The sequence below is a fragment of the Anguilla rostrata genome, chromosome 10 (assembly GCF_018555375.3).
Source record: "Anguilla rostrata isolate EN2019 chromosome 10, ASM1855537v3, whole genome shotgun sequence".
NCBI lineage: Eukaryota > Metazoa > Chordata > Actinopteri > Anguilliformes > Anguillidae > Anguilla > Anguilla rostrata.
The window spans coordinates 6,356,764-6,500,942 of record NC_057942.1 but is presented as its reverse complement, the minus strand read 5'-3'; the positions used below and the strand labels follow the sequence as shown (position 1 = coordinate 6,500,942).

General features: G+C 44.3%; 1 protein-coding gene and 1 long non-coding RNA gene across 4 annotated transcripts; both read left to right on the top strand.

Annotated features, from left to right (window-relative positions):
- The first annotated feature begins 2,455 nt into the window (after nt 1-2,455).
- On the top strand, nt 2,456-5,183 carry LOC135233815 (uncharacterized). Of its 2 annotated transcripts, XR_010323949.1 has the most exons (3): nt 2,456-3,485; nt 4,291-4,417; nt 4,548-5,183. It is a non-coding gene; the product is annotated as an uncharacterized LOC135233815 (long non-coding RNA). The 2 variants fall into 2 exon arrangements; XR_010323948.1 differs by lacking the exon at nt 2,456-3,485 and having other exon boundaries at nt 3,542-4,417.
- An 18,250-nt stretch (nt 5,184-23,433) lies between these two features.
- Nucleotides 23,434-140,105, top strand: galnt9 (polypeptide N-acetylgalactosaminyltransferase 9). Of its 2 annotated transcripts, none has more exons than XM_064353700.1 (11): nt 23,434-23,566; nt 64,892-65,072; nt 85,775-85,941; nt 91,567-91,741; nt 103,166-103,363; nt 109,137-109,254; nt 127,872-128,057; nt 130,908-131,045; nt 133,855-133,950; nt 137,464-137,631; nt 139,016-140,105. In XM_064353700.1, the coding sequence occupies exons 2-11, from the start codon at nt 64,906-64,908 to the stop codon at nt 139,160-139,162; spliced, it is 1,560 nt and encodes a 519-aa protein (XP_064209770.1). In that variant the 5' UTR covers nt 23,434-23,566; nt 64,892-64,905; the 3' UTR covers nt 139,163-140,105. The 2 variants fall into 2 exon arrangements, with proteins under 2 accessions (XP_064209770.1, XP_064209769.1); XM_064353699.1 differs by lacking the exon at nt 23,434-23,566 and adding an exon at nt 46,254-47,306.
- The last annotated feature ends 4,074 nt before the right edge of the window (nt 140,106-144,179 follow it).

Sequence of the window (144,179 nt, the reverse complement as noted above, 5' to 3'; positions counted from 1 at the left end):
GTAGGGTCAGCGACATTTTAAAAATCTCACAAGGACAAGAGCGCGGTCCTAAAATCAATTCTGAATTGGGCTGGCAGGCAGAGCAAGCATACCAAGGCAGAAGTGACAGGGGCAAAGGTTTTGTTTGCGATTCAGATCTCTACAAAAAATCTTTAAAAAAAAAATAACCTGCTGATGGCTGTACTCCTGCAAAGAAAAAACACGCCCCTACTAAACTGATATTTTACTCCAGAAAGACGCCCAGACTTTCAGCCCTGCTGCTGGGTTCCACAGCGGTTTAGAGTGAGTGATTGCTGCCGTAGGCACTCCACGCTGTGGCATATTATCAGAGTGTGTTATGCTGTGGGCTACGATAAGGAGCAGACAGAGCTTACGTACATACTCCAATAACAGGGGGATCTCAGTCTAAGGCAGTGTTTCTCAACCCTGGTCCTGGGGAACCACTGCCCTGCATGTTTCAGATGCCTCCCTGCTCCAACACACCTGATTCAAATGAACGGGTCGTTATCAGGCTTTTGCAGAGCTTGATATGACGACCCATTCATTTGAATCAGGCGTGTTGGAGCAGGGAAACATCTAAAACATGCAGGGAAGCGGGTCCCCAGGACCAGGGTTGAGAAACGCTGGTCTAAGGAGTGTAACCTGCATCCTGTAAAAGAAGATCCTGCAAAAAGCAGTGAAAAGACTGGCAGCAATTTTGCCAGTAAAAAGCTAGTTAATGAAGGGAATGGGATGGCTATTAACTAATGAGCTATTGCTGTTATTATACATGACTTTGGCGGTGATTTGAAAGAACAGTGAAATTCTGAAATTAAAAACATTTTACCATAAAAAATAGTCTTTTGCAGTGTACAGGCAGCATTTTTACACATTCACAGATTTGCCTTTTGTTTGTATCAGACTGCTCAGTCTATCTGTAGGCCTACCGCTTCACTAACATTGTAAAGGCTGTGAATGCGACACTCGGTAGCATTAATGGCTGCAGTTGCTTTCCTGTGTTTCTAAGATGGGGGCTTTAGATACATGCGGTGTAGATACAGTTCACCGCTTCTTTATGTTTTTCTACCCTTTCCAATGTTTTTTTTTTTTTTTTAGTGATTGCGCTTCAGCTAGCGGAAAGTTCTGGAAGCGCACGCAGAGCACAGCGTGTCCTCCCCCGTGTCGCCTGGCTGGCCGTGTATCAGATTGGCAAGATGTTGCACTCCGCCAACGCATAAAAGCTGCCTCCCCCACCCCCCAGCCGCCTGAATATGGTTGAATCCTGAGGAGAAGATCGCTCCATCTCACACCCTCCTTCAGACCTCCATCTTGTGTGTCGCCCTACAGACGGAAGCAGTAAGAGCTGCCCTGCCTCCTCACCCCACCCAGCCCTGAATGGTAATCCTGAGAGCCTCAGACCTCCATCTTGTGTGTCGCCCTACAGACAGAAGTGGGCCACATTACGCTCTGGCGGTAGGCTAATTTTTTGCGATGTGCGCTAACTGGCCCTACCCCTTTGCCTGGCTCTGGCTCTCGAATTTGAGAAGTCAAGTAAACGTTTTTTCCACCCCCCCTCCGCTGCGGGTTCGTACCCCAGATGTTTAGAAGAAAGACGTCCCCAGTCAGAGGAAGAGGATTTTTATAAAAATTCATCCGCTGGAATTTCAATCCGGAACATATGGCCTTCATGAAAGGAAGGCGTGCCAACCAACGGCAGCGAACGAGCTAGGGGAAAATTTGCGCCCGTTACTTAAGGTCAGCGAAGAGCCTGGAGGGGACGCAGCTTTTCAATATACCTTCTCAAACAATAACAAAACGCATTCCAGTGACATTGGAGCGCGGATAGAAGAGCTACAAAGTGAAGCTCTGCGGGAACGAAGCCAGCAGCCGAGATAAATACAGGTTCCGCTTTTCACAGTTCCTCGGTCGGGGTCGGCTCAGTGACAGAACCGTACGATAGCGGCCCGGCGGCAGGGCGAACGAGCACTTAGCCCCTCGACAGCAAATCAAAACCGCGAGTCGCTAGGAGAAAGGCGACTGGAAGCGACGATAGGACTCCGGCAGAACCGTTGCCCTGTCTTCTTGGAACTGCTCTTATTGCACTCTACGGTTGCGTTAAAAAGCCTGGTTGCCCACATCAAGGGGTGGAGGATCCTGTTTGTTTGTGGGCAGCATCCGCTTCTGGTTTTCATTTCCACCAATTATCCTAATTCGGTTAGCTGACGAGCTGTGTACACCAACACAGGTTTGCAGGTCGATTGTACCACAGCAAAATGCTTTATACAGCCTAAGGAAAGTAGAACAGACCTCAACTGCCCTTTGTAGACTTATCAATTAATGTAGCTAAGATGTAAGATAGATGAGAATAACTACAGGCTGAATTGTGAAATAATTCACTATTTTGGTTCTATGACACATTCAAACATAGCCTTAGAAAACCAGATACATCTTTGATGCTGCTGGTGTCATTTTTGTACCACTGGCTTAAGACTAAAAGCATGGGAAAAAAAGCATCTTTCTGATATGATCACATGTATAGCGTATAGCCAGATGTCTATAAATCACATAGATAGAAGGAACAAGACTGCAATCTTATTAGAATCCCCCATTCACTTTTATGGGCACTTCTTGCACAGCCCATATAGGCTAAAAGCTACAGCCCCAATGGATCACGCCTTTGGAATACGATTAGGCCTACAGCATATTTGCTTTGTGCCTGAGTTTTCAATGGTACTCTCCTCACCAAGTGGGCCAAGAGGAATGATATGTGAATTTGAACGGAATATTTGATGTTTGGCCCATTTTAAACAGACAATGAGAAACACTACCTTTTTGACTGATGAGGGCTTCTATGAAAATGAAACAACTGACTTTCGTTAGAATACTGGCGTTTGGTTTGTTTAGCTGGAGCAGGCCAGACGGCTCAAGTTAAGTAGTCTAATGTTACAAAAGATGTCTTGCCGCACCCGCGATACCTACATTTTAAAACTAGGCCAAAAGGAGTACCTCTTCCAAGTAGCCCAATTCAGTGGGAAACCCTCGGACCTGGAAACACAGCTTGTGCGGTACCATACAGCAACTTGCGCCATTGAAATAGGCTACATTGTGTACAGGCTTGTATGACAGATGAATACTTGCATCGTGACTTCAATTCAAGGAGAGTACAATCCACAGAAGTAAGGCTGAATTTCTTTTGCCATTGCGATTTCATGTCTCATGACCACAGAACTGAATGTTGATCACGACTTTGGTGAAGAAGATTCGTGGGAATTCTGGGTAAGATCCAAGCGAATTCTGGGTAGAATAAAACCAATAAAAAATGGAGGTTCTTGTGGATAGTTTGACACATAACACCAGTAGCCTACCCTACCAGCTTTGTCGCAATAATATCAGGAACTTTATAAGAAAGCATTAGCATACAAAACTGCCGTAATTTACACCTGTGAACTAAAGCGTCTTTGCACCTTCCTCCTTGACAAATCGCATATGAAATAACACATTTTCCGGTGAGTTAAACAAATGGCAATTCATCACCGAAGAACTGTAATGCTTTGAGGAATAATTTCATTTCAACACAGATCGCTCCGATTGCCGCCCGGGATGTATTCAAATGCTACGTCGGGCAGGTTATTCAGGGCGCTTAAATGTATTCAAATGCCAGATCGGATATTCAGGATCTATCGCTGTTCCCTTTGCCCGCCGCTGAATAAAACATTTTCATTGTAAACAGAGGGAAGTGTGAAGGTCACTCGGTGCAATTTCCAAAGCTATTTCATAGAGGGCGGGAGCCTAGATCAAACCAGACACAGTCTTTGCTCTCTCGCGCGCCGCAAAACTCCACCCGAAAGTAATGGCGATAGATTTGTTTTCATTTGGTTTGTCTACGCTGCCAAGCGAGTTTACAACCGCGTCGACACTTGGAACATCACATCACAGGCTACAGCGTTAACGGTTTCGCTAACGGTTTCGCTTGCTCGAAGAGGATTGGGCGAAATGCCAAAGTGGGCGGGTCGACGACTCCGGGTTCCTTGCCTGTCTGTATCTGTCGTTGATGATGATCCAATTGCTTTTTTTTTTTTTTTGGTAAACCAATGACAAGTAGACTAACCTCTTAAACAAAGTCAGGTCCCCGTGGGAGTAGGATAAAAAAATAGGCCTACATTTGCTAAGGCTTCAGTGACAGAGCAGACATAGCGTTGATCGACAAACGCATTATCTGTGAATGCCGGTAACGGCATTCGTTGACTATTAATAAAAAAGGGAGAAAAAAACAAAACAAATATTACAAAACATTCTGTATTCATGACGCAGGCCTTAAGTTCTTAACAATCAAGGGCGATGGACCATTTTTACCAGGCGCCTCCATCGTGCGGCAAGACCAAGCGGTGCATTCCACGGGATTCAATCAATTTCTAAATGCCGGTAATGAATTATTCAGGTAATGTGTACACAGGGAATGAAGGCTTGTGGATTTGGAGTTGTTTGTGTAATTGCTTACTTGCCAGAGGCATGACCCCTCTCTCTTCTCTCCCCCCTCCCTCCCCCCCCGCCCCCTTTTACATCTGCAGCCGCGCGTGCGCGCGAAGGAGCGATTCCCTATCTGATCACCCGTGCCCTTGGCAGATTCCATGTTGTCATGGGAACTGTCTAGACTCGTGGTCTGATACCGCGCTACGTTTCAATGCAAATGAATGAGAGAGAAATCAGAGCATTTTGTGTGCTATTGCTGTGGTAACATAAATTGCGTGGTCAGGATCTGACACATTTCAGAATTGCATTTCAATAGGAACAATACCAAGGATCAAACGTTATTCTTCCAGATGGTTTAGAGCAGACGTGAAGCGAACAATGACCTGGAAGACGGTGCCACAACTCCACCTGGTGGCGAAGTAGTGAAACAATACAAACGTGAGCACGGCAACAAGGCAAGCTGGAAAGGTGTACTCTCAAACAATTATTAAACTAATTAACGACATTAATTGATAAAAGAATTGTCAGGTAATTCTACAGGCCAACAATAGGTTAAATACTTAATAAAGCTTGCAGATGTTTGCTAATTAAAAAGCATTTCATGAGGGTTTGAGTGTGCATGCCTGAATTCATGTGTGTACACACGTATTTAATTGCATTTTTTGTGCTAGTCTTTCCTACCAACCACCCCTGCCTGATACAGCTTGTCTCCCGTTCAGGCGGATCAAGGTCATTCCATCGTGCGTGTCTTGCTGAATCCCCGGTTCTGTGTGTGGGCGTGTTTATGTCTTGTGTGTTGTCACGACAGAACCAGACACCAGGGGGCAGCAGATCTCCACCTTCATTACCCCAGAACATTCCTCGCCTTCTGTGTTCAGTGCAAAATTATGGCTCCTTTTGTCAGGTTATCACACGTTCAGATGCATCGGCAGTCGGGCCGGGCCCACAGACACCCTTTCCGCCCCATTCTTCCTGTCCGTCTTTTTATTTTTATTTTTAAAAATGACCTAATGCAATTATGTGCCCGATTGATCATCGTTCCCGTTTTTTTTCCGCTAAGACCTCATCAGCCGCTAATTAAAAGATACCCACGAACCTGCGGGATTGGATCGCCGTCCCAGAAGGACCGGGCGGCATTTGGCGGGACCGGCGAGGGCGGCTCGGCGTCGAGGAGCCCATTAATTCCGGGACAGCCGACGCGAAAGACGAACAGACAGGAGGTTATCTGCACTTTCCCTCCCGTGGTCAGCGCCATCCTTATTTCTTTAGGGGTGTTCAGGCACTTCAGGAGGGGGTTGGGGGGGCGCGGTTAACTCGCACCCGGGATTAGACAAGTGCATTCATCAGCGCAGCAGTGGGCTGGTGCTGGGGGCACGCCGACCCAATTTATCATCCCAGGACCCCCCCCCCCCCACACTCTCTCTCTCTCTCCTGACTTCCTGGGGGTTTCATTACGTTTTTCTACAGCCCTCCACAGACCGCCTCTCCCAATATGGTGTCCCTGTAAATGTTGAATGAGTGTACTGATATGGCTGGCTGGCTAGGTCGGGTTAGTGTGGGTGTGTTTGTGTGTGTGTGTGTACGTGTGTACGTGTGTGCATGTATTTATGCATTCCTGTTTGGGGTTGTGGTTGCATATTTGCATGAGTGTTTTTAAGTGTATTTACTATGTGTTTGTGTGTATGTGTGATTATGTGTATTTTTATGTGTCTGTATATGTATATACTGTGTGGATAATAGGTATATGCGCATGTCTGTATGTGTACTGTGCAGGGAATGTTCATGTGTGTGTTGTTCAGCCCACCACCTCAGCGCTCTGATGGTGATGCTGGACCGGTCCGGAACTGATGAGAGCAGAACTCTGGACCGGTCTGGAGCTGATTAGAGCAGAACTCTGGACCGGTCTGGAGCTGATTAGAGCAGAACTCTGGACCGGTCTGGAGCTGATTAGAGCAGAACTCTGGACCGGTCCGGAACTGATGAGAGCAGAACTCTGGACCGGTCTGGAGCTGATTAGAGCAGAACTCTGGCGGTCCGACTGATTAGGCAGAACTCTGGACGCTGAGCTGATGAAGCAGAACTCTGGACCGGTCTGGAGCTGATTGAGAGCAGAACTCTGGACCGGTGGAGCTGATACAGAACTCTGGACGTCGGACTGATTAGAGCAGAACTCTGGACCGGTCTGAGAGAGCTGATTAGAGCAGAACTCTGGACCGGTCTGGAGCTGATTAGAGCAGAACTCTGGACCGTCGGAGCTGATTGAGCAGAACTCTGGACCGGTCGGCGATGAGCAGAACTGACTGAGAAGCAGAACTCTGGACCGGTCTGGAGCTGATTAGAGCAGAACTCTGGACCGGTCCGGAGCTGATTAGAGCAGAACTCTCAGATCTCTCTAGAGCTGTAAAGAGCAGAACCCTATACCGTTCTGGAGCTGCGTAGAGCAGGACTCATGTAAGACTCTGGTCCTGAGGATTCTGTGGCTGGAGGACCACATCAGCCAGCCCGCAGGGCATTGCAGAAGAGCCTGACCCTGAACAGAGAGAAACCGCACCACTCACTGGGGGGTGGGCGGGAGGGGGTTGTGGAGCGGCCTCTGAGGCAGGGTGGGTGCTTGGTGGTGGGGGGCGGGGGGCTGGTGTTGACTCCATCACAGGCCCGCCCCAGCATCCTACCTGTGGCGCTGGAGGCTCCAGGTAATGCGCAGGGCTCATTTCAAGCGGTCAGGAGGAAGGTCACGGCGGCGGCAGTGGCAATCGCAGCGGGCTTAGAGAGACTGCAGACTGGCGGAGGGCTTGTTTAAATGAAAGGGGGGGGGCAGGAAAGAGGGCAGATGACCCAGCGGTGGCGGGAGAGGCTGGCAGGTCTCCCTTTGGAGTTTCTCTGTTCTGTCACGGCGAACCGGAACAGAGCCTGCCTGTCTGTCTGTTTGTCCATGTGTCTACCTGCCCGCTTGTCTGCCTGCCTGTCTGTCTGTCTGTCTGTCTGTCTGCCTGCCTGCCTGCCTAACTGCCTGTCTGTCTCTGCTGAGGTTACCCTCACACTGCAAAAGCCAAAAAATAAGTCAATCTTAATGAGTAATTTAGTCTTAAATTCTTATTTCTATTACTTTATTACTAAATACAACAAGAGCGCTAGTGAGGTGAGACAGTTGGGCTCATTTCTAGATTTGCCAAGGGGGTAAGACAATTTCACTCGTCAAGCAAAAAAGGAACCTAAAACAAGCCTATATTCTCTACTCGAGAGAAAGAAATAAGATACTAAGTTTCATCACGAGGCTGAAATAAGACGTGTAGCGTTAATAAGGAACGGCCGAGTTATGAGAAGCGCCGCGCGCACACAGGAAGCTGGGTCGCGACATCCCCCAGTAAAGGAAGCGACGGCGGGCCCGTGAAGCAAAGCCGCGGCGGCGGCGGCGGCGGCTGTTTATCGATCTTCAGGGACGCTGAGGGAGCGCGGCTTTAATCGCGTTCTGCACGGGGCTAATTAAACGAGCGCCGTCTTCATAATTATCGGCCGCGCTCTCTCGCCGCCGCCGCCGCGAAACGATAACTCTTCCCCGGCGATGCTTAGCGCAGCCATTTTTGCAGAGGACGGCTAACAGGCACGCCGCGTCCTTCCCTGCTCCCCTTTTGCAAGGCTGGCATCCGAGAAGGCTGAGTAAGGTTCCCCCCCCCCCCCCCCCCCCCGCTCTAGAAAGAGAGACGGCGTCCGGCTTTTACCGTGCGAGTAAAAGATGTTTACCACAAGGGGGAAAAAAACAAAGAAAGAAAAAAGATTCGGGGAAAAATACGTCATTCGTGTAATAAACGTAATGGGAGATCCATTTAACATCTCTACACAGGAATGCAGTCCCCTCCAAGCCTGGCTCCGTATATCCGTGTGCTTTGTCTTTCTGGTCAAAGCATATGGATGTGGGGTCATGTTAAAAGAGTGCGGAATTGAAGAATCCTTCTGGAGAGGTGTCGCTGCAAATTCCGCGCATCATTAGTTTCTCCCAGAATCACCCTGGCAGACCGTCGCCCCCCCGAGGCTTCCGTTAAACTTCCTTCCTCTGCGCCAGAATGACTTTGAGCAAGTGCGAGTGCTTACACATGCAAGGACTTAATAGCCTACAATATGTTTTTTTTCTTCTTTCTGTTATTCCTTGGGCCATATGGATGCAACGCAACACATCCCTTTCAAACTGTTCTGTTCAGAGCAATGCGGGGAGAGATTTTTTTTTTTACAATGATGTTCTTAAACGGTTGCAAACTGAACCTTGAGCACAAGCGGGAGAGAAGCTGGAGTTTTCCCTCCGAAATATCGGCTCGCTCGCTTGCTTTCGGCTGAAGCTGTAGAACGCCCCCGCCGCTTTCGATCAGACCCATAATCCCCGGCGAGAGCAGAGAAACGGTTTGCCTCCCTGATTCACGGCCTATCCCCCCTTGTGACCAGTGACCCCTCCCCCCCCCCGAACCCCGGCCTTGGCAGCGGCATCAGGACCTGGAGGTCACGGAACCTGGGTCAGCGACGAGCCCGTACGTGAGGGTCACCTTACACAGGCTCCCACCCCCCACCCCGTTTCCATGACAATCCCTCTTAGATGAAATGATGAGAAACAGCAGGTGATCTATCAGCCCAACGATGGATGGCGTGTGAGGCGCCTTTGCTGAGCGTAAGTGCACGTCTGACGGGTCGGCGGTGGGTCTGCCTGTTTTTTAATTTATTTATTTTCCTTGCGTGCGGAGCTTTACGGTGATTGGATTCAGACGAGCGCGGATTTATAGCCGCAAATCCAGCTTCGCTCGATCCCCCCCGATCCCCCCGCCCCCCCCTTTCTATTCGCCGGGGCTAATGACATGCTGATGCACTCTGGGTAATGGCCGAGGAGACGGGACAAAGCCCGGCGTTGGGTGCCCTTGAGGCTTTGAAATCGAGCGTCTTCCCAACCTTCGCTCGGCGACAGCCTCTGACGCTCTTCCGAACGCAGGCTCCGGCATTATGTTATTCCCGACAGCCGATTTCACCATCGATAAAAAGCAATGCCGTCTCAATGCCACCGCACCGTTATAGACCGCGCGCCCCTGCGACCGGACTGCTCGTCAAACCCCGTGCGAAGGATACCAAGAGGCCTCATGGGAAACGTAGTTTTATGCTCCATTGACCAGCAGAACGATTCCAATATTCAGGCAAGTAGGCGATTTCCGGCCTTAAAAAAAAAAACACCAGAACGAAAGCTATGCTCCCTTAGAAACAAACTCGCAGAGAAAAACGCTAAGGAAGATTCATCTAGCAAACTCTGGGGGGTGAACGAGGATTTCCGCAGTTTTCGTGACTTTTCTGTGTGTAGTTTCCCTACCCGCAGACATTGTGCGAGGTGGATGTTTGCTCCAATCCTGTCTCAGGTGACCTCCCGCGTGTGGTGTTCTGCCTTATCATGCTTTTCCCAGGTTGTTTGGCCTACTTTTGGATTATAATTACAGGCAATTTAGCAAACTGACACATCCAGCAGAGGCTCATCGGTTTCACAGATTATTTTTGACCAAGTCCCACTCCCTCGACAGCAGATTCAGCCAAAATGGCTCCTGTATTTAAAATGTTTACTGCACCAGTTGCACGTTAACCTTTTTTTTCCTTTTTTTTTTTTTTTTTAAATCAAAGCTTCACCTGAAAAGTGCTGAAATTCCATTTGGCCCAGAGTTTCTTTTCACCAATAGCGCGCAGACACCCGGTCGCATTCATCTGAATTCTGAATAAGATTTCCGAGACGGCGTTAGACTTTGCGATTGCTTTCTCCTTTTTTGTATTTGCGTGCCGAATGCTTTGGATACACTTGATTTGTCTTCAAGGGCGTAATTGAAAACCATATTTAAAGACAAAAAGGTTCGCAGCTGTGGGCCACCGAAGGCATTTCCTTAGAAGAAATCGAGGTGATCGGCAAGACCAGGTGTGCCTCGCTACGGAACTATAATACAAGCAATTATAGCAAAAAATAAGATTAGAGGTAATGAAAACCCAGAGGAAAAACGTTACAGTAAGTGTTAGGTGCCATTTTCAGCTTCAGAAAGTATAACGAAATGTCAAGGGACTAACATGAGTCTTGAAAAGGATTTCCAGCAAGTCCTCCTTATTTTCCTGCGTTAGAAATATGATATGAAGCTTTTATTAGCACTAATTACAATGTTTTGCCCGGAACTGCTTGCGAGTATAATTGAAGTACCAAAGGATGCGCCAAACAAATCTCACAATTGACATTAATGCCTTAATTTGCGGCATACGGCAAAATATTTAATCTGCTTTTATAGCCTGGCGTGCGCATTTTAGAAGGTGAAATTATTCGTCCTCATTTTAGCAAGCGCATTGTTCCTCTTGAAATGAGGTGATCTGACGCGCCGCGTTTTTGATTTGCTCAGCTAATAACCCGTGTTTCTGCGGCGGGGTGGGGGGGGCGGCGGGGGGGGTGCCTTGTTCGACATAAAAATACGCTGACTCAGCATCCGCTAAGCATTCCGTTCATCGGTTAATCCGTTAATCTGTACGCACTTTAAGGTTAATGGTTTCTGAATTTATTACGTAGAGGAGTCTTTAATTAAACCGGGGGTCTGGTCGTTAAGTACGAGTATGAGTACACCTCCTTGAGGTGATTTAGCAGACAAATAGATCATATATGGAGACTCAGTAACACTGATGATGCTCATTAAGTCCCTGTAAATGCTTGTGTCTTCCGTTCCTACGTTTCTGTCTGCACTTACTGCGCCTTTTATAACGAAAGCAGGATTTCATTTAAATGTGTAATTTCTCAACCGGTCTCTTCCTGTCAGTGACTGTCTGGTGTACACAGAATATCTATGTCACTCATGAACCAGACCCAGCCCTCAATTATGGACCGGTAAAACCTTTGTCTGTGTGTGTGTGTGTATGTGTGTGTGGGCGCGCGTGCATGCGTGTGTGTGCATGTGTGTGCACAAAGGTAGGCCATGGTAAATCAGTGTCTGAAATATACTTTTGTGTATATCTAGTCACCGCCACGGAAGAGAGACATATATTTGACGGTGCCAGTGAAATAGTTTTTTCATGGGAGGGGTTGAATTCTATCTACAGGATGTTTCCCCCTATTTATTGCGCAATAAAAAGTCCCCCTATTTGACTGGATGCCTGCGCTGAGTTGATATAGATGTTCAGTAGAGTGAACAGGAGTGCTGGCTGGCTGCATTCACGCGGGAGGACAAACATGCTAGCCCCGAAACCACAGAAGAAGACGCATGGACGGGACAGGCCATCAATTGATAATGGATTGCATTTTATATAGTGCCTTTTTGTGACAGGAAAGCACTTCACAGTGAATGGGTGGTGGGGGAGGGGGGGAGTAATTCATCGCAGGGCAGGCTGTGCTACTATATCTCATAATGTGGGTAACGCTTCTCTTTGTTTTTCCAGACCGCATAAAGAATCGCGGCTTGGAGATTGTCTCATCAACGTTTTTAAAGAACGCGTAATCCATCAAAGCCTGCCAGGCTGCTTTATCTTAGTTTTCTCATTACTTTTGACTGCCTCATTTCAATGTTATCAACTACTTCCTGTTGTCATTTTGTATGTTCTCTTCCTTAGGCTTTTTGCTGCTGAGGCATTAAATTATGTAGCTGTTGAGTGTATCAACGCTGTCTTTGATTTCATAAAGCAGCGGCAACGTCCCAGTTTTAATACGTCTGCCCTCATCTCTGTTCTTCCTTTATCTGCTTTCATACTGACAGTGTGTGTGTGTGTGTGTGTGTGTGTGTGTGTGTGTACACAGTTGTTATTATAGAGGCTGTTATTTCTTGTTTGCATTATGCATTATTATTATGAAAATAATTGCCTTGCCTTTGGTATAACTATGGGTGGTCATACCAGTAAAGCACGTCTGAATTTGAATTAGACACTCTGAAGATCAGACAATGTCATAATGGTTTGAATTTGACGATCGGATGATGTCACAATGCTTTGACTTTGACGATCAGATGACGTCACAGTGCTCAGAGGTGAGAAGGTAAACCTGACAGTTAGCACTGTTCTGCAGGAGCCTGCACTGCTAAATAAATGTGTCCAGTGTTTATGAGCCCCAGGACACAATAACAAATAACTGTAAGAACCAGAAGGAAAAAAAAATCGATGGTTTTGATTGGGTTCTGTTGCTCTAGATGGGCGGCTCCGGGGTCCGACTTAAAACAACAGCGCACTGTAGCTATAGAAACGTAGATGCCTGTGGTGTATTGCGTCGGCAATAGCTGCAGCATACAGAATTCCGATGACCTCCCCCAGCTGTTGGGGATGCTGGAAATTCTTCATTGGAGAAGCCCTGACTGATGTTCAGAGCCGCCAGGCGCCGGGGCATGTCGACTTGTGACGGATAGGCCCTGTTCGTTCAGCCGGGAGCAATCTTCCGTTTGTCCGTCCCGCTGCCCCGAACTCAGGGCGGAATACCCCCCCCCCCCCCCCCCCCCGAGGGAGGGAGCCCTCATCGATCCTCCAGCCCGGTCCTCCCTCCTGTCGTAAGGAGAGCGCCCCGTCCACACGCCTCCTCAACCCCGCCCGAATCCCCCCCCCCCCCGCCGCCAGAGGTGGCTTCTGGGTACGATTGTCAGCCGCGCGCGACGGCGCACTCCGCTCGCGCGGAGAAAAAAAACGCTTACACCGTTCCAGCCGTGCGGTAATGAGTCTCTTTGCAGGAACGTTTTCTCGACACGAATGTAAAATGAAGCACGAACCTATTGTTTCTGGGGGCTACGGGGAGATATCGCACTGCTTGCGCGCTTTTAAAAAAAAAAAAATATGCGGCTTATAGACTTCTGAGCAATTGACGTTAAACACCTTTGCCCCTGGGGTATAACAGCTGCCGCCTGCACGGAACATTCCGGTTACCTCAACAGGCCCCGCCTCCCGGTGATTATGCGCCGTAGCCAATGGCTGCGGAGCTGCTGGCACAGCGTGCGCATCGGTACCCGTCTCTGTTGCGCCGGAGGTCTCTGCTGTCATAGCCCGGAGCGTCGCCTGGTTTCCCAGGCAGGAAGTGCTCTTTTTTGTCTCTTCTTCGGCGGGCTCGGCGGAGAAGACGAGTTCATTTCCCGCCAAAGAAACGAGGGCGAGAGACGCGACGAGAATGGAAAAAACGGGCGAAAATTACCGCTAAGCAGTACAGCGCAACCGAAACGACTCGTTGTGAAACGTGCACGTGCGAAAATACTGACGAGGCTTTCACGTTGGGAGTGCTGGGAGCTGCTTCATGTAAAATGCATGCTTGGAGGTGGGGGGGCTATGTTAAAGTGAGACAATGGCGGGACAATTTGTTAAGAGTCCTGCTGTTTTCTTCCCAGGGGCTACCCAGCCTGGTTTATTCACTCCCAGCAAACTCAGGGCTGTATGCTCTGGCTCGAGCTAAAGCCTTGGCTATGCCATCGGCCCACTGTAACCAGTAGTTATCACTGTTAACACTGACGCCCTGGCCAAATTCCCTGTAGCCCTTTGAACAGTAGGTTTTTTGGAATGGTTTTTTCAACATTCTAAGTCAGTGTTCTAGAACTCCATTGCTTTCAGCATTAGAATGTTCAGCTAAGAGCATTCCAATCACATATTTGTGACCTCTAAAAGTTAAAATCGGACTCTCTGGATCTGGCCACCTAAGCACGCCCTTGAACTTCCGATTGGCTGCATAATCCCTTGTTTTTCCTCTACCCATGCCGAATCCTTGGGTGATCACTGCGAAAAGAGATCTGATAGAATTGAGTAGGAAAGACCAGATGTCTGAAGTGGTGGGGTACTCATGGATTTGTCCCACCTGGGACAGGAGGGGCTTATTTTTTTTGCCAGGGCTCCTCAGATGACCTCTACATTAGTCCCTACCCCCTTCCAAATAATCCCCAGCACAAGCGTGTTCTCCAAGGCTTCAGGGTAGCAGAGAGCTAGCCTCTCTTTAGATGCTGAGCGTTGCGTCGGGGCTAGGGCCGCTCCACTGACCGCCGGGGCCTGTTTGATGTTGCCATGCGGTGGGCCTCTTTCATCTCTCCCCCAGTCTCACACCTGGAAGTCGGCGCAACCCTGAATTCGTTCCATCGGAAAACAAACCAAAAGGAAAATTCAGTTCCATGACAGTCACGAGTTCTAGCTTAGCGGTAGAGGTGCTGTAATAATAATATAAAATAAAAATAAAAATAGCTTGATGCAGCACCTTTCATACATTAAAATGCAGCTCAAAGTGTTTTCCAAACATAATAAAATAAAATGAAACTTGATAAAAACATAGTAAGCATAAAATGACCAAACATACACACAAATTTAAAATATTCAAATGAAAGCATAAACCATTAAAAGTGAAACCAAGGAGCAAAGGAAATGTAAAGAAATAAAATAAGAAAGCCAGTTGAAGGCAAGATTATGCAAATGACTCTTGAGCCTTTTTCTGAAAACCGAGTGCAGTAGTTTCCTGGCGGACAGCAGTCGGTGGCGCATTCCAAGTTCTCTGTGGCGGGGAGGATTGGACGACTCTCTCCCTTAGCTCCTGTGCTGGGACTCCTCATTAGTTTGCCAGAGGCGTCCAAAACCCAAAGCGGGTCGTATTTCCGTGTCGTTGCTCAGTCAGGTGACCCTGGGGGTGGGGAGGGGAGGGGGGGGGGGGGGGCGGGCGGGCCTCCGCGACGTCGTCACGGATACGCATCACCTTCGGCCCCACCGATAAGCCCAGAGGGGGAAGCTCATTTGCATATGCGTCGCGGAGCCACCGGAGGGGCACGCTCGCCGCTACCCGCCGTCTTTATCTGCGTTCGAGAGGCATCTGACGGAATTCGTAATGCGTCCCCGCGCGGAGCATCGCTATAGCAACGCCCGCCCGCCGCAGGAGCGGGGCCTTCGCGGCGGCGCGCGCGTGAGGCCCGTTCTTTAAGAGACGTGATGAATCTTTTACGGCCGCCGTAAATTAATGTAGTAAAGCTGTAGTTATTGTCTGCTGGAATAGAGCCGTAAATATAAGTGGGGTGGGGTGGGGTGGGGGAGGGGGCATTACCTTGGGACGGGGGGGGGGGGACCCCTTCACCGGGAAGGAATGGAGAAGGAGGAGGAGGAGGAGGAGGAGGATGACGAAAGAGGGGCACACGTGGGAGGTAAGTCTCCAGATGCAGGTGCGAGAAGAACAGCTTTTCGGGAAGATTCCCCCCGCCCCGCGTGTTGTGAGCCGTCCACTGCCGCGGTTCCTGAGGGCTGCGGAGGGAATACTGCTGTCCTGCGTTGCATTAACTTACTTTATTTATTTATTTCTTTATGCTGATATAAATGGATTTGAATTGCTTTGACATTTCCCTTTGATTTATTCCCTCGAATGGGGTGCAGTAATGTTCACCCCATTAGGTAGCAGTCCCACGTTCCCCCACTTCTACCCCTCCCCCCCACCCCACACCGCCCAACCCCCACCCCCACCCCCACCCTCCCCCCTCATGAAGCTTGTGGGTGTTATTCATGGATTGGTATCAGACTTCCCGCCAAGATTAATGCAGGCCCTTTGGCTTTCCTGTGATATGTAAAAGCAATGTTTTTTTTTTTTCTGTTACCTGCCCATCTTATGAAACGCACCAATCAAACGCAGCTCCACTTCTGGAAGCTCCATTGCCTTTTGTTATGTCATCAATCCCGCCCCCCCCCCCCCCCGGGGGGGAGAATGCAGTTTGCCAAACATCTGTTCTTCGTCCCAGAGCCCTCGATGAGGCGAGCCAACGTCTAAAGATCTCAATAAAAGCCCGTATTGATTTTAACTGGATCGCTTGTCTGGGAGGTTTAAATTACAAACCAATTAGGGAGGGTCACGCAACGCAAGCAAGGCCGGGCCTTTTTCAGAAACGCGCGGCTCGGTTAAGACCGCGTTCCTCGGCTTCGCCAAACCCCCCGAGCGCGCGATTTTTAAAGGCGGCCCCGCCCTGCTGGGAAACCTGACCTCTCATACAGGTGCGCACACCTTTGCATGATCATCGCCGGCTGTTCGGAGCACGGCGTACGGCGGGCGACGGTAACCGCGGCGACCGCGGCTGAACGCGGCCTGAACGTTTTCGCGTGATAACGGCAAATCTGTACTGCGGGGAACACCTTGTTCTTTTTCTTCTTTTATTTTTTTTTTAACACTGGACGACTTCGCCTCCACACCAAATCCCCATTTGCATGAAATTAATATGTGGAAGGTAAGAGAGAGAGAGAGAGAGAGAGAGAGGGAAGAAAAAATAAAATAAACAAAACTGCAGAGCGTTGAAGTTAAATTCATTAGCAGGCCCCAGCAGGAGTTTTTGTTCTCTAGCTTTTTAAGAGTTTCTGCTCTGCCTCTATTTTTTTCCCTCCCTTTCCAATCCTTTCTGTCTCCTATTTTTGGTCAGAAGAAAAAAGGCATCAAAAGCAGGCAGAGAAACAAAACTGGAAGCAGCGCATTAAAATGGATAAAAAAAATTTCCCTCGCAGACAGTAGTTTTCCGGCCTCCCCTAGACTCGGATTTGCTGCATTTTCACGCTAACGTGCTAATTGGCTAATTTGCGAAACATCGTGATAAGCCTTGTCTCAAGCAGTTTTTGGCACGGTAATGTCAAACCGCTGACGGACGTTTTGAGTTCCTGTGCTGGAAAACGTCGGTGTAGTTGTTATTCGCTGCTAAATACGCATAAGAAGGGACTTTCTGGGGAGTCCCGAGCGTCGGGTCTGTGCGTCGGTTGGTGAAAGAGCTCATTTGAAGACGGTGATACATCAACACGAAACGAAACGCGTTTACGATAATATTAGCGCTCTGAAAGCTGAGACCGGCACCAGCTGTTGTGCAATTTTTTTGACTGGGATGTCAGATATTTCATCTTCCAAATTACGGCTTGGCGGCCCATGCCCCACACCTATACAGCACTCTTCAGACAAGTTTCGATTTTGGCATTTTGACTGAGTTTAACGTCAGCCAGATATTTAAAAAAACCCGGCAGATTTTATTAATATGAATAAACAGAATTGCATCTTTGAGCACATTTATAGTGGAATATTACCTATGCAGATTTTATTAATATGAATAAACAGAAGTGCTTCTCTGAGCACATTTATAGTGGAATATTAATAAAGTGAGGTGCAAAATGGCGGTATATAATTCATACGTTTAATACATGTCAAGGTGAGCACCATTGTCGTCTCCACACTAATATTTATAAAACCTCAGCTCAGTAGAGATGATATGGAATGGCTTTGCATTCTTAGGGAGATTAGGGGCTGAATAAAAGCAAGTAAATGAACACCCAGCGAGCAATATATGAGTCATTGAAGACGTAATTTGATATTTCATAGCAGAAGACACAAGCAAGAAAAGATTTGGCAGTAATCCTTCTTCAGCTCTGATGAAATGGAAAGCATACAAAGATACTTTGATTGATCGAGCAGTAGCATGACGTCACCAGGAGACCACTACTGGATGTGCTTAATATATATCAAAGAGGGTAATTCCACCACTAAGTATCACAAATGTTTATACTGCCTCCAAAATAACCTTGTCAATGTCAATTTTCTTAATGCTAAATTCTGACATGCTGTGACTACTGACTATAACAGATAGCTTGGCTTGACTTCCAGAGATTTGCGTTTTGCGAACGGTGTGTCACCAGAGGCTACTTCCTGACACATTGCTTGGCTTCCAGAGGTTTATTGGAGGTTTGCCACTGCTTGCAAGTGGCTGCAAGTGTGCAATCATTTTTAGTGATGAACAGAAAGTAAAGTAGCAAGTAGGTTTTGTTTGTGCAGACCGGAGGGGGTGGAAAATGCGAACGCCTACTTACTGTGCTTACATTGTAGCATGACCCCCCCCCCAAAAAAAAAAAAAAAAAACGGTGGCAAGAAAAAACTCCCCAATGGGAGGAAATGTAAGGAGGAACTTGGCTATAGAGGGGGAGCCCATCCTCCAGGCCTGATGTAAAATAATGGCGGAATGTAATTTAACAGAAATGTAATAAGGAATGTATCACAGCAATTAAAGTGGCTTGAGCAGGTTACAGTTGAGGCAATAAACTAAATGGAATAGTCAAAGTCCAAATTATATTGTTTAATGTCACTGAAGTATGATTTCTTCCCTTTTGGTCAACACAAGTAATGTTTCATATACTGAGAAGAAATACTTAAGGAAGTATTCCTGACAGGAACAAATCGCTCACTAAAGTAACTAATAAACCATCGTGCTCAACCTCTAGCATGCTATTTCACCCTGGCTAATGGCTTCGTTAACACAAGTACATGTTAATAAATGAGTTCATTCTTTGTTCAGGTTAGTTAATGCACGTTAGTTAATGGAGCCTTTGGTTACCATGGCGTCGGATTTCTGGCTGTGTGCTCAAAGGCTGTGCGGTAGAAGCCGGTGGGGCCTGTCAGCTCTGACAAGCGGAGCGCTGATCTCCTCTCTGCTCGTCTCCAGGTTGGGTCTCCGTAGAGACGGAGCGGCGCGTTCGCGGCTCGGGGGTACGGAATGCAGGGGAGCGACGCCATGGCGGTCGCCGCCCCCCCCCCCCGCCTCGCTCAAAAGCGCAAATGATTCTGGAAGGGGGAAATCTCTCGACAGACAGTTAGCCTCTGCACCCCTCCTGCCTCCGTTCCCCCAAAGCTCCCCCCCCCCCCCCAAACCCCCGGAGAACCTGCCGACAGCGGCAGGCGGAGCGAATTTGGTTATGTGGGAGGAGGGAGGAGGAGATGGAGAATGTCTCATACCTTACAAAAAGGAATGCATGCACTTTTTTAAAAATGGCCGATTATTGGGTGTGTGGCTGAATCCCTCATCTGTGACAAAGCAAGGAACAGAATCATTTCAAGGGATGGTGATAAAAACCAGGTAAGACCAAAATATTTAGATATAGAGCCCCTCCAAAATGAAATGAAATGGATTTTCTGTTTACCAGAGCAAAATTATTCATCACTTTCCAAGCTGTTACTTCATTTTTCAGTTGTCAGGATTTTAAAAAGTCAGTTTCCGTTCCTGATCCATTTCTGTTCTCACTCTTCAGAATGTGGGGTGCTATTTATGGGCCTGTCTTGCAGGCAGTTGAAGCTTCCGTTTGATTGGTCTGTGCTGATCTGCGCAGTCACTGCATCATGGAAGGGCGATTGGTTTGTAGCTGGAGCCGGCAAACTGCAATGGCCTGATAAACCAGAGGAGAAGCTGTCACACTGTCACATCCATTGTTTTCTGACATCTATTACACATTTCTGGGCCAGATTTACTAAAACCCTTAGCACATGCAAAACCTTTTAATACATGTAAAACCAATAACATGACCAGTGATTGGTTGTGTCATTAGTGTTGCGTGTGCTGAAAGGTTTTGCATGTGCTTAAGGTTTTAGTTTGTCAGGCCCATATATGTTGATGTTAGAAAGTGATAGATGTTTTTGATAGATGTTGTACTGAAATGATAAATCGGGCCCTACAGTATGTGTTTAAGGTAGCTAGCTACACCCTATGTAATTTCGAAAACAGCCACTTCCACTTTCTGGCAGTGTGTATAGATGGAAAATGTGAGTTGTTAAGAAAGTCCTGCTGTGGGGTACAGTGATTAAGCAGGATCCTAGAAAGGGAAAGACAAATCGACCGACCGCGAAGGAGAAGCACAGGGGCTAGAGAAAAAGACGACCAGAGGTGGAAAAGTCCAGGAGACAGAAAGCAAGAGTCCTGTCATGTGTTTCTTCCACCCCTGAGCTCAGCTAGCCAATTTCACTGATTAGTTTAACCTTCTGGCTGAAGAATGGTGCTAATTACTGTATCAAATCCAGGTGACTGGAACAAAATACTAAGGAGGACTTTTACTTTCTGAACCTGGATTTTTCCATCTCTGGAGACAATAGTGAAGTAAGGGTTAGCATGCATGAAAAACAGCTTGAAAAGGCCTGGTTAAAACGATACTGTGCTGTGCGTGTGGAAGCAGTGAATAAGTTGAGTAGGTCGAACAGGAAAAGGTAAGGAGACCAGAGCAACAGACCTTGAAGGGCAGATGACCAGTGCTATCGATCCCAGGTGAGAAGGACATCCACACAAAGCAACTCGCCAAAGCGGTCACAGGAGAAAAAGACGCTGCGCAGCAGTTTAACGGATGACAGGAAACAGATCTACAGTTAGGCTGTCCCTTGAAGACTGACACACAGCCATCAGTGAAGAAAGAAAGAGAGAGAGAATTTTGATGTTCCTTTATTGAAACACAAAAAACTTTCCACAATTCCCTTAAAACCTACCGTAACGGCCGTATTTAAAAAAAAACTCCACATAGATTTTCCAAAGGCTTCATCATCAGATGCGTGTCAACAGGGAACACTTAAAGCGGAAATCAGCTGGGTTTTTAAAAAATTTCCATTTAACATAAAACAGCAGAAGCCAGAACTGCCACATTACAAGACAAAAAAAGCATTCTACGCACACACACGCACACATACACACACACAAAATGTTTCTCTTTTACAGAATTAGTTCAGTGATATTGTTTCAGTCGCAGCGACATGACAGGTTTCGTGAAGACCGTTGAGTTAATGTGGCTCAAAGAGCAGCGGCCTTTTACGACTGACAGCGATAAGGAGCGGGAGAAATTCAATTGGAGGAAATGAGTTTAGACACTTAATAGGGGGGAGAGGGGCGTGCTGATGAAACGCATTCACGGTGACAGGTTCAGATAATAAGCTTCATTCCGTCATCTTGAAGGTGCGTCCAACTGCCATTTCAGACCGCTACCACGGTACCTTCCCAGGACACGTCGATCGCTTCCCGTTCTCTTCACTCCGTCTAGCGGTGGCGTAGAACGCGGTTTTTTTTCTTTTCTTTGCGCTTTTCCCTGTAAAAAATTGCGCCGTTCTGGGCGAACCTTTAGCTGCTCTGATGTCTGTCAGCTGAATTTGTTTCGGGGGGGGGGATATCGGCACAAATGCGCGACGTCTACGACGACGCGCTTTATGAAGGATTGGATTCAGTTACGAGACTAATCTGCACCTAATCATAGAAAATCTCCATTCTGAGCGGATAGTGTGTGTCCCCCCCCCCCGACCATATCTCATTACTTAAAATTTAACACGAAAGGGACTGCTTGTGCTTCGTTTGGCATGAGCCTCGTGGTGTTTTAATTAAGCGTCTAATCGCGACTCGGACTAATTCTCACTTTTCAAAATGAGGGGACATCACAGCGGCGAGGCAAATAATTGGCTGCGATAACCTCCGCTGCCAACCGAGGCCATCTCAGATTCTGCGGCGTTCATTCTGGCGTTCCTCCTGCTGTCGGACAGGAAAATCGAATTCGAAGAAACAAAATGAAGGCTTACCGGGGTTTTAGAGGCTTAATCTCAAGATATCCTATTCTTACTGAATGCTGTGGTGGCTTACAGTGTGAGTTTATAAATGTAATGCCCGTGACTTTTTATCGCTGTCATCTACATTACATTTTGGGCATTTAGTTAGACCCAGTCTTATCCAGAGTAACTTAAACAGCTTACAATCTTGAACACACGATCCATTTATACCGCTGGATGCCTCACTGACGTTCTACAGGTTTAGTGCATCGCTTAAGGGTGCAACAGTGGCGTCCCTCCTGGGAATTGTACCCTACTACCTTGGAGGCCCGAATCCCAAACCATTATGCTGCACCGTTATCCACAGAAAACATATCATGTACTGCATCTCTATGTGGCTGTTTAAATGATTTAAAAAGCAAACTTAAGATTCCATACAATCCTCAGCAGACGGCATGTGATGGAAAAGATGGCGGCCCCTGAAGGAACTGACCTTGAGGCACAATGTAATGATTTTCAGACTCCGGTGGAAATATGTTCTGAGAAATTGTTTTAAAAATAAATCAGTGGCGATGTTCGTTTTATTTTTTTATTTTTTATTTTTTATTTTTTCTTCCAGCAACAATCAGTGTTGCAAGAACAGGCACTAAGCTTGCACTGTGTTGCAAATCTCATAGAGAAGCATCTGGAAACACAAGGCGGTATTTCAAATTATGCATAATTTAGCAGCGTGCTTTTAAAGTGTTTCGCTTGCTGTGGGCGACAGGCATTTTGAGCGCAAACATCTCAGAGGTTCCTGGAATCATGAAAACTGTTAAAAGCTGGAGCCAAGTGTGTCTTTTCTCTCAGTATCCACTGCAAGTATTTCAGAGTTTGTGTTAGAATATGCACATCGACTTGATTCATTTATTTATTTTTCTCACTATGAACATGCAAGCTCATATACTGTATGCACTGCATTTTTAAAAGTACCCAAGGGGCCGAGCGTGGCCCAAGGTATATGGACACCTGGCATCCAACATCTCACCCAGAATTATGGGCATTAATATGGAGTTGGTCCAGCCTTTGCTGCTATGACAACCTCCACACTTCTGGGAAGGCATTGTACTAGATTTTGGAGCTTTGCTGCAGGGATTTGCTTCCGTTCAGCCAGAAGAGCACTAGTGAGGACAAGCACTGATTAGGTGGCAAGGCCTGGCTCGCAATTGGCTTTCCTTTTGATCCCAAAGGTATTGGATGGGGATCTGTGCAGGCCAGTCAAGTTCTTCCACACCGTTCTTTGCAAAACCATGTCTATATCCACCTGGTTGTGTGCCTATGGGCATTGTCATGCTGAAACAGGAAAGGGCCTTCCCCAAACTGTTAGAGAAGCACAGAATCGTCAAGAATGTGATTGTATGCTGTAGCATTAAGATTTGTCTTCACTAGAACTTAGGGGCCTTGCCCAAACTATGAAAAACAACCCCAGACTAAGGGGTATTCAGATACTTTTGGTCGTATAGTGTGTATATATATATATATATATATATATATATATATATATACACACACACATATAGTGATGCCAGGGTGCTGGCCAACAGGGGGCAGCACTGGCCCTACAGACAGGTATGGCCACAGCTGCAGTTCATTTCAATCACATCAGCTGTGGCCTGTTACCTAATCATGGGCTCTCTTGCTTTCAGGCCTAGAGGGAGATTGTTTGGAGAGTGTTTGGAAGCTGGGCACAGTGTGTTTGGTTTTTTCTTTGTCTTTTTTTGTTTGTTTTTGTTATTCCCTTGCCTTCAAGGTGTTTGGTTTGGATTGGCCCCTTTGTGTTTTGGAGATTTATATCGATTTGGCATTTTGGACTAATAAAACACGGTAAGTCAACACTTCTTTTTGTGTTTTTTCTGTCTGTTCATCATGTGAGCAGTGGCCACCCCCAGCCCTGCCTCAGTATATATATCCCATTGACAATTCTGTTTTGGGGTTTATTTCTAGACCATTGTGCTGGAGATATGTTTCTGTTTCAGCAACACTGGTTACATGGATTTATACAATGCAAGTAGCTTGCTAGCTAATATACAATGTACAACATTACACAATGTAATATGCAATGCTAGCTTTACAACATTACAGTGAACAACAATGGCTTTAACCAAAACAAAATGTGCAAAATGAGCTTACGCGTTAACCGAAGACCTACTGAACACATTGTGCAATTCATGTGTGAGTTAAATGACGATCGACTTAATTATCCCGGGCCAGACGTGTAGTTGAAGCGCCTTTGGCTGCCATTTTGTTTTCTGAGTACTTCTCAGACTGTCTGCTAATGTTAGCAAATGTTAGTAGTGCATATATGCTAATGGAAAAAGGTTTTGATGCGTTGCTGAATATGATTTTTCAAGAATGTAGGCACTTTGCTCAGGGGCTCTCTTTGTGACCTTCCGATTTTAAGCCAAATTCCTACCAGAACCATTTCTAGGCATTACTTTCAATGTGGCCAACACCAGGTTAAATCTCATTTTCCCTTATGAATATTTCATTGCTATTTCATTTAGCCCCGAAATGGAGTCATGTGTTACCCAAAGGTCTGGATTTTTGCATATGCATGTTTTGCAGCATTCCCTGATGCTACAGCAGTTAAAAATGAAAATATTAGGATATATTGTACAGGAGCACATCACTGTTTCCCCTGACGCCTGCCAACAGATATCTCTCTCTCTTTACTATTCATTATATAACAGGTGATTTCCTTATGTACCTCATCTTATTCTGTACTACTGAGAATAATCAGCAACTTGCTGCTCATAAAAGTGCTTTCATAGTGTTACAGGTTTTTAAATTAAAAAAATCGGTACTAACAGCTGGAGTTCAAAGCATGTGATTACAGGTAGAACACATAGAATAAAAATAACAATTTGGAATGGTATTTTGGTATTGGCAGTGTTGTATTGCAATCTGGAGTTTTCTAGTTTTCTAGGTTTTGGACAATCCTATGGACAATTGTTTTTATTGTATTTTGTCTTCCATCATTATTTAAAAAACCTGTTTGCAACAAGTAGTGTTGACCAGTGAGTATTTACACTGAAAGAGGACAGTGACCATATTTTGGTTCTATTTCGCATAAAATGTGTTGGTATCATAACGTACGGTATGGAACGACGAGAAACTGGTGGTAAACTGACATTCACTGCGATGCATTAAATGAAAATGCTTTTTCCACAAATTAAACAGGCCGTTTATGCATTTTTACGATTCCTCACTTCACGTTACCTTGTTAAGAAACCCTGATTGTCTGCACAACGGGGAATTCAGCGTAATTGATTAAATCACACAAAATTATGCTATACTAGCTGAGAGATAAAGGGCTTTGTTGCACATAGATATTAATGCATTTTTAAAGCAAACAAATCTTGTGTTTAGCAGACTCATTAGTCTTCCACATAAGCATCTCACCATGAAATGAGTGACTCTAATTTAAAAAACTTTCTCCATGCGTCATGTATATTCAGCTCATTCTATAAAAATCATTGAACTATTATATGACTATACCAACTGATCTAATCTGTAGGTGGTGGCAGCGAATGCTGATTGATGGATTTGATAGTCGCTCTAACACCATGGAAGAATCTAGTTTTAGACAATCACGTGGTCTTCATGAAAATGACGGGTGGTTTGAATTTCAAAGAGAGCATGAAGGCGACATTTTAGCAGTGAATTGGTGAATACTGCTTCAATATTCTCAATGGTTTTCTTTTTTAAAAGGGAAATTATGCAAATCCAAATGCAACAGTTAGCAATTGCTTAATATATTCACATGAAAGATACGTGTGCCAAATGGGAGGTGAAGTAAATGAGTGTTTAAAAAGTCACTGACACTGAGAAAATCTGTATTTGGTTGCTGTATTGGATGTGCACTTGATCCTAATGCAGTGGACAAAAGTAAAACAAAGAAAACGAGGAAACGAGACAAACAATAATGAAGAGAGAGAGAGAATACGACCCAAACAGCAGTCTTTTAGTAACTCTGGGACTGGAAGCTTAAATTTATCCACTTTGCCGTGGGGTGAGTGATGATGTTAAGCAGGCCTAAAGACTTTTCCTTATATCGGCTGCATTATTAAAGGCTTTTAATAGCCCCCCCGTCCCCCCCCCCCGTCCCACACCGGGGTCCTGCCTTCAGAAGTAAAGCTGACAGGCAGCGCAGCAAATTCTGCGCAAGAGATGTTAAGCCTCAAAGATTCAGAGCACAGGTATTTCAAATATACACCGGATATATCAGCACCTGCGTCTGGAGGGAGTGCTTGACTGAGATAGATTACGCAAGTGCCGCTAGTACTACTACTACTACCAGCAATGCTAGCACTACTACTGCTGTTACTGCTTCTGCTACTGCTATTACTACTACTACTACTATTGCTACTGCTACTGCTATTACTACTACTACTACCACTGCTAGTACTGCTGCTACCACTACTACCGCTACTACTACTGCTACTACCACTGCTAATACTACTACTACTGCTGCTGCTACTACTACTACTACTACTAATTTTATTATAAGAACAAAATAGTTGCTTATGATGATGATAATGTTGGTGATGATGATGATGATGATGATAATTGTAGTGATTATAGAGTAATAGTTCTAAATGAAGTTTCATATTATTGATTTGGAATATGAAATTTGGAATTGGATACCATATTTAAACTGCAATTTTGAACAATAATACGCTACAGACAGAAGTCGTAATAATACTGTGGCCCCCTCATTTTGGTTGAGGTGAACTCAAGAACGTCATCCCACAATCTCATTGGCAGAACTGACTGACGACAGCGTTACAAGTCCTGAAATGACATCATCTGTGTCTGTCAGTAGCATTGTGGTCTAACGGTTAGGGGATTTGATCTCCAAGGTTGTAGGTTCAATGCCTAGTTACGGCATTACATGACTTAACATTACAGTTACGCTTAGCGCAACACTTACTGTTATCCAGAGTGAGTTGCAGAAGGGGACCACATTGGTGCTAGTCTCAGGAATACGTCCTTGAAATCACAAAGGCAGACTCTCGTACCCTTGAACAATGTCCTTCGACTGAATTGCTTCAGTGAAATAACCAGCAGTACAAATGGAGAGTGTGTAAAGAACCTGCATGTCTCTCAGAACAAGACCATCTGCTCAATGGCGGAACACAAAGGAACGGTCATGTGTAATATCATCCCGTTCTGGAATTACGTTCCAGTACCCCTGTGTGCTTTTGAAAAAAATGCCTCCAATCAAGACTAGTAGCTGCAGATGACAAGGCTCTTAATTGTGGGGGGAAACACATTTGGAATAATGAGCCGCAGTTTGCTTCAAATTGAACAAATCCTGACAAAAAAAACTCCATATCCCAGTGAGCATTAATCATGGTGCCGCAGAATTAAGTTTGAGTTGACTTTCCCGTCCATGAGTGGGAAGCGGATGCCATTTTGAAAAATGGAGTAACTACGCACTCCGGAATTCAAATGGGTTTGCTTCTGCAAGCTAAAGAACCACAGTTTCACCAAAAAAAAAAAAATAAAATAACAAAAAAAAACCCACCCTCGACAAGCAAAAGTTTAAATTGCCTTTTTTAAAAAACAGTTTGCAGTTGACAGTTTTAACCGGATGACATACTGCTTGCCCTATACGCCGTATGTGTGCCTTACAGATTTAATGTGCTTTATTGATTGGATTGCACCTTAACATTTACATCCACTGCAACAACAAAATAAAGCAAAACCGTGGCATAGCTCAATTGTGACTTTTATATATATTTTTACATAACAAACAAAAGCGGAGGAGAGAAATGGGAGGCTTGAAGTTTTTCTTGTAAAAGCTGCGAACACTCAAGAAGATGAATCATGCCGCATTCTCTTTTAAACAGAAGATAATTTAAAAATGATAAAACAGGGCCTTCATTTTGCTATCTGATATGCTTGCTGGCATACCGTGGCCTACGCAGCTCGGCGCGGGTACAACGCAGTATTTACGCGAGGACTTGAGAAACCCAAGTTACAATGACCTCTATTCTCTTTCTTTAAAGTCAGTTTGTTGCTGTTCATATATTCTGTACCACTTCTTTTCCCCCCCGTTGCTATCCATGGGTGCCCTTGGGAAGGCGATACCAGAGGGAAAAAGTGCACATGCAGTAATCAGGTGTGCGGTGGAAGGGCTTTGGGGAGGTGCAGAGGGTAGAGAGAGGGTCGCGAACCTAATGTTCCCCCTGCCCACAGCCCAGCGGGTGTCGGTCTCTGCCGGCCACTCGACCAGCCAGACACCCATCGCGGTCTTACAGCAAACCCGACCCCCCCCCACCCCCCCGGTTCGGTGTCGCCGTGTAATTATTTCTTTGGGAGAGACTTGTGGGTCTCTATCTTTAATTACAATCACACAGAGAGAGAGGGAGGCTTTAGAGGAAGGGGAGCGAGAAAGAGAAAGAGAGGGAAAGAAAAAGTGCAGCTGACCTCTTCTACGTGGGAGGCTCTTTCGTGACCCCTCTCTTCGGAAGAAAGGGAAAGAAAGAAAGAAAGAGAGGCTGGAATTGCTGTTTGGTTCCTGCGGCGGGAATTACGCTGAACTGGGATTGGTCCCCCAGCACGCTGTAAAGGCGCTGTGGAAATGGCCTTCCGGAAGGTGGCTGTGATTGGACCGAATGATGAGGCAGAGAGGGCCTGTTGTATGTTCCAGGAGTGGATTTTGGGCCTGGCCTAAATCTGCACGCTCCCATCCCTCACACCGCCACCGCCACGCAAGGTGTGTCCTTTTGGATTTGTGTGCACGCATGTTTGTGTATGTGTGCACATGCGTGTGTGTGTGCGCTTGTTTGTGTGTGTGCTTGTGTGTTTTCATGCGTGCGTGTGCATGCGTGTGTGTTTGTGTGCACATGCGTTTGTGTGTGCGTGCTTGAGCGTGTGCATGTGTGTGCATGCGTGTGCATATGGATGTATGTGCGTGTGTATGTGTTTGTGTTTATGTGTGTGTCTGTGTGTGCGCGTATGTGTGTGTGTGTGTGATATCATCCTCCCCAGTTGTCCTGTTATAATTTGGCGGGTGCCTGAGACCTTTCGGCAGCAGCTGGTCTGGTTGCAGATGGGGACGGGCAAACACACCCCCACCCTCAACCCCAACCCCCTCCCCCCCACAGGGCTCAGACAGGTGTGGCCTGTGATGACCGTCCTGAGGGGGGGGGTCCCACTGACCTCTGTCGTGTTTTTCACTGTCCTCCCTTCATCAGGATTTCCCATCAGAGCAAACTGCCACTACAAAGCAACACCTGGGCCCGTATTCATCAAGAGTATGTGCAATATCTCTTTATTTTCGATGATTTTTATTTAACCTTTATTTCAACAAGAATACCCCACAGAGATCAAAATCTCTCTTGCAAGGGGGACCTGCCATAAAGCACCAAGTTACCCAACAAGGTAGTTGACAATCTGTTTACAAACATAAAATAGGGAATGAGAAAGTAGTATAACAGTAATTAAAGTGTGTGTGTGTGTGTGTGTGTGTGTGTACAGGTTAAAAGCGGAGTCATGAATTACGTGTTTAACATCAATCATTGAAATTAATTTGTCAAGTTAAAGATTTTGTCACAAAATATCAGCACATATTCATATACTACCTCACTTAAAGCTTTAAGGGGGGTGGGGGGTTTGATCAGAGGCTGTGGCAGTACCCGGTAGCTTTGGGGAAAGCATCTGTGGCTTAATCAACACTCTGTGACGATACACCGCGACCGCCAAAATTTTTCGTCGGGATTTAAAACGGTAACTTAGCGAGAGCGAAGGGTGATGGGTGATGCGGCACGTCCGTTTGTCTTTCATTGCTTTCCTTTGACGCGCTGATTCATATCTGAGGCCGGCTCTTTTATTACTCTTTATAATTACCTGCACCAGTTCTCCCATCAAAATCAGGTACACTGGTGAAACATAATTGCTTTTGCTATAAATCAGGAGACGCTCAGACTCTCTCTCTCAGTGGTTTTTCGGTCCATTAATATCAGTGCCTTGTAAAAGTCGGGTTTATGTTGGTATTGATAAACTTTCTCATTAATTTTTATTTTTATGGCAAATGTGTCTCCTTGTCCAGAACTCTACACCGCCCCATCTTCCCCATATTCTCTTTACTGGAACAACGATTAATCTGTGTGGATGTTTTGGACTAAAAAGTTTTTTAAGCATAACAAATCCAGTTAATGAAAATGCTCTACAATTGCATTGATCAAGCAAAAGTACACCCTTCCGTGACTTCTGATCTGGTAAGTTTTAATTAAAATGTCACAGCGTGACATCACAAGCCATGCAATTATTTGTAAAATTAATGTAATATGTAGACAAAAACTCTTCATATTCAGTTCATGGCTGTCAACTTACATCTCTAACCCATAAAACAAACCTCGGTGTTCTTTTGTGTTTAGAACGTCCATTATATTAGCAAATGATGACTTAGTATAAAAATCCTTACAATATAAAATTAACCTGACACATGACAAAATGCGACATTTATCAGTGCAAATACCATTTTATCAAATAATTTGACAACCCAGTTTTGTGAAAAGGAAAATGTATATTTAATACATGATTTAAGAATATGTGATAAGCATTCATAAAGAATTTATAATGTATTAGGTAAAATGCACTTTGGGACTGTATCACCAGAATTTGTACAGTTCAAATGTAAAGTTCTTAAAAACAACAGTAAGTAGCATCAGTTTCTTTACTTAGTTTCCCCCATAATGCTTTTTGTAAATGTTGAAAGTTCATAATGTTATCCGCATTTACAAACATCTGTCACTCACAAATTGCTTTGCCATTTAAATATATATTTATAATAGTTTTAGAAAGAATTTCTGAGAAATAAGAAAGGTATAAATCTGTGAGTTGTTCATGTCCCCAAATGGACTTTAATAAAATATGTCCTTTAAAGTTTGACATTCATTGTTGTGACCATTCACAATTGGCTGAGCCAAGCAGGCTGACTATAAAGGATCCTTGAACCATCTCTTCCAAAGCATAAGGCTATATTTATGTGGCTAAATTCCAAGTTGCTATTGTTTTCAGTGTCACTTGCTCCAAATAAATGTTCTGGGAAAAGTTGCAATCTTGTCAGCAAATTCAAGGAGCGTGCGGTCTTCGACTGTCACTTCCTCTGTCCTCGTCTGCTGAGATGCTGGTACATCTAGACTGATGCTGAGCATTTCAAACTTCTTTACCTAAAGCGAGGTTGGATTACAAGGTTATCAAGCTTCAGGATTCCACAATGGTGATCTGTCCTGTTCCGTTATCATTATGATTATTTTGCAATGGTAATCATTTGCATCATCGGAATAACAGAGGGAGTAATATAACCCTTTGAGTGAGTAGGTTTTCTGGAATGTTTCTATTTCAAATTTCCAAGTCAGTGTTCTAGAACTCCATTGCTTTCACTTATCAGAAGTGACTGCTACATCAGCATTAGCGCATACATTTAAAAATTTTTTTACACAATTGGGGGGTTTGCCGAGTATCGGTAGAAAGTAGCAAAACATGGCTTGGTCCACTTCAAGTTTCAGTGGGCAAGACCTTCGATTGATTGCTAAAACCTACATTTCTGCCAGTTTGAAATGTACTGAAAATGCAGTTTATTGTCCTTTTAGAAATGGTCCGGGAAGGAGATGGCATCCGCTGTAGTTTGAACCAACCGCCAAGAGTTCAGAGAAGCAGTATAGCAGCAAAAAATTGAGAAATAGACTTTTCTTTTGAGGATTTTGAATAAATAGGAACAGAAGCTGGCACGTGATCAGTCCAACAAAAGCCGAAGTCTGAGCTTTCGGAGCTTGAAGCGAAAAATTCAAAGAGCGCAGCGTTTTTGAAAATGAAAGAAAAACACTTAAGCCATGCCAAGTTCAGAATCTCTCAGCAAGGCGCCAGCTGCCACTTTCAGAATGGCAAAATTCATAAGAGGAGAAAGGAAACGTATAGAGCTGCAAAGGCCTATTATCTGAGCACAGTCATTTTACTGAGGGGGAGGGGGGAGCGGGGGGGAAGGGGGGGGGGGGTCATATGACCTTACACCAGCACTACTGCCTGAGGGAAACAGCGAAAGCACAAAATCCAGAGCCTCACTGAAAATGCCCGAAGCCGGTCTCATACCTCCACACACCACGCATTCCTCGCCATATCGCGAAGAAGAGAACACAACTGTATCCTACTCATTTGAGCTGCGAAGCACAAACTGCGAACGGAGAGCGTTTCCATTTGAGGTACTCTCTACGTAATGAATTAACGAATGCGCTGAATTACTCTCTGAGGTAGGTGCGGCTCGTGTATTAAACCGCCGCGGCGCTGCTTTGATACATTCCTCCGCCCTCCTCTTAGATTAACCTGAACGCGGGCAAAGGTGTCGGGCCCCTGTTTCGGCAACATCGCTGCCCAACGCCTGCCATTCCCCGCACATTAACAACCGACCCCAATTAACCTGGCTTCAGAAACGCCACCGACAAAAAAAGCCGCCTTCATCTTCACACAGGCCTCCGCGAAAGACCGCGGCATTGAGATGAATACGGGTGTGCCCGGCCTTACTCCATAACAGGTTCAGTCACTGTTAATCAAGGTTGGAAACTGGGGGAACTTTAATATTTATGACAAGGTCAGGTATAGTCCACCTTACCACAGAGAGAGAGAGAGAGTTTCTGTGTGCAGTGTGCCTTAAAGTAGAACCTTCCTCAGTCATACTGAACTAAAAAATGATCATGTTGGAAAAAAAAAACCCACATAATGTTTATGGGTCAGATAATATCCTATGGTGATGGTTTTGGCCTTTATTATCAGCGAAATAATCCTCAATACCCCTCAATGTTTACACGTTCATGCACCGTTTTTATTTTACCTGCTAGTTTAATACCTCAGGCTGTAATCTGCCTGACCACTCTGTCCGTTTGCCCTGATGAATTTCCCTTTACCAGTTCACCATTTAGCTCATTTTTATCTATTGACACCAGACCTGGCCAGTGGAGGATAGGCTCTCCCTCTAGATCCAAAGTGCTCAGATTTATTCTCACCTGGGAGTAAAAAAATAAAATAAAAAATAAAACTTTTTTTTTAAACCAATGTATGAGTGTTTCTTTTCTCACAGGGGAGTCTTTTTTCCTCACTTGCTGGATTTTTGCGGGTTCAGGCCTGGCTTACCAAGTTTTTCCTATTTCCTGTTTTTTCTGTAAGGCGTCTTTGTGACAGTGTCTCTGTAAAAAAAAAAAAAAAAAAAAGCTCTTTATAAATAAAAATGAACTGAATGGAAACTGCACAGTCATATACTGCACACATAGACGGTACGATGTTCAGTGCTAGTCGAACTTGAACAAAGCTGTCGATCCAAGAGGGACAAAATGTACTCTGTCCAGAGTAAGATATTGTTAAACTGACAATTTTACCAAGTACGTCCAATATTTTTGGCAAAATAAAAACGTGTGATGGAGCGGCCAGGCTATCCCCGTGACAACAGCACGTTCTGGAGAGGGTTATGAACTGCTGTGCACAGCGTCAGGCTCTACAGCCCCCACACACTTACCGAGCTGAACGTAGCACTTCATTTCCTGGGATGTGGTCTGAGAGAGAGAGAATGAAATGCAGGCTCTAGTTAAGCTAATGCCAGGCCCGATCCGATCATTAGCGGCGAATTAAGAACACTCCAGATTCAGAAATTGTTTTGTAGAAAAAAAAAAATCGGCCCCAATCATTTGTTTTATATCCCCTTGATTTAATAATGGCGTTCCTTATTAAAGTGTCAAGTTTCCTAATATGAAGTGCAGATTAGCTTCAGCCCAGCAAAGAAGTGTATAATTCATAATCAACTGCTGATTGGAGTCACGTCATTTTTTTTTTTTTTTTGCATAAATAATACATACACACATGTTGCATGAGTTCACCCACACTGATTGACTCATTTATGTGGTATTAAAGTGTACAAAAATGATATCACTGATATCACTGTGCATTGGCTTACTGGGGTAAACTGTAGAGCACTGCCCACCAAACCCCCCCCACCCCCAAATCCCCCCTTTTCAAAAATTTGAACTCCCAATGCATACTTTCTTCAGTGTTTGGCCCCCCCACTGCCTCCCACCCCCCACCCCAAATATTCTGACATTCTTGCCCTGAGGTCATGTCATTGGTCTATAGTAGTGATCCAGAAATATCCAAACTGGGGAACAAAAATAGGGTGGGAAATGCATTCGGTAGTTGACGGCAGTACACACACGGGCATACCAATGTGGTTTGTAGATAGAGAATACATACAGGTAAATAGACTAGCCGATATTGCATAGCCGGATAATTCATGGACAATAGTCTTTTAAGGCTGTCCCTCGGATGGCCATGAGAGCTAAAGGCTATCGGCGTCCCATAACAGGCCTTTTCCCCCCTGGTACAAGACTGCTGTCGGGTCAGCGACGTGAATCACTTCGGGGGCCGATGGGAGCGACCGTCCTTGTCAAAAAGGCGACGACAAATTATTCATAACGCCGTCCTTAAATATAAAAAACGCGCGGCGTGCTAATCGTAAGCGTGCTTTTCGCGCCGTGTACTCTTTTTACGGTAGAGCCGCAGAAACGGGCGCAAGGGGAACCGGAGGGTGGAGAAGACATACCTCTTCGTTTTTTATTTTTTTTTTTTTTTTTTTTTTTTTAGTTTTCCCAAATGTGTGAGTTTGCTGCTGGAAAAAAAAGAGAGAAAGGTCTAAAAAAAAAAACAGATTGTGCTGCTCGAGTGAGAGGAGAGGAGAGGAGAGGACAAAAGACGCCCAAGCAAAACTGACTGTCAGTGGTGGAAAACATCAGCACGAGTACACATTCTATTTTTAATAGCAAGCCATATTTCAACTTCCACATTTACTTACGTAACCATTGAGCACACTGTAACACATTCTTTCTGACAGGCACTTCACGCACACAGCAAGCTGGGCCGTTTCTATGGTATTTTATCAATTATAGCTGCCAGAAAGCCTGCAATATTGGTAAAGAAATTCTGCAGCCGCAATGTAAAGCCACACAGATGGAAACGACTCAATGATCATTGTCACTAAGTGATGATGAAATAAAGAGATGGTTATTAACATATTTTAAACATTTTTTCGGCTGTTTTAAAAGCTTATTGAGGCTATTAGAGTTTTTTAAATCGCATGCACTTTTTGGCTGTTTGAGAAATCAGAAAGGAAAGGGTTTTGGTGGAAATGTTGAGCTAATTTACAGCTAATGGGTTTGTAAGAGTCATTGCATTGCATACTCACTTGTTCTGGAAAATATAAAATTAATTTCAATCTATACATATGTACTGTGTGTGTGTGTGTGAAAATATATATACAGAAAAAAGATTTTTTTTTTTCACAGAATAGTCCTAAGTGGCGATTACACTGCCTGTACCATCATACAATACACTGCATAAATTACACATAATTGTATCTTCTCTCTTCTGGCCCTGTCAAAATTAGATAATCTTTGCAATTACAGGGATCTGAAAAACCCACTGTCAGTCAAACCTTTGAAAAATCAATGCAAAAGTAAATGAAAATGGTGGGGAAAAAGCACTCTGTTCTTTTCTGAGATGCCTAATTAGCCAGGTTTTCCTGTACTATTAGCAATAGATTGTGAGTGGGCAGGGAGGTGAAGAGGTACGGTGCTACTGGCTCTCCTCTGCTCCTGAAATTCACATTGACCTTTAATTGTCCTCTGCAGCGACCGGTCCATCTGTCCGTCCCCGAGACCGTGCTGTCCCACGGTCTGGACCCCACTGTCACACCACGTTAGTAGCCCTCACGGTTTGCCTGCGTCTACGAAAAAAAAAAAAAGAAAAAAAAAAAGGTTTTTGCTCCTTACCCAACAACTACCTTACAGTTAAGATGGCACAGCGTGGTGCATTATGGGTACAGGTGGGTTTGCGTCTCCGGGTCATCAGAGATTGTGTTCGTAAGGCTTTTAAAAAATAAAAAAAACGAGTCTGCATTGAAATTAAACAAGTCGTAAAACGTAGCCTGGTTCTGAGTGCTGGAGAAAACTCAGGGGCTGATTACCCATCTGAGCACAGCGCCCGGCTTTTTTAATTTTCCCCGCCGCTAATGCTCCGCTTTATTCTCCATGTGGAGTAAATCAATGTCTCTTGCATAAAGGTTGGTGGAGGGAAGGACCTGAGTGCATTAAATGGAGCCAAGTTAAAACAGACACAAGCTCAGCTGTTAGCCCGGGGGCCTGGAATATGAACCGGGAGGGAATCTGGCAGGAGTTCAGACTCGGCTGAAATGATGTCATTACAATTCCTCGGCCCGGGGAGCTATGGAAACGTACAGGCTGATCAGGTTGAGAGTCAAAATGGGAGAAAATTCATAGGAATTCCTGAGAGGGGGGGAAGGAGGGACTTTGATCAATGCTTGGAATCGTAAAGTCTGCAGCCTATTGGTTCCACGTCATACGAAATTGACCATGTGGTTTGTTTCACAGGCTGCTAGTGTTCCCTGCAGGCATTATGGGACATCGTAAGTCGTGAGCTATACCATAGGCTTACTAATGTAGAGCTGTACTATTAACCTACCAATATATCGCTATACTATTGACTTACCAATGTAGGGCAATACTATTGGCTTACCAATGTAGAACTGTAATATTGACCTTCCATGCAGCACTGTATTGCACTTATCGTTAACGTGATGTTGTAGCTTGTTGCCATGACTCCTAGTTTGACTCATCATAACTTTCTGACCTAGGCAGTGCTTACTGTGCCAACTGGACTTAATGTGTTCATAGCTATACATAAATGTTGCATAATACGTATTGTGCCTTATCAAACCTGTGTTTTGTAGTTGTTCCAATGGCCTTCGGTATTATTGTACTTTGCTTTGGATAAAAGCATCTGCCAAATAAATGGAATGTACCAATGTAGTGCTATATTGTTAGCTTACCAATGTAGAGTTGTACTGTTGGCTTACCAATTTCAAGATATACTGTTGACTTACCAATATAGAGCTGTACTGTTGATCTACCAATGTAGTGCTATATTGTTGGCTTACCAACGTAGAGTTGTACTATTGGCTAATCATTTTAGAACTAAACTATTGGCTTATCAATGCAATTGGCCTACCAGTGAAAATCTATACTTTAGGCCCAACCTCATGTAACAGCATGTATTCTGAGTGTGAATGTGTTGTGATCTAATACCAGAATGCCTGAAAGAAAGAAATAGTAAAATAACGTGAAATATTAATAATTCAAACAGGGGTGAACATCATGTTGTGATACTTTCTGTTTACACTGCTCTTATGACTCAGTTTTTTGCCAAATTCTTGAAAATAGACATTGAATTTAAGGAATTTTCAGATTAATATTTAATCATTTCTACTAACTTGAGATCTCTCACTCTCTTCTCTTCTGTGTGAGTTTCATTTCAATGCTAGTAGTAGGCCTGTATATGACAGTGGTGTTCACATAGCATTCTTAACTTTAAAAGTTAATTTTGGCAGGCTTTATGAGACCATATTTTTTCAATACCCCAGCACTGTTCAAGAAGTTGAATTTCAGGGGAAACACCCCCATAACTGCCTTATACAAAGTTAAGCACAAAGCTCATTGTGGTTAGATTGAATTTGGATCATATTTACGATCCAGCTGCAGAAGAGACTGAGAAAATATTGATTAAGTATTTTTTTTTTCGCCATTAAAGTTTGAGTAGGAGATACAGAGCTGCCCTTTGATGTCTGGAAACAAAGAGAACCTGTACCTCTTTGACATAATTTCAACCCTTATTACTTTGACTCAGCTGTTTGGGAAACAGAACCAAATACCAACCCTTTTCAGCTGTGAGGTCATAAATACTGTATGTGATTAGAATGTCCTTAACCGAACATTCTAATGCTGATGTAACAATCGCTACTGGTAAATTGAAAGCAATCGAGTTCTAGAACGCTAAGAATGTTGAGAATTTTTTTTTTTTTAATTCCAAAAAGCCCTAACCCTTCAAAGGGTTAAAGAGTCTGTATCCACAGCCGTCTCAAACAAGGTCAGGGAACGCAAAGCTTTTAACAAGGTGGCTCTTTTTGTTCCCGCGCCGCTGCGGAAAGCGCTCGGAACAGTGTGCGTAAGGTCTTTGAGCGCTGGCACAGATGAGGCGGCTTACATCTTCATTTGTTTCAGACTCGCTGCTGTAATGTGCGCTGGGCCGAGAGAGTAGCGGCGCTGCTGACACAATAGATACCCATTAGCTGCTGAACTTCATTACGGGTTTGACTCGACGCCATCTTGCCCCCCTAACGGCATCTTTCCCGAATGCGGTGGGTCTTTTACGGCCGTTTTTTCAGTCGTGTATTTTCCTCCAAATAAGGGGTGTTCAAACGTATTCCAGTAAGGACGACGACACAGGAATTCACAGGGTGCAAATTGGCTCCCACTTCAAGGCTGAAGCAAAAATGAGAAACCTTGCGTGTTTGAACTTGACTACTTGAAAACTTTAGACGTAAAACATTGTGATCTTGAACCATTACATTGCAGAGGGCCCTTTCCAGAAAGGTATCTTTTAGAATGATAATAATAGATGCTGGGATTTATTGAAAACAAGGTTGTTAACATACCTGACCGGGCATATGTTCTTTTTGAGGACAAATGACAAGCTTAAAAAAAAGGCACCTCCGTGCTCTTGGACCTTCAAATTGCCTTAAAATCTTAAAAATTTGAAGGAGACAGGATCTAGAAAAATTTCTTCCACGAGTATGGTCGGTTAAAAAAAAAAAAAAACATCAAGATGGAGATTAGGATGAGAGTGCATGAATGTGAGAGGTTTGGGTGATGCCGTTTTGGAACGAGGGGGGAGATGGAAGTAAAGGCTTATTGGTTTATAAATGAAGGTTTTGGGACGTTGCCAGACTGGATGTCGGTGCTTGAGCTGATGCCATTTTGGCAGAAGGCTGGAGGACGGAGGGGCGGATAACTGAGCAGGCACTAAAATGGACGCCCTGCTGTTCAGTCAGTGCTACTCACAATGCGGCGAGGGCCACAGTGGAGGCTCCACAAGCAGCAGTTCCAATCTGGCGAGAAACGGGTACAAAATTAAAAATGTAAAAAAATATGAAGAAAAACAAATTTGAGGCATTTTAACATATTCTTCTAAAAATGTAATATTGAGTGGGGTTTGTAGGATGAAAAAACAAAAATTATATGTACCCCGACATGGTTGTTTTTAAATAAATAATTTCGTATCTGCTTTTGGAAAGAGCTACTTTTGTAAGCTTCTTCTGGAAGCCAAAAAAAAGAACAACAACAAAAAAAAAAACTTCCACGTCACATTAAAAAAATGATAAAATTAGAGCAGTGCAATCCTTAAAGAAGAAAATAGTCCATTTTACTTGAGGTTATTGTAAGGTTTTCAGTATGAAAAATACTGGCAGAAGCAGTTTTGAAATGATTTTCATTTTTGTACACGGCGCTTGATGGACATAATGACTGAAGATTCCCCGGACCTGAATGAATATTAATAGCTTATGATGCACCTTGCTGCTGACTGAGACCGACTCACTGATTTGATTTCACGTTTGATTTCACCGATGACGTTTCATTGTCTTTAAGGGGTTGTCAGTAGACTAACTCTCGATAAAGGATTCTCTTGATTGAAATTCACAATTTTATTACAAAGTCTTTCTTTTTTTAAATAAAGTATAAAACCACTGGCATCAGGAACAGACAAGAATACACAATGTTCTTTGCTATAAAATAAGTCCCCACAAATATATTTAGGTATAAAATATAATAAAAACACACACAAATTTGATTTGTGGTATAGCAGTACATCAATCATACTAAAAAGAAGCACGCAACCCATTTTACATATGAAACAAATGTACCTAAGTGCATATTTTTAATAAATACATTTCAAATACTGCAAGTTTCAAAAATCACAAAGCAGATTATTTAACTGTGCATAACAACATTCCCGTCTGGCTGTGTAGCAGAACTGTTGCCCGGGTCTGTGCTTCTGTGAGCTAATGAATGGGGCTGGCGTTGTGAAGGATGACTCCTGCTTGACGAGGCCAGCTTGACCTCCCAGCCTTCAGTCGATGGAAGGACGTGGCGGGGGCTGGGGGAGGGGGGGGGCGGGGAGGACCAGGGAGGAGGGGGGTGGGGTGGTGGTGGTGCAGCTGGCACCCTCCCAGACTAATACTGCTAAAAGGTATTAAAGTGGGGGAGCTGCAGTCTGGTATTCACAGCACTGTCCCCATCACGGAGGAGCGCCCCCCCCCCCACATCCCAATTACTCAACACCCTCACTGAGCTCACACAGCCTGCTCAGGAGGAATCCTGCGAGAGGACCTAATGCAACAATATTAATACATTTTTTTTAAAAGTATACATATGTGGCTCAGAGATGGGTTAGGTTGCTTTGTTTGTAGGAATCCTGTAAGAGGACTTCATGACAAATAAGAAATATACATGTATGGCTTGATTCGTTGCTTGGTTGCTTGTTTGGAGGAAGCCTGCAAGGACTGTTTAATGTATGTAATGTCTGTGTATATAATATATGCATACATAGATACACACACATTTATAATGGGTATGGCTTCAAATGCCTAACATACCTTGCAGTTATCTCTAAGCTAATCATTGCATGCACTTCTCTTAATGCATTATATGATAATCCTTTAGTCATGATCATATATTTTCTGGATACGGCGAACTATGTGAAAGCTTGCATAGCTCAGTGAGTGTGTGTCTGTGTCTGTGTGTGTGTGTGTGTGTGCTTGCGTGTCTGTGTGTGTGCATGAGTGGGTGTGTGTGAGTGAGTGTCTGTGTCTATGGTGATGGAGGAGTACCGGTGGCTATTGAGTGATATGCTGTTAAAATTTCTCTCCAGCTCATCTGTTTGAGCAGACTGTTTGACAAACCATATCAGCTTCTTTTGAAACGTGATTCATATTCAGCACAAAAAAACGTAATTAACTTCTGCAGATAAAGCTGATGATTTGGAATTTTCTTTTAGTCATGCACAAGGGGAGGGGAAAAAAAGCATTTTCTTGTCTGCTAGACCTACCTGTGAAAAAAACAAAACCAGAAATAACAACAGCAAACAATAGTTAAGACTTTCACTGCTGGGAGGAAGGCTATTCATCCGGAATATGAGCCGTGTTTCAAAAGGAATCCTGTTGAGCGCAGTGCCATTTTAAATCTCTCTGCGCATTTGCATATTAGTATCCCTATCCTTGGAAATAATAAGCAATCTAATTTGCTTTGCTGGATCTGAGGACAGGTTAAAGCTCTGGCTTAATAAAAATAAAAAAAACACCCAAAAAAAAAACAGGAAGTGGGACAATCTCACCTCGAGAAGGAGGAGAAGATGAGACCGAAATGAGATTCTCACAAATATCAGCAATATATTGTGTGCTTTAGGCAATGGAGAATTTATCATTACTCTCACCCACAGCTTTATTGAATCTCTACTATGAATTTACTTCTGATAACCTGAGGACTTCTACCCCAGACAAGCTTATTTGTGGAGACGATGCTTTCATTGGTATATCTCACATTTTAAGCATAGCGGTATTTTAAATTATATTGTTTTTGCATTTACTTGTCACTTAGCTAACAGGGACTTGCATACTGTGGTTCGGGCTTGGCGTTTTATCCGTTTAAAAGCAGCTGTACTATTATTTTTTTTATATTATTTTTTTTTTTACATGCTGAAGAAATGCGGTTTAAGTGCTTCGCTCAAGGCTAAAGCAGCGTCATTCGACCTTATATTTAAATCTTAACCTCACCCCCAGGTCCTGTTTCTGAATCATTACTCTGCGTTTCCACGCTAGCTTCACTGCTTCATCGGGGAGCAGACTTGAGCACACACAACGCTTTCACTTCACTTCCTCTCTTGTCTCTCTACAGTTTGTGGTCAGGCGTCTCTTTAGTGAACGTTTCCAAAGGCCAATGAAACTCGTTATGAGAGAAACCCATAATCCCTCATTGGATTTATTTGGTGCTATATGAGTAACGGTAAATTAAAGGTCAGGTAAATCAAAGATTGCAGATCTCCGCGCCACCTCACTGCAGAAAGCGAGATGAAAATTATTTGGACGCAACCTATTTTCGGTTATTCTAATCAAGAAAAAAGCTCGAGCCATAACTCTGCGTTCTTCGGTAATTTACCGGAATGGTAATTTATTTGAAATCACCGATCATCAGGCAGGTCTCTTGGCAGACAATCAGCACGGGGGGGGGGGGGGCACAGATGCATGCTTCGTGCTCGACTCAGTCTGACTCTGACGTCTACCTTCGTGTCCGTTAATAAACATCCGTGGAGAAAAGCTAGTTCACTTTATAAACTATGAACATCGTATGTCTACAACTAGAGCCGAATGGTGATCTGTAAATTATATATTCTGTCACAGTGTTCAGGTAGTGCTGAGTAATTATCCCAGAAGGAAACATTACACTACAGAAAATCTCTGTCAAATTTTGGAGTGATAATACAATGGATGCTAGAGGAAGGGCATGCCATGCAGAACTGGGCCTACATTCCCGATTTTGTTCAGACAATTGAATAACAGTTCAGAAAACAAATTGCATTTCAGTTATTTAACATAGAATATTAAGGATATTTTCCAATTCAATAGTTGAATTTCAGTTAACTTCCACAATTGACAGAATTCACACAGACCCAACAGATCCTTGAGCTTCGGACCACGGGGGGGACCAAGGCAAGTTCTATCGCTACAGTAGCTACCACCGGGGGGCGCCGAGGGGGACAGAGCAGAGTCTGGCGAGGTGGGTCGCGTGAAGGGGAACGCTGACCTGTGGTTAGCGGTCGAAAGAGCCGACAAGAAGATGATGCGATGATGAATTGCGGGTGGGGGGGGAGAGCTCAGTGCCCTTGACTGCCTGATAGCCTAGCGCGGGCTTTCTGGAAAATTGATGAATTTGATGTGAAATGGATGGTTTAGGTGGGTGGGTGGGGGGGATGGGTGTGTAGGGGGGTAGGGTGGGGGGGTTACAAGGCAGATGCCAGGCAAGGGGTGTACTGGCTGGAGAGCAGCCGAGCGGTCATGTGGTTGAGCTGGAGAGCAGGCAGGCCGGTATCGGGTCCCTTCTGTAGGCCAGGGAACTGCAGGGAAAGAGCCTGGGAGGAGGAGTGGGTGGTGAGGAGTGAACAGATTTCCCATCATGCCGCTGAGCTGAAAGCCTACAGGACTACAGGACGGAGGTGATGTTCTGTTGTTTGGAAGGGCTGGAGGTCGAGAGGAACACCACAGGTTTTTTTTTGGAATGCTGGAGGGGTACAGTGTACAATCAGACAATCTGCTCGGACTGTCTGAAGGAGATTTCGCTTCAAAGCAAATAGTGTGGTCTGACATTTCATGGCTTTTGGCTTTTCTTACTCTCTTAGCCATGTATCACACACACACATGCACGCACGCATGCGTGCAAACACACGCACACACACCAAGGAAACTTTATGGATTGATATGGACATGAAGGTTTTCTTGTAGATAACATTATTCATATGTCATGATATCAAATACCATCTTGGTGATCAAAAGGGTTGGATTATGTCCAGAAGCAGAATTTTTTAGGTTCTCAGAAAACATTGAATTGTGTTTGAAAATCTAAAGGAATTTAAAATAATTGAAATGTCTTCCTTAATTTTATTTTGCCGCAGTGTAAATATCCATGTGCTTGTGTGGTTGAGATGCATGTACATTCATTATAATAATACAACAGCAGTGTCATTCTAAATAAGGTTAAAAAAAAAATTAAGTAAATAAGACTAAACAGACAAGCACCTTACTGCCACATGAAAAATACATTTTATACATTATTTACAAGGACTACATTCAATCTTGTTTGTAAAGCAAACTCATTTGTGTCATAGACTGATTGATACAATATTAGCTTACAACCGTGCATTAAGCCATTCTTAATGTCTGGTTACAAAAGCACATTAGCCATCGGCATCAAAAAGCCGAAAATTTCTCTCTTCTGTATGCAACAGGTCCATTCACAGTGTTTTCAATAATCCAAACATCCGAGACATTCATTCTCTGAGTGTTTTTTGGGAACACTGTGTTCCTCCGCTCCCGCGATTCCCCAGAGCCAATCACCTGTGCCGACCTGTACGGGGGGGGGGGGGGGGGTGGGGGGGGAACTGGCTCGCCACAAACTGACGGGCTCTTCACACCGGGTGTCAGGAAACCAGGACGACTTAAGCCCGCGGGGGTGGGGGGTGGGGGGTGGGGAACCTCTGAACTCATCATGAGCCAGTGGCTCGTGGGTTCAAGCCCCGGACGCCTCGGGAGGTGGGGGTGGGGGTGGGGGTGGGGGTGGGGGGGGGGAGAGAGTCCTGATAATGTTTGACTCAGCTGTGCTGAGGAGAGGGACGTGGTGGGAAAAGCTTCCCAGGATTAGAGGTACGCTTTCTGGGGGTGAATCGCGGAGGACCTGTGTGCCTCAGAGAGCTCAGTTCTGTGGAAGACTCGAAATGCACAGGAAATCCATGTTGCTTCCTTTAGCGAATCACCGTTGGGTATTAATGTGTTTCCCCCCCTTTCTCTCTGCAAATCGGGATGCCCGATTTTGCTTACGCTGCGAACGTTCGTCGCGACCTGATGGCGATTTGGGAGAACGCAGGCAAGCGTGTTCCGTCCTTAAAACTGTGTGACGTCAGCCGCCACTTCTTGTCACGCTGCATTTCGCCAGTCGGGCTCCCACAGACGTGAGTCGGAGGAAGACACTTCGGGTGCTGCTTAACGGACAAACTTGTGGGCACCCGTTTGATAATGTTAGCTAGCCAAGCAGATGCTCACATACATACTCATGCCACTGAGTTCTATAGCATTAGTTAGCCAATCGGACGTTCAACATGCTTACTCATGCCACTGTGTTTTATAGTGTTAGCCAATCAGATGCTGGCATGCTTACTGTACTCATGCTTCTGGGTCTTATTGTGTGTCTACACCAGATGTGAAAAGAAGGTTAGCCTCGCAGTTGGACACACTCACTCCTTACAGTGTGTGTACGTCTCCAGTCCTGCACTGGAGAACCACTTCTCCCAGTCAGGAAAGTGAACAACAGTAATACGAGCTTCTCAAGGGCCAAATAATATTGAATAGCGTTTTCAGTCCATTTTTTTTCTTCTTTGCATTTGCTAGGTTAAGAGACCGGGTCAAGATGAGGAACCCCACTGCAGTACACCAACATGCGTACCACATGACCACTTATCTGAAGGGTGCTTCATAGAGGAAGAAAGACTGACCGGGAGCTAGGAAACCTACAGTGCTATACGCACCAGCAGGATTTTGTCCAATCGTTACTTATTGATTATGGCCAATATTCAGGATAAACAATCCTGTGTATAAAATGTTGCTCTGTACATTCTGTAACTGATTAATAACTCTTAGATTTGCGCCGCTGCGGTCAATTCACAATTCATAGACAAAACCCAGAGAAAAAGACTGGTGAATGTATTGCTCAAATTGAAGTGGAGACTGAAGATTGGGTTCACTGGAACTGAAAGCCTGTGGTTTATGTTCTGGCAAAGTGTTGTTCCCACGGGGGTGAGGACAGCAGAATCCTTGTCCATCTTCAGCTGCAGACTGAAGACGCATCTCTCTAAACTGCATCTCGGTTCCCCTCCTATCCCCACCCACTAACACCACCTTTGAACTAGATCAGGTTCTGGTCTTTAAAAAAAAAAAAAAAAAATTGTACTGTTTACATTTCTTTTTCATAGGGCTTGTTATAGATTGGATTGGTATTAATTACATACTTGTATTTTGATTCTTGGTTATCATAGTTCATTTTCATGACTTTTTTTTTTTTAAAGTTATGTTACATGTACTTGGTGGTCTGGGAATGTTCCTGGCCCCGTCTGGCACAATTATTTACATAAATTCATAAAAATGCACTTATGTTCTTCTACATTCTAAGAGGAGTCTGTTATCGAATGTAATGCTATGCAATGTATTGGCTTTATGATACATTATGATGCATTATGATGCATAGCATTGTGTTTATATTTCCCCAAAGCCAGTCAAAAACACATGGTCGTAGATCCGGAGCTAATACGTTTAAGCATTTAGAAGTGCAAATTGAGTCCCACACGGATTACAGTAATGTATGACATTCCTAACCGTTGCATTAACAGTTTGTACCTTACCCCGGGGTTTTCCTCCACTCCAGTCAGTTTTAATACGGAGAACTACAATAGCCACCTAATTCTCAACGCCATGAAAATATTGTTGGCCTACAGTAAACTCGTAGAACTGGCATGAAGTGACATTTTAAAAGACATTGCTGTTACTTTAAATTTATCATCAATGACTAGTATAACGCAAATAAAATAGCTGCATTATTATTTTTCCATTAATATAACATTGTGCTGGTATTATTACCTACAGTTGTTTTTAAATATGTGTAGGTAACAGCATACATATCGCCAATTATGTGATATTTCCCTAACAGGTCTTGAATATTTATGAATGTGCCTCCCAACGTCACAACGTAGCAGAGCTTAGCCTGCGTTCTGCCAAGGAGAGACAGAAAGAGAGGGAGAGGGTGGGACGAAGAGAGAGCTTGCAAAAGAGAGAGGTTTGCTAGCTCACCGCACAGAAAGCAGCGAGCATCAGCGACGTTTGACAGCATCCAAGAAGAACGCAAATTCAACTTTCACCTGGCAAATATCGATATCTGCTCTGAATTTTTATTTTAATAGTCCCTGATGCAAAATGTAGGAGATAGCGGGGGAAAAACGTTACATATCTGAATCGATATCAGGACGAGTCGTGTGACCACAACGTCTTTGAGAGAGGAAATGTCAAAGCCCTGCGCGAGGATATTTTTGGTACAAATTCGGAGATTCTAAATCGTTTTTCTGTGGACTGACGTCGCGCGAGTGAAATGAAACTCGTTTTATGAACGCACAAAGAAACGAGCACTGTTTTGATTCGCATAGATCCGTGGCGATTGCAGGCTGAGCAGAATTCTCACTGCTTTATTTCACCGGGACTACAGAGAAAGCTTTATGATTTCTGCAAAACCGCAGGCAAAGCCGTACAGTATATATACTAATTTGGCTCTGCACTGTGGCAAGAAGAAATGCAAGCTTTCGTTTAGCATCCTCCACAACCTTGAACTTCTCCGCTAGATTCAGTTTTGCCATAGTCTGGGAAACTCGATACGTGGAAACGTTAGTCAGCCTCCAAGGCGCGTGCGACGCACATATCCGTGGTGCTGAAAGGATAGCTCACGTTGTTTCTGAACAACAGAAAGGTGTCTGTTTTTCCGGAGCGGAACTAACATCATTACTAATGGTTTGGTGACCTTTTCTTTATATGGCTTGATGGCTCCAATCTGAGTGCCTTTCATGGCTGTGGCACGCAAAATTAAAACTTTGCTGACTGTTAACATTTTGGTTTTTGTCGGGATTATATTGTTCTCGGTCTACTGCAGAATTCAGGATCGCTCCGAAGAGCTGGTTCAGATCGGAAGGACCTCCGATCAAAGAATCCGAAGTAGGAATGGTAAAGTTACCAACTTGGTGGACAGGCAGTCCATTCTTCAACGGCTGGAACACCTTGAAGACGTAGTCTACAATCAATTAAACGGTATTTTATATTTCCATTCTCTAATGTTTTTATTCCCCCCCCCCCCCCACAATAATTACTTATAGTATTGTTAAGGGTGAAAATATCTGTGTGAATACTGCAATGCTACTAGGATAATAACCGTAATAGGATTGTCTCATGTTCCAAGGAGCATCCTTAGTTCAGTACACAATGCGCACAATGCGTGGGCCATGGATTACTAAAATACATCTGGCATTTCCCATTGCCCATCATACGATATTGTAGTGACAGGTTACATAAGACATCATAAGCCGTACTGTGTAACTCACATCAGTGCCTTCTGTACGTTCTCCTCCCTCCCCAGTCCCCACGTGCTTTGAAAATCTACGTGAAAGAGAATATTCAGCATGGTCAAACGTGTGAACTTTTTAAGACTTGCATTTTTCACATGCGCGCAGCCTACCGTATTTGCAGGGCCATGAATCGGTCAACATGAGCTGTTGGCCACAAAACATAATGGATGTTTCAACAGTCATGTTTTTATTATTTCTGAGGCCCCTCAAGTGTTCTCACTTATTCATCTGTTTAGTGCAAAGACCCCCCCACCCCACCCCCACCCCCACGCACACAAACACACTTTCATCAAATGTCAAAATATGTAACCTTGTAGTTTCTTTAATTATCCTGCCGTGAAACATTTGAATTTAATATGAATTCCATAAATAATAGTTGTGTTATCTGGGTTCTAGCAAGTAATGTACTGGCTTATGGTCAAGCAGAAAACTACTTTTGAGTTTTTGTTTTATATGTATTATTCATGTTCATGGAAACACATGAAATTGATTTTCCCTCAGAACAAAAGCATTGAGTTAGATAATTGGACTATTTAGGACTATTTGTAAAATGTTTTTAGTTTTTCAAATTTTCATACCAATTTTGAAATCATGAAAACATATAGGGTATAATTATTGGGAAGTTTCTTTATTTTTGGAATTTCTAAGTGGTGCATGCATGTGTGTTAGCCTAAGTGCACTTCTTGCACTTCTCTATTGGTGATAGATTTAGTTGGTACCTAAATCACTTGAAAAATGTGACACATTTAGCTACATTTTGGTAGTTTCCATTGAAAAAACGGAATGAATTAATACACTAAGCAACCAAACACTGCCAAACAGAAAACCTGAAACCTGTAGAAATCTGTGTGTGTGTGTGTGTGCACCTGCATGTATGCGTGTGTGGATGCACACCATTGTGTGTATGTATGTTTTTAAAGTGACCATTATCTGTTATTATTTCTACATTTCCACAGCTTGCCGTGTACCCATTTAAGCTGCAGGATTCTGTTGATTTTTAATGTCAGCTCTGCTAATGGCTTCTCGGAGCAGTGCACACATGATTCCTACAATGTGCATTTAATGTGAGCAGTGGGCTAAAAAATGGCACGTGGCATTGTGCTCTTCTGAATTGCCAAAATATAAAAGGAACACTGGGCAAGCAGAGTTCCGGAATCTCTCAGGGCCTCTCAGCATTCAACGCAATGTTTTGCAGGAGAGCATTATCCAAAAAACCGTCAGCATCTCAGAAGATGCAATGCGTTTATTTTTTCCCCAGATATAGTTGTGAGATATAGCTATGCATGTTGTACATGTATGCATCCATGTTTGTGTTTTCGCTCAGACGTGAACTAGCATGAAAACCCACCGATCAGCCTTCACAAAATAGACAGTTTATTATATGTAATAGTGGTCATTCTTAATCGCTATTGCTGCCATTTGCAATCATGTCTAAATTTTTCTAAATTATCCATTGAATGGCACTTCTTTGTAGACCATTTATAACCAGCCAGCTTTCATTTTAATGAATAAACCCAATTTATACAATCTGTTTCTGCCAAGGAAGAGCAACCAATTATTATCAGCTACCAATTTACTTAAATCCTGAACCAGTAAAAAAAAGCCAATCAAGCAGTTAATTAGCAACATATCCCCTTTAAGTGCACAACATCCACACAGAAAAGGCATGCATCGTTCTAATCTTATTTTTCAAGCCTCACTGCAGTTTTTGAGAGGGGGGGGTGGAAATTGTTTTCCACATTGTTGCAAATGACATGGCCCATTACTGTACATAACAGAGTGCATTTTGTGGAGAAAATGAGCCGTACTTTCAGTTATATTTATAACTCAATGCGATCGCAGCATACAGTACAAGTATCTAATCTGAAGGGGGTTTTCACCACTCTGAGGGACAGCTAGATGCATAATGTCCCATTCCCGACCGTGGCTGAATTTCAGCCATTTCTTTCTCTTTCATCTGAAAGTGTGGTAGAAGGGCAGTTTGCTGGAGGAAGCCCAAAAGCAGGGGCTTTGAGTGTTTCTGTTTGATCCCATTATATTTCTGTGGGACCAGAATCATTTGTGTATGAAGGAGGTCACTCTGCCAGTCTGAATCATCCCCAGCTTTTGGAGCCCGTCCAGCTCTGACTGTTTAACAAAAAAAAAAAAAAAGTATAATTCATCTTTTGTAAGAGAAGGCTTTCATACACTAGCGAAGCCTCCTATCAGAGTTTGGAAAAAGCAGTTGGCCATTACCCTCTCCATATCCGTCCCCTTTCGCACATGCATCAGTACTTTCATCTTTTTTTTTGGAACCATTTTGCAAAGTCTGTGCCTCCTATTAATTGCACCATACCGCCAGTGAGGTGGGTTTAATTAGGGAATATCTGCGTGCCAGGCTCGGGTCCAGTCTGTAATAACCTGCCCATTTTTCACCCGTTTTGGCCCCCCACCCCCACCCCCCCAACGCTGGCACGCCCTGGTCCCGAGGAAAAGGTGCCATCGCATTTAAAGGAAATCCATCAAGGGGGACTGGCAAGTGACATTTCCCACAATGCCTTGGGAGGCGATCCATCGCAAACGCGCGTGGCGTTTGCGCCCGCGGCTCGCGCAGGTGACCGTAGGTGAAAAATGTAACGGCAGAAAAACCGCCGCGGAAAAGACCGATCGCTTCTCAGGCGCTTTCTTTTCGTTGTTAATCCCATTGGGGGGGGAAAAAAATGCGTCTGTACACAACAGAGGAAAGCAGGAATGCACACTTAAGAACGAATTTAAGACGTGCGTACTGATATTAGGTCAACACCGTTGGTCATTTTTCGTGGCATTTTATGTTTTGTTTTTGGTGTTTTGCTTTTATCTCATATTTTCTTTATTTTCACAGCTTCGAACGCACAGTTATATTTTTTTAAAGCCACTTTAACACTTTTATGCTATAAAATAAATGGGCTGTGCGGGGCTTTGGACTGGAGGAGTCCGGGGCCTTGTGTAACTGCGGCGGAGCGGTCAGAACTCGAAGTCGAGTTGAGTTGAAGAGCGGATGATATTTAATGCAAACCGAAACCCCGGAGGGAGTTACAGAATCATAGTGGCTACCTCTCAAGGAGAGCAAACAGGCCTTCATCCCCCTCGCTGCACTGCGTGGTTATTTTTAAAGCCTTGTGTTGGGGGGGGGTGGGGGGGGGCTACTTCCTTTCAATCACACAAAGAAGTGGAGTTCCGTCCTCAGCAAAAACATCCTCTCTAAACCCGGCAGAATGATCTATCGCGGATTGTTCTGGAAACCGTGTTTGTCAACGACAGGATGCGTCTACGTGCTCAACGGAAATAGAAACGAATCTCGTGGAGAAGCAGGACTGACGCGCTGGCACACCTGACCGACTGTCTCCGGACAACGCCGGCGGAGAGATACGCCGGATCGTAACCTTTTTACTCCCGTGGCTCATAGTAAAATGAAAAGGAAAAAAACATAAAAATGAGGGAAAACAATAAAAATGCAATCTGGCAGTCTCTCAGCGGATAATAGCTGCTGAATATGCCACGAGGCACTTGGAGAAGGTCCTGCAGACAGGAAGTCTCCCTCTGTGGGATGGCCCTGGGGGCCTGTTACGCAACGCTGTGCCATTCTTTTGGTCACAGTCACTGCCGTCACAGTCACTTATTAAAATTCCATTTCTGACCAAGGGGTTCATTGTTAAACACTGAGAACCCATCCATTTACACTGGATGCACCCCCCCCCCCCCCCCCCCCCACCACTGCCACTCTTTAATGTTAAATGTTACATTGTAAATCTTTTTTTTTTTGCAAATCATTGTTTCACACAGTGCAGCATCATCGGTGCACAAAAAGAGCAACGTGAGGCTGCAAATAACTAGCAAGTGGATCGGCGTTGCCAAAAACGCCCTTTTTAATGTGCAGGTGTTAGAATCCAGTCCTGGGGGCGGGGGGGGGGGGGGGGGGCTGAGATGTCGGCTTGGTGTTTCTGATGTGTGTCAGCCCCGGCGATTCATTCAAGTTGTCGATTGGTTAAAAGATCCACACGCCTTGTTTTTCCAGGCCTTAATTGGCTGCCGACTGAAACGAGACCTGCGGACCCCTGTAGGAATGGCGCTCGACAGTCCTCCTCTGAAGGTGCAGTGAGCTTGAGGAGGCAGTCGGAGGCGAATCTGTTCTCGCAAACGGCCGTGGAGTTTGAGCCGGAGGGCAGCGAGCAGCGTACGCGAGCCGAGGCGCGAACGACGGACGCCACGCGCGTAAGAATTACAAATCCTGCGCTTTAAAGATAAATTAGCCAAGTATGCGCGACGCATCTCTCGTGTGACACACGCCAATATGTTCCTTCTCTCCCACTCTCTCGATGCACCGGCGACCGTAATTGAAAACTGGCGGCAGGCTGGAGAGCCGAACGGGGAACGGCGAAACGTTTGAGGAACACGCTAAGAAATAATTACATGTAAATTCGGCGTGATCCGCGCGGCGTATCGCTCGTGACGCGAATTAATTTTCTGTCCGCCCCTCAGGAAATCCACGAAACCGCCACGTGACCCTGCCTTCGTCGAGAAATCGTATGTTCTTTTTTTTTTACACGACGTCGAAGGCTGATATTGACAATTGCAGTTTCCACTGCAGTGGAATTTAGGCCACACTGGATAATACTGCATTCCTTTTGAGTGTTTAAAAAAAATGCCCATGGTTCTGAAGGCACTGTGGAGATTTAAGCTATATCAGTGGAAGAGAGGACGTTATTGCTTTTTTTCGCCTGTTTGTATAATGCGAGTGACTAATCTGATGTCGGTTGGTGCATGGAGGAACAGATAAGAGTGAAGAACTGCCTAGCTGAGCATGCCCCAAGGCTAAAACTTACTGTGAGCTCCATAAAGTTTGGGTCAAAGACATATTTTTTCCCTTGATTTGGCTCATGTACTCCACAATTTAAATTTGTAATCAAACCGTTCACATGTGGTAGAAGTGCACAGGGTTTATTTAAGGGTATGTTTATACACTTTGATTTCACCATGTAGAAATTACTTTCCATACATAGCCACCCCCCCCCCCTCCATTTAAGGGCACCATAACATTTGGGCCATATTCATATTATGTAAATGTAAGTAGTTACATCAGTTACATAAAGACAATTGAGCCAGTATCTGTGGCAGCCATACAGTGCATGCCCAAATCGTAACACCCCCTCCACCATGTTTCACAGATGAGAAGGGGTGCTTTGGATCTTGGGCTGTTCCTTTGGGCCATCATTCTGATACAAGTAAATCTTGGTCTCATCTGCCCACAAGATTTTTTTTTCAGAACTCTAAAGGCTCTCTTATGTTACTTAGCAAACAGTAACCTGGCCATCCTGTTTTTGCAGACAACTAGTGGTTTGTATCTTGCATTGAAGCCTTTGTAGTTCTATTGGTGAAGTCTTCTGCAGACAGTAGTCACTGACACATCCACACCTGCCTCCTGAAGAGTGTTTCTGATCTGTCAGACTTGCATTAGGGGGTTCACCTTCATTATGGTGAGAATCCATCCGTCATCAACTGTAGAGGTCTTCCTTGGCCTACCAGGCATTTTGTGATTACTGAGCTCACCAGTGCTCTCTCTCTTCTTAATGATGTTCCAAACGGTTTGGTAAGCCTAAGGTTTGGCCTATGACTCAGAATTGTTTTTACAATTTCTCAGCCTCATAATGACTTCCTTGACTTTCATTAGCACAGCCCTGGTCCTGTTGACAGATTCCAATAACAGAGTCCAAAGGCAATCAAAAGCGTGGAATCAAGACTATATGCTGAAAGCTCTCTTGTACCCGCTCTAAGGAAGAAATTGAACACACCTGACTGATCAGAAGCACTTGTGAAGCCATTTGTCCATGACATTACAGTGCCCAGAAATGGGGGAATATGCATAAAAAGTGCTATAATTTCTATACGGTGAAACCAAAATGTATTAAAATACCCATAAATAAAAGCTGAGAATCTGCATTTCAACCACATGTGAATTATTTGATTACAAAAAATAAGTCTTCCAAACATTATGAAGCTCTCTGTATATAATTACATTCAAGAAAGTGGCTCTAGCAGATTTATAGTTCTTATTGACACAGATTTTGATGTATGCTTATGCAAAACTAATTCTTATAGTTAATGTCAAGCAATATAAAAAGCAAAATAGGGAACCAATCAATCAATCAATCAATCAACCAACCAATCCACAAGAGAATCAATATGTAATGTAAGACCATGAGTTGCAAAAGCCTGTCAGACACAAAAGCTAAACACAATTTCACCAAAATAATTTACGCTATTTTCACGCATTCGCATTGCTTTGTATTTGGGGAGGGTGAAATGTAAGTAAATCTATGCAAAAAATATATCTCATCCCAAATGGTTACCAATAGTTCATTTATAGTGACAACATTATCAGCATCCTTTCACCCTGAAAACAAATTCTATTACATTTTATTTAGTAATTGTACATATTTTCTATTGCTATTTATATGGATCAGTGAGCTGGGTATTTCTGATATATTGAATACCGTTGCTTTGAACAAGCTTCAATTCATGAAACATTAGATGAAAATTATTTTGTCCCTCGTCTTTGTATGTTGAAAAGGTTACAGGAAGTAATGTGAATTCTGCTGGAGGCTATGTTAGTTGAGTGAGGCACAAAAACATCTTCGTTCTACTTCAGAGCCATTAACCTCAATCCATCTCCATGGTACCAATTGCTGAGCTACTGAATGACAGTGTCTTCCATTTTTTAAAGCCTGTGACCTAGCTAGTGCTTGAATATTACAATATAACAAGAACAGGCACTTTAGCCTCATGTCCACTAGACTGGCAAAGAATGCTAAACCTAGTATTGTATTTAAAATCAGTTTTTATTTTTTATTTTTGCATAGCACGCTGTTAGTAAACACACATTGTCTTACTGTTTGATCCCTTGTGTTTTAATTTGAGAAGACTCCACGGTCCCGTGTGATTCGATTTGATTTTGTTTGTTTCGCACCTGCAAACGTATCGCGCATACCCTTTGAAACCACAACACAGCACGAGCGAACTGAAATGATGTTTTTTTTCTTCTCTCGCACTGCCGGGGCAGTCTTTGCTGTAACGCGGAAGACTGAGACCGTCCGGCTTTTTTTCTTTGCTGCGCGTCTGAAAGTCCTGAAAGACAAAACATTATTTCCCCCCTGTGAGTAGAAAAGGTGGATCAAAGGAAAATATTTTCGTAGGGATGAATTATTTTTGGAATTGATAAGAGCCAGCTGTGAAATTCTAAAAACAATACCCACAACGCACCAGTAGGTAGCCCTTTACCATATATTCATATATATTCAGAAAAATGAAGAAGAGGAGTTCTGAGAAGTTTCTAGGTTCAGAGAGAGGCCTTCTATAGTGTGCGGAGAGTATAGAGAGGGAAAGAATCTAGGTCACCAGTTCAGGGTTGGGGTAACCTCTGCGAAGCATAGACTGGTCCAGGATCCTGCATGATTCATTTTCGGGAAGGCTTAAGCTATGAGCCGAAGGACATTCACTGATACCCCCCACCCCCCCCCCACATAGCAGTAACAGTCGAAAATGAAAATCTCTCAGATTCTCTCAGCCTTTAGTCTGCGCGTACCAATATGCATTTCAGGACCCCTGCGGAGTCAGCTTCATCCGGCTCCCATCTACTGAACACACAGAGCTGTGAAACTGCGCTATTCATCCTGACACACTGACACAAAATGTCACCAATTGCACTCTGTACCCATGCCTGACATTCTAACATGAGAATACGGGGGCTTTTTTTTTTGTTAAGATGCAAAACCAGCGAGACACTGAGAAGAGTCAGGAAAGATATATGTCAGAGATTGTTTCTCTTTGTCGTATTGTCGAAAGGCCTTGATTTTTCGCTGTAATTTTAGCTATCCATTGTTGAAATATGAATGCAAGGCACCATAGCCACGCTACAAGGAATTATTCTTGATTACCTTAATGAATAATATTAATTTGCCAGAGAACGTCATGAGCAATATACAGAGACTGCTACTTTCTTTTCAAAGGAAATTGAAATCGTGGTCATCGGTGATCTGGGAAAGGCGGGAGTCCCAACATTCTGGCAGTAGCGTGTAGCGTGCTTCTCGTGATTGGGTGGACACTAAGTAGGACACGCCTCTAAAAAAAGCATGTGCCATCCTTCCATTAGCTGCCATCGTCTCCATTAGCACGTGTGGTAATATTTATATGTGCAATGAAGCTAAGTGAGACTGGAATCCCCCCCCCACATTACTGAGGCTACAAAAGATAATGACAAAATGGCGCCCGGTTTTATCGTTTTACTTTTTTGCGGGGCTGTCAGGTGACAGGTGACAGCCACGTTTGACCGTTTCATTCGACGTTTGCTTCAAATAATGTTTCATCTTTTCGGTGAGAAAATTAGGTAATTCAGAGACTGGTAAATACATTTCCAGAACATTCAGAATTATTGTCAGGATTTGAAGGTGTGAATAAGAAGGTATGAATTCATATAGAGCGAGATACAGCATATCGTAGCCAATGCTAACATTTTTGCTTGTGTGCAACTTTTGTAGTTACACAAAAAAAAAAGCCCAGCGTGCCATTATAATTAGGTTTCAAATGCAAATGCAAACTGTTTGTGTAAGCAAACGCTGTAAGGTGCGCTGACTATACTAACAGTCCAGACAAAATAAGATGAAGTAGGTAGAAAGGCGAGTGCCTGCATTTCTCCAAGAACAAACACAGTTTGATTGATTAATGTGTCATCTTCATTCTGTGAACCAAAAGGCGTAAGAAACTACATTTCCCACAAGGCCATGATGCTCTTCCTCACCTCTGCAGAACCTTATCCTTCAGTATATTGTAGCGATTATGCCTGCCAGGATGGGTTGATGTTGCAAGGGACTCAGGAGGGCATTACCGCCTGCTATTCTACCTTGCCACCGGGGTGTGGCCTTTTAGAGATGAGGCTGTGACTCAGTGGGAGATCAGGGTTCTGTTTAATTTGCATTTCACGAATTTATAGGACATTCTTATGCAGACAAATGTACATAGCTTACGGTGTTTTTGCATTCCATCCATTTATAGAGTTGGATATTTTTACTGAAGCAATTCTGGTTAAATAAGTTGCACTAGTGTATAATGGCAGTGCCCTACTTGGGTATCGCTAACCTTTGAGCTACATGCCCAGTTTCCTACCCATTATTCTACGCTGCACTTTATACTATACTTGGAATTGCAACAAGCTATTCTCACTTACCAAGGGGTGTGGCTTCTTGGTAATGAGGCAATGTCGCTGAGTTCTTGGAAAGACCAGTGTTTGGTTTCCACAAGCGGCAAGAAGTCTGCCTCCTCAATAATACCCTACTTACCACAGTATATGTCCACTGTGGTCAACAGTACTTGTATTACTAGCGTTGACTTCTGCCTGTTTTGTTTTTTGGTCAGTATTGTCACTGAAAATGTTAAGCTTGGATCTGACAAGATGGTTATTAATTCATGATGAAAAAAGAAAGGCCTCCATTATAACAGTTTGCCAGACTAAATAAATCCACAGGGAAAATAACACCGTCATGTAAAGTGGGGTTTTGAGAAAATGTATGAAGCTTTCCTTTTGTAACATAAAATTAAAATTTTATCAGTAAAAATAAAATGGAATGGAAACAAACAGGCCACCAATCGCATCTTTTGTAGACTCCTGTTCAACTGACATTTTCAAAATTGGGAATATTGGCCTTCTGACCCCTCCCCCCCCGCCTCCCCACCCCCCCCGCTCGTTGCGTTCCTCAGCTGTAAATCTATGCTTTATGAAGCAATTTTACTACCTTCAAGTTTTATGGATTGGCAACAATTTTAGCTTTTAAAAACATTCAGAGCGAGTTCCTCTTTCACTTTTCTTTCCAACAACAGATCGACTGGCTAAATCCGTTTGATAAATATTTATGAACTTCCAGCGTCACTAAGCATGCATATATGTATTCTGCCTTTAAATCATTCACCGTATACATCTTTCAGTCTGGAGGGAAACTCATAAAATAATCAAAAAATCAGATTTTTTTTTTGGGGGGGGGGGGGGATTGATTCATAATTTATCACAGTTATGATTTTAATGCATCTTGCTGGCTGTAGTGAATTGATTTGAGGGGTGCACTGAGTGAGGTGCATTTTTGTCATTCAGATTTCTGTCTCTCAGATTATGCATTTGCTCTGAATATGGAGACCAGTGCAAGAAAGCACTCTTTCTGTGTGGACCGCACTCCACTGCAGCCCCCCCGCCCACTCACCCATCCCACCTGATTCCACCTGCCCCCACCCACAACCCCCCTGCTCCGAACCGGCTCGCACCCAGGGCCACCCACCCCCACCTGCTCCCATCAGGGTTAATTTAGCTGTGGCAGTTTGAGTCCAAGAGGTATCTGGTGTACTCTATCAGTGTAAAATGTACTCTTTCAGAGTAGATTTAACAGAGAACATTATCCCATGAATATTTAATAAATTAAACGAGCTTCAGTTGACGTCTTTGCCTACTAGTGTTACACAACTACATTACATTTTCAATCTTTTAATGTCATCCATTTTCTTTTTTACCAGGCCCAGAGATTAATTGAGTAGGTTGCACTGCGTAAGTGTTCGGGTCATAATCCGCCATGTAAATATTTCATGCACCGCTTCAACCGCTAATATATTTTGTGTTCCCGCGCAGCCAGTTTAAATGTGTCTTTAAGAGACTGTTTACAGGACACGCCTTCGATTTTAGAACAGGTTTTAATCAAAACGGCAATACAAAGCATTTAAAATAGAGTATTCGATGTTTATTTTCCCCGTTCGCTGCGTTTCTTAGGGGTGACATTGCGGCACCCTTGCTGGCGACACTTTGCCCAGGCAAACGAGCGGGGGGGCGGTCTGATTGGCTGTTATGACACCGTTTGCAAATTGCGCGTTACCCCCTCGGCCGTTGCCACGGGGATACACGCGCGATCTCGGGAGTCGGAACGTCAGCGGGAAAAAAAAAAAAATAAACGCCGCAATCAGGGATCCGTAACGCGCTGACAGACAATAAAAGCCGGAGAGCCAATCAGGGGGAGGGGAGAACGAGCCGGAGAGCCAATCTGCAATCAGGCCCAATCTCGTCTCCTTTCATCCTGACGACAGGAAGGCAGCACAAGTCGTTAAAGCGATCCCAGCGATACGTTTCGCAAAGTTAGCTTTTGCCATATTTGATAATCATGGAGGGGGAGGGGGAGGGGGAGGAGGGGGGGGGGTGTATTATTTATTTTTGGGTTATGCTGGCGGGTACTTGCAGTCTGTTAACATAGCAGTGATTAATTATTTATTTATTCATTTTGAGATAAAGGCAGAGTCAGCAATACATTAATAATATGATGATGCACCCAGTAATTGAGTGGAAAATTTTAACACAACAAATAATTATTAATGCTTATCAGGAGAAACAAGACTGGGGCAGTATGCAAATGTGTTAGTCGTTTGTGCTCAGGGTAAATATGCATAAGAGCTTCCCCCCCCCCCTCCGTCTTTCGGGTTGGATAACCCCTTGCTCTTTCCTGAAGATAACATAATGCTATTCTTTAACTTTCAGTTGAAGTGCACCAGCATCAAGCCACAAGGAAATTCTTGCCTGTTCCCAAGGCTTCTGAGTGGCTCCATTGTATTGCATTGTCTGGCAGTGACACTGGCTGGATCAGATCATTTAACAGAGGCAAATCAATGTTTTTCATTTTTCACAAATAGTATCTGCAGAGGCAATATATCCCACCCCCCCCCCCCCCCCCCCCGCCCCCACCTCCACACACACGCGTCCAAGTACGTTTCATTAGAAAGCCCAGTGAGCCTTCTGAGGTCGGGGAGTAATTTTGTCTACAAGCCCACAGCTCGCCTTAAGGTGGGGGCGTGTGAGGGTTCAAATAAATATTATAAGGTTAATAAACTAGTTTTGGCCACTAGCCTGAGCTTATGTTTGAGCAAAATGCGAAAGCAAATTGCCTTTTTTTACAAAATGTTAAGAAGGCAAAATGTTCCAATGGGCATTGGAAATTACAGGGCAAAGATATGTTTAAAAAAGGATTTTTGTATGGAGCGATCCACACGTTGTATACCTGTTCATAGCAGCTATTTGCGGCCTCCCTTTGCATATCATGAGTGCAAAAGAAATGCAAAGCAGTAAACCAGGATAACAAACCGAGCTTGGCGGTGCCCTGTTTATGGCTCTGGCTCAATTAAGTGGCTTGATCTGAAGTGGCAAAACAAAAAAAAAATAAATAAAATTTAAATACCCTGTTTAAGTTGCAGGATTGTTAAAATAATGAATGACTCTGAAGCACTGGGCATCAGAAAGGAAACGCTTCCCCTGGTGACTCATAGACGTTCCAATTAATGGAGCCCCCCCTCCACACACACGCACACACACACACGTAATTGACAGTGCGCCGCCCCCCCCCCCACCAGACACTCACATAATGGACAATACTCCCCCCACCCTTCACACACACACCAAACTCACATAATGGACAGTGCCCATCCACCCCTCACTTCCCCACATACAGAAGCGGAGTTCACAGTACCCCCCCCCATACACACACACATGTAATTGACAGGGCCCCCCCGACAACCCCCCCCCCCCCAAACTCACATGTAATTGACTGCCCCCCCCCCCCACACACACACACACACACGTAATTGACCGTGTGTGTCCCTCCTCACACACACATGCACGTAATTGACAGTGCCCTCACCCCCCACCCCCCCACCCCCCATCCTGGGTTGACGTTGACGTGCAGTGCCTCTGGAGAAAGGGTAGAAAGGCCTCTCTCCCTCTCTCCCTCCCTTCCTCTCTTCCTTTCTTCCCTCTCTCCCTCCCTCTCTCCCTCCATGGCCACCGCGCCGCGCTCGCTGACGTAGGCACCGACGCAGCCGCCCGGTCCAGGTTAACTCGATCTACCCCCCCCCCCCCCCCCCCCGGATCCCCGTCCCGCCGCCGCCACCCACGTGCGTTCGGCAGATTGTTTCTCGGCGTCAGAAATGTAAGATGGACGGAGACAAAAAAAACGGAGACGCCCCTTTGTCCCCCCGTTGCCAGGGCTCTCCGGTTCCCTAACGATCGCGTACGGGTCTTCGCGGGGGGGGGCTCGTTTGCACCCAGATATCGGCCGGAACTCGAGCGGCGTTAAGCGACTTGGAGGACGGATTACCGCCGTGTTCGAATCGGCTCCGCATTAACATACATATCTCCCCGGCCTGATAATTGCCTGCGCAAAGAACATTTCAATTATTTACGCTTCGGCTGCATTTCAATTAAGCCAGTTTATCCGAGCGGTGGCGTTAATACACTTTTTCGTAAATAAATATGTATACATATACGTTAGCGCGAAACACGAAGGGGGTTTTGTCGATTCTGGCGCTTCATTACTAGATTTTAATATTGGTCCTGGACTGTTGTATTTTCCTGACCCCCCCCCACCAAAAAACTAATTAGCTCAAAAAACATGAAGCACTAGAACATTTGAGCCGGCACAGCGAGGGGCATTGTGACTATCACATATTCTTCAGGGCACAGCTCCAGCAGAATCCCTCATAGTGGAGGTCTATTAAACAACCGCAAAAAAAAAGAAAAGAAAAGAAGAAAAAAGGAAAGAATTTCCAAAACGGCATTAAACGGGCCGGTCGCTTTTGTCCCAGTTCCGCCAGCGGGTTTTAATTGCGGCCGCTGTGAAGGCTAAAAGCTGGGCGTCCGGATCTGATCATAAACGATAGCCAAATGGGAGAGGGGACAGATTCATATTCCTCTCCTCTTGGCTGTGGAAGAACTCCTAGACTCCCAGAGCTGAATAGGAATCTTCTCCTACTGCAATGGGGGTGGGGAGTGGGGGGGGGGGGGGGGTAAGGTAGAATAACTACAATAGAAGAATGGGAAGTAGAATAAGTTTATTGGATAAACAGAATCCTGGGTAACGGTGAACTGGCAACCCCCTGAGGGAGGACACTGCGGCTGATGGCTGTGCCCTTCCCGAGTCTCCCGCCGAACGGAGAGGCCCCCCGTCATTTAGCCCCCCCCCCCCCCCCCTTTGCCCCCGACCCCCCCTCTACGCGCCGCAGAGCTGCCCGTTGTAATCTCTCTTCCGGGACGTGACAGGCTGTGGCCACGCCGCTCGTATGCGAGCGTCAATAAAGAGGCCCGGCGGTTTTTCCCGGCCGTGCCAAACGGCGGCTTTTCAGCGCCAGGGCTCGCCGGCCGGCTCCCGCTCGCTGTTTACGCTTGGCCTCGGTCCGTCTGGCCCCCGGAATCGCGACCGCGCCGGGACGCGGGAGCCGCGAGAGCCGGGCAAGGGGGCGCGACTGACGCTGGGACGGGTCCCTCCGCCCTCCGTTTCCGGTTCGGGTCGTCCGCGCTCAAGCTGCTCCTTACGCCCGGCGCATCGTTTCCGCTCTGCTCCTGAATACGGCCTCGTTCATCATTTGTTTCCTGATTATGACATCATCCATTGTGTCCTCATTATGACATCACACCTGGTTTTTTTTTTTGTTTTTTTTTTTGGAACTAGCGAACCCAGGCAGTGAGTTACCAGTCCTACAGGTCAATCATTACATTACATTCTTTTGGAAGATACTTATCCAGAGTGACTTAGTGTTGGACAGACAGTCAGTGTTTCCCAACACAGTTCTAAAGTACTCTTGGCAGGCAGGGCTCCAGATGCGAGTAAAAATCTGCCTTGTGCCACTAGACATTTTCATTGGTCTCACCAGTGCGACTGGAATCTTGCAGACCTGATCAACATTTGATTCGTCTCTACGGTGTGTGAGTGCGCAAGTCTGCTCTCCCTCTCGTAAAGTCTTTATAGTGACCCACAGAGACGCCATTCTCCACGTGAAAATCTGGACTAGGCCGAGCACATTGCGTACTTTCAGTTAATTGTGACAGATTATACCATCACAGCCAGTAGCTGAAGCTACATAAAATGAAGTACACGATAGACTCTTATCAGGATGAAGTCTACTGATGTTAGGCCTATGATGCCCACTCCACCAGCATCTCCCCCGCCTGAGACAACACCTGAGTCAGGTGTTGAGCTTTAAGTTATCCCGGTTTTACCGCGTATGTGCGTGTGCTGTGGCTAAACGGGAAGAAAAATTAAAGTCAAATTCCCTGTGACAAATATTTTGGTGCGACCAAATTTTGTGCTGGTGCCAATAACGGAAAACGTTACTGGCACTGGTGGCATCAGCATGAAAAAGTTAGGTGAGCCCTACCCTGCTCTGCGTCGCATGCTTTTGTTTCATCGCTGATCAAACACTCCTAAATCTTAATAGCTGCTTTCGATTGTCATGTGTCCAGGTGGTCCTGATTACCGATCAACCAATCAGCATTAAGCTCCTCAGGTGTTCAAGAGAGGCGCTGGGGGGTAATTTAGGGCTGGGTTGGGAAACGCTAAACCAGCAACGGTTGGTGAGCTGAAAGTTGGTGGGGGTTAAACCGTTAAACACTTTCCGTTAAACCGATCGATTAACAGGCGTGCCAACAAATCTGACAAATCAATTGGCAAGTAAACACACAGCTTCTTCGCATTGTGTCAGGGAGATTAAGTGATAAATTTAATTTGTGAAAGAGCTATGGTTCAAGTTATAACAAGACTAGCTACTCTCTACGGTTAATATTATCATCGCTAAGAAACAATATTATGAACATTGCTGTGGCTGGCTAACGACAGTCCCAGACCAGGGAGTACTGATGTAACATCGCTAAAGCAGTAGCCCAAGTTAACAGTGCTGACCAAAAACCAAAACAAGTGCAAATTCTAAATAGACTACAGATTACATTCATAACAAGTCATAACAGAATCGCACACACGTGACCGTTCACAGATTTAAATCGACACTCGTTAAATCCTGATGGGGTCATCAGTAGATCGGGCATGATAATGTCGTCTTTATTTCTCATTTCTTAAATGGCAGCCCCCCCCCCCCCCCGTCCCACTCCCTTGCTTAAAGGTCAAAGACAAAGGGGAGGGCGTAATTGACAGCTCTTTTTATTTTTTTTGACTCCGGTCATGTCTGACTCGGCGCGGTGTCACGATTGAAGGATGGAGGCGTTTTGGCAGCCTCAAAGACGCGTCGAGGAATTCAGACGTCGGTTGCGATGGACAAAGTGCTCTGCGGCACCCGCATCGATATTGACGTTTGATGAATTGAGATTTTCCTCGTCGTGTACGGCGGTGATATTACCACTCAGCTCCTCGGTAAAAGCATTGTGGCGGCAGTGTAGCACAAGTGGGTAAAGGAACTGGGCTCGTAACCGAACAGGTTCGATTCCTGGGTAGGACACAGCTGTACCCTTGAGCAAGGTACTTAACCTGAATTGCTTCAGTATGTATCCAGCAGTATAAATGGATGCAATGTAAATGCTATGTAAAAAAAGTTGTGTAAGTAGCTCTGGATAAGAGCGTCTGCTAAATGCCTGTAATGTAATGTAATTGTGTGTTCCCATGGATGCCTTTTCTGTCCCCCTGCTGGTGGAATTCAGTCACTGCGATGAATAATAATTCCCTGGAAATTTAGTGTCGCTCCTGTAATAACATCCTTCATGCTGTCGGAGTGGGAGTCTCGATATGCTTTAATCAAATTCTAATGAGTGCCTGGGAAGAAGTGAAAGGTGACAACCCGGCTTATTTTTACAGGAGGAGGGAATGCAGACAGTGTGATGGAACGGATGTGGCTGCTGCTTAGTCGCTCTGAAAACTAAACGTGTATGTTTTCCATGCATCAGTTTATTTGTTCGTTGGAACATCGGCAGGTTCAAACCGACCGGCTGAGTGTGACAGACAGACGAGTGCATCCGCACTGTCGCTTTAACCCCCGGGGGGGGGGGGGGGAGGGAGTCTGCCGTACCTGTGCCCACCTATGACACACAGACAGAAAACAAATATCGTCTGCAGTGTGTAAAAATAAACGAGAATATGTGGATGGGAGGAGCCACGTGTCTACGGCCCCCTCCTCCTGAAGTCGGCAGGAAGGGTTGTTGGACGGAGAACAACAATTTTGGTTGAGTCCGGGTGGAGAAAAAATTCGGGGATAAAGTATACATTTTAAAAAAGAACATTATAATCACATATTTGTGATCTCATACCTTAAAGGGCTAATGGGAAAAAAACCCAACATTCTCCACAGCTGTGTTCCCCTGTTTGGATACGGCATCCAGAAAGATGTGCTTCCTGGTTGATTACCGCCCAGGGTTCTCCTGTGCGGTTGGCTAACCGTCCCCTCCCCTGCTCTGATGTTTACCCCCAGGTCTGGCCAAGCCCATGGGCCTGGTGGAAGGTCCCGGGGGGCTGGGCCAGGGGGGCATAGCCGCCACCCTGCGGGACGACAGCCACGAGATGGAGGGCAAGTACGAGGAGTACGGCTACAACGCCCAGCTCAGCGACCGCATCTCCCTGGACAGGAGCATCCCGGACTACAGGCCCAAAAAGTAGGTGGACACCACGGGGGACGCCCCGTTACTGTAATTACATCGGCCCTTATACACTACGGACCTCACATAATGAGGAGAGATGGGCTGCATTAGCTGCAGTTAAGTGACAAGCAGAGACACACACACACACACACACACACACACACGCACACACAAATGAACGCACACAAACACACACACACACACACATGCATGCACACGCACACACACATACACACGTGCACACACACGTATTCAAACACACGCGCGCACACACACACACACACACACACACACACACAAATACACACACGCACACACACACAGAACAGTTGTTACCAGCTGTTGCGAGTTCCTTCGTTACTTAGCTACTACACCACACCACTGCTGCAGTGAAGTGAATGGAGAACTCTGCACTCAGAACACAGCGGAATCCAACGCAAACAAGCACGCTCAGTTGCATCATGAAAGAGCAACTGGATGAGAGTGCCTTGTTAGGCCTCACAGATATCATGGAATTAAAGTCATTTTTTTAATCAAAGAGACAAAGGAACATAAAGAGCAGTTATTAATCATATTTGTATATTTAGAAATGTGGTGGGCTGGGCAGCAACTCAGATATGCAACCGCTGAAAACAAATAATGAGGTCGCACCGCTGCCGTTTGCGTCGTCTCGGGGAACAAAGAGAGGGAGAGAGAGAAGGAGGAAAAGAAAAATCTGACAGCAAGAGATGTGATGTTCTTCTGCCTTTTGTGAGGGAACAATGGATTCACTTCATCCCAAAACGCTTTGTTCTTATTCCAAATCTGTGCCCGTCCGCACATTTAACGAAAAAGGAGGGGGGGGGGGGGGGGGGGGGGAGAGAGTTAAATGAGAGAGACTAATTAATAATAAAGCGGGAGGACAAAGCGCTCATGGAAAAGGGATTTGCTGGAATTACTGTCACCGTGACAAAAGCGCAGAAATCCGAAAGTGGAATGTGCCTCGGAATGTGCCGGGCGGGATTTGGGTCCAGACTCTCTCTCCCGCCGGCTGATTTTCGAGTTCGGTGTTCCTTCCCGCACTCCTGGATCCGACGCTCTCGTATTATTCAAATCGTTTACATCCCGCATGATCAGGACAGTTTCGCATCCTTGGCACTGACCCGCTCCGCTGCCATTCCAGATAAACAACGTGTTTTATGTCACCATAAACAAGTGCGGGCTCCCAGGGATATTTAAAATATATATATATATATATATATATTACACTTCAATATGAAACGGCAAGAGGATGTATCAGCGTGAGGACACATTTAAAAAAAACTACAGTTCTTGAATATAAAAACTCTAATGCTGTCAATGTTTTTTTCCCCCATTTGCATGAACGAAAATCTCTGAGAACCATACCAAATATTGTCCCATTTGCCGGAAGCTGCTTGCGTTCAGTTTTGCATGCAAAGCACCACAGATATATTACTGTTGAGCTCATTTTTCAATGTGACATTCGAGAGAGTGTCGGGGAAGGGGGGGCGGGGGGGGGGGGTACCTCTCTCCTCTCTCTCCAAATAGTAGTAAAAGTAAAAGCAATACTTTTATTACCCGGGGTAAGATTTCATTTCAATTGGCCGACTCAACACTCCAGGATATAAAAACAGTGCACATAAAAAAAAAAAAAAAGTAATGCCTATCTGTCCGCACTTCATTCTGACAGTGCAAGGCTTTCCTTCCTGTGGACTCACTCACGATCCTCATGCAGGGGGGACAGAACAGGAAGTGCATGATTGACAGTGTATCGCAACCTGCCAGCCGCGCAGTGGAATAATGCAACAGACTCTGGTCGCGTCAGCGTATGAGGGAGGGAATAAAAAAGGGACTGCACGTGGGCTACTATACTCCAATGTCGCCCACTATTTCATAGCTCCATCATAATAATAATAGTGTAGAATGAATAAGTAAAAGTCCATAGATTACATTGCCTGGTTCACTATGTGGTGGGCATATGGATACATATTTTATGTTGGTATCTCATTTATGTATGAACAACCTATATATAACTTAATCATACCTCCCCCTGGGCCCAATCTGTAATTTGTAGGCAACAGGTCACTTACCACATTGGGTTTTGTGGTTGTAGGTAGAGAAAGAAGGAGGGGTCCTGATGTTGTTGCTGTGTTTTAATGTGACATGCTGCGTTTTCTCCAAAGCTGTTGGGCCACTGCCACTGAATACTGGCTGTGGTTTTTTTTTTTTTTTTAGAAAAGCCATTTTTATTTTAGCAATCCATAGGGAACATTTAAAAATGCACTCGGTCAGAGGGTAGGCTTAAGTAGGATGTCTTGATGGAGGTGCGCAGCACTCTTGAGTCAGTAGCATTGCCTCAATTCCTCCCCCTCATAGGCATCCCATTAGCATTTCCAGCTAATCTCTGTCACTCACTTAGAAATCGCCACAGTCCTGGGCCTGCGTTCAATCAACTTAACGTTCAAAATTAGAGCGTTACCGTCGTCGTACGATTTGCTTCATTGATTGTGGCGGTCGTTGCAATTTGCCAAAATGTGCTTGTGAAGAGAAAAAAAAAAAAAAAAAAAAAACCTTAAGCATTTACAGCAAATTGGGTGTCAAAGTTATGGATAAATATTGACTGAATCTAGGCCCTCTAGCGCGCTGTAGCGATAATAATGCCTTCTATTACCGCTCGAGGCCTATACGTTATTGCGGGTTTGTGTGTGAAAAGAATGCAAAAGAACTGTCTATATGGCTTTGGATAAGAGGGGCAGTAAAACGCCTTGTAATGCAAATGTGAATGTACTGTAGTAACTGTACTGGCTGTGAATGCTAGCGCTAAATAATGTGCATTTAAATGAATTTAACAAGATGAAACGTTTAAGCGGTCTGTCCCTGTTTTTTTTTCTCCGCCAAAGTGCTGTAGGAATCTGCATTTCATTGAGAAGCTGAGACTGTCTGAAAAAAAGTGCTGCAATCTCCAATTATTTGGAAGCTGGAAATGAATAATATTTGTTTTCATGCCTCCAACATGAATATTAATCCTAAAGAATACTCTTTTTATTTATCATCTGTCAGTTAAGCCTTTCTCAGCGATGTGATCTGATCCACGTTATTGACCAGTGATTAGTGCTGAATATTCAAACAATGGAATATTAAAACGAAAACAGACACCAAATAGTGTAGTTTCTCAAACAAAATTAAAAGCAATGTTTTCTGTACCATTATTGAGATCACCAAAGCTGAATTGGCTGTTATGAAAAGAACCCGATATGAAAGTGTTTTATGAATAATGCAGCTGCAGTTGGTCGTACGACTTGCACTATTATCTTTTGGCCTAGAAAAAAAGAAAACTATAAAATATAGATTCCAGAAAATACTGAATGGCAAAAAATTCAGATTGAAGACAACAAGTAGACTGATATAGGGGGATATATTTTCTTCTGTAAGAAAAAAGAATAATAAGGAAAAAAAATGATATTAAACAGAAAAAAGGTGACACCGAATACTCTACATGTGATGGCATATGTTCCCATAAAGACTACATATGACGAGAGATTCCAGTGGGCATATTGGTCAGCAATGTAGGATTGTGATGGATGCATGGAGACCAACTCTCCTATAGGAGACATGAGAGAATTAGGGGCATCCCACACAGCAAGATGTCCGGTGTTATTTCAACTCTTAACAGAGTACATATGAGTCCAGTGGGGCCCGAGTAGGACCATATGTACTCTTTAAGAGTTGATTTAACACCGGAAACTTTACGGTGTACGGTGGGAAGACGCTGTAATTATTTTTTTCTAGTGAGACAGAGTGCCCTTTCCCATGATGCCCTGTTTTCTCAGCACACTGAGCTGCTGGAGTATTGGTTCAAAAGGTACACTGCAATTTAAAATGTACAGTCGAGGCAATTATTGTGAATTAAGGAGGCCGTGTGCGCACTAGGACAATTCTCATGGCAGAGATGCCCTCTAAGATTAAAGAGTTCTTTGGCTTGTCTTTGTAAGGGGATGCTTTTAAGTTCTTTATGAAACCCCATATGGTGCGGTAGGTGTGAAAAGTGGGAAAGCTTCCAGAGACATTTTGCCTGACAAAGAACCCTTTAACTAGGTAGGTTTTCTCTAAGGAGACACAGAGGAGCCTTTTTGGAACTCTTTCTTCTGAGAGTGTAGAAAGGTTAAAATGGAGTCTGTATCCCTGTATGTGTTTACATTCTTAGAACCCCCCCTCCCCCCCCACCCAGAATCAATGAACAATGGGCAGAGCCAGAGGCCATTTTGATAACTGCACAGTATGTGCTGTCTATAGCATAGTCTGTGCGTACAGTGCAGTACGTTTGCCATTGGGAAACATGTGTTGTTTGATTTAGTGAACCCTATGTAATAGCTTGCATTGGATGAGTTTAATGTTGGGACTGCTTAACTATGTGAGAGTAACATTACAGATCTTTTCTTTCCAAGAGATGGTGTCATTTTCCATAAATTCACTGAAACGCGTTGTGTTCAGTCAACAGAAGACTGGACACTGTATAGGGTTCTCCAGTGGAAGTTTAAATTAATTTAAATCCCTTGATGGAGTTTATGTTGTAGGGGTGCAGAGAGTTATTTGTATTTGATTTTGAAATCAAACTATCTGTGTTTAATCTGATGCTCTTAATAATTAAAGGTTATGTTCCTGTTAAATGCTTTTAAAAGTTGGAATTAATTTATCTTTCAAAAAGGGTATGCAAATGGGGGATGCCTCAGAGGTCAGTATTTTCCAAGATATGAGTGAGCAGGCGACTTATATTTTCCAGTTTATGATTTCAGTGACCCTAGTTCACCGTGCTTTGATTTGTTTTGTGTGTGAAAATGTCTGTGCTTTTGGATCAGATGTCTTTTAAAGGCTGCCAGTTAGAAACAGTTAGCCTTTGTTCAATAGATCTCTGCAATCCCCATGTCTCATGTTTAGCCATAAATGGCTATTGCTTTTGGGTTATGACTTGAATTAGGCCATAGTAAAGCAATGAAGCCATGGTGAAAATCTGGTGCTACACAACCTCTATGGTCTTTGTGATCTCAGAGGGCTGTTAGTTTTACTCTTTGCTTTCTGTTCTTCATGTGAAATGGAGGTAATTCATATGTCGAGAGTTTTACAGCCACCGTGAAAGTAGAACAGGGGCCATGGAAGGCAATATATTGGTAGATTAATTTGTCGGTTATTTAGTGTAACCACATTGCACATTTTAGGATCTAAGCTAAAGCTTTCAGTGTCTGCTTTATGTTTTCATAGATTAGGATGAAATATTAAAAGGAGTCATAACTGTTTTGTTCTGGGTATCTGTTCCTAATTAGTTTTACAGTAGCTGTTCAAAGCGACACGGAGGTCTACACCAGCCAAGTGGGTCGGTGGCTATTGTTTCAAACGTCACAAACTGAGGTTTTGGACATTACGTTAAATCAATCTGTGCAATCTGTATCCTTGGACTCACTGGGCATTGGCCACCAAAGGGGGTTGTGACTATACGGTTTATACAGGTTTATACAGTTGGGTCGTTTTAAAAAAAAAACGTTTTTGGCGGGAATGACATTTTGACTCTGTGTGCTGCGCGCTGCACAAAAGGGGAAGTTTAAAACATCATGGAGTACAGAACCAGCCTGTGATTTAACATAATGTTGCACTTCCCGAGGTGAACGTTTTGACAGATTGAGGTGGTGCGAGAGCGGCTCGGTAAATAGGACAGAGGAAGTTGGGAACAGTCGTACCCTCGCGTTACCTCCGAAAACATTAGAATACCGGTGATGTATACGACCGTTACCGTCGACCGAGGCGGAGAAGTGGGATCGGGCGAGATCTTAATCCGTTTGATGAATGATTTGTCAACTCCAAAATGTTCCAAGTCTGAGAAAAGGAAGGACTAGCTTTACTCAGTCCAAAGCATTTTCTGCATCGGTGGTTGTGGCTATGGGAATGCCATTATTTACTTGGAAGATTAATTACATTGTGAAATTGGCACACGTTGTCTTATGAATATCCCCTTTCATAAAACCTGTATGATATTGGGTGGATTAATTAGTTGGTTATTTAGTATAACCATGTCGCTCATTTTAGGATCTAAGAAGTGATAGTGCATTGTTAAAGAAATTTTCAGTGTCTGTTTTATGCTTTCATAGATTAGGGTGAAATATTTAAAAGGAGTCATATCTATTTTGTGCTGGGTATCTGTTGCTAATGAATTTGTGATGACAGATATTTTTCTTTGATTTGTTAACTGCCTGCCCTTATCACAAAAGTGTTCCTGCCTCAGTCTAATCACAGCACAGTGAATTAAAATTCCGCTTATCCGCATTATCGAGTTTGTATCCAGATTTCAGCAGTTTTAATATGTTTTTATCTGTGGGATTTTAGAGAACAAGCCATTCTTTTTAACTATTGCATGTAGTTGCAGTTCTTGATTATTGCCCTTTTTTTCTGTTTGAAGATGTGCACCATGATCATATTAGTGGTTTCCCAAGCAGGGATATACATGTTACATGGAACATGGAAGTGTGTGTGTGTGTGTGCGTGTATACATTACATACATTAGCATTTAGCAGACGCTCTTATCCAGAGTGACTTACATTGCGTCCATTCATACAGCTGGATATATACTGAAGCAGTGCAGATTAAGTACCTTGCTCAAGGGTACAACAGCAGTGTCCCACTCAGGTATCGAACCTATGACCTTTCGGTTACCAGCCCAGTTCCTTACCCTCTATGCTACACTGCCGCCCCCCCCCATACTTACAGACTGCACTATCGTGTATGTATAAGTATTTGGACGGTGATATAGTATTAGTTCTTTTGGCTCTGTACTCCAGCACACTGGATTTGAAATGAGACATTGAATATGAGGTTGGAGTGCAGACTGTCGTCTTTCATGTCTTTGTATTTACATCCGTATCAGGTCATCCGTGTAGGAAGTATAAATAAACCTTGATTCCATGTCTAACACAAGAGTTGATTCCATGCTTCCTCTGCATCTAACATAACTCATAACTGCGCGCTGCTGGTTTTTCGTTCCAACCATTTAAGATTAATTTTAGTTTTCTGACTGGTCTATAAATGCTGATTCCCTCCAGTACAGTAAAAAAATAGTCGGAACACATCTGCAGTCTGCGGATGTAGCTGGTGCTTATACAAATGTCAGCTCAAGATTTGGTTGAGCTAATTAAATAATCAAGCAGTTGGCACAAAATCCTGAAACGGATCAGTTGTGCTCCCCTGACATACAGTATATATTATACATGAAAGTATAAGTATAAATTGAATGGATTTTGTATGTAGAGATGAATTGGAATGTGGCCAATGAGAGGTATGGTAGACTGAAAGGCTGAACCTCACAGAGACTTATCAGTGTAAAATGCGCTCTGTCTGAGTGATTTTTACACTCAGATGTGTTTTTTTGTGCAAGATCTGAGTTAGGCATCGAGTTGTTTCAAAGGGAGAGGTCTGGTAAAGATAGGATTATGTTACAGCTTGTTTATTTGTGTTTATTTTTGGAAATTTTTGCAAATGAGGAAAGATTCAAGTGAGTCAGTACGCCTGGATACATTTGCAGCTGTTTAATCTGCGCTGCCTTTTGGACCATTAATAATGAAGATAATAATCAGCTTCAGGTAACTGTTGCTCTTTCAGTTAGTGTTTTATTAGCAAAGAACATAGATGTGCCTTTTGGAATAGGAAGAGCAGACATGTTGCATTTTCAGTTTTTTTTTTTTTGTCTCAGGGAATGTGTGCTTCCTGGAGTAAGCATTACAGCTGTCTTTAATCATGTTAATTCATTCAGGATCCTTTCATTTTGAGCAGGAAAGTGCCTATATTTAATAATTATAGGCCTATACATATTGTGCCATATTGTGGAAGGGACTTTCCCAGTAAGGCCCCCCCCCCAGTATGTATTGCTTGTTGGCAACACTTATATACAAAAATTTAAAATAAAAATGTGAAAAAATGAATGTAAAAATGGTTATGCACATAATTAGACAATATGGAGAGTGGGAATAACACAGAGAAAGAAGTGGACTGGAAGGGGTAAGTAAGTGAGGTGTCTGAAATCTCCACACCACTGATGAATTTCTGGTGTAGAATGCTGAATGGAAGAAAAATGTAGCGTAATGGTTATGGTACTGTGAGGCTGCAGGTTCGATTCCCGGGGGGGGCAATGCCCTCGAGCGAGGTGCTTAACCCGAATAGCTTCAGCGACGAATCGGCTTTATTAATTCATCGCAAGCGACGGACGTCAGCCGTGAAGTTCTATCTGCGCTTAGTCGGTCTGCTACGTTCCCTGAATGTGAACGTAACAGAAGAGAGGAACATGAGATGAGAAGAGGCCTTTTTCTCTTGCTCTTTCCAGGAAGCAATAGCAGGGACGCGGTACAGTACCGGGGTCAACGGCTTCATCGCTTTACTGCACAATGAAGCCAAGTCAATAGCCATTTGTGGCTAAACAAGAGACACGGTGATTGCAGGGATCTCTTAAACAAAAGCTAACCGTTTTCTGTGTTCTTAACCTAAATAAGCCCGTAACACAAGGGGGTTAGAGGAGGGGGAACAAAAATAAAAAGAGAGAGAAAGAAATTAGAGGCTTTTGTTTGGTTTGGATGATGCTAGTTTATATTCCGTGCTGGTAAATGAAGATAAGCTTGCACTACCGCTAGCTATAATCGCAATGACATTAGCTGAAACCGGTACTTCTCAGGCAAATGTATATTACTCTTTGATTAAAAAAAGAAAGTTTACTGTGAGTTTCTGCCCCTTCAGATTTTACTTTGTGAACTTTGAAATGAGTTTCTATTTAAATGGTTTAGCTCTTCCAACTGAGTGGTTGCTGAACTAAATTATTTTTTCGTCTTGAAAGAACAGCAAAATGTTGCCCGTGCATCATGGTCTCATCAGCTATTGGTTTATTGATACTCCTGCTAGGACTACATTCATTTAATAAACAAGAGCGGGGAAAATCAATGCCATCAGTTGTGACTACAGTTCATGCAAGAAAACAATTACCTTTGTGAACCCACCAAGAATTTCTGTATGTGCAGTAAAACTTTCATTGATTAAGCAAGGCAAATGTTTGTATTTATCGGTTAAAGTGTTCAGGAATGCCAGTAAAATTTAAAGGTGAGGACAAGCTCTAATAGATTATATTGTATTTGTTTTTGTACAGTGTCCTATATTGTTAATGCAATGCTTATGAAACACATTCTCTTATTAAATGATATCACAAGCAAAGGCAAATCACAAGCTAAGGGTATTTATGAATGTAATTTGGCAACACGGGTGTGACCCTGGCCTGTGTCATTAGCTGGCTACCACTGGGTCACAGCGGTGGGGGCCAGAGGTGGAACGTCCAGGGGTCAGAAAGTAAAAGTCCTGCCGTGTTCTTCCTCCTCCCGTGAACTCGGCCAGCTGATTTCATTAATTAGCTCTACCTCCTGGCAGAGGAAGTGTGCTAAAGAGCAAATCCAGGCAATTGGAACAAAATACTGGGGAGGGTTTTCCACCCCTGGATTTTAGCCCGACAGGAATGTGCTGTTCGGGGGTATCCCTGAACCCAGCCATGAACAAGGTTTTCGCAGGTTACCAGTTGTGTGTGCATCTGAGAGAGATACTCTGGAGAATCGTGCTAGCTCTCCTGCAGAGCTGTGTGGTCTGTGCTGCAGAACTGTGCTGTGTGGTCTGTTCTGCAGAACTGTGTGGTCTGTCCTTCATAACTGTGCTGTGTGGTCTGTTCTGCAGAACTGTGTGGTCTGTAGTGTGGACAGCAGTGACAGGTGCTCAGGAATGTTGGAGGAGTGCATGTGCATCACCTATAGAGCTCCTTGCATAGGTGTGGGTGGCACAGTAGAAATTCAAATGAAGAAATGCCTAAAAGTAAAAAGAATTATTAAAAATAATAATAATACAGCCAAAGCTATTTAAACAGCATTATATTGCAGGATATAACTAATTTATTTTCATTAAAATCCTTGATGCATCATATCGTCGTCTAGAAAAAAAAACATAATAATGATTTCTTGTTTATTACCTGCAACAGCTCACAAAATATGATTTATGCGCTGAAGCTGTGTTTCGATATTTCTCATGTTTACTTATTTTGTAATGTAAATAGTTTTGTTTTTATTGCCACTGCATTGTGCAAGCTGTTTGTAGAAAATAAATATGTGAGAATATGGAAATTTATTTGGGTTCCCAGCAGTTTAATGGGATGCATGTAACATGTTAACCACTGCACCGCATAACAAAACAGACCCCTCGTTAATCTAATATAACTCCAATCATGGGGGTGTTCAGTTTTAATTAACCTTTATCTGTGGCGCGGTTGTACAAGACGTGTGAGATCACTTCTAATTAAAGGACAGCGGACGGTGAAACGTTACCGCGTTACGGTAAATCAGCTCGTACAGAGGACACGCGGTCCCCATCGAACTCGTACGTACTCTGTTAAGAGTTGAATTAACACCGGACGTTTTACTGCGTTTCTGCTCGAGGAGAACAAACGGTCACATCGACCGCTGAAATTATCAACCTCTGGTTTTTGTCTTGGAGGTCAGGTGCCGTTGATTTCCCCCTTTCTTTCGATGCCGATGTAACACATACAATGTGGGGCAAATTGTTTTCTAGTACGCATTTCCTTTCAGCCACTGTTCTCTAGACAGGGGGAGTGTAACCAACTGGCTGCGCAAGTGGCTAATTGGCTCCTAATTGCACAGGAATTATTGAACAGAGCTCCTTGATGACTAGGGGGCTAATAAATGGTCTTCATATCCCACCCGTGCCCATCTGATATAATATTGATTCCTCCTCTTTGCTTGGGTTGGAAAGCCCCGTCTAACCAACCATTAATTTTAATTACATCCACTAGCGACTCACGCTACGCTTCACAGTAACGATGGGCTCAGCTTTCAGAAGGCCACAGTGGAGAACTAAAGCAACCCCCCCCCTCTCCCCACCCCCCCCCAATCTGAATTCTCTCAGCAGCCTCTCACAGTTTCATGCAGTTTTTTGAATATAAATTATGAATATAAATATATATATTTGAATATAGATTATGCCATTTGCCTTCCATGCGAGTCGATTTATTTGGGATAATCACATTTGTTAGATTGTGTTTTTTTTTTTTTGCTTCAAAATAATTTCCTACGGATAAAGATGAATGCATATCCATGTGCATTTAAGGTGCTGGCCAGTATATTTGTAAATATATGTATGCAATTATGTTACTTGTAACTGTATGTATGTATGCAGTTTGTTTCAGTGTAATTTCTTATTCTCCAATTCACATTCAGCCAGAAGCGGTGGTTTAGGAAGTGTAGTATTACAGTAAGTGAAGTACTTAATATGAGGTCCTGTAGGTATAGTCACGTGTGCAAAATTTGCAGTAGTTTCACTGCACTCTTCTGAACTACAGTTGCATAAACACTGAATAAATTCACACATTAAATTCACATTTGGGTGCATAAGGTTTTGTAATTCGTGACGGAATACATTTTGATGAAAACTGACACATTTTTTGTTTTTGCCATCTCTGCTGTGGTTTTTGCAAATTTGAAGCGTGACAATATTCACAAAATGAACTGAATCCTGCGCCAAACTGGGGAAAAAAAGTTTGCTGTGCTGGATTTTTATTTATTTATTTATTTTTCCAAACAGAAATTCTCAACAGGCCCCTGAGAGATCGAGGCGCAAAATGATTCTGGACAAACTGGCCAAAAAAAAAAAAAAAGAAAGTATGCAATTTCGCCGTTTTCTCGAAACACGGGACGCTATAAATCCTCGCCATCGGGGAAAGCGGGAATGGCAATCGCTTCCGTTGTCTTCCCGGGAACTTCTGGGTTATCTGTCACTGCGCGGAGTCTCCAGAAGCGCCGGCCCGGCCGCCCAACGTTTCATTTCCCAGGCCTTCGATACCGGCCGGATGGGATCGCGCGGGGGCTACCTCGGCGGCCATTTTGGAAAATAAATGGCTCGCACCCCCCGGCCATCGCTCGGGTAGGAGACCGCCTGGAGATCATCTCTTCTGCGGGCCGGAGAAATGACACAGACGCAAAACAAAAAAAATAAATAAAAAAAACGGTTTTGAGCGAGAGAGAGAGAGAGACCAGATTGGATGGCGGAGGAGGCGAGAGCCTCGTTCCCCGTCGCGGGTCGCCCCCCCACGGGGTTATCTCAGGTTAATGTAAAAAATTTCACCACCCCCGTACCGTCCCCATCCCCGTCCCCGTCCCCCCCCTGCAAATAACGCGGCCGGTGAGGGATGATGAACTGCCGCGGCGTCCGCGGACGCTAGCAGGTGACCGCGCGAGTGCGGCGGGGGGGAATACGTCTTAATCCGGCGCTCTGTTTCTGTCACCGCTCGTTCCCGGTCAAATTATGATAACTTGGCGGTGAACTCGCCGCCATTACGACCAGATGAGTCGATCCCTCATCCCGTTACGGGGGGGGGGGGGGGCCGCAAGTCCTCCCCCGTTCTGTCCGACAGGCACAAATTTCGGGTTGAGCGATGGTCGGGACTGCGTTCAGTAACTGGGGCAGAGGAAGTGCTGTATCACTTTCCAGTTTCGACAGTAATAGGTTTGGCCATAAACTCCAGTCTGTACTCTTTTTTTTTTTTACGGAGTTTTTACAGTTTTTTTTTCCCCCTGCAGGTCTAATTAGGATTTATCTCACACTCAGAGGCTAAGGGGTTGCTTTAAGGCCAGTATGGCAAATTATGTTTTAACATAGTTTTTCGCATGACCATAGTTTTAGCATGACCTGTTTTAATAGAACTATGTCAGCTTTTAAAAATTCATTGAGAAAATGTCTTTTTTTTCCTCCCTCCTGACGTTATGCAATAAAGAGGACACTAGTGGAAAAACAGGAGCGAAGACGCATTATTCTAGAGATATTGCTTTCTGGAATACCTGGCCTGGCCGATTTTCAGACAGGGGTATTTGAAATTCAGAAACGCGTCATTTCTTGGAAATGATATTTCTCTGTCTCACCGGTTCTTTGTTCTTTGTCCTCGTGTTCATATTGCATTCTGAAAATGAATTCTGTAATCTGCGGTCGACATTCATTCTTTGCCTCCGCAACCTTTATGATTTGGTTGGCATGCAGTCGTCAGTATTTTGCAAGGTGTCCTTTAAGCATTGTGATTTATATGGTGCCATGGTTACGGAGATGGCTATGGCTGTGGAGCACAGGAGGAGAGGTGGGAATACCTTGAACAGGTCTGTAAGGGGGCCTCAAAGAATATGAGACCATAGGACTGTCTATGGTGGCCTGGGGTGGTGGGGCCCAACTTGAGATCTTTCCATGGGGACCAAAAATCCCTGTCTCAGCCAAATTAAACCCCCCACTCTCCCTTGGGGCGGGGGGGGGGGGGGGGGGGGGGGGGGGCAAAGCCAGTGATGTCCCGCTATTGTGGGAACAGTTTGGGAATAACACAGGCCAGGGTCATTGGGGTCTGCCTGAGCTACTGTCAGAAACACTGTGCTTGCGATTGCATTTAATAAGAGAAAGTGTTTCATAATCATACTAAACATACACACAGTACAAACAATATAGAGCACTGTCCCATTCAGTGCAATTATAATTTTGTCCCTTTGTGCAGTACCTTTCAGTTTTACTGTCAATCATGCACACTTTCACACATAAATACACACATTCAAGGTCACTTTACTGTACGTGTTTACACCGGTGCACTGGTGTCAGCCCATAATTTATCTAACTAAACCAGTGGAGTAAAGTTAATTCCCTCTTGGGTGTGAAATCGTTTCGGGTTTTGGTCTCTGTTTCTTAACAAAAGGACGATAGGCCCCGTGGCTTTCCATGACCCGGGTTGCACTGTTTGCCGAGGCCAGGAGAGACTTCAGAACAATGGTAACCAAGCCTGTTCCTGGAGGTCGTCCTCTAGGTTTTCATTTCAACCCCAATTTGGTACACCCGACTCCACCAATTAGCTGCTCAATGCAGACCTTTAGCTGTTGACTGAGGTGTGGTTTGTTACAGTAGATCTCTAAGAACAGGTCTGGTTACCACTGCTTTAGAACCCCCTCTCATTTAAAGAATAACAAATCTTTGAAAAACTGTTTCAGACATTCACCACAATAAATATCATCGCTGACAATAATAACGATGACAATAATGGGAGAATAGCAGTAACTGAGTAAATCTCTGCAGTTATTCTATGCCTTTGATGTCCAGTGATTGCTGGTAAAATGAACGACTGCAACATTCTTGTGCCTGGTATGTGAGTCAACCGCCATTTTTTTTTTTTTTTTGAACCTTTGGATTTCATTAGCAATTCTCCCGTTTTTCATCATGTAGTCAGACAGGAAACACACGATCGGCAACTCAAAACACACCACACACTGGATTATCTATTCTCTAATATCTCTGCATAAAAGGCTATTTCTCTTCTGTCGAGGAAATGTTTATTTAAAAACATCCGTGTGTACATTCATTTTCAAAGTCAGCGGAGGAGGAAAGGGGAATCGTTCAGCAGTAAATAAAATATGATGGTGAGTAGGTTTGTTTTTGAAATATCATACTGCTGCTGCTTTTTTTTGCCAGTTCGTACGTGAAAACATAAGTTTATAACGAGTACATATTATGTTGCATTGATTTTTAGCAAAGTATTTATGCACTCTGAAATGAAATGCCTATTTCTCAGTGAAGGACGTCTTGAATCTGTTTTGCAATTAAGCATATCAGATGAAAAGTTTCTCAGGCTTTCTGTGAAAGTTGGTGAGATTTCAGATTGAGTTGAGTTGAGTAACGGCCCTTTAGATCTTCCCAGGACCAGGGAGAGGATTGTTCTTCTGATACATTTGCCCAGCAAAAAGGAGGTGTAGTACAGCATCTTCACTTTGAAAAGGGAAGAGAGATAAGCGCAAGCATTCGTCTGGAAGTTGAAATAACTTCTTTTTCAGCGGCCTTGCGCAGAAGCGCAATAGTGCAGACGGTCCCCTGATTGAACTTTTTCCGGTTGTCGTGAGTAGATCATCCATGAGCTGTCGATGCACGAGTGCTGGTTAGGGTTAGGGTTAGGGCGAGGGCGAGGGCGCTAGCGTGCTAGCGTGCTAGCCTGCGGGTTACGAGTGCGTTTGTCCACGGAGGCATGCAGTAAGGAGAACGCCGCACAGCGTGTTTGTAGATGACGGATCTAACGCGAGAAAAGCTCTCAGACGAAAGGCTGTGAGTAGTGCTATCTTCCCAGGCTAACGTGCTGTCCACCCAGGCTAACCGTGCTATCTGCCCAGGCTAACCGTACTATCCGTCCAGGCTAACTGTGCTGTCTGCCCAGGCTAACCGTGCTATATCCGCCCAGGCTAACCGTGCTATATCCGCCCAGGCTAACCGTGCTATATCCGTCCAGGCTAACGTGCTAACGTCCAGTGCAGGAAGACGGTGTATAAGAAACATACCGAATGCGCAATTTGTGCAAGCATCAGTTAACTGTGAGGCTGTGGTGACATGCTGAGTGCCATCTGGTGCGAGCATATTCCAGCCCACCGCCAGGCTTAGGCTCAGGCTCACAACAGAGACTCTGAGCACCTCATATTTATGGCTGACCATGTTTTGCACGGCACACCATAGAGACGCTCATTATTTAGCTTGTGTTGTTTAGTATTGTTTAGCCAGTTACAGCATGTAGCCAGTAATTCATTTCAGGGGGAGGGCAGCTGAGCATAATTGGTGCAGTATCATAACGAGGAAAACTGTTTCCTGGCTATCTTGTCATTGCGCAGAAGGAAGGTGTCTATGCACAGAGGAAATACCTTTTCAGCTGTTGCCTCAATGACCCTGGGCCAGTGGTATAGCCCCAAATTGAAACTGTAGACCAAGCAAACTTTTTAGTCCCGGCCTTTTTCGAGGGCCACCCGTGCCCTGGGGCCCTCAGTAGTCAGTTGCACTATACCTGCACTATACGCTGTGATGCCCTAGCTCTCAGCTCCAGAGTTAACTCCCACGCCATCCCCCCCCCCCCCCCCCCCCACCATCATTCGAGAGAGCAACTTTCCCTCAATTCTGACCGCAATCAGTTTTGCTATCAGAATTACACAGGGGGTGGGCGGGGGTTCAGTCCCGAAAAACCCCTTCCTTTGCAGGAACTTGATTCAACTCAACTGAGTAATGTTCTGTCATGAGCTGCCAGTGGCAAGCTGTCTTAAAGAATGAGTGTTTGAAATGCTTAGCATGCCTGTAAGATGACTGGACAGTTCTGGTGATAAACTGAAATACAGTCTTTGTTATTTGAAAACACTGCATGTATTTGTGACCATTAAAAGGCCTTTATTCTGTATCCCAGTCAGTTGAAAAAATAAAAAATAAATAAATGAAGCTTCTCCTTCTCCATTTTCCATGTCCAGGCCATCTCAATCTCCATTTCAAAACCACTCGTCTTAAGATGTTGTTGAAATCTCCGGGTTATGTCGCAAATTTACCTTTTCCTGAAAGTCAAGAGCGCGTCCTGCTGAGTGGTTTATGGGCTCGTAAAAGCTTTAGTGCTCTCCCTATATAAGAATCACATTTGCAGAATGCGATTGGATCCTTACAAGTGCCAGAATCCTGTAAGCGAAGTATTTTATTGGGGCTTCTAATGGTTTTGTCCCAAGGGCTCTTCATCATATATCACTGTATGAGATCATTTCAAATGTAACCCCCCCCCCCCCCCACCAGCCGCCCCCCCCCCCACCCCACCTCACCTCACCCCTTTCAGCGAATGTATGTACTTTAATACCTTAACTGTTTTATCGATCCATAGAAAGCAGTTTTCTCAATTACTTCACGCCGAAACACTGTATCGAATGCCACAGTTATCATTAAATGATTAAATTTTAGAAATGTGGTCCCTGCCTACAAATGTGCATGTGAGCTTTTATGCACACCGTGTCATTTACTCAGAGACAGTTGGAAAGTGTGGTTGGTAAGATGGTTCCTGGGGGATGTAGTTTTATGACCTCCTTAGAGCATTGCATCTTTATTTGGTGATTGAGAGGGGAAAAAATGCTATGGGTTCATTTTTTTTATTGCTTTGGAGGTATTTATTTATTTATGCTTCTTCCCTTTTCTCCCCAGTTTGTAGTGACCGTAGGTCTGTTTTTTATCTGGAACACCTCAATAACAGGCTTAGCTGAAGCTTGGCTGTTCACTCATCAATAATTTTCAGCTGAGTGCATCATGGTGGACATGAATGAGATAATACAAAAAAAAATTACAATATAATGCCATTGCATACACTGCACTTGCAACATATGATCACCATAAGAATTTCAGGTTTCAAATATTTCCATAAATAGTTTAGACAGTTTGAGGAGAAACATTTAGATGTTTTATACGGAAGCCATGATAAATGCGTCTTTTTTTCTTTAGTATTGGAAGGCCAAGCAACCCAACACCAGCCACCACTTACAGTTGATTGTGATCAGCGCCTGGAAAGTGGCCGTTTTGGCTGTTGCAAGGTCACTTCCGTGGAAGGACCAGGTTGAATAGGACAGCTGAATCTTCTCAGCCGTAAGAGTCTCATCAGCTAGAGAGGGCGATGCTTATGAATTTGGAAAAAGAATGTTGTACTGTACGTTGGGTAAAAGCACTCGAAGCTGCACCTGTCGTCAAATTCAAACAAGGTGATTGTTTTTGGCTTTGACCTCGGCAAGGTCGAACCCATTAGACGCAGCGCGGTGCCAGACATTAGTGTCATGGGGAGAGTAGGCGAATGAATTAAAAAGTAGAGCTCTGACTTGCGTCCAGTGACGGTGCATTAGTAGGATTCATCACAGAGGCATCTACCACTCCGTCTGTTGTCATTTTAAAAAGTAGCAGAAAGCAAGGAAGAAAAAAAAGAGGTGTGTTTCAGCCGCACAGAATTTTACATTGAAGGGGCATGAAGATGTTGTGAAATGTTTTTCCACGTCGCCATTATGATGTATCTGATGTTCCTTTTAAGGTTTAAGAAGTGCTTTTGAGGGGAAAAAAAGATTTGTTTTTAAAATAAGGACTGATTTTACTGAATTGATGCATATACAGTATATAAGCTGCATAAGGTCTGCTATAAATAGCCATCAGGACTCATAGCCTTTAGTGACATGTTCTTGAGATCATGTAATAAGGTATTTGTATTGTATTGTATTGTATTGTATTATATTTGGTGGCCAATCAAAGCTGGGTGCTTTTGTTAATGTTGATCCACAGCTTGGCATATTATTTGGCTGATTGCAGGAAGAATTGTCAGAAGTGTGGAGGGCTATAGGAACCAAAACTGGGGCAGCAAGGCCACATTTATTTGTTCATTTGTTCATTTATTTAACGGGGACAGTATACAGATAATTACAGTGATTAATGCAATGAGGATTTCATACGTACACATTCATAATACATCATGGTGAAAACATTATTAGTAAAGGACAAATATTATAGTACAATTGTACATTTGCCCGTTTTTGCTTAATATATTTGCCTATATATCAGACTTGCCAAGCAGGCAATTATATGTTAAGAAAAAATGTTTAAGTATATAATTGTATTATGATTGTGAGCCAAGTCAAGATTCTGTCGTTTTTTTGTAATATTTAGACCCTATTTATGACTATCTGTGAAATATTATTACTTGTTAATATTTCACTTTTAAGTCACGCTCACTGTACTGCAGAAAGGCATAGCATATAAATGCAGACTGCCTTCAGAAGGTTCGAGGGATTGCTCTGTGACATCTTTGAAAGGGGATGGGCGGACTGAACATGGAGATGTTGACGAGGTACACACGGTTGCTATAGGAATCTGGCAGTGCCGTGTGCCGCGTGCGAGCGGGAGACTTGGCAGCCGGCGGTAGCTGTACTGGAAGACGCCACGTTGCCATGAGAACCCAATCAGCTGGGGGGAGCAGCAATGCATTGTGGGATCTTAAAATAAATATGCACACCACATCCCTCTCCCCCCCCTCCCTCCATGTCTCATCCTGTGATATGGGGGGTGGGGGGTGGGTGTGCACTCGTACCATGTAATTCACCTCATTAAATGGTTCATTGAAAAGCAGCAACATGATTCCAGTCGCTCCTCCCCTGGGCCGGTTTCCATGACGTTCTTGGTTAGAGGCCCAATCAGAGCAGCCCAGTTGTTGTCTTTTTTTCTTTCTGAGATCCGGCCTCCTCGCTCTTCGGGATTGGTCCACCCCTCACCTCTGACTCAGCAAGACAGCCGGCCCATGCGAGGTCTCAGGGCCCACCGGCAGGTCCGTACCTCAACTGCTCGGCATTCTCCGAGAAGCCCACGCTTTGCTGGAACCTTCCGCCAGTGGGCTGCTGTTGCGCTGATCCGCGAAACGCTGGCGGGCACACAGCAGCGCCCCACGGCGGACCCAGTGTGGGCCACCGCATGCTTGCCAATTGGGGGGGGGGGGGGGGCGTACAGGGGATGGGGGAACGGTGAGATTCCGGCTTCGCCTCACGACCGCGAATCAAAGCACACGCTCAGATGAAAAATGGATTTTCCTCCCAGATGCACAGAGACAGGGAGGAGTAAGCGAGGAGGCCCCCATGCTTTTATAACGTGAACGTAACGAGAAAGTAGGTAAAACCGCCTTGGCTTCTGGGTGCTCCTCAGTGTGTTGCGTGTACGCATTCCGCATTCCACCCGACTGTTGACGCGGTGCGTTTAGTAAAAGTGAATCATTAAGCAGCGGCGCACATGCTGTGATCCTCCTCTGGGCCAGATCCAGGAGCGTCTCCATTTCACTTCATTGCCTTGCCCAGTTATATATCTATTGCATGAATAATTAAATGTATTAAATTATTTATTTGTTATATCGGTTCCGCGTCGTTGGTTTTGTAGGTCGCGCCGCATTAACCGCGCTTTGGAGCGCGAGCTCGCCGAACCGTCCGAGATCGCACGCGACTGAACTTCCGGGGCCCTTTCCGGGAAAAGGGAGCGGTGCGGTTCGCTGACCGTTGGCAACGGTTACGCACACACGGCTCCATTCTGGCTCGATTTCGGCAAACAGTCGGTAATTCAATTACATGGCAAGCTTGCTACGTCTGGTGCTTCTGGCGAATGACATAAGTCCCTTCCAGGAGGTGTCAGCACAGACACCAATACATCGACACGGCAAGCTGTGCCTGGCCTGAGGTTGGGCCCCTTCTGGTATATCCTCCTAACACCAGGCAATTCACTTTTGTTCCCTGTTGGACTTAATCTCCAGAACCAGACATTCTACTACGCTGAAACCTACACTACAAGGCACATTCAAAACAAATAAAATAAAAAAACATCTATATTATATATCTATATATAATATCTACATTGCAACATGTTTTTGTCATCCAAATCTGAATGTTTTCATTCAAAAAAAATGGCAGTTGATACGACAGAGCCTTGTTTGCTAGATGAGGTCTGGCTGTGGCTCAGGCCTGGGTACACATTACATTACATTACAGGCATTTAGCAGACGCTCTTATCCAGAGCGACTTACACAACTTTTTACATAGCACTTTACATTGTATCCATTTATACAGCTGGACATATACTGAAGCAATGCAGGTTAAGTACCTTGCTCAAGGGTACAACGGCAGTGTCCTTACCCGGGAATCGAACCTGCGACCTTTCGGTTACAAGCGCAGTTCCTTACCCACTGTGCCACACTCCGACCTATACACGTGTGGCATCTAGGCCGAATGACAACAGTGGACTATCGGGGTCGTTAAATAATCACGCTTTGTTTTTTTTTTCCGCAGGTGCAAGCAAATTGCCTACCCCGACGACCTTCCGCAGATCTCGGTGGTCTTCATCTTCGTGAACGAGGCCCTGTCGGTCATCCTGCGGTCCGTCCACAGCGTGGTCAACCACACCCCCGCTCACCTCCTGAAGGAGATCATCCTGGTGGACGACAACAGCGACAGCGGTAAGGGCGACGGCGAGCTCCCTCCACCGTTACGACTCGCCTACTACCGCCCTGCATGGGCACCACGTTGTTACGGCAACGAGTAACACGGGAAATGGCAGGCTTGCGTTGGCAGCAAATCACTAGATTGCTACTAGCAGCTTCACTACCATAGCTAGCTAGTATTTACATGGCAAGTTGGTTAAATAAAACCAAATATAACAACAAAAACATTTAGACAAACAAAAAAGGCTCATCAAAAGGCTGTGTGTACACTTAGATTTTACCTTTTAACTGTGCCAGTTGCCAGTCTGTTTACTGGATGACAGATGGTGCCATATCATTGGTACACAGAAGTTTGCTTGAATTAAGTGTTTCTACTCTTGTTTTTTTAATTACTTTTTAGACATAATTCTCCTAAAGCTCCAACAAACAAAATAAATCACCGACAGCAGCAGGAGAAAAACAAAAAACATAAAATATATTGACACTGAATTAGCGGCACCATATATTTACCCAGATGAGGCAAAATCAGATTTAATGTTTAAAGTCCTGGTCTTGAGACCATCCTAACAACAACAACAATGAAAAAAATTCCAACTTTAAAGGGGAAAATAGGTCACCCACATTTGTACTGTGTGGAGGCTGCATTGTGTTGTATTTCATCATTTATCTGCAAATAATATTGAGCACAAGGTTACTTTTACTTTTCATGGATAAAGCTGCTATAGGTATATAAAATTACTGTACTGATGTTATAACTTGCTTTTTACTAATTGGTTGTATACTAATGAGAAAGAAAGATAAGGTAAAAAAAATACACTGATTTCATTAATGATTTTAAAAAAATATTCAATGGACATTTAATAAGTTATTCTCCAGGGGGCAGAGCAGGAAATGACCGACAATAAAGCACTCGTTTTTAATAATGGAGCCATATTTGTACACATTTAAATTTTCAAGTGTTTAATTGCTGTCAGAAATGGGCACTTACACAGTCTCCAGTGAGTGGGTTTATGGGTAATTACATTTTTTTAACGGAGAAAACCATCCTATACTGCGAGTGGGTGCTTCAAAGGCTCTCTGAATGTTCGGCTAGCTCGTCGAACGTCTACATAAAAAATAAAAAAAGCTCAAAAAGCCCTACATCTGAAGCGCGAGAGCATGAACGACATCGGCCATTGCTGAGTATCTTGACTGCGGATATGAAAGCGCTGATTCCAGTGTACTTATACAGTGCGAGAAGGTTCGTCATCCCTGGAAAGGAATGTCATGAACCACGAAACACGTCGGAAAAGCCCCTTGTAATTAAATCCCTGGGGTGTTTGTTTGCCTTTTTTTCGTGGTCACTGGTCCATCGAAGAACAGGGAGGCTTTATTCCGTTATGACACCCGCTTACCGTAGGTAGCTTCGGTTTCCACTGATTTGGCCTGGAGAGAGCAACCCCATAAAGACAACCCCGTGCAGAAGGGACCGTCAGATCTCTCCCCCGGTTTTCCTCTTGCCAAATGAGACAAAGCCGAATCAATGCGGTGGTGAATCTGTGTGTGCGGTCGCTCGCGGAGCGGAGGCAGAGGAGTGCATTCCCTCGAAAATAGATTGGCAGCATTTTTATTTTGTAACCTTGATATAATTAGCCCGGTCCCTGGACGTGCCTCGGAACGTGAGCTCGTATTTTTTCTGAACCCTGCGACTGTAATTATGCATTGCTGTTTGTGTGTGTGTGTGTGGATAGAGAGAGAAAGGGTAAGAGAGAGAGAAAGGGGTAAGGGAATGGAGTGGTAGAGAGCCTGGGGGGAGTACACTTGGATGCAGCAAAGATTTTAAAAAAATAACAGCGAAAAGATGAGACCTGTCCTTTGGTGAACCTTTGTGAACAGTCTCCACGGTGATGCCAGTTGAAGTTCCTCCACAACTGCATGGCCCGTGGCTCCCAGAAGCTTTCTTGTTTCTGAAGAGTTACAGTGAACCAGATTCCCACTGACACTTGGCCCTACATCACTAGGTGTGGACTGGGGGAGGTCCATCTCCCTGGACAGGCTAAAGGGAGGGGGGGAAGGGGGGGTGACAATAACATCTTAAAAGGGGACATTGGTTGAAACATGTGGCTCAGTTCATAAGATGGCTGACTCACGCGATATACAAATCCCACAACCCCAAACCCGAGCTCCCGCAGCTGGAGGTTGGATCCCCCCATGGCACCTTCTGCCCTGTCATCCCTTCTTCATCTGTTACCATCTCTGCTTTCCCTCCATCTGAATGAAGCAAAAAAAAAACAGAAAAGCATGACGATCTGCCCGCTCTCCTTAAAAAGAAAAAACTTTTTTTAGAGTCCACATTGGCCCATTCCGGGATCCCAAGAGAACCTTTTAAATGGCTGACGATTCATGACATCAGATGGTGAGACGCGGATGTCAGGCGTGGTGACTTCGCCGCCTTTCTTTACTGGCACTGATGTCTGCGAAGGGCATTTTGTAGGAGTTTTATCTATTGGAATGTCTTCTGAGGGCAGCAGTAGGTGTGATTGGTTCTTTCAGGCGCCCAATCAAAAAGGAGGAGGAGGTGGGGGTCATTATTCAACATGCCTGGACAGCAGCTTCGTATCGCTGAAGCGTTATCCCATCACAGATTTAGTTTAGTGGTTAGTGTGATAGTTTTCCCTGCTGGAGGCCTGGGTTTGAGGCTCACTAGATCCTTTCTATTACTCTTTATTTCGCTCTCTATCAAAAACCTTCCACAGTTACACATAGCATAACATAACATAATGACAAGAACAGGCCATTCAGCCCAACATGCTCACTATTTTCCTACCACTAACGGCCCACCATTTACCTTCAAACTTGATAGTATCCAGCACCGTATCAGACTTGGTCTTGAAAACCCCCAGAGTTTCTGCCTCTGCTACATCTGCCACTACTACAAGACCTGGCAAGCTGTTCTACACATTTCCATTTATGCCCCTTGTTCTACTAACAGAAATTAACCTATTTTGGTTCACTTTGTTAATCCTTTTTATGAATTTAAATCACCCCTAAGTCTCCTTTTATTAAGCTTGAAGATTTTAATCATCTTAAGCATCTGTAACATCAAGATGCTTGATATTATTCAATTCAGTCCAAGAGAAGGGGCATTGGGGGAAGGTGATCTTAATTTCACGTTTCGTAATTTTAGTTCATTAATTGTAATTTCGGCGATGTCCCTTGTCTAATAAGATGCAAAAATGGGTTGTTGCCCAAATCTGATATCTTTACATCTTAATGGGAGATCAGGCTTGCGCTTCCTACTGCAAATGACCCCGCCTCCTCCTTTTCCTGATTGGCCACTTGTTAGAGCCAATCACATGCAAAGCTACTCTCAGAAGGTATTCGGATGAATGAAAGGCCTACACGTGTCCAGGCACTGGTCCTCTGATGCTCAAAACATGAACATGCAGGTCGACTGCTTGACCTTTCATCACTTGCTTGTCTTGTCTCCTCCTGTTGAGCATTTGCCCAGAGAAATGACTAGAAGAACAATAAGTGAACATATCACCCCCCCACCCCCCACCCCCTTCTGCCCCCCTCCCCACCCCACCAATGTAGTAAGCACGGTTAGGCATCTGTTTGCAGCTTTCTGTGCTGTGACATTTCAGAGAGCAAGTTTGACATTTAACAAAAATAAAATAAAAAAGTGCCATTTATCTTTGAAGAAGCTTGAGAGTGTGTTCCAAGCAGGGTAGTGTCTTTTACTGGTGTGAAAGGGGTACATGTCTGCAGGTGTTCCACTATTTTTTATTTTTTATTTTTTTCAGCGCGAACACATAATTTCACAAACCGCATGTTCACCTTCCTCTTATATAAAGGTTTAATGATCCTCAGAAATGAATTTCCCCCTAACATCGCAAGTAAATAGATTATATTTTAATTACATCCAAGGAAAAGCCGAGCGTATTAAACAGACCAGTATTTGTTTGACGAGGAAATTGAATTTAAATTGAGGTGTTTGGCAATCAACCAAGTCGCATTAAACACTCCGGTTCTCTTCCCTTTTAGGACTCGGAGTATTTAAAATTATTGCACTATTTATCTTCAGGCTTTCATTCGGCAGATATTTCTGCGCCAACGTTAGCTGCTTTTTTTTTTCTTTTTTTTTTGTGCGCTAGGATTTTTTTTTCCCCCCCGGCTTCACAGAGACCGTGGCTCTTATCTCCCTTTAAATAAATAAGGAGGCCTCCGTCTCTGTCATCATCATTCCTCTGAATCATAGTACTGCTGCCGCTGAAGAGGGGTCACGTGATCCAGCGGACCAATCAGCTGCTTCCCCTGCCGTTTGCCTGCATTCTTCTGTTATATCAGCAGCGTTATGGAGGAAGTCACACTGAACACGTTGGTATATTGATACTCCAAGGATTTTTTTTCAATTTCCTTCTAATGTTATGTATTACTTTTTGGCTTTGATTTATATCTCGTATATATTTTTATATGTTTCTCTGCTGGAGAACTTCTGAAGCTTATTCTGTGTATGTGTGTGTGGATGTGTGTATGTGTGTGTGCGTGTGTGTGTGTATGTGTGTGTGTGTGTGTGTGTGTGCACATGTCTGCGTCTTCTACCCATCTCACTTCCAATATAGCCTCTTATAATATTTTGGAATCACTGCATGAATTTTGCGGGAAGCTTTTGTCAAGTACATCCTAAAAAGAACACCAGCCTAACAGTGGATTCAAATTTTGGTGGATTCACAAATGTTTTTTAAGCTTACCAAAACATTATTCCATGTTTTATTTGTAGCTGAACCACTGCATTCCACGAGAACAGATAATATTTTATGACCCTCACTTTTCAGGGGTTACGTTTTGGGTACATTTTGTGCACACAACCACTGGACACGCTTACCCAAACAAGAAAGTACAAAATATGACAAAAGCCTCCTGAACTGTTTCTGATGATGGTATCTCCACTCTGACAGAAGCATAGACTGTGCTATATCAGCACAGTGGTGATTTATGGGAAACAGTAAAAAATCTGAACCAAGTGTCAAAACAGTTATGAAGCAGTTTTTTGTGATATTCCAAACAAAAAGTAAAACTATTTGAGACAGTGATCCATTTCCACCACCCAGGTGACCTAGCCTGGCTATGCCAGTATCTGGAAGACAGAGAGCCTTACTGTGATATGCATATCATGTTATTGAAAAACTGCGGAGAAGTTCTGTACGGCCTAACCTTCATTCAACCCACACGTTCATTTTGTTTCACAGAACTTCATACATTTTTATTACCTGTTGTTTTGTAGAACAGTGGGGAGTCATTGCTATAGCACGACACATACACACACAAATACACAAACACACAGACACACAAGCAAAACACAGATGCACAAACACATATCCAATGTTAATTCAGCTCTAACGTACGAGTATGTAAGAGTCCACATGGGGCCATATGTACTCTGTAAGATTTAAAACTGAACATTTTACTGTGCGCACACGCATACACGTACAGATAGAGTATATACAGTTTATTTTTCAAATTACTCATGCGAATTAATGGAACGCCTTTATTCAGTATTGGCAAGAGAGGGCAAAATGGACAGGCAACGTTACATTTGCGGAATTCTCATTAATCTCAAACTGGATGTCTGTGTCTCACCGGTGGGTCTTTCTGCAGTGGAGCTGAAGTTCAACCTGGACCAGTACGTCAACAAGCGGTACCCGGGCCTGGTGAAGATAGTCCGGAACAGCAAGAGGGAGGGGCTGATCCGGGCGCGGATCCACGGGTGGAAGGCCGCGACGGCGCCGGTGGTGGGCTTCTTCGACGCGCACGTGGAGTTCAACGCTGTCTGGTAAGAGCGGCGAGGGATCTTCCAGGCGAGGGTCGCCAACTTTGGTCGGCGGGCTGGAGTGGCATTTATTGTGCTCTTTGGGGTGGGGGTGGGGGTTGGTGCGGTGTGGCATATGCGCATTGGGCATCACAATTGAGAAGTGGACTGGGTGGGGGTGGGGGTGGTGTGGTTGGTGGACAGTTTGGTTAGTAGTAGTTAAAATTGTATAGTTAAAATTTGCTGAGACTGAGAACCCCTGTGCTACAGGGTGTGAGCTTCTGACCATTCCCCTGGATACGGGCCTCTACTGAACAAATTAATCAGTATAATTACAAAACTTCGACCTACTTACTCCTGACAAATTGCTTACCTTGGCCAGTGATGGCTCCACTGAAGGAATCGAGGAACGCTTTAATATCTCGGGGAAAATTGCCCTGAGCACCAGGTACCTTGTGAATTTGAGGTAGGTCCGGTATCTGATTTAACGTCAGACTCCGCCCCAGCCATGCTTAATTCTAATTAACGCGCCACAGTTATGGAAGATGACCTCCATCCCTAACTATGGATTAACAATTAATGACTCCTCCGTTTTGTTCCAGTACATGACTCTTTTTTTGGTTTAATCTGTGATTAATAAGCTTAGGAGCGGCGCGTGCTTTGATAGCGGATGAAGCGATGGCATCTGCGAATCGCTGAAATAGGTCACAGGAAAGCGGCGCTCCGGAGAAGCAAAATGTGCAAAAATAAGGGGGGGGTGGGGGGGGCGGGAGAGGGTGCGAAAAGGGCAGTGCTTTCTCTCTCTCTCTCTCTCTCTCTTCGACAGCCCCTTGGGGCTCCACCTAAGAGGCTTAATGAAATAACTTCAGAGGGCCTCAACCCAATTTCTGGTTGACGTCTCTGCTTATCGCAAAACAAGCAGCACAACTGGACATAATTGGCACCCAATTTGGGCCTGTCAGCACCCCGTGGACAGGTTTTAAGATGGAGTGCGCGCCGCCGGGTTGCTGAGGGTGCCGGAAGGTTCCGAGGGAAGAGGGGAAGCCTGGCCCCCGCTGGACTTCATTTCCGAAAGGTTGCTCAGAAGCTTTCACCATCCATCCCGCTCCGTCGTAATCAATGTCCCGGTCCAGCAAATAAGCGGTCATTTGGAAATCGACTAATCAGACCTAGATGGTTTTCGTCTAAGTCAGATTGGCATGGCTCCTAACTCAGGAGGAATCTCCCCCTTTTTTTTTTTGGTGAAAGGTTAGTCACCCCTTCCCCAGCACATTGAGTTGCGCCCGCTGTTGGAAATGTGCTTTATAAATAAAGTTTGATTGACTGATTGATTGATTGATTGATAGGTTGACAGTTTAACCCCTTAAAAAAGACTCAGAAGGCAATCTGAACCACATTTATAAAAATATAAAGAAGGCCTGTTTACCTTCTTAGAATGGTAGGGTCTGTAAGGTCATTCCAGGAAAAGTAATGAAATTTTATTCTGAATCTAAATCTAAATTTACTTTCAGGTTTTTTTCACTGCTCTTAAACTCAGGATAGGGTCACTTTTGACGCCAAGGACAACACTATGGTTAAGGGCAACTTATAATTAGGGCTACCAGTGAGCTTGTATGCATTTATGTAAGGATAAGAGTCCCTGAATTCATAAATGTAATGCAGAGCAATGTAATGTGATGGGAAACACAAGCAGAAATGGTTGTTTCACAGGGAATAGAGAATGACTTGTGATTTGTTGCTCGGTGAAGATAATTGATACCCCGGTGGTTCCCTCATCTGTTTCCCCATCTGCTCCTGTTCAAAAATGTATGTGCCTTCCTCAGCGCCCCCCCCCCTCACCCCCCCCCCCCCCGACCCTTTCACCTCCCTGCTACCTGCATTCATTATTCCTCATCTTCCCTTCTGTTCTTACCTGCCAGAATTCCTTTGAATTTCATATCCACCTGTCACCACGTGCCATGCGTGTGTCTTTCTGTTTGTTTGTGGAATTGTGTACTGGTGTTTTTTTTTGGGGGGGGGGGTGAGCTGGGGGGGGGGCACAACATTATTTTGTTTTATCAGAGGTATAGGTACAGGAAAAGGCAACCGGAGGTACAAATGAAATAATGGCTCTGGTTCTTTTTTCAAAGTGTGAAAACGGCATAAGGAACCAGGATGCTTCGCGTGGCCCAGGCATATGATTTGGATTATTGTGTGAAGTAACAATGGATTCCTTATTGTTTGCTTGTTTGCCACGTTAACCTTAAAGCATGTTCCATTTTGTATAAGCCGCATGCTTTTTTCAGAGGAAAAATCTGTGTATATATAACGGCAGAACTGTGTATGTAGAGACTGGGATTTTCTTCCTATGTGCTGCGATTATACAAAGTCATTCCTGCTGCATGTATACTTAAACATGCCTCTTGTTTATTCCAGTCTTCTTTATTCTAATTTTTCCCAGAAAATGTTTTTTTGGCAGCTCGGTATTTTGAAATGCAATACTTATGAACAAAGTGGAAGCAATAACTGCAGCCGGGTAGATTTAAAAAAGAAATTAATCACAGAATTAATATGATATGGCACTTGCAACTGAAATATCCTGTCCTCTTTATTCAGTTGAATTAACTTGATAAAAATTCAGTTGAGGGATGCAGTCCTCACGTGTGTCTCCTGGTGGTGCGCTGCAGGTAATGAGCAAGCTATACTTCTGACGAGCGTACTCTGGATTTGCGGAGAGAGTTCGCACCCCATGACCTCATTAAAACTACCAGAGCCCGGAAAAGCCAGCGCTAACCTATTCCCTCGCCCCCCCCCCCCCCCGAAATCGGGTCAGGATCTTAATTCATTCTGGTGCTGAAAGGTAAGCCTCTGTGCCGCTTCCATCACGGGGACCTTCTCTGAGCCGGAGCGAGCGTGTTGAAGCTTTGTGAAGGGAGTCCGCCTCGGCCCAGAGATAAGGACCGAGCTTCCGCAAGGTGATGTCGCTCCTGTGTGACTTAACCCCTTCTGATCCAGGGCGAAGCCGGTGCGTTCCGGAAGGGAGAAGACGGTGTAAAGGGGGGGGGGGGAGGGAGATGTTCGGACAGGGAGTGGTTCTTGGCGATCCTCGCCTCTGATTTCTGATCGTTTTCTATGGATTTTCAGGCGTTTCCCTCTGCTGAGTTCAGCCGTTTGTGGAACTGCCGTTGCGCTATTGATCTTCAAGAAGCCTTGCACCATCAAAATGCAATATTAATGAGGACAAAAGAATAACTCATACCTGAATAACATTTTTACAGTTGTGGTTTCAGGAGGACAATGTGAGCAGAATGATAAAAATTACTACATTATGTCAGTATTATGACATCTACCACAAGCTGTTAGGACTGGCTATACCTGTGTATGGCAGCTTGGCATAGCTGTAACACACTGTAATACCATATTTATGATGGTGTTGCATTAGTCTTATGGTGTACAGCTCCATAAGGGTTACTAGAAAGTAACCCTTTCTAGTTAAAGTACAGGTGTTTTCTTACAGAAGTTAAAGCAGGAATAATGCATTGTTCATTGAAATCACACCCTTTTTCATGAAGTGAAACATGGCAAATCCACTTCAGTTTTCAATTAAACCCCCTTAGCATCCAAATATTTAAAAATAAACAATACCTAAAAACATTTTGTTCCTGTTCTCAAATTGTGTGTCTCAGCCTCAGTTCTAGGGTCATCGGTGCATGCGGATTCTCTGTCCAACCATACTTCCAATTCTTCGAGTGTAACAAGCTGTTCATCGATCAAAACTATACTTTTAAGATGATTTACTCTCTAAAACCACTTTATGTCAGAAATAATTATATATGCTGCTAAAAAACATTCCCATGTTCATTTAAAGGCTGTCTAATCAATCATTTTATTTCTCAGAAAGCTAATGCATTTACTTTCTCTAATTTGTGCTGCGGTAAAATTATTCCTATGATGAAAAATGATTTTAGAAGTCACATGTTCAGTTGATTAATTGATATATTGACAAGTGAAATCAGCATGGGGTTATTAATGCAGGCTTCTGACCTATAACATTAAGCTACTTGTAAAATGAGTCTCTAAAAAGGCTTTAATGGTATTTATGAACAATAAACACATTTGATATTTTGACACATGAAAGATGAAATGTTTAGAAATGCATTTTTTTTTTCAGAAATATCAATATCGTTCATATGTACCTCATTGAGAGGCTGCCCATCCATAGATTGTGGCTTGGGTTAATGAATGAGCAGACCACGTCGGCAACATAAACGTGTACAAATAAAAGTGACTTTCATATTAATAATTTTAGAAAGGATATATCATTATTACTCAAGTATATGTAGTTGCACAGTTATAACACCTTAGTTACATGTAGTAGGATAGTTATTACACCTTAATTACATGTAGTTGCATTGTTACATCAGTCATAAGTAGTTGGATAGTTATTACATCTTAATTATATAAGAGTTACAGTAAAAAACAGTCAATGTAGACTGAAGGAAAATTAGCTACTTTGTGAGTAGTTTCACGAGAAATCATATAAATGACTACAGGACAATATGCATAGCTGGGGTATGTTCCTTTTTTTAGGTTTTTGAACTGCTTGCAGAGCATAGGTCAGCGATGAACTTCTACCTCTCTCTGACCTCTGCCCCTCACGCTAGGCATCGCCACGACCGGCTGTCCTGCCTCCATCTCATCTCTTGCTCTGTGTCACGCTCTGTGCCGTGCGGTCTTGGGTCTGCAGCTGTGGTGTGAACCGTCCAATCGCTTCTCGCGTCGTTTTTCCCCCGAAGGCATTTTAAACTCGGCGAATACGCGATTTTCTGTCGCAGCGCATGTACCTGCTCTCTACAGAGATGACCGTGAACAGATGTTCGCTACCATGCATTACAGCAAACATGGCGGCAAATATACGGCATGGAAAATATATTTTTAAATAGCAAATGATAGGATAGGGTATCACAATGAAACAGAAGGGCAGCAGATGTTTGAAGCGAGCCCATCTTTCCAGTTATGAATCTTTTACCGTGGTAAATGTCCATGAAAATTTCCCTGGGGATGAACCATCTGTGTCAGCTTTTTTTGCAGAGGTTGGCATTCCACCCCCCACCCCCACCCACCCCCCCACCCCGCAATTGTATAATGGTCTCAGCAAAGTAACTACCCCTCCACTCTCTGGCCAGCAATGACAGTGCTTGTTGTTGATGCTCATTCTCCATAAAATAAATAGCATTAAGGAAAGTATGTGCACTTCTAATGGGTACAGCAGACAGAAGAACCACGGTCCGGGGGAGAATAGTGCAGATAAATTGATATTTATTTGGTTTTTGAATGCCGCTGCTTTGTAATAATGGGCTATTAACGCGTGATGATTAATGGAAGCGGCGTGGGTGCTGAGCGCTACGGGAGATAAGACGCAGTCTCAGCCCCTGCCTTTAATGAAAAAACCCGCCGTCCCGCGTTCAAATCTTTGACCGTGTCAGAATGCGCAAACAGCACCTTTACCTCAGGTTACCCAGTAGCTAAAATATTTGAGTTCTCTCAGCGAAACACTCGCCCTTTACGCACCCCTCGCCTGTAGGTTGCAACCGTGAAATTTGTTTTTCGTGTTGCTGCGAAAAATCTTTTTTTTTTTTTGGGGGATTTTTTATCCTGATGCCACCTAACATGAAGAGCGAAAATCCACCCTTTGCTTGAGTTGTGACAGCCAGGGAAGCAGACTGTAAGAACCGACGAGGCCGAGAAAGACAAGCTTTGTCCTCTCGGCAGGGGGGATAAGACTTCTAAACAATTTCAGAACAAAGAGGAATAGAGAAAAAAAAAAAACACAATGTGGATTGTTTAGTGCGGCTGGTCTCTGCACAGAATTTATTTCTCTTTGAAAGAGATGGGAAGTACTCTTTGTCCACTCCAAGTGAGCACTCAATAGAGCATATGTACATCCATAAATACGCGAACGACGGAGGCCTTAAACCTTTTACTCCTGCTTGCGGCTTGCTTTGTATCCAGTTATACGTCGCTGTGATTTTTCCAAAGAGCGTTTTTCAATCCCTTTGAGCTGAATCAGTGTTTAATTGAGCCATTCTGTTTCTGGCCGGGTCGCTGCTGTATGACGGCTACGTTCTCAGTGGCCTACCTGTGTTGCATAAAGGAACAGATCGGTGTAATAAATTCAGCACCGCAGAACAGCAGTGCCTGCTTAGAAGATTTGCCTCAGTCTCTCTCTCTCTCTTTAATTTTGATGTGAATCCACACACACTGGCTGTTGTCAGAACAGCGTGCACTTACGTTTACGCCCACACACTTTTTTTGCCCACGTAACCCATTCCTCCCGTTAATGCGGGGCTGTTTTGAGCCGTGCAATTATCTGCTCCACGTTTTGTGTTGATTTCCATTGCATTGCGGATTAATTACGGTACCGCCGATAACTCCTACCCTGCCGTAGGATTCACCTTTCCGTTTTTTTGATGGCAGGGTAATTGACTGTTCCCTAAATGAACACTCGATGGCATTTTGGGAAATGGTATTGTACGTTATGAAAGGTGCAGAGGTACAGACTGCCCTTGAAGAAGATCCACACTAACCTTATAAGCATGTTCATGTCTTTTCAGCAAGCTGCGCATGTGGTATATGATATTTATCAGTTACTGTCATTCTGTTTCTGTTGGGGGGGGGGGGGGGGGGGGGGAGTCACCTCAAGCTCAAATGCATATAGCCTGTAAGCAAATTGCATAAAATTCATCCTATTAAGGCTGCCAAGGGCACACCATGCTTGCCATCAAAGTGAATGAAGCTGGATCCCGTTACCTGACAAATCCTAGAGTGTGCCGCTCTGAAATTCCCAGCTGTGCCATACGGGAATCTCATCCATCCCGGAAAACGGGGCCAGGGAAGAGAAAGCAGCCGCCCCCCCCCCCCCTTGAATAACGAGGTTCTAAAAGACAAAGCTAGCACTCATAGAAAACAGATTTCTTTTTGGAAAATAACAGACAGAACCAGGTAAGGGTGAGAGAGTCATTGGGGGGAGGGAGGGTGGGTGGGAGGGCGGGGGCATGTGGGGGCTCAACCGACCATGTGACCTGGGAGATACTCCAGGCAAAGCTGTGCATTGTGGGTCAAAAGGAAGAATCTGGAGGCTTTTCGTTATCTCTCCCACAAGTTTAGATGGTGAGTTATTGCTCTCGAGTGGCCAGAGTGAGGAACAAAAAGCCCTTGGGCAAGTAAACAATGTTTGCCGGGTATGGACAGTCCAAATAACTCCACACACACACACACACACACGCACATCCAAACGTGAAGGAATGTGGCTATTTCAAACTCCATTGCCGTGTACTCTACTGGCCTTTTGAAAATCTTGAGCTGAAATGAAGTCATTTGAATGGTTATTATGAGGGGAAATAAGACACGGTGAGAGGCAGGAGCAAGGAGGCCTGAGTGTGGGAGATGATGGAGGCAGAAGCAAAAAAATATAAGCTGGAGCCGGTCAGATGTGATGCCGTATCCTTTCCACTGACTTTCCTCCTCCTCCTCCTCCTTCTTCGCTTCCTCCTCTTCCTCCACTTTTTTCTTCTTCTGCTTCTTCTCGTCTGCATTTGATTCCCATTTGGGTCCTGTTTTTTTTTTTTTTAATTTTAAATTGCCCGTGCAGTTAGCCAGCTTCGCTGTCAAGGACGCGAGGAGAGAGGAATGACGGATTACCGCTAGATGTGGCTGTTTGAAGGTTAGCGCATTTTCCTTCAGTAGCGCGAGCATCGCTCTTCTTCTCCAGGCGACAGATCTTCATCCTTCTGTTCGGCTGAGGTACATTAAGGAGCTCTGACACTTGCGTATTGATGAGCGCCTTTCCTTGCACGGCTTCAGTACGTCATTCGCGGCGTGGAAATTAAATTGGATTTGTCTGTCGTAGGAAGGGACCGTCTCTTTGGCGTCCGATACCCAAAGATACCGCGGTGTTTGATGACAACTTCAGGACGTGTGCCGCTACACATCAAAAAAGGATGACTGAAAAAAAGAATGATGAAAGGACCGAGATCGAATGTTCTGTGCGCGTGTTTTTGTTATTGCCATGGAAGTAAATGAGCTAAATAAAGCTAGAATTTAAAGTAATATTTTTTTTTGCTGGAAATCAACACATGCATTTGTGCTAACAATGGGGTTTTTTTTATGGAGATAGGTGTACATGTCATGGCTTGGAGAGAATACACTAAATTCTATAGATCACACATTGTTTTGGAAAGTTGATTTTCTTATGCTTTATTTACTGTAAAATGCTGGTATTATTAAAGAACATATATCTCTAGAAGCACATTCAGGGACTTCACTAACAGGATTTCATTGAAGTTAGCCATTCTTGATATATTTCCTGTCCGTTTTGAATAATTTAACAATCGGTCATGAACATCTATCGAAATGTTCCACATTTATTCATTTATTCTGACGGTAAAAAAAAAAAAAAAAATGCTGTTCTGTCATCCTTCGCTGTTTGCTGGAGGGGGAATCTTTAGCGCTGAGACTGTCACTTGTTCTACTCCCAAGTGGGTCTCGCTCACTCCCCCGGCTTCAGGAAGAACGAATCGTTTCAAACTTCCCGAAACTCCCGTTTGCAATATGTTCATCGTACTGTACCATGTGGGTGAGGTGAAGCCAAGGTCCCCTCTGCCAATCTCGCTAACTGGAACAGGAAAAAGTCGTTTTTCACTCCATTATTCAATCATCGCTGTCACTAAGTGCACATTTCTGCCAGTCGTTTGGGCTGCCACTTCTAGTACTGTTTGGGCATCCCGACCCACCTCACACCTTTTGATACTACTGTTTTCTCTTCCTTGATGTAGAAAGATTAATCACGCTTGCCGAAGATGAAGAAGGACGAAGGCTTTCCTTATAACATCCGGACACAAAGTTACTCTCGTGTGTCCGAGTGACAGTTTTTTGTCATTAACCTCAGGGATGAGATTATTAGACAGATTGTGACATCAGGGCCACATATTAATACCTTGCTCTCTCCCAGTCCTGTACAAACAGTTTTCATTACAGCCTGCAGACTTTAGAGCGATCAGCACATATGCCAGGCTTAGAGCCAGTTCATTTCCTTATAAAAGCCCGTAAGGACCCCACCCCCACCTCCAATTTCTCTCCCATGTTACTGAGGGATAATAAAATTTGGATAGGATGTTGGCATCATCACTCTTCTCTTTGTAACCCGAAATGAGCTGCCCAGCAATCACAGAGCACGTTGGTAACTACAAATGGAAGAAAGCCAGCAGTAACTGGTGTGTACCTACTGACTGTAAGTCCTTAGAATAATGGCTGGAAATTATCCACCAATCACCAGCTGGGTCGTTTCATTCATTCCTTCCTTCAAACTCTGTAATTGGTGGAGCTCCTCTATGGTTTCTTAGTGAAAAATGACCAAGGCCAACATGTCATCCGCATTTTATAATCCCTGATGTCACTGCTCTGTTTATATTTGAAAAGAAACACTCTAGCGCACTGAATTGTGGGAAATTAACAAGATCCCCCCCCAAAAGCCAAAGTGATAAAATGTCTGACATCGTGCTGAAGCAGTTATTACTCTCGTTTGCGGGCTCTCTGCCACCTGGGATGTCGCTGCCGCCGCCGTTGTTGTAGATGGATTTTTTATTCAACCACTTCCTCCAGGGCCATATTTGCGGACGACATTTTGCGGTAAATTAGAGAGAATCCCGTTTGCGCCGCGTTCCGTCCCTGATTGCATGTGCGGGGAGGTGCATGACTTTGTGTCTCGCGTTTAAAAAAAAAAAAAAAAAAAGCCAAGAGATCGACTTCGAGCTTAACCCGATGTGGTCGTCTGAGGCTTGCTCAGAGGATGATTTGTTACTGAGTTTTTGACGGCGATTTGATTACTTTCGTCCACGCGGTTATCTGCAAGGCGATGGTCCACGCTGGGCACCAGGTCGCATGTGGGTCTCTGTGTGACGGCATGGCAATCAGATAGACGACAGCGTAAACAACAGAATGGTTCAGCATGGAACCCAGGGTCCCTGGTGTGGTTACACCCCAAGTGCAGCCCTCTCCATAGCAACCTCGGAGGTGTAACACAGCTGACGAAACACCCCTCCAGGGAGAAGTACCAATTTGGGCGAACAACTGGCAACCTCGACAAACACAGATCAGATGTTTCATCCTGACTAAAAATAAACACTTCACTCGGATTAAAACGCTACTCTCCGTCTCCCCCCCACAACTCTTGTAGCACGGAGAAGATCGCAAGAAATATGCCATTTCTGATGTTTACGTTTTTGGGGGTTTTTCTGGAAAATTGGGCTTTCGACAATGTCAGGCACCTCTTCAACCATCAAAGACGGAAGTGACGGAAAGTGGTTGGCACTGGCATGGTTAATCTGCAGTTTGCCTCTAGGGGCATCGTTATCACTGGGCATCCACAAGAACACTCCTGACTGATTGTAAATCCCTTTGCTCGATTTTTCCTTCATTCCCATGGTCTTGGAAAGACTTATTATTTATCAGCTACAGCTCTTAATTATGACAGTGGGCTGAAGGTCAGTAAGACTGTTTTCAAGGTATCTCATATTTATCTACTATCTTTTAATGAATAGGTATTGTATAATTTAATGATTCCATTTTTTTAGACGACTTTACATGGTAATATTGTAAGTCAATAAAGTAATTCAGTCCTCTGTTTGTGCTTGTTGTCAAGTAAGTACATGGTAAGGAAATTCACGTGAACTTGTGTTGACAGGAAGCAGATAGTATAATGTAAAAAATAAGGAGAAGTTCAAAACTACTTAAAAGTTAAACACTAACAGAGACATTTTAGCACTGGAGATTGTCACAAAAGCTATGAAAACAAATAATGCAAATCCACTAAAATTCAATGAACGTTCTTTAAGCTTTGTTCTACATGCCCGGTTCTGACCTCATCATCATAGGGGCTTAATTAAAAGAAATGGAACTGCTATACGGCAAGTGATTAGAGTTTTCTTTCCTCATTTAGTCAGACAAGAATAGATAAGACTCCTACTGTATAGTCAGGGGTGAACCAAATAATTGCTAGGGAAAATAAACGCATGGGAATACTTTTTTTGGTTACACTTATGAAAATAGACTGAACACAGCTTTGGGGGAAAATCTTCAAATATGCTTATTGTCATGAATTATCCTTAAATAATTCATTTGTGGTTTTATTCTCTCTGGATAACAGTATACGGTGACAGTGCGTCATGCCTTATTAACGTGTTTCTATTCCGATGTGTTAACCGATATCACTCTGAGCCTGAAAGTGACATTAATACTTATGACTGTAAACAAGCTGAGTAAACTGCTTTTCATTTTGCGGCCCATCTTTCACCTGACACTGCAAACAGTTATTTGAGTGTCCTGGGAAGCCATTTTAACCCAGACACGCACATTTAAAAAAAAAAAAAAAGATAACAGCAAGATTATGTTTGCCTGTCTGTGTGTTAACAGGGCAGAGCCGATTCTGACCAGGGTGAAAGAAGACCACACTCGGATTATCCTCCCGGCGATTGACAACATCAAGTACAACACGTTCGAGGTTCAGCAGTACGCTAACGCCGCTCACGGCTACAACTGGGGCCTCTGGTGCATGTACATCATCCCGCCACAGGAGTGGCTGGACAAGGGCGACGAGACCGCTCCCATCAGGTGAGCCCCACGCCCCTCCCGCTTTATTCTTACACAGAAAAATGTACAGTATTAATATCATATATTATATATTATAATGATATATTATAATGTATAATAAAATAATGTATCATTAATGATCTAACAGAGTACATACGAGTCCAGTAGGAACCATACGCACTCTGTAAGAGTTGAACCTACACCGGTCATTTACCGTGTAATGATTAACTATGAATGAACTGAGGAATGACGTATTAATATTTGAATCCTTTAAAATAAAGGGGGGCAGCTCGTCCGGGATGGAAGTCTGAAATATGGATTTGAGCTCGCCTTTAAAGCGTGCTCCCTATTCGGTTTAGATTTTTTTCAGAAAAAAAAGTCTTTGTGCTGCTTGCCGGCCCGGTACCTGTTCTCATCAGGATTAGAGTCATGTCTGTTCTGTGTGTGTGTGTGTGTGTGTGCGCTTGCTTGCTTTGCCCCCCCCCCGGGGAGATGAGAAGAGAATGTCTTTGTCCTTGTAATTGCGGATTCAGCTGTCCCTACATTCCATTCCAGTGGGCAACATATTGAAGAAAACAAGAATTATGCCAATTTACCGCAATGCCCGATGCTCTTCATATTTCATCACAATAATGTGTTTCTTATTGATTTTTCTCATTATTATTCATTTCGCCTCAGACGTTTTTTAAAGTTTCTGCTCCTGTTCGATACATTAGCTTGGTGGAACTGGAGGCTTGTGTACACACACACACACTAGCAAACACAGACACACACACACACACACACACACACACAAAACAAACACAGACAGACAGACACACACACACACACACACAGGCAAGGCAGGGATGGAGGTACCAGAACAAATAAGACTGAATTTTATTATTCATAAGACACCAGTCATTTGGATGCAGAAACCAATGCTCACACTCAGGCTGGGTCAGTGAATGCTTGTGGCAAGTGCAAGGCCCCATATCAATGATCTCTCCAAAGACTGTACCCTGCTCAAACAATAGAGCATTACCTGCCAATCTGAGATGCAGAACATGACTAAAGACTGTGCACTTGCTTCGGCATCAGACCATGCGGCCTTCCTCTCCGCCAGGAAGTCAGGTTCTGGGTCTTTCTATATGGTCACCTGACCAAACATTCGTGCTTGTCATTTTGCAAAGTCAGACATTTCCGCGCCACTCCACCAAAACATGCGTGCGCGCGCACACACACACACGTGTGCACATCGTACACTAAGGAATAAGTGAAAATGTCTCGGCTTGTAGTGGAGGAGTATAACGACTGGCACTCAAGGCTTCATTTTACAAGACACGAAAGATTTCTGTATTTGCCAATGCAATACAAACTAAAATTTGTATTTTTATTATTTATTATTTATTTTTCCCTTTTCTGTTCTTGTAAATTCTATCGACCGTTTCTCGACGAGGCGCTGGCTTCAAAAAGACTCGTGAGGAAGAGCTTCAGGGACGACGGTTGTCCGCGGGCTTTGTGGATTTATATCGGAAATCATTCCACCGAACCTCATCTTCCAGTTCCGTGCCCGTCAACGGCCAAAATGGCCGCAGGGTGTCTGATCCCAAAAAACAATCAAAACTGGCCTTAGATGCATGGGCTCTCAGATGTTTTACCCCTCTCCCATTTTCAGAATGTGCCAAAGCGGATTGGACGCGCCTCTTTGCGGCGCACGGTTCGGAACTGGGAAAGCGGCCAATTGCGAGGCAGAAAGTCCGCAATTATACGTCCACCCCACAAGCGGATACAAATCAATTATCAGAGCGCGTGGAGATGCAGTCACAATCCGTGTGCCGCCAAATTCACGGCTCTTGAGGTGTGTGTGTGTGTGTGTGCGTGCGTGAAGCTGAACAGTTTTTGGGAAAAAGAAAGTGTGTGTATGTCTGTGTGTGCATGTGTACGTGTAAGCAGGGGCGGGGCTAAGGCGGTATAACAGGGAACTGGCGGATCCAGACGGGCCCCCCCAGTTTGCAATCACAATCCCCCCCACCCCCCTGTTATGTAATCACAAATCCCCCTCCCCACAGTCTCCACCACACACCCCCCTGTCCCAGTCTCCCCCCTGCCCATGATGGCAATCTCCTAGCACCTCCACTAGACTAGTATGTGGGCTCCTTCTCATATTTCCCCCCCCACATAAATAACTTCTAGATCCTTCCCTGTGTGTATGTCTGCTGTTAGACTTGAGTAAGACACTGATTTAAAATGCTTTAAACTGAAAAACACCGCACTGTTAAATCCCTGAGGAGTTTCAACAAAATGTGCTGCAAACCAATATATACAATCATACGAAAGGAAAATGTTGTACTGAATTTTGGCAAAAATGTGTCGTTTTAAAAATGTGCCAATAAAGACTATGATTCCACTTCGTACATTAACCCTCGGCAGGCATTTCCTTGCCATGGTGTTGTGGGTATTATGACATGAAAAGCCCCATAGTAAAATATTTACCATGGATTAAACAGAGTAGCTTCACAAGGTACTCTACAGGGGTGTCATAAATCATTTTGACAAGGAAAGTGTGTCAAAAAGCAGTAGGCAATTCTGCTCTCAGTGAATAAGTGGGTAAAGTCAGAGTGTAGTGGCAACTTTAGAGCTTTATTCATTTTCAGCAATCTTCTTTGGACCAATTCATCTTCAAAAGACACTTGATATTAGTGGTGTGTCTCTCTAAGGCTCTGTTAACCCTTCTGAAGGGTAAGTTTTTCTGGAATGCTTTTTCAAAATTTCTGTGTCAGTGTTCTAGAGCTCCATTGCTTTCAGTTACAAATCCCATGTCGATTTCAGCAGCAAAGAAGGTGATTTCCAACTTAACTATTTTTTGTTTGTTTCCATGCAACGTGCCAATGATATTCCAATGCTAAATGAACCATGAATGCGAACAAAGAGAGCCACAAAGAGTCAAAGGAATTCCTACTCTCCTAAACCTCTGTTAAACCGCTTCTCTGTGTTTATGGAAAGAATTGGCTTAGCTCGGATTTACTGTAATCACTCAATACGTAAGCACGAGCTTACACGCATGTGTGCATAAAAACATGACTTCAGTTGGGCCTTATAATTAGTAAGACTAAAACTCTGTTTACAGTCAAACTCCATTATAGTCAATTTTACATTTCAGGTTTTGTTGTGATTGAACAACTTTGTGACCTCATGTTACAAATATGCTAAAAGTAAACTAAGCTTGGCAACTGATTCCATTTTAAAATGTGAATATGGAAAAATTAATTCATTCAACAAAACCATTTTTTTCTTCCCTTTTTTGTTGTTTTCACGTAGCAGTCCACATAGATAATCAATCACGTACGACAGGAGATGTCCTGTCATCCTGGCTTGTACTATGAGCACTGTGTGCATTAATGTAGCCTGCTTCTCTCGTGTAAAAGCTGGCACCTTGCCAGGCTGTTAATCTTGATTAGATGCTGACATTATAATTTAAATGAGGGTGCTGGATAATCCCCAACTGGCCAACAATGGGAGGAGACCCTCTCCTCCACCGTCATAACATCTGTTGTAATGATTCCCACTTCATGCGCCATCGATTTACACAGCTGGATATCTTCTGAGGCAGTACAGGTAAAATGCCTTGTCTGAGAACACCCCGGCAGAACCCTTGCTCGAAGAACCGGCAACCGACCAATCAGATCAGCCCTTCTGACGGTTCCGTTCCTAGGAGAGACGGCTGTGAAGGGTGGTTTTTGTTCCAATCAATTATTCTGCCTCAGTTTTTATAAATAGCCGCATGCACAGATGCTGGTTCCCTCCTATATCGGATCGCAGTAAATGTTTTCTCCAAGAATGCGCTCTCAATTTACAGCTGTGGATCATGTGACTTTACGGAATGTTTTAGGAAGAAAAAAAAAGCTTGGGCTAATTAAACAATTAAGAGCAGAAGCTGGCATTAAATCGTTGCCAGGTGTAGACAGTAGACAGTTCTCTTCCAGCATTTGGCAGGAACCTTAAGCTTTGTGTTAACTTTAATGAGGATCACATAAAGACTAAGCCAGCGAAGGTGCATAGGTGTTAAAATGAACGCCTCACATTGCGTGAAATTTGTGCTGGCTTATCTCCACCCTTCGCTTCCCCTTTCAAACGTTTAATTTCATTCAATGTTTTTGTTGTCGTGTGATTTTGACACAAACGTGACCCAGTGAAAGTGCTCGCACATATGGTGAAGTGTAACTGTTGATTTTTTTTTTTTTTTTTTTTTTCCAAATCTGGAATGTGAATCATATTTTAGTGGGTGTGTCGTTCCCTATCAATTCAGGGGAGAGCAGGCAGGCTAGCACACGGGCCCACTGACACACGAGGTGCCAGACTCTCACACCTGAGCCTGTTAGAGAGCACCGTTGAGCAGACCAGTTGATAATGAGGTAGGCATGGGCAGAATTGCACTCTCGTTGGAGAATTACTATCAGACCCTGGGGCCAGGTTTGCTGTGTTTTTCGACTAGTTTCAGGGTGCAGATATGACTCATTCTGCCCCAGAAACATGTGTATTGTGTGTCAAACAGGTGCACGGGGCTGGAAGCACGGTACCTGTATCGTGAACGTGAGTCATCGTCTGTGTTACGTTATGAGGTTTGAGGCTGTGTTATAGTTACCATCCAAAACTGCCACCACAGCTGGAATGTCACAGCCTGCATTTTGTCCTGCCCTGACCGTGGGTGCTGGATACGCTCTTACCGTCGCACCATACATCAATATCTCAGCGTTATAATCTGACCCTCAGTCTCAAAACCTGCCTGTTCTTGAAAGTGTGTGTGCCTTATCAGACCAAATGAGAGCAGGGCCATATTAGAACACCTGGTCACAGAGGTCGCTTGTTTTTAAGGGGACTCCTTCTGTCCATACGGGACAGATAAATAAAATTCTGCTTTTAGCCATGGCTGTGGTCCCTGCAAGGTTCCTTGCAAAAACCTGTAAAGCCACCCCTGATAGAGCACTTTGGACTCTTAATAGAGTACATTTGATCCCTGCTGGACCCATAAAAACACTGGAAAAGCTCTGCTGTGTAGGACTATTTGCCGTATCCCCAAGAGGCCCAATCATACCTGCTTTTGCCCAAGGACTCTTTATCACCTATGGAGCGTACTTGTAAAGGGAGCATCTCCTGGAGGATTACATTCAGACATTTGAAAGAGGATATATGTGTGCGTATACCAGCCACACCGTAAAAAAAAAAAAAAAACGAAAATTGGCTCAACATGTGGAGTAGTTTGAACTTGAGGACAGCAGCTGATTATATGCAAATTGTATACATTATTCATTAAGTATCTATTTTAACATGTTTTACATTCAGTTAAATCCAATTTATTGCACATTTCACTCCTCAATAGCCCACGAGTGGCTTAATTATAACATTTTACACCACTTTATGGGAGTAGAACTTAGCATCAAAAGTACGTACGGGTGAATAATTACAGCAGGGATGTAGCCGGGGGGGGGATTAACTCCTAAAATGCTGTAGGTGCATATAAAGGATCCAGTTGTTGAAGATACAGATCAAGTTGATTGCAATAAGTATACAAATCAGTAGGCCTATTTGCTGATTACTGGGTTGGAATGTTGTTTATCCTGGGTTTTAAAAAATATATTTTTTTTACTTATGGAGGACCCTGGGATGCCTTTGAGTCTGGGTGGTGGTTCCTGGATCAAAACCTGATGAAAACCCATTTTCTATATGAGAAAGTGTCAAAAACACAAGCCCACTGCCTCAAGACTAAACAGTAATTTACTGTGATGTCATAATGACATATGATTTCCTCATGTAGGACCCCAGCGATGATTGGCTGCTCATTTGTGGTGGACAGAGAGTACTTCGGAGAGATTGGCCTTCTGGATCCAGGCATGGAAGTCTACGGAGGGGAGAACATCGAGCTCGGCATGAGGGTAAGTGACGAAATCTGTGGTTGCCCGAACACACACCCTGGAACAAACGCCACCGTTACGCAACTTTAGCTGAACCTCCTTCAAAGCTCCTCAAACGAAGGGAGCAAACAAAAAAGAGTTTATTTATTTTAGGATATTTCTGGGTGAGCGGGGATTGCGTGCAGCGGAAATACTGTTGTGCCGCCATAATCCTCTAGCTGAAAATGAAAAAAATGTGCCAAATAAAATGGCGGGTCACGGGAGAAATTGCAAATCCAATATGACGTAGCCGCAGCTGAAAAAAATCCCCGGCAGGTATGATTTAAGGAAGTTACACATATTCAGGTTTTTTTTTTGATATGGTTTATAATTAAGTTTCTTCATGTTTATTAGCCTAAGGGGGTTACGCTTAAAAAACCATCCCCAGAGCCAACAGGAAGACTCGGCTCTTCCAAGTAGGAAATGTGTTTTCTGCAGAGGAGAAGGGAATCCTTAATGCTAAATTACAATGTTCACTTGACTTAAAAGACTTAAAAGTCCACAAAACGTTGAAAATGTAAATCTGGGCTTCAGGAACTGCGCCACTTAATTTAACGCTTCGTGTGAACCGCGGGGTTTTGGAAAGACGAATGTACCCAGAATTAAAAACACGCTCTTTCGGGGTAGCAGAATGAGTTTTATTTAAATAAGAGACATATTTAAATAAGAACCATAGCTGTTGCACGATGATTGTGTTCTTTTTAAGTGGCATTATATCCATTTAAAATCATCCAGGTGACATCAGTGGAGTTTTCTGTAAGTTTTCTTTCTTCAAGCATATCATGCAGAGGATTATAATAGTGGTAGGGATATTTGTTCAGTTTAAGCACACATTCTGTTTCGTGGAGTCTTACTCGGGTGATAAAGACCAGAAGGGGAGTAAAAAAAAAAAAAAAATTCCATTTGGAAAAGCTGTTATGCGGATACCAATTTCAGACTTAAGAAATTCAGAAATACAACAAGGGCTTTGCCAGCCTCACACAGATCGCACTCAGTCCTTTGTAACCTTCAGCGACCTCATGTTCTCCATTGCAATAAGAAACCGCGTACGTGTTGCTGCCTCATATTATGTCCACAGATGGTACAACACTGAAACGCTTAGATTGATTCTGTGGCCTTGCTCTGTAGCAACTACGGGTCCAAGTACAGCATTTCATGAAATTAATGAAATGGTGTAAAAAAAATAAAAAAGCAGATTGGGAGTTAAAATATTCATAATTCTATACTGCGCTTTGCACTGAACTGTATATTTTTATGTCGTTTTTTTAAACGGAATTCCATATTTTTGCTTGTTTATTATATATCCTAATCAAAGGAAATCCATGCACGAATGTTATAGCTTTCATGCATCTTAACCGCCATGTTTAATTATGCTAAGCATTCAATCTCAAAGACGTAGTGTCCTTTCGGTCTCCGCATTCATATCGGTTCACGCTGAGCGGCTTCCAATTCGTACCTACATATGGATTTTTTCGTTCTTGACCTGACAACTCATTCGTGGAAATCAATTCCGTATTGGGCTGAACGCCGACTCAAAATGAGCTAATATGTTGAAGAAAGTAGGCTGCCACGCATACCAGCGCCGTAAAAAATTCCATTCAATAAGCTCGGCTTCGTAAGCAATACAGCAAACGGCCTTAAACACGACGAAGAAGGCTTAAATATTTAACTACATCAGTAGAATAAGCATTTTCTATTATGGTCTTCAATTCCACACGTCATCTACATGCGTTTGTTAGCGATTTTCTGTTAAACCTGCATATTAAGCCAATTCAGTGCTAGATTACCCTTTAAACCAGCCACATTGAAAGCATCTTTTTATTTAAGGGTTTTTCCTCCCCCCCGGGGGATAGTATTTCTCTGTTCGCTTCTGTACTTCATGCCTCTGAGATAGCTCCATTTGTTTGCATTTACGCCTTACTGGCAACTGCATGTATACATAATGAAAGTAAATAATCAAAATGGACAGTTGGGTAGCTGGCAATGTGTTCAGTGTAATGCTGATTTTGAGGTAGCCTGGTAGTCATACCATACGGAAGATTCCAACAATATTGTAGCAACAGTGAACACATGTGGCACCTAGTAAAACTTTCAGTGGTACTGTGAACCTAGTCAATTTTACTGTGAGGGTACATTTCAGCCCCCTTGTTAATTAACACCGATCGTCAATGCAGTACACAACATTTAGCGATCTAGTGCTCGTCTACGGAAAAGTAATTTTCTACCCCATTGGTGCTAATAGATTACTTTACTACACAGATTATGACACATCGGAGATGATGTATCATGCGTACCATCGTCTACAAACTCTTTAAACTTTATGACATTTAAATTCTGACACAGCTGAACCCCCTTCCCCGATTCCCTCTCATAGGTGCTGCGCTCACCATGGGTTCCCCACATTATCATAGCGCTCGTATGGCAACTGTGATTTAGGCATTTAAATGGCGGACACCCGTGCTCGGATTAGGCCGTCGGTACGGTCCATTTGTTCAGCAAGACAGTTTTATCGAAGCAATTCAGCAGAGGGAAGCTCTTGCTCGGGAATAAAAGAGAAGCGCCCCGCTAAAGAATGTGAACCCGGGACTTCTCCCCGCACCGGTCCAGCGGCTCGACTAGCTCAGCTAACTGCTGCCTCATCAAATCTGCTGCTGTGGATGTATTTTAGCCAGATCAGCGGGCTAACGGTTATCAGCCATCTTTTTTTCTCCCCGGCTCCCATGCTAACAAGTGTGGTTTTTTTTTTTTTTTTTTTTTAATCCTGGCGAAACATTGAAAAGCGCAACAGTTTTTGGGACCATCTGACTAATTGCAATTTCAGAGGCGGCAGCACGAGCCGTGAATGTGGGATTGAGGCTCAATTAACCTCTATCGAATCCTCCCTGACCGAAGAGATCAGAAAAGAAAGTGGACTCCCTCCGCCAGGGGGTTTAAGTATTTTACATTTTGGCAGGCGGTTCTAATCTAATTAAGGATGAACAAAATAGACCAAAGAACATTTTCCTCTACTGTTATGTGGTTTGTTCTTAACTTCGTGTAACAATTTTCGAGCAGACGTTAAATTTTTTTTTTTTTTTTTCCCTCGTCGCTTTCAGGGATCAGTGAACCCACAAGTTTGTGCATGAAAGTAAAACAAAATATTGCGCTTGGGTAAATTTGTTATTCGAAGTTGAGAACAAAGTCTGTGGTGGTAAGACTGGATGATGGCCAAAGTGTATTTAGAAGTTTGAAGGAAAGAAAAAAAAAGCATCAGTTTTGGGATGTAATTCAGAATGACTACTCACGAGAATGTCTGGGAACACACTGTATACTCAAGCGCTTATTATCCAACGACAAAAACAAGTTTGTGCGAAGAACCAGCAGACCCTGGTGAAATTGCCAGTGGAGTTTGGAAGATTTGTAGATTTTGCAAACGCAAGGTGCAGATAATATCACTTGGTATCAATAATTACACGAGAAATGGAAAATAATGCAAAACGTTTTTTTAAAATTAGTTTTCAGCAATGTTGTGGCAGCTAATAGCCTTTAGGTTTATTGGAATCTTAACGGTTTGTTGGCTGATTAGTTCTCCTTGGCTCTCGATGTTCCAACTGGCCAAGAATAACATAGAAACGGCTTTGGTCCTTTTTTTTTTACAGTCGTACAATGATGAAGTTCACAGATTCGCGCGCCGATTACATCTGCTAACATCGAGCTTGTCACACGTTTTTTCCTCGCGGAGCAAACACTCGCGGGCGGATTTTTAGCGGCTCTGACGGGAACGCGGCCAGTGTGACACCTAGCAAATGGCCCCTAGCGTGCCAGACTCGCGCGGACGTGTTTGCAAACACGGTGGTCCGAACGCTCGGAATGAGCTGCTCTGAATTCAGAGCCCGGCCTGAGCTGTGAAAATGACTCATTCTTTTAATGGGGACATCACCTTCAGAATGTCGTTACGCAATAGCGTGCTTGGTATATCACAGGACCGTTCCCCTTATAGGAGGTGATGGCTACACTCAAAGATGAATTTGGGACATGCGTATTGTTAATGGTATAATGGGTAAAGAACTGGTCTTGTAACCTAAAGGTCACAGCTTTGATTCCCAGGTAGGACACTGCCATTGTACCCTTGAGCTAGGTACTTAATCTGCATTGCTTCAGTACATATCCAGCTGTGTAAATGGATGCAATGTAAACACTGTGATGTACAAGTTGTGTAAGTCGCTCTGGATAAGAGCATCTGCTAAATGCCTGTAATGCAATGCAATGTCAAAACACGTTTGCAGTTCAGCAATAGGAAGTTACACGATTTGAGGTCGATATCAAAGCTTTTCTCAGCCTCTCAGTCTGATACTGAGAGAAACAGCGATGTCCGATGACCGACAACGTCCCCGCCATTCCTGTCTGAGGTTGCTGTCTGAGTCAAAAAACAAGGCCATTACGTTATTATGTGCGCATATAGCAAGCCTAACCACCCGCCGTCCACACCTTAGCTAAACCACCTCTCCTCCGTCCGGAATGGCCCTAATGACGGTGGCACACAGACCCTGCCGACAAACAAGCACGGTCATTCCCCGGACCTGCTTCATCACCACCATCACCATCATCATCATCATCATCACGGGATTGTGCAGACGCCTCCATGAACTAGCTGCAGGTCATATTTGGGGGGATTTCATGCTGGGAGACGGCATGATAAAATGACAGGAGAGGATGAAAGGAGGGGTGGGGTTGAAAGAAAAAATTATTCATTAGTGACCCTAGTCTGAATTGCATTCTTCAATGATTCATCGTCGTCGTTGTTGTTGATACTACTACTACTACTAATAATAATAATGATAATAATAATAATCCACAGTAAGGACACACTCTGAATGATACACTGTGCATAATGTAAATAAGTATGTCGAACACAAATGTAACAGTGGGGTTAGGGGTGGGGGACAGGGGGGCAAGGGGGTGTGGGGGCATTCAGGATTGATCACGCATTTGTCTTTCTCTTTCTCAATACATGAATTATTTAGAAAGCTCAGATCAATTTCTTTGCTTAATGGACTGAGAGTTATTTACTCCACGGTTCATTACAGTATTATTCACTTCTAACTGGGCCGGGGGGGGGGGGTCGGAGGGGGGAGTGTGAACGGAGAAAGATGGACAATCTCTGAAGAATAACAAGCGTGCAGTTTGCAGAATTAAACCGCAAGGTGAATGATGGGTTTCGCAAGGGAAGGGGCTGCATCAGTGTTGAATTAGCATCCAGCTTTGGCGGATTTTGAATGCATTAATTAAATCATCATAACAATTAAAGCTTTTAGCTATTTAAAAAAAAATCATATGTCTGTCTGCTTTGTTTGTCTGGATGTGCATTGAAGCAAACGTTTTGTTCAGCTCCATACAATAGATGCAGTGGATTTATTATTTCTGTTGTTGGGTTGCTGGTGCTTAGGAACAGTATAAAAATCATGTTGCTGTTTAATTGCTTGTCTTAAAAATTTCGATTTGTGTTTCATGTGTTTGCAGATCTTTAGCCTTTAGTTAATGGGGACGTGAAAGATATAGTTGCACGCTACATTAGATGCCATTAAACGATAATAGGACAAACATGGAACGGTCGCTTTCTCTCCGAGAGAACATTTAGATGGATTGTTCTCGGCTGTGTGGAATCTTATCAGGCAAAGCTAGACTTTTCTCCATCATGCTGTCAAAAAAAAAGAAAGCAAGTTTGAAATGTGCTAAGTGCAGGGTGTCTTTCCAGAATCCTCTTAGACCTGCGTGCTGACAACTTCCCCTGAACCTGGGAGATCTTTGAAAGCTTTTTGGTCAGTGGCCTAATACGCCTTTTACCATTTCAATATAGATTAAAGCATTGTGCTCTCTCCCAAGGACAGTTTGAGAAGCTTTTAGGTGGCTTGCAGAGAAGGGAAGCTTCCATTCTTTTGAGAGTAACAATTAAGTGTCATTTAAGTTTCTCCCTGCTCCTTGCCAGGATTGAAACTAATCATTCGCAAAAAAGAGAGCAGTCAACTCTCCAACAGTGCCTGTTGTGTAAAGCGGGATCCAGAATGCAATTATCGTTTTTTTTGGAATAATTTTCAGAAATCCGGGACCTTGGCTAATAATTGGCGCAGTCATTATTACACTGCCACTTTGTTAGTCGTTGTCATGGGGACTGTTGCCGATGGTTGCGTTGGCAGTTTTTTCCGCCGCTATTGTTTGATGTGTTGCATGGAAGGAGTGGAACGACTGAGCGAGGCGGAGGAGAGGCGTGTGTTAATCCGTTAGGGGGGCAATTCCCGCGGAAAAAAGGGGAACGTCTTCACTGCGACGGAGGGAAGAGGGGGAGAGACAGGGTCGCCATTAAGCTGAACCGGTAATTAAAAGCACTACATGTCAGGAGAGGGTATTTCTTCAGCCCCGCGCTCTGAAGAGGCAGCTGGGCTTTAAAGTGATGGAGAAAGGAGAAGGGAAAAGAAGGGAAGGAACTCCAGCGCTTTGGGGGTAGGGCTGCGGCGTGGGGTCTTATTGCCATTATCCATTAGCGGGTTCGTGCGGATCCGATGAGGCGAATGATGGTTCTCAACGTAATCGGGACGCTCCGTGATTCGCCCCCCCCCCTTGTGCCGAGCCCCGGAATGGAACACAAGCCGCCTGGTAAATTTTTGAAGCGCTCCCGAATTTTGTAGACGCTCTTCTGTTTTATTCACGGTCTCCTTCCCTCAGACGCGCTTCCGTTTGATGCGAAATGACCCGCGTTTATTTTATATCCGGGCCCAGCAGAGAGGCTTCCTCATGAACGTGCGGCTAAGCACCATTCATGGGATTCGACCAAAAAAAAAAACAAACAAAAAAAAAGGCGGCTCGTTTTGCTGAGTTGACCAAAAACAGCACACACACACACACACACACACACACACACACACACACACACTCATTTTGAAAACATTTACCCAGCTCCATTTCTACTGTTCATATTTTATATTTTGTTTGTGGCTGTTCACATCACCTCGTGACACGGTCCTCGTGGCAAAATGCGCAGAGCCTAACACTGTGAAACGATAGGCCTACAAAAACCCAGATTCTGAAAGAAACTAAATGAAAAATCGAGAGTCAAAGGACCCGTTCGCTGTGGAAAACGGGCTGTGAAAATAATTTCCTTGACCCCAATCAGCTCACACACCAATTTGAATCGGAAAGAATTTTTCTCTTTTGTTTGCGGTTTCTCCGGCAGCCGGCTGGAAACGTTTGGTGGAGCCGAGGATGTCGAAAAGCCTCCTCGCGCTCCCCCATTCAGACGCTGGAACGCGTGAGAAAACGAGGATGGAAGAAAAACGGGGAGAAGCTTCCATCTGCCAAGAGTCAGAGCCAGAAAATGAGGGAGCGGGATTAATGCGTTCAACTCGAAAGCGCTTCACTTTCAGGACATCTGAAAAAAAAAAAAAAATCTAGTTTCATTTATTGAATTGAATTATCTATTGAATTTGAACTGGCAGAATATAATCAGCTTTTTTTAACGACATCTTTCTGTCCAGGCCCCTTGTCCAGGGCTCCCTTCTGAACATGCTTTGTTACAGTTGCTCATTATGTTTACATCATTTTCGTTTGTTCTACCGTCTTGTCAGGATGGTCCGAAATAAAAGAAAATGAGGATGAAAGAACTCAGATTAATCGCTATGAGTCACAGTTTGCACGTTGTGTCCAACAGCGCTACAAACAAAAGCTGTTGTCTGGCTTCCTTTGTGGAGAACCGATTGGCCATTCCACATTTGTGTACACATGTACCGGGAATCTATTGTCTTGGCTTCTGGGACTCCCTGGCTTTCTCTAACCTAGGGTCTGGTTAAGGAGGGCAATTCATCTCAATGTACTTAATCCACCATGATCCTTTAGTGTCTTTTTTTATTGATTTCGTAGGGGAATAAATAAAACACTTCAATTAAATTAACACTCATGGTGACACAAACACACTTTCGCCTCACCACAAGTGGCCATACTTGACGATGATGTACAATGAGCATGTGTTTAAATGATCTTCTGGAACAAGGCTTCTAATTGCAGATTCAATTCCTGGTTCTGGCACTCCTGTTGTACCCTTGCGCGAGGTACTAAAAAACCCATCAGTTCTCGAATATGCACCTTTACAAACAGAAAAATGTCAAATCACCCGGGGGCAACAAGTCAACAAAGAAGATAAATGACACAATTTAAAAAAAAAGAGAAAAGGCAACGTGTGATTCTCAAAGATAAGGCCCAAGTGGGGCTAATTTGTAGTTTTTAATGACATGGTTAGTATGCAGTGGAGATAAGACTGATTGACAGGTCATCATCCATTTCTGTCTCCTAATGATCCCTGTACGGATGCTTTGCACTGCCACAGGTTATGATTTTAACTGGTGAGAGCATAAGTAGTGTCATTGGGCCTCGTTCACAAAATTTTTTACTTAAATTATTCTTACTTTTGTTCTCAAAAATGTTCCTGTATAAAACCAATACGGGATTCATGATACATGTGCAGACCTTTGTTTTTTTTTTGTGTGCATATCCCAGGTGGATGTGGTAATGAATGCTGGCTGTTTGTAAATTTTGAACAAATTTTGAACAAATTCAGATAAAAAAAAAAAAAAAACGTTTCGTGAATCGTTGGACAGCTATAAAGTTTTGGTTGAAATAGCCTGCTGGTTAGGCTAACTGGAGAGTCTAAATTGCCTGTAGGTAAGAGTGTGTGAGTGAATGGTGTGTGTATGTAATGTAAATGTTGCTTATATGTGAAATTAAGTCTAAATGTGATGTTTCATTACAAACTTAAAATATGCTCAGCTCATGCATATTTCTCTTCCTGCCAGGAAGATATGAATCGACAGGACGTAAATGACTCATTTCAAGAATTTCATTTGTGCTATTCTAATAGAATATAAACATAGACCATAGACATACTGTACAGTCGAGAAATAAAACAAAAAACACAGAGAGGACAAAATAATGTTGAAAGCCGACATAAAAGACCAATAATAAAGACATTCGTTTAAAAGCGAAACGATAAAAATTTGTTTTGAGGCCAGATTTAGAGGCTGCATTTAATTGTGGTATCCCAGAGGCCTTCCACTGATGCTGTAATGTGATGTTCGTATAACAATAGCTTGCCTAATGAAAACTAACCAGAATAAATGCTGATGTTTAGCAAGTGTGCTCATTCTTCTGAACGTCTCTATCGTTTTCACGCTTCCTTTCTTTGTAAATACTTGGAATGACAAATGAAGCATTTCTTTGGCAAGGTGAACTAGTTTTTTTAAATCTCTTTTCTCGAGTGCAATAAACAAAGGGATGTTCAATCAATACTTAATAGACAATCTTTGAATTAGAGCCTTTGAAATGTCTTTTCGTCCTTGAGCATGAGCATGAAACAGGTTCAAGATTTAGCTTGAAGGAGCTGGGAAATTGGAATAAATTGCTGACAGAACGTAATCCTACATAATAACATCTCTCATATGACTGGAATATTCAGCCCTGGCAAAGTAATCATGTCAAATATGAATCATAATTAATTTATTACAATTATATTTTGTTCAAACCCAGATTGGAGTTTGACAGTACAACCTAACGTATAAGGAGAAAATAATAAAGTAAAAAACCATTGTGCTTCCTGAAAGCAGAACCAAAATATTTCAGTTTATACGAATTTCACTGTCATACTACTACTATGCCAAATTCAAATATATATAATTTGTAATATGTATTTGTTGATTGATTGCACTACACCAGGGACCTCAAACTCCAGTCCTGGAGGGCCACAGTCTGCTGTGATTTCCTTTCAATTCAATCAATTTAGGCCTTGGAAACAAGGTGTGCAGACTCTTTAGCCAATCAATGTCTTAGATTAGGCGCTCAAAGTGCAGAAACACACGAAAACCCAGCAGACAGAGTTTGAGATCACTGCACTACAGGATTAGTTATCGGGCGGGGCAGCGGTATGTGCGTTCAGGGGTACGGCCGCGGCCCTGTTCTCGAAGCTAATGTGGAACAACGGTGTTTAGAGTCATAACAGCAAGTGGCATTTTAAGGATGTTGTTTATTTCAGCGTTCTCGTAAAGCCCTGCGTGTGGCGAACGAGGTTCGGCCGCGTGCGAGTTTAATGCTCGGGAACGTTCTCTCCCGGCACGCCGCGGACGTGTGTTTTTCCTCTTGGCAGCGATGCGAGCCACGTATCGTCGTTATGCCCGTTGCGTCCGGGGGAAGGGACTAATTCGGTCTGATTTGTTTTGCTAATGTTCTGGCGGAGACCTTGAGGAGGTAGGAGAGCCGCTGCATGATAAGACATCGGAGGAACGAGACTCGCCCCCCGAGCCGGTGCTCCACCAGGCTCCACCTGCCAGGCCTTTTCACTCCCCCCTCCCCCCCCACCCAGTGTTCTCAGAGCATTCCAGAAAGGTCTAATACTTACTTACTTGACCCACATGCACTTCCGGTGAGATAAAGGAGGACACCATGAGCAGCTAGTGCAGGTGGACCGTACGTTCCCAACTGACCAGAAGGGGGCACTGGTGTTGCGGTGAGACAGGGGCGTACCGCCAGATTTGCGACTGAATGAGGTTGGATGACGCACATTAAGACTAATGTCTCCTGAGCCGTCCATATGCAAAGGCGTGCTGTTCTTACGAAGCTGTGGAGCAATCGTGCAGACTGAAAAATACGTAAAACGGGAAAACATTTTGTGCAGGTGGGATAGTTCTTATCCAGTAGGAGACAAGCTTTTGACGACTCTTTGCCTGGGTTGTCACCATGGTAACTGGTCTCCAGGAGAGCACCAAATGGCTTGCAGTGCCCATCATATGCGTGCAATTGAAACTGTGGATTGAGTTATATTGAGATGTGGAAAAATGCGTTGGAGTACACATGTAATTTTGGACATTATTCAGTCCACTTCAGGCCATTTCCAGTTATAACTGGCACCCTAAAGACTCATTACAATAATTATGAAATTTCTTTATCACAAGCCGGCAGCAGAGTGGAGCATACGGTGGATATATTGGCCAGTTAGAAGAGTAACTGCTAAGAAATGCTGTTCCCTCCAACAGTTTTACAGTTTTACCAACAGAGTTCACAACAAGCAAGTTTTTTAGTGAAAGAAAAGATGAAAATACCAAACGGAAATAAAATAAAGAAAGAAGGACGTTTTACCTCCACTACATACATTTGTATGTTTACATTTAACAGACATTCATATCTGGAGCAACTTCAACAGCTTATTATTATTTATTTTTTTTGCATAGGATCTATTTCTACAGCTGGATATTTACAGAAGGAATTGAGTACCTTGCTTAAGAGTACAACAGCAATGCAACAACATGGAGATCAAACCTGCAACCTCTAAGCGGCAAGCCCACTACACTTCTCCACTGTATCCACCTTTATTTAGGCTAATGTATCCATGGGCCTAAGGGCTATAGCATGTGACATTCCCATGAAGGCTTTACCCACCCCCAACCCCACAAGAACAGATCTTCTGGCTCTTTGCCCAAAATCTGCGGTCCTGCCAACAATGTCCCACTGGGGAACAGGCTGTTGTTGTTGCTGCAGATTCCACGCTTCATCTGTTTTGACATTAGACCCCCACCCCCACCCCCACCCCCACCCAATGTGACACTAAGGCTGGGGTGGGGGATACGGGTGGGTGTTTGAGGAGAGCATACCAATGCTGAATGGAGAGGTCTCTGTTTATATCACAGGAGGGTATTTCTCATGAAAGATTTGTCATGTGTGTGTGAGAGAGAGAGATATAGAGAGAGAGAGAAAGAGTGAGTGTGTGTGTGAGCATTTGTGTGCATGTGTGAGCGTTGCACCACCATAGCGTATATACTGTACATATTTCATATTGCTCATTGATTAAAAATAACTGATTCCTAAAACATGTACCAAATGTCAATCAAAGCATTGGCAATCCATATTCTGTCTAATGTGTGTGTGAGAGAGAGAGCGAGAGACAGAGAAATTTAAATTTTTTTGTTTTATTTAACAGTTAAAAGGAGACATAAAAAGTAAAATATACCCAGGCACCTAAAAAAAAAAAAAAAAAAAGAAAAACATTTTTTCTCTAAAAATGTGTGAGAGAAAGAGAGAGAGATAAACAGCAGCACTAATAGCGCCCAAAAAATGCAAACAACAGAATAAACTCATACTGGGACACAGCAGTTTGAACAGGCTGGAGGACAGGAAGAGAGGGGCTTCAGAGTGAGAGAGGAGGAGGAGGAGGAGGAGGAGGAGGAGGAGGACTGCGCTGATAATTACAGGCTCTATATTTAGAACGGAATGCTGAATTTAACCCCTCTGGGGTGCGCCGTCCCGTCCTGTACCTGTAGTGACTTACCGCCAGACGCTTTCAAACAAACGTGAACGTGAATCGCGCGCGCACACCCGCCCGGGCGCCAGGAAACGCTCCGGCCCCGATAGCCCGCTACGCGCTACGTTTTTCTAAATTCCAGAGGCAGCGCGGTCTGACGCGCGGCAAAGGGTGTCATCCATCACGCGACTGCCCCAGCTTTAATGATGATTAAGCGGTCTCTCCGTGGAGCCCTCCCCCCCCCGCGCAAACAGCCATTGAAAGATATCGATCTTTAATTTACATGCGGTGGTAGAAATGGGCTTCTACATCCCAAGGCACGATAATCACACACCTCCAAGAAGTCGATGCTGGACACTGGCCTGGCCTGTTCCAGCCATTTTAGCCTCTGGGTGTCATTGCATTTTTCTTTTTGTTACAATAGTCATTGTTCTTTTACATTTTTGAATGAAATAAATGCCAGCTATTTGATAGTTCCTGAAAACAAAAAGAACCTTGCTGGCATCTGTTGTAGAAGAAGCGATTCCCAGCATTGTACTGTACCCTTTTACAAAAGTATAAGATGGAAACTTTGCCAAAACTCCTAATTCTTCAACCTCTGGGGTAATACGCTTGTGGGCCACCAATTTGTTATGGACAACTAGGAGTCCACAAGGCTGCTCCATGTCACAAGAATGGATTTTTTTTCTTCTTATTATTACAAATGGGCAGTTTGTATTCCTCAGTAAGCCATGATAAATAGATAGAAACCAATAAAAAACATTGCTGCTTGCTAATATGTTGCAGGAATAAGCAAACCAGTCATAGTGAATGTGCTTCTTCATAAATGAATCATAATGCATACTTATTGCATTGCAGTGCCCTCTGAATGTGTTTCGCAGGACTATATTTCATTAACAACTCAAGTTTGAGGCAGCAAATATGGAAGGGAAGAGAGGGCTTAGCTCTCTTTCTTGCTTGTAAGGTTAAATAGTTATTTGATTGCTTCACCACCACACGGTTTCTGGAAGCAAGCGAAATATGCTAAATATGCTTTTCAATTTTTGCGCTAATTGAAAATATTACCAGCCTGTATTGCGGCAGGGAATGTGAAGATATTATTACCAGTCGGCAAGTGGAATTAACCCTAAGCAGATGGAACGGAATCACGAGTGGAGAACGTGAATTAGAGAAACACAACGTGGATAAGCCTTATCAATAAAAGCACTGTAAGAAAATGACCGGCATTATCAGGAAACACAATGGTTCAAGAAAAGAAAGAGCGTGAGCTCCCTAGAAGACTGATTTTATTCTTCGGACCGGATCGTCCCGCGTGGACCGTCGATATTTAAGGGGGCGGAACGTTTTCTCGTGGAGGCCGTGGAACGCAGGGCGAGTCGGGTTCTAAATGGAACCGTGCTAACACTGCCGTCGAAAAGGACAGGCGGAGAAGTGCTGCCACAGTGGGACTCGACTAGTTCCTGTGCAATAATTCAATTACACACGCAAATTTATATGATGCACGTGTCACTGTGCAAGCCAGTGACTGAGTGACTCACACCCGAGTTCAATGAAATGTGGGCACACCAGCAGTGGTACGACCGTGCTGGGCCTACTTAAATATTCCACTTCCTGTTGTGGTAACACAAAATATGTTTTCTGTTACCGAGTGACTCACTCGCATCTCTGGTTCACGTTAAGTGAAATTCATAGGACCATCAAAATCCATTCATCGCGCAAATTAAATGACAGTGCAAAAAGAAAACCACTTGCAGAACATTCTTCATGACAGAGAATCAGTATTCAGTATGGTGTCTCTTAAATGCAGGCACACAACAATTAGTGCTAGCAAAATGGCTGTATTTAAAATAGATTTTGCTTGGATTTGAAATGATGATACAGGATGCAACTTAAATTAAAATGTAGATTTTAAGGCACACTTATGGTAAAAAAGTGAATGCAAGTTTGTATTTTCAAAATCTTGTTTGAATAGTCTAATCAAGGGGACTAATTTAGTTGTTTTGTGCTACGTGTCCTGACTAAACTGTTTATCATGTGAATCACATTCTTTCCTTTAGCTTGGCCGACAAATTTTTAAAGTAGGCAAAACATAGTTTTAAAATGTGAAAACACGACAATGAATCAGAAAAGGGTTTTTTTGGTCAATTGTCCTCATGTCTGTTTTTTTTTTTTTTTTGGAAAGAAAACACACAGTTGGCCCCCTGCAGGTTGCAATCATGTTGCATTGAGTTTATTTTCAGTTAAAACCGAGGCATTTTGAAACGGCCACCAGCACCTGTCAGGCTGAAAGAAACAGAAAGATTAACCGAAGCAGACGTTTCAATTGCCCGGCCCCAAAATGAACAAATTGAGTTTTCATCTGAAAGCTTGTCTGATCCATCACCTCAAACTACTGTATGGCCGCTCTTCTCCGAGGCTCCAGCCAACACACTTTTTCGTTGGTTTCTTTTCTCCGATCTGGGATTGGCGAAGTGCGGTGTGGCCTGGAGTCGCACCGGTACCGCGTGCATTTGACGCTTGTAGATTCAAATGCTCCTGTGTTAAACATGGAGGCCAAATGGAATTTTCCGCTGTTGTTGACGATGGGGAGGAGGGGGGTGGGTGGAAAGGCTCCTCGGCACACCGCGGAAGGTTCCGCCGTTCTCTATACGAGTCCTTATTTTTAACGCATTTGTGAGGTCTGTGAAAAGTAGAGCATGTAATTTATTAAAATGGAAAACTGCGGCTGTGAGATTCGCCCCGTCGCTGCGACGTCGTCTGTTTGGAAGCGTGTGGGCTTGTACGTTGGAAACGTGTGCAGCCAAATTCTGCTTATTTGAGCTCTGCAGTCCCATCAGCGCAGCAGTGCAGCCGTTGTGTCTCATTTGGAATCGTAATGCCTTTGGAAGTCTGTTCTCCTGTTGCAGTTTCCTGTTGATTAGACCCCATCTTGATGCTTTTTCACCTCTTGAACTTTGACCCCACATGCACTGACAGTGAGATTCCAGAATCACTCTTAATGCATCACACTGTGGGACTCCTGAGGGCATTGTATGACCCGGGTTCGATTCTGGGCCGTGGGACCTGTGACTGTATCAAGGACCCGTTCTTTTGGCCCGGAGGGGAGGTCACAGAAAGGTTTACTTTCTTAAAGACAGTTGCCAAATACTAATCAGAGTTACTGAATTTTATAGTGCCCGAGGCGAACGGTATTAGCATAGTCTACCTACACTGTGTCTATGCGTAATTTAGCTGCAATATTAAAATGATGAAATTCTGAAATTAAATTCTGTATTTTAATATTAAATCTGACAGAAGCAGTAGCTTTGTGCAAACTAATGGGTAATATGTTCCTGCTGAAAATTCATGCTGATAAATCTACACTTTCTGTAGGCTGTTGCTGTATTCGGCTTATTTTACAATGCACTAGAAGCATGCATATCTTCAAACATGCATTATATTATAATGATTACAAGAATGCCAGAGATGGGAAATCTGGGATCAGAAAGTCCTCCCCAGTATTTTGTTCCAGTCACCTGGATTTGTTAATTAGCACAGTTCTTCAGCCTGGAGGTAGAACTAATTAGCAAAATCAGCTGGCTGAGTTCATGGGTGGAAGAAACGCATGGCAGGACTTTCTGACCCCTGGACTTTCCACCTGTGAAGAATACTGAGGGTAACACTATGAAGGTATAAGACAGTAAGTCGTTTTTTTACAACTGCTGCTGCCGTTTCGGGATAAAAGTGCGAACCTCCACACAAATGCATTTTATGTAAAGTAGAAAGACAACACAGCTGTGAAAAAAAGAGATCTGACCTGTACAGATGGCAGACGGTAGCAATGTTAGCACACTGTCGAGCCGAGGTTCAGCAGACGTCCCCTGGGATGAGGGCTGCTAGCTCACCAAAAGGACACTGGTGCTGGCTTCAATCTAATGACACGGACAGTTTGAAATGGGAACTGTCCCCACTGACAGTCAGTGAGTGGCTAAGGTTGATACACCTTCACAAAGGGACATAAGACTCTTAAATAACTCCTTGTTGCTAACTCCCTGGCCACATTCAGAGCTGTGGAGACGGATGCTTTTTACAGGCAGAGCGGACCTGGATCTCAGATTCAAAAGGGGAACGCTACCAAAAAATAATCATTTGGAACCGTTTGTTCCGTCTGAACAATTTGTGTGACCTATTTCATGTTTCAAAGGCAAATCTTTCATCTGTATCTGCAGAATGAGGCGATACAGGTTGAGGGACAGTTGGAATAGTAAAATGTAAGTTAATGTAGGTGTCTTTTGAAATCCAGCCTACAGATTGATGGTAATAATGTATTGTTTTCTCCACATTTCTGAAGTCAGGATATTTAACATAACTGAAGGCTTGGAGTCTTGTTCAAATTTAATCTGAACTGAAACCTCCACTACACTGTCTGAACCCATTCAATGAATTCCCTTTACAATAAGGGTAAAGGGAGGGGGGGGGGTCATTATTCTCAGGTGACATCATTTGGAGTGTGGCTCCATACATTTTCTTTGTTGTGGGACAAAATATTATATCACAATAACAATTTGCTACATCAGAAAGAAGCTAGACGAAATCAGAAAGGTGAGGGCCAACATTATTATTATTTATTTATTTTATTTATTTATTTTACCTGGTTAAAAATGTATTTTACAAGAGAGGCCTAGAAACCTGGACATATTAAATAATGTTTTTCCAAGAGTTCCCCTTGCGGTCCGTATACCTGCCCCTCGCTTTCTGTATGTGGCTATCGGGGCCCCTGAAGGCAATGGCTGGCGGTATGAGCGCCGGGGTTGGGGTTGGGGGGGGAATCAGCATACGGGTTTGAGCCAATTAGGTGCGTCCGTCAGACGGCGGATAACCGAGGCGGAGGAAGATGGCGGGATGGCGAAGCGGGCGGGCCTCCCGCGCAATTCATTAATCATGTAAAATCAAATCAGCGGCTGGGCAGCGCGGAGCTGGCGAGGGACTTCGGTAATTACACAGACGCGAGCAGGCCGTGACGCGGAGCGCGCCGCTGCCCGGTTCCTCGGAGGGAAAGGGGAAAATGGATGCACTCCACTCTGCAGCTCGGGATGGAGGGGCCGAGGGCATTAAGTGGGAAATGTTCAGCAGCGCGCCAGACGCGGGGCTTCGCGCTCGAACCCCCCCTTGGCTTTTTCACCTTCTAAGTGCAGGGGCCGCGCTGAGTCTGATGCCGTCCATTAGCCTGCCCTAATGGACATGGAAAAAAAACTGCGATATACTATATATGTGGACCTATGAGGAAAATATAATGGCAATGTATTTCAAAGAAGTGTAATATATTACTGTACCTTAAAGTGACAATAATTAGTATATTTGCCGATATATTATGAAGTGGTGTGATGTATATATAATATATTTCAGTATATTTTATAATATATTTCAGTTCCATAAGGGGGTGGTGATAGCATAAGGACCTGTGCTGATGAACTGTTGTGATTTATAGATAATATATATATATATATTTTACAATATATTTCAGTTCCGTAAGGGGGTGGTGATAGCAGAAGGACCCTGTGCCGATGAACTGGCCTGTTCTCACACCGCCTCTCTCATCCCATTATAGACTGGAAAGCAATAAAGCTAAACATGACAGGATTTCACCCTGGCCTATTGTTGAGCTCGGAAACTGTTAAAAAGAGCTGCTGAACAGAGTAGCTGAGGGGTGGCGGGAGGGGGAGAGAGAAGGGAGGGAAGAAAGAAAGAAAGAATAATGGCTCATAAAAGAGAGAAAGATTTTTTTTTTTCCTTGGCTGGGCCCTGGTTCTTCTGACGCATGGGGCCACGCTGTTGGAGGGTCGAGTCAGGAGACGCCTTCTCCACATAAAAAGCCAGCATAATATTATTATTAATAACAATCGCAATAATAATATTTCATTTGCTTATTGTCTTTCTAGAAGGACACTTAAGTTCAGTCATGTAAAGGAAAAGGACACAGAGGAGGAAGAAAACAGGAGGAAAAACCATGAGGGTAAAAATAAACAGAAATAATAGCCGTGCAGCATAACAGAATTGCACTCCGTGTGTAAATGAGGGCTCAGGGCCCTGAAGTGAGACGTGGCAGAACGGAAAACGAGTAGCTTGTGCGAAGGTGGGAACGGGCTGTGGACGAGGTCAATAACCGGTTGCCTGAAAAAAATTATAAAACGCGGGGATTGTTTGTGCAATTAGGCTGAGAGAGAGACGCGGGGATTGTTTGCGGAATTGGGCCGAAGGCTACAACGCAGGTGTTTTTGTTTGTTTTTTTGTTTGTTTTTGTTTTGTCCAGGTGTGGCAGTGCGGAGGAAGCATGGAGGTGCTGCCCTGTGCCCGGGTGGCGCACATCGAGCGCACGAAAAAGCCGTACAACAACGACATCGACTACTACGCCAAGAGGAACGCCCTGAGGGCAGCCGAAGTGTGGATGGATGAGTACAAGTCCCATGTCTACATGGCCTGGAACATCCCCATGAATGTGAGCGTCCTGCTCTTCCGCCCTCCACTGAGCACGCTCAGTACTGCCGTGCATTCCAACTGCTTATTTACTTTTTGCCTCCTTGCTTCCTTTCCTAGTATGGAAGGCTAAACGGGTGAAAAAACACCAGAATACCTGATGTCTGGAATCGCGCGTTGTCAATGTGGGTGCATTCAAATTGGGAGCGCACCCCTGGGCATTCACATGTGTTGTGGTGAAGTCTTTCTCATGCCATTTAGCAGACCGTCTTACCCCTGGAGTGGAGTGACTTCCACAATTATGCACTGTACAGCCCAAGCAGTTCAAGTTAAGTATCTTCCTAAAGGGTACAACGTCAGTGGTCCACCTGGGAAACAGACCCACAGCCTTTAGAGTCACACGCCCAGTTCATGCCATTTAGCAGAGACCCTCTTACCCCAAGCGACTTCCACAATTATGCATAGCACGGCCCAAGTAATTCAGGTTAAATAGCATGATGAAGGGTACAACGGCAGTGCCACACCTGGCAATCGAACCCGCAGCCTTTGGGTGACAAGCCCGGTTCGCTGACCACTATCCTTCACCCTATATCATACTACACACTCTCCCCCTGGTAGGCAACCCGGCCATCATCCCGCTTGACCTTCAAGCCGCCGGTGTTCCGTTTAAACGGGGGAACATTTCACTTTGTGTGCCAGAAGGTCGCGTAAAATGGAGGGAAGGCTTTATTTAGTCATCGCAGCTGTCACATAAATCAAATTAAGTATAATTGCTTTAAAGTGCCTCTAAAAAGCTGGTTGTGTGCAGAAAATAATAAACAGGTACTACCTGGGATTTTGCATACAAATGCGGGTAATGGACGATTTATTGCGATAATTTCTTGCCCCGTACCACCGAAGGTGAAGGTGACCCCCCCAAAAGTTTTCCTGTAAATAACTCTACCTTGTCTATGCCACAGGTGTCAGAACCTTGTCCTGGAAAGCCACGGTCTATCCTGGTTTTTGGTGTCTCCAAGCGCTATTAGTTGACATAAGTCGTTGATTGGTTAAAGAATCCACATGCCTTGTTTTCTCGGCCTTAATTGGCTGCTGATTGAAAGGAAACCACAAAAACCTGCATCCAGGTTTGACCGCCCTGTTCTAACGTGCTAATGTGCTAACGTGCTAATGGTAGATGGTGCGGCATTTACGTCGAGCATGTGCAATGGGTTGCGTTTCATTGAGACCTAAATCCGTTGCAAAAATTGCAAGAGGACTGAACAAAGCACCATGTCACAAACGATAGAAACACTACAGGGAATGAATATGTCCTACAGCCGCTAACAAACAGGCCCATTGAAACGTTAGCATTAGCATCGCCTGCCTAATTCCGAGCCTGGTAACCATCGCCCTCCATTATCATCCTTCTCCCTGCCTGCTGCGGTCACACACTGTTTTTTTTTCTGCTGTGTGTCTATTATAGCCTACGATTCCAGCTCACGAATCGGCACCTGCTTATCTCTTGCCGACTGAAACTATCGGCGGATAATTGCGACTGCCATTCGGCAGTACAGATTGCGGAGCGACCAATCTGATCGCTCTGGCCCTTCTATAAACTGACCACATTTTTTTCCCGTGATATGTGGCATTTCGCACCACGGTTTAATTTTTTTTTCAGCCCCATCCTTGATCGCAAGCAACGATGCCAGATGGACGTAGAGCCTTGTGAGATTTCCGTGGAAGAAAGTCATACCCACAACATTCATATGCTGCCTCGTTCCTTTCCTGGAGATAATGTCTTTCAAGGCAGCAATCAAAGCCAACAGAACCGTAAACTATCATCCGTGTAGCACGCGAATCAGATCGCGAGCGCTTTCTTTTTGCCGACACAACGTATTTTTCAGATCTTTCAGTATTTGAAGAATGGCGGCGGGCTGGAGCAACGTTGGAATAACGAAAGAGAAAAATGCTTTATGAAACAGAGGAGCGTTAATGAAGCGGCTCCAGCCTCTTTTTGGAGGTTAAACTGCAAGAGCAGTTTCGGCTATTAGGCATTCCCCGCGTCAGTCTTGGACGCCTTCCATCCAATGCCACCGGAGCCGTGAGCTCTCATAATTAAACAGCTGATTAAGATTTGTACAGCATAGCGTCAAGGCCTAATGGAGGAACAATGAGGCCTCCCAGACTATCGCCATGGCAATCCCCTGCCAGAGCGAACGCAGACAGCCTGCCGGTGATTTTTTACCCCCGCCCCCCCCCTCCCCGTCCCCCTCCTCCCCACCCCTTTCACGTTCGCCAACCCCTCATATTCCGCCGTTCTCTCCCTCGCTCGTCTCTCCCAACGGCAAGAGGACCTCGTTTCCTGCAGAGGGAGGAAGTGTCTCCCTCTCTCGACGGGAGCCTGTACTGATCCGGGGCTTTCGTGCTCTTGTACCTCCCTTACTGAGAGTGCTCAGGCGTGCGTCTGTTCCCATTCAGTGCAGCCCCCACCTCTGTTGCTCCTGAGGGGAGGTCAGGCAAGCAGGCAAGCCACCGGAAAGCCCACGTTTCTTCTTTAAACTCCATTATTCCAGTAGCAGAGGCTTGTGCCGGCATTGAGTCGTCCGGAGAAGGACACCCCACGCACATGTTGTTCAGGCCGACTGTAGGTCAGATGAGAGGGAACAATAAGAGACAGTCGTCCTGCTGGCTGAAATCCTTCACCCCCAGCGGGACACTATGGTCAATTATGGCCACAGCCGCCACTAAAAAACAGTCCAGATTCAGTACCAAAACCGTGGGGTCCCTCCATCTAATAAAATAGCGCCTTCACAAGGTAAGCTACTCAGCAACCCCTGCAGGCGTTCTCGGCCAGCAACTGTGTTTCTTTTCTTCTTTTTATCTGATTGGACAGAATCCTGGGGTGGACTTTGGCGACGTTTCTGAGCGGGTGGCCCTGAGGAAGAAGCTCCACTGTCGCAGTTTCCGGTGGTACCTGGAACACGTATACCCCGAGATGCGTATCTATAACAACACCATCACCTACGGAGAGGTAAGGAGACCGTAAGGCGTCAAGCCAGATATTTTTAACCCTTTAGTTCTCAGAGATGTTTGCATGTGAACTAGCCCCAGTGGCAGTAAGGTAGAGGAGAAACACTAATAGCCGACAGACCCAGAAATTTGCATCACCAATAAGTATTAAGGATAGTTAAGCGAACAGGACATTAATGAATATGTTTAAAAGGGTGCTTTTAGTATATATGCTGAAGGTGGGTCATTTACTATGTATAGAATATCACTTAGTATAAAATACGTAACAACCCTTTGAAGAGTAGGGTTTTCTGTAATGTTTTGTTTTTTGCTTTCAATTTCCAGTGGTGATTGTTACATCAGCTTTAGGATGTATGTACATTTTAATCATATGTTTTTCATCTTACACCTTAAAGACTACAAACGGCATCCACTTTAGCTATTGTAACTGAAGCCATTTTAGTACGTACAATTACGCATGTCTCAATCGGTTCATTCACACACAGCCATTCCTTGTGTAATGTGTCAGCTGATCCAGTGTCCTGTAAAATGTAATTTCATGTTTCCAAAGGCTCAGCTCATTATGTAGTCGGTTGTGTGGAATTAGTGATAGTGTAATAACTTTGAATATAAAAATATATTTCAGTTGTTTAAACCATTTAAATGGCTTCTGCCAGGAGATTTTTAAAAAAAATGATCACAACAATAAAGATTGCATTTCGGAGATGTCACGGCGGGCGAAATAATCTTCGTACGAAAATAAAAACGTCCATTTATGTTACTACTATTCGTTCTGTTTTCTTATTTAAATTAAATTAAAGTACTTGCATATAGTATGTGGATTCGATTATAGCAGTGACTTAAAGCAAGGAGGGATCAAATCTGTCATTATTTTTTCCCATTTCAGTGAACAAAGGGATGTCACTGCGTTTATTTTTCTTTGTGCGTTTTGTACTCATAGCTACAACCGAGCTGTCGCCATAGATTTATTACACAATGGATTGCACTGTGGTGTTGGTTATTCTTTTATTTAATCATTTGAGCTCTAAGACAAATGGCCTCATCTGTTTTAGATTGCTGTTGTTTGTATTCTCAGCATTTTTTTCCTAGCGAGGCAAGGAACATAATGGAACAGGCTGGAAATCATATTTTAATGTTTTGTCAGAGTGAATTTTTCTCAAAACTCTAATGACGTGAAATAGGATGTTAATGCTTATTTTATGATCACGCAGACAAGCTTTCCACATAGAACAGAACCTCTGGTGAATTACACAATGGAAATGGAGGTTTCTGACTCTCTTTTTTTCTTTTTTTTTTTTACTTCAAAGGCTACATTTTGCTGGGAAAATAAATTATTTAATGCGAGTTACACTTCACTGCAAGGTATAGGTATCTTGTTTCCATAGCAACACAGTTCAGCTACAAGATTAAAGAGTCAATTTCCCCTTAATGAGTTTTAATTAAACACTTATTAGCTTTAGATGTCTGCTTGATTGTTTTTTTTTTTTCTCCTGACGTCCATGCCTTGTACAGAAAACAAGGCCATGGAAGGACCCAGAAAATAGAAATAGTATTTTGAGAGCTTTTGGAATCATTTCAAAAAAATGTTATAGGGCAATATTATAGCGTCTATCTTATTTCATAATCATATTTTATGTTTTGTGAATTACCTGCTTGTTGCTTTTAGCAGCATCTCAGTGGGTGATGGATTGTGTTTACATATATATATATATATATATATATATATATATATGTATATATATATCCGAAACAGTTTAACCTACATGTAGTCTATGTTGTTTAAATACTATAGAATATAAGCAAAATCAAAAGCAAAATTACAAACATACGGGAGCATATTTTATTTTCGGCTCGCTTGCATATTTTATGTCCTCATTTTGCAATCGTTTAATTAAGAATCTTATTGCGGTTATTATGCATGGGCACTTTGTAGTGCCACAGCTGCTGAATGTTCCCAGTAGAATCTTTTGTTTTCTCCCTAATCTCTTTTCGTTTTAACACCATGCAACAATATTTAGCGGCGCACAATATGTCTGACTCTGACGGAGCTGTAGGCAGCTGCCACAAGGTCACAAGATGGCTGAGCACAAGAAAGCTGGATTAGTGTTAGAACACTGGTTGAAACATTTACACATTGGCTATGAGTTTGGTTATTCTAGTAGTAGTACTAGTAGCAGTAGCGATAGTATTCGTAGTAGTAGCAGCAGCGGCTGTATCAGTAATAGCAGCAGCAGTAGTGGCAGTAGTAGTCACAGCAGTAGTAGCAGTGGCAGTAGTAGTAGTAGTAGTAGTAGCAGCAGTAGTAGTAGCAGTGGCAACAGTAGTAGTAGTAATAGTAGTAGAGTATTAGTAGTAGTAGTCACAGCAGTAGTAGCAGTGGCAACAGTAGTAGTAGTAATAGTAGTAGAGTATTAGTAGTAGTAGTAGCAGCAGCGGCTGTATCAGTAGTAGCAGCAGCAGTAGTGGCAGTAGTAGTAGTAGTAATAGTAGTAGAGTGTTAGTAGTAGTAGTAGCAGCAGTAGTAGGATGCCACATTGGGAAATTTCTTTGCCAGAGTTGCACTCAAGTATTCAGAAAACAAATAGTACATACAAAAACAGGACATAATAGATACACATTGCATCGCAGGACTGTATACATGTATATCCATACTGTCGTAAGAAGCATTCTACTCAAAAAGGGGTCTTTGCGGCACAGTCACCCTTGTTAGCTTGATGATCAGTGAAGCAGAAAGTGGTAAAATCTTATACATTCTGTTCTTTTTCTGTGCAATTGTGTTTGTGCGTGCGTTGTGTGTGTGTGTGTCCAAGGTGCGAAACAGCAAGGCCAGCGGGTACTGCTTAGACCAAGGATCTGAGGACGACGACAAAGCCATCCTGTACCCGTGTCACGGCATGTCCTCTCAGGTGAGGGGGTTTTACTCAAACGTGTCGGTTTCCCCGCCACCAGCAGAGCAGCCGGGGTGGAATGTGGCCTGAGACGAAATTACATCGTTATATTATTACATTAATTATATTTCTTGCAAATATCTTCACTGCAACATGTTTTTGTCATCCGAAACACCTACAGTTACAGTATGTTAAAAAAAATAAATGAAAATACTTTTATCTTCAGCCGGGTCTCAGGAGGATATGTACCTGGTTTGGCTTTAATTTTCCCCTGTTATTCACGTGGCTGCAGTGACAGCACAGACCTGCACGGATACTGACTGAAGAGCAGCAAGAGCAGGGTTAGCCTCGGGGGTTCAGCATCCACCAAAGCACAGGCCTACTGTGCGAGTACATTCATTTTGTGTGTGCGTGTGTGTGTTCTGCAAGACAAAATTGGAGGAGGAAAGAAAGAAACAAAGAAAGCATTCAGATTACGGTTTTGTTCAAGTCTTTTTTTTTTTTTCCTGAGGAAGGAGCTCAAAATAATTAGCGAGCGTGCTCGATGGCCAGCGCGGAATCCCTTCGCCGAGGAATTTCGGCGAGAGCCTTAGTGCAGTCGAGTAACACGACGACGGGCCGAATCCTCAGTCCCCACTATCCCCCACCCCCCACTATCCCCCACCCCCCTCGGCTCGTAAACAAATGGAAATGAATGAAATTTGCGTTGTCGTGAGATTAAATTAGCACGAAGCTGCCGCTCTGCTCATCGCCCCGCCATCTACAACTTTATTTAAAAAAAAAATATTTATCACATTTTGGACGATTAGTCCCCCCTGTTCCGGGGGGCTCCATCGGTGGCCGATGAGCGGCCCTTTCGCGAGGACGGGTAAGAGCTTAGTGCGTCCTCATTTGCAGAGGGTGAATTGTGTTCGGGGAGGGGGGGTTGTTTGGGTGCCATGCTCCGTGCGTGGCGGGTACGCCGAGAGGCCTCTTAAGCCGGAGCGGATCTGAAGCCGCGTGGCACAGGTCCCCCCCCACCACATGCCCAACCCCCCTGCCTGGCCCCTGGGGTTCGGCGGTAAGCCGCCCGTCCCCGTGACGCGCGCCGTAATCCCGCGGCGGCCCCGTCGCTCGGCGGTGGGGCGGCTCGGTCGCGCGTGCCTCCGGGAGAGAGCGGTGGCAGGCGGTGGATTTACACTCTGCCCAGATCCCCTCAAATCCCGCTGCAGCACCTCAAATCCTGCCTTCCCGAGAGCACCCTCACCCCCCCATCCCATCCTGCATCCATCTGCCACACAGGGACCCCCTCCCTGATGCAGCTTCACTTATGATATTGAAGGAAAATGCGCTCATCCAATGAATTTTTGGTTGGTGCCAGGCATAACTTAGCACGTAATTGTTCCAGCTGTACATTAATACTTGTACTGTAAATGACATGTTTGTGAGGAATGTTTAGTTTCCCTATGTCTGTATACCTCACTGATACTGATACTGCTCCAGGCTTTGCAGAGTTAACGGTTTTCCTTCTGAAAGATATTGCATATACTCACTGGTTCACGAGGGAGCATTAGGTTGTTACTATGGTCAACCAGAAAAAAAACAAATCGCTAAAACACTATAGCACTGTGGACGGAATGAAGCATCCGGTGGCCTGTCTCTGAAAACAGGATAATTGGCTTTTGTGGAGGCCTTTCCAGTGCTTTATTATTTCTTGTAATGTGAGTTCCTGTGCGTTAGGAAATAGAGAACATCCACAGAAAGCAGTAAACATACCTTAACCAGGGATTAAACAGCTTTCCCCGTGCCAAGTTATGCCTTTACACTACTGGCAAATCAGCTTAGGAACTACTGGGACCTGACGAGGAAGAAAGTAAGAAAGTTTAGGGTCTGAGCTCGTGGGGGGGAGCCAGGAACAGACTGGGACGAGGGTAGGAAATCAGGCGAAAGTGACATCATGTTTACCGCGAAACGCCGTCTTGGTGATACCGCGTTCCTAAGAGGAACACAGACGTTCTCAACTATGGTGCGTCGCTCTGGGTAAGAGAGTCTGCCAAATTACTGTAATACAATGCCATGCAATGCAGCTTTTTCAGTGTACCAGGAGGGTGATGTCTGCCAAAACACTCTTCCCCAGTACTCTCGCTTGGAGGAGGTTAAAATAAAATTTACAAAGGCTCGTTTTGCCCCCTGCTGCTGTTACTGCTCTTACAGTGTATGGCTTATAGCTGAACTGGTCACCAGGCACCAAGCGGTGGATCGCATAACACTGGCTACATGGTTTAACCTCTGGAGATGACCCCGGGCCTTTGTCTCAAAGGCACCGAGTACTTATTGTGACAGATTAGCGTTAACGAGCGATTTAAGTGGAGAACGTAAAGCACAAAAGGGGAGTTTAAACTGTACAGTGTGTGTCGCCCACGACTCTTTTCAGATCCTCTTCTCTATGAGCTCCGGTTTCACAGGGGGGGAAAATCCTGCTTATCAATTATTGAACCGGCTGCAATTTTGATCACCTCTGCCTCTGTGCGGAGAGACAGTGCCTTTTGTGGCTGAAATTAAATATTGGGGGATCCGGTTCGACAGCCGAATGTTTGACAGATAGCTGTACACTCTGCTTGAACTCACAGAACGTCCTGTTTATCGCCTCCAAGGAGAAGATTTAATTGCGGAGCTCTGGAATTGAAACATACAGTATATTGGACCACCCTTACTCTAAGCACTCACACATCTGGTAAATGCAAGTTTAGTGCATTACCGTGAAACATCTATAGCAAAAGTCTATCCCTTGATACTTTAATTGTCCTTTAATATGCTTTAGGAATCAATAAGGTTATTACTACAGCCATAAATGCTGTTTTACTGCCAAGCTTAAGAATTTAAATTAAGAAGTTTCTTAACAATGATAACTGTAGACATTTATTTCGGTGGGAAGACAATGTTAGCTGTTATTTTTTATGAAAGTGGCTCATTAGACTGAATTTAAAAAGTAATTTTCCACTTGTACTCTGGGGGTAACTGACTTAAATGGATTAAAAGCCGCGATAATCATTTTTTATAATCAAGAGACCTAATGCTTGTCATCAGTATTTTTTTTTGTTGCATAATCTAAAACGTAAATGGTTTTGTAATTGATTGTTCAGAATAGCTTTGTTTGGCTTGGATGCCCAGATAAAGATTGATTGTGTTGTGCAGTCGAAACACTGAAGGAAAAGCCCCCACTCGCTGGGACAAATAAATTGCGCGAAGGCCTGTGATGTTGTGCTTTAGGTAATGGAAGAAAAGTAACTTTTTCCATACAAGCAATTAGCAAACTTTACAAATAAATCCACCTGTCATTAAGAGAGGCTGTCGAAGGAATGTGTCAGTGGTTTGGCGCTATTTTACACCGAAGGCAATTTTCCTTCTGATTACTGTTCGGTTTGTTTTTTTGTATTCGTTCTCCACGAATAGAAAATGACGTTGTCTTGTTCTGTGGTACTTTTGGTCGGTAGAACACACCCACATACGTAACTCAGAGGAATAAAACAGTTTTCAAACGATGCGTTTCAGCTCGCCCGCTACTCAACGGAAGGCCTCCTGCAGCTAGGACCCTTGGGGTCGACCACGTTTTTGCCCGACACAAAATGCCTCATCGACGACGGGAGAGGACGGGTCCCCAGCTTGAAAAAATGCGACTCCGTTTCTCGGGTCTCACAGAGGCTGTGGGACTTCACGCAGGTGAGACGAAAATATGTTCCAGCGTGATTATGTTTGTGAGGAATAATGTGTGAACTAAAACTGTATGATTATAGAAGAACCAATCAGTGGGTTGTTTATGTGATACTAGTACTTATGTGTAACAAGTAACGCCGGTAGAAGCAACATCGTAACAACATTCTCTTGCCTACCTTTCAAGCAAATGTTAGTAATTATCTCCATTATTCTTGATCTTGAACGCTGATTGCCATAAGCCGAAAATAGCTTTCCTGAGTTCGTATACATTTTGCAGTAGTTATAACTGCAGAGATTCTGAAGTCCTTGTCTTTAGAAGTGTGCATAATCCACCCTGTCACTAAAAACCAGGAATCGGGGAGATGAAAATGGGTGAGAGAATTGATTCTTTCGTCTCCTCTGTCGATTACTCAAGAATTGCAGAGGATAGAAAGAAGCAAGGACAGTCGTATAAGAGAACCTTGTACACTTCAGGGTCCAAATTATATGAATCTTTGTACTTTAATAATATGAAAGAATATGTAAGATTCATATAAGTTGTATGCTTCAGGGTCCAACTTATATGAATCTGTACTTTGTAACGGAAGTTTGTACATATTATTAAAGGTCAGTAAGCTAGGGAAATTAAATGTGGTGTGTGGTGGAGGCGGGGGGGGGGGTTAGTGGCAAGAGGGCGGGGTGGGGTCAGTGGCAGAGGAGCCGGGATGGGGGCAGTGGAAGGGGAGCGGGTGGTGAGGGCAGTAACAGGGGAGAGGGTGAGGGAGGAAATGATGGGAGAGTGGGGGCGAGTGGCGATGGTTGGGGGAGGGAATGAGGAGGCGATGGCGGGGGGAGGGGGGGGGTCAATGGCGTGAGAGTGGCGATGCCGGAGGGAGGGGGTGAGGGAGGCGATGGCGTGGGGTGGCGATGGTGGGTGAGGAGGGGGAGGGTGAGAAGGAGGTGATGGGGGGGCAGGGATTTCCTGGCCCGGATGACCTGCTTGTCCTCCTCCAGCTCATTTCTGCGCTTGCTCAGCCAGCAGAGAGCGCTGTTCTGACCTCGCGCGTTTCCAGGGAGACCACACGCTTGTCTGCGCTCCCCTGAAATCAGAGCGGCGCTCGCACCGCGGAGCACGGCAGGGGGCGCAATTTGGTCTTCCAAAATTGGGAGAAAAAGGAGGAGGAAAGGCTTATAAAGAGGTGCTTATGACTCAGTGTGGTTTCCCAATATCCTTTGCAGCGGGTGCAGTGTTTAAACAGACCTGTGTGAACTGTGCAGCTTGTCCTGGTGAAGTACGTAGGGGTCGAAACGTTAGCCGTCTCACGATCAGATGAATACCCCTTGGTCTTTGAAGTGCGTGAGTTTTAATTGTGGGGGGTTTTTTTTTTCCGAAAACATCTCTCGCCCGCAGAACGGTCCGATCATCAGCCGGGACACGGGACGGTGCCTGGAGGTGGAGATGTCCAAAGAGGCCAACTTCGGCCTCAGGCTGGTGGTGCAGAGGTGTTCCGGGCAGAAGTGGATGATCCGAAACTGGATCAAGCACCCCAGACATTAAGAGGCCGGGGGACGGGCTCCCCCGCCGCCGCTGGCGCCCGTGACCTTCCTTCGAAGTGCCGCCACCGCCGCCGCAGCCGAATAATGCCCCCGCCCTGGGAGAGCGGGCCTGGGGACCCCCCCATACCCCCCCCCCACCCCCCAAAGAGGATGCGCTCGGTCTGCAATGGGATCGTGTTTACCGCATCCTCTCACCCTCCTCCCTCCCACGACCCACCCCCCTCTCCCCCACCCACAAAAAAAAAAAAAAACCTTTGAACTTCTAAATCTTAAGACGAAATTGATCTTCCTTTCCCCCACTGGGTAATGGCTCTTGTCTTGGAACAGACAAGCTGTACAGTACAGGATTTGAAATGTTCTATATTTCAGTGTCTAAGCGAACCCTTAGATAACGGATCTAACTGCAAATGGTGGCAAAGCGTGTCTCTATCTCCCAGTGCTGTGGAAACCAGTGAACATAAAAAAAAAAGATTCACAGACTGCTGTCATAGGCACCTTTTGAACAAATTAAAAGGTAAAATGCCATTTGAATTGTGATACCAATTGTAATTTTGTAAAGCTGTAAATTGCTTTGGATAGTTGACTATCAGGGATACGAGGTGGTAGGTCTACTCTGAGCGCTGTTATGTTTCGAAAAGGAGCCGTCTCTTTTCGCAAGGCGAACGGCGATCTTTCGTTTTTCGTTTTCGTTTTAACTTAATGACCGATGCACAAGCTGAAAGGACATATTGTGTGCCTTTTTTCCATCGTTAAACTACTGTATGTCTGACCTGGGAATGTGGATCCCATGAGCATGTAAGATAATTTTACCGCAGAAGAAAACAAAAATGACGAATATATAAATATATGTAAAGATGTCACATAATAGTAATATATTGTAAATCTGAAATGGGCGACAGCCTTCAATTAACAATTATCATAATAAAAAAATGTTTTTATGACAACGTTAGCTATTCTTTTGTTAATGTGTTCAAACATGACTTAAACAATAAAGATGAAATTCTTACACACACACACATAAATATATATAGGCCACATTTGTGCACTGCACCTTACTCAAAATTAATTTTAAAAATATGAACAAAAATACAGTATTCTGGTTCGCTCTATATCTTGCTCACAGTTCATTTACAGTGGCCATTTTGTTTTGACTGTCTTAGACTCAGTGACTAATATCTAATCCAACTGTAGGAGTTAATTTTACAGGGCAGTGAGTCCAGTCATTTGGCCCTCTGGAAAATCAATATGCTCTCTTGGATCAACTAAAATGCACCCCTAAAAATGATTCCTTTTGCTTTAATCAAAGTGTGAATTTTTTTTTTTTGACTGTTTCGACGATTGATATTTCAAGAAAAAAAAAAAAAGTTTTCCAAAAAAAAAAAAAAAACGCTATTTTGTATGACTCAAGTATGACCTTTGACCTGACAGAGTGATTGATTGGTGCAGCGTTTGCTGCCATCGGGAGCACGGATGTTCCTTTTCCTTTTGTTTTTGGGGTTGTGTGTAAAGTACAGCGGAATGCGCGGTGAGTAAACCACGCCAACTGAACGGCAACGGCATCCGCCCTCGCCTCGGCGGATACGTCTGGCGATTTCTTTTCTTCTTGTTTGTTTTCTATTATGGTTTTTTTTTTTTTTTTTTTTTTTTTAACCACTCACATCTGACTGGATGTCAATACCCCCCAGAAGGTCCATTGTCCTCCACCTCGTTATACGGACGCTGGGATGCTCTATTTTCGTGGCGGCAAAAAGTTAGGCGCCTCGGACCGCTTGACATTGAAAGTGGAGCACAATTACCTGTCTTTGTTGTGCTTTTCAATAACGGCACTCCTACACAATTCACAGGCTCCTCTCTCTCTCTAATCGTTAAAAACCCACCCACAGGATAAGCGGTCTTGGGGAAAGCACTGAAGGTTTTCCAATTTATAAAGCTCAGCAGCAGCTTCTTTCTTCTGCATGTTCTGGTGTCAAGCCAAAAGTTCACAGCTCAGAGGAGCAAGAAAACCGTTATTTATTTATTTACTATTTCCACCTCTGCGCCACTGCCATTCCCTCCCTCTCTCCCTCCTATTCCCTCCCCTTCCCTCCCTCCCTCCCTCCCTCCCACTGTCTCCCAAAGCAAAAGATCTGTTGCAAGTAATTTCATGTTATGAAAAGAGAGAGAGACACAGTGTCTATGTGGGCACTCCTGGTGCATTTCCATAAAAGAGTCCCCCCCGCATTGGAAAAAGGCAGAAAGATAACAAATGAAGAAGAAGCATTGATTGAACGACCTCGCCTTCTCAAAAGGACCCTTCTCAAATGGCGTCTTCCCTTTGCATTGCCGGCCTTCGGATGATGCGTACAGTCAGAGGGGAGGTTTACTCCTGCAGCATGAACAGCCATTACATCCACCTGTACAATCCCGAGGCAAGCTTTAATTTTGTTTCCAGCTGGTTTAGCACAAGAGATTGCAGCGCCCCTCGTCACGGCACAGCTGTTTGCCTCTAATCATTTCATAAAAGCGATGCATCATTTCTGTGCCCTCATCTCCAAACGCATTTGCTCCTAAGCTTTAATATCTTGTTTAAACCAAGCAAGAAATTTAACAAACACCCACTTGTGCAATTTCATAAATCTTTCACACGGTACAGTGGTAACGTTAGAGGATAAATATTAACATTAGTTTGCCGGCTTCCAGTCGACTTGCTCTTCCTTTTTTGTTCTAGCATAAACGTAATGATGTTCTTGTGACGGTCCGGGTAGGGGGGACCCAAACGCAGAGGGAAAAAAAACAAACTCAAAAGGGAAAATTAACAAAGACTTTACTAACACAAGGTGAACAACCAAGGAACAGACAAGGCCACAAAGGGAAAAAAACACGAACTCAAAAAATCTCTAAATAAAACAGAAAACAAGAGGAACTCAAACACGGGCAGGGCAGAACACAGTCAGGGCAGAACGCAGGCAGGCAGAACACAAGGGCAAATCAACAAATCAGGAACTAAACAAATCAGGAACTAAACAGTCAAGAACAAACAAGTCAAGAAACACAAAACAAGTCAAGAACAAACAAGTCAGGAACAAAACAAGTCAGGAAACAAACACAAGCAGGCAGGTACATGTAAGTCAGGGAACAAACACAAGCAGGCAGGTACATGTAAGTCAGGGAACAAACACAAACAGGAAAAGAACGCAGGCAGGTATAAATGGACTGAACATACATCGGTAACAAACACAAAGCAGAACAAACGCAAGGAACCAGCACCCGAGTCAAGGGAACAGAGAACTTAAATAGACAAGGGGTAACAAGACACAGGTGAACTCAAAAAACAATCAAACCAGAAGGAGGGGATAACAAGACACAGGTGGGAACAATGATGGGATAACGAGACAATTGAAACAATCATACAATTAACAGGGGGGGAGCAGGACACAAAACAGAAGTGCCGCCATCTGGCGGCCCAACAGGGGAAACACAGACAGGAACACAGGACCATGACAGTACCCCCCCCCCCAAGGGACGGCTCCTGACGTCCCAGGAGGCCGACCCGGGGAGGGAGTCAACAGAGGGTGGGGCTGGAGACCGGATTCAGGACTGGACAAGACAAGAACAGGGACAGAACACAGGAACAAGACTCTGGACCGGACTCTGACGAGGGAACAGGACTCAGACAGGGACTGGACACAGAACTGGGGCAGGAACAGGACTGGGCAGGACAGGAACAAGACAACAACAAGACTCGGGGCTGGACAGGAACAAGACTAGACTCAGGGCTGGACAGGAACAAGACTAGACTCGGGGCTGGACAGGAACAAGACTAGACTCGGGGCTGGACAGGAACAAAACAAGACTCGGGGCTGGAGTGGACAGGAAGGGAACTCGGGGCTGGAGAGGAACTCGGGGCTGGACGGGAACTCGGGGCTGGACGGGAACTCGGGGCTGGACGGGAACTCGGGGCTGGACGGGAACTCGGGGCTGGACACAGGACTCAGGGCAGAAACCGGACTGGACAGGAACAGGGTGGGACTCAGGACTGGAACGGGACGCAGGACTCGGGACTGGACTCGGACGGGGGAACAGGACTCGGGACTGGACGCGGACGGGGGAACAGGACTCGGGACTGGACTCGGACGGGGGAACAGGACTCGGGACTGGACTCGGACGGGGGAACAGGACTCGGGACTGGACTCGGACGGGGGAACAGGACTCAGGGCTGGGCAGGACTCGGGGAACTCAGGGCCCGCACATCGGGCGACACGGGGGAAACTCAGGGCCCGCACATCGGGCGACTCGGGGGAAACTCAGGGCCCGCACATCGGGCGACTCGGGGGAAACTCAGGACCCGCACTCGGGCGACAGGGGGACTCAGGAAACCAGGGGGAACTCAGGAAACCAGGGGGGACTTGGACAGGGGCAAGGCAGACATACAGGACTGGACTGGGGCGAGGTGGACACAGGACAGCAACGAGACGGGGCACGACAACACTGGACTGGGTTGGACAAGACTGAGGGGGAAACAGACTGCCAGATACTGGCACAATAGGGAGACCTAAAAAGACAGACACAGGGACAAGCAGGCGGGGAGGCACACGGCGACACCGATGGACACACAAAGGGACAGGCAGACAGGGAAGGCGAGGGGGGAACCCAACAACTGACATAGGGACTGACACACAGGCAAACAAGACAAAACACACGCGGACTGGCACACAGACAGACAGGCAGACAGGCGGGCAAACACATTGGCCGATGGGCTGACGGCCTGGGGGGCAGACAAACAGGCCAACAAACTGGCTGACACACATACGGGTAGACTAACAGACAAACAGGCGGGCAGACAATTAGACAGGGGGGCCGGGGAACACACAGACACACGGTTGGGAGGACAGACACCAAAGGGAGAATGGACACCAGGGGGAGCAATGAGACCGGGGGAGGGACGACCACTGGGGGGAGCGACGAGACCGGGGGCGGGACGACCACTGGGGGGAGCGACGAGACCGGGGGAGGGACGACCACTGGGGGAAGGACGGACA

Coding starts and splice junctions, on each gene's coding strand:
- galnt9 (XM_064353699.1), top strand. CDS start 47,066: ATGGCTGTGGCACGCAAAATTAAAACTTTGCTGACTGTTAACATTTTG. Junction 109,255..127,871: donor ACATCGAGCTCGGCATGAGG/GTAAGTGACGAA, acceptor TGTTTTGTCCAG/GTGTGGCAGTGCGGAGGAAG. Junction 137,632..139,015: donor GGCTGTGGGACTTCACGCAG/GTGAGACGAAAA, acceptor TCTCGCCCGCAG/AACGGTCCGATCATCAGCCG.